The 144,179-nt window shown below is 47.7% G+C and overlaps 3 protein-coding genes across 6 annotated transcripts; all 3 read right to left on the reverse strand.

The window, feature by feature from the left end:
• Positions 1-5,627: 5,627 nt before the first annotated feature.
• Positions 5,628-82,976, reverse strand: LOC119396434 (major facilitator superfamily domain-containing protein 6-A). Of its 4 annotated transcripts, none has more exons than XR_007416593.1 (6): positions 82,738-82,976; positions 74,670-74,770; positions 70,236-71,522; positions 66,732-66,884; positions 60,803-61,379; positions 5,628-5,806 (listed from the first exon to the last, which is right to left on the reverse strand). XR_007416593.1 is itself a non-coding variant. In XM_037663651.2 (5 exons), the coding sequence occupies exons 1-5, from the start codon at positions 82,818-82,820 to the stop codon at positions 61,252-61,254; spliced, it is 1,752 nt and encodes a 583-aa protein (XP_037519579.1). In that variant the 5' UTR covers positions 82,821-82,976; the 3' UTR covers positions 59,369-61,251. The 4 variants fall into 4 exon arrangements, 2 of the variants coding, with proteins under 2 accessions (XP_037519579.1, XP_037519580.1); XR_007416594.1 differs by having other exon boundaries at positions 5,629-6,054; positions 61,080-61,379; XM_037663651.2 differs by lacking the exon at positions 5,628-5,806 and having other exon boundaries at positions 59,369-61,379.
• On the reverse strand, positions 6,227-92,866 carry LOC119396435 (major facilitator superfamily domain-containing protein 6-A). The gene is made up of 5 exons (XM_049416599.1): positions 92,504-92,866; positions 20,091-20,191; positions 14,370-15,656; positions 9,189-9,268; positions 6,227-6,367 (listed from the first exon to the last, which is right to left on the reverse strand). The coding sequence occupies exons 1-5, from the start codon at positions 92,506-92,508 to the stop codon at positions 6,227-6,229; spliced, it is 1,614 nt and encodes a 537-aa protein (XP_049272556.1). The 5' UTR covers positions 92,509-92,866.
• On the reverse strand, positions 37,189-49,739 carry LOC119396436 (major facilitator superfamily domain-containing protein 6). The gene is made up of 5 exons (XM_037663656.2): positions 49,637-49,739; positions 45,675-45,784; positions 43,911-45,197; positions 37,825-37,977; positions 37,189-37,751 (listed from the first exon to the last, which is right to left on the reverse strand). Exons 1-5 carry the CDS (start codon positions 49,711-49,713, stop codon positions 37,636-37,638), a joined length of 1,743 nt encoding a protein of 580 aa, XP_037519584.2. The 5' UTR covers positions 49,714-49,739; the 3' UTR covers positions 37,189-37,635.
• Positions 92,867-144,179: the final 51,313 nt, after the last annotated feature.

Consider the following 144,179-nt stretch of genomic DNA (forward strand, 5'->3'; position numbering starts at 1 on the left):
TATTTTGTCTCATGCGAACAACATTTTTTTTTTCGCGAAACTAACTTCTATACTGTTGTTCTGAGTTTAATGCTTAGACCTACAGTATATTTCATCAAAAACGGCAATGGTGACCACGACCTCGTGTTCGATATTATCTGGACACACCCTATTGCATCGAAGTAGAGTGCATGAACACAATACAGCTCTTCTAAACGCGAATAGTCAACATGTAGCACCATTTAGACAGCACTAACAAGTGCTGACCAGTGTCAGTATGGTACGCAAACTAGCTAATGAAACCCACAGACAACTAAGCCAAGGAAAGCAAAAGAGACATTATTTGTGGTTTCTGAACTGCAGTGTAATGATTCTCACTTAAATTGAAAGAAATTAAAGTAGACGAAAAATCACGCTTTTCGTCGGTGGGATCCGAACGCACAACCTTCGAATAGCGAAGGTCAGAGTGACTGATCGTACCCGGTCACAGAACGTGGGTGGAAGAGGACCAAGCGCCCGACGTTATATTTAAGCACAGAAGCAGCAATGAAAATTAAAGATTTATGACGTTCAGTCATTGCACTGCATCTAAGAGACGCTGCATCTTAGGACGTAAAACCCCAGGTATTATTATTATATTACATCTAAGAATGCATATAACTACTCATGATACAGCGGATAGCAGAGCCACACTTTTCCGGCTATACTCTATCACTCGCAGTAATATACCGAAGAAACAGAGTATTCAGCAGTAGCACCGTTAAGCCACGGCCGCTACATAAAAAAAAACAGGTGCGGCCTGCTGCGTGGCGCCGAAACGGCGTCCGGGGCCTAGTTCTCCTTGCGCCCGCTCTGGCGCCACCACACCGGTCCAGCTGTTCACGGAGAAGCGCTTCGACAGCCGCGTTTGTACGCGCGACACTTACTCCAATCAGGCCGTAGATTACGCGTTTTATAGCTGCACATTACAGGTTGACTATTGAAGTCGTTATTAGAAATGCCGATTACCCCACATATGTGAACAGTTTGCCCTAGGACTACCAATATTTGTAGAGTGGGCCTCAGTACTCTTCATGAAGGTTGCCCGCTTTACTCACCTGAAATTAAAAGACGTTCTCGTTATTACGAATTATGCTGAGTATATTTACGTGTTTCTTCAAGACGAAGTAGTGAGTGATGCAGGCACTCAGGAGGGTGGCCGCCTTTTCTCCCGGAATTTGACTTTTCCTCTGTCTCTCTATAACAAGCGCGGCAGGTTAGTAAAGGTGCGTGACATGAAATCAGCTGCACATAAAGAAACGGCGGCAAAATAAGATACACAGAATTTACAAGCGTTTGTTCTGTGTACGTTTCTTCCTTTTGTCTCCCGTTTGTTTTTATTGTCCAATATCTAATGTGGTTTGGCAGGCCTGATCTACAGGAAAGCTACGTTCTGTGCTCGGTTCTGAGGCCGACTGTGGAACGCACGCTTCGATATCGTCTTTCACAGGGTGCGAGGAACTTTTGATCTTAGGGCTTTCTCCTGAGCTTTCACAATCACCTGCCCCAACTATTGCGTCATCAGCTGCATTCATTCGCCAGCGTTTTCTGGGCTGCGCGTTCTTTTTTTGCATGTAGTGCGGATAACCGGGAAACACAGTCGGGACCACAGTCGGAAGCAAAATCCTAATCTTCGTGTTCTTTTTATAGTTATCCTCAGTGAAATTTAATGAACATACCAGCGACCTGTCGCTTGGCTCCCACTTACTTGCTTTTTCTGATGGCCCTTGGCGAGAAATATTCTTCGGCCACGCTTCGCGACGCTGCAGATCGCTAGGGAATTCGTGGTACTTCATAGTAGCGTCTCTTCTCGCGTTTGAATTGCACAGCGGCACAGAACAGCTTCGCGGCATCTCACCGCTGGAAAAAACCATCCGCCACAGACGCGCACACCAAATAAACGCACTCAGGCGCAAGAAACATGAGGAAAGCTACACACACACACGATCACACAAAAAACACAAGAACAACGCATAAATTCCGAGCCGACCACATTGTAGCACCACGGCCGCTGCATAATGGTAGCACGAACTGGCCTCTGCTTTGCGGACCGCGCTAGTGGCGTCCTCACCAAAAACTGCGGCCGCAACTGTCAACTCGACAGGGACGCGCTTGCCCATTGACGGCGACGCGACGCAGCAGGCCGCACCTGCTTTTTTTTTATGTAGCGGCCATGGTTAAGCACTCTTTATGGATGTATACTCTATGTCTTCTTATTGGAATAAATAAAGAAACGTTTCAGTGCCATGTACTAGACATTATGGCCCCATCTGCCGCGACTATTTGATCTAGAAAGACTGTTTCTTTTCGCCCTACCGTCGCCGCGGACAGCACGCATTTATGATTTCATTGCGGTGCAGGGCTGCGAGCGGAACGATCGAACCCCAATGTTCTTGGTCGCTGGTGTCATCAAGCACCAGTGGCACCACATTTCTGCTAAGACAGACTCTCCCCAAACGAGAGTCTGTGTAGGGTGAGGCGTCTTGTTGCAGACTAAATGCGACGTGACCAGACGTTGGCGTGAAACTCGATGGTTAGAATAATCGCCCAATCATGAGTTCTTTCGATATATAGAGGGACATAACGGTATAGAAAGCACTCGCGAAGACCTTCCAATGTCGAACCCAGGATGCACATCATCCAGGTTGTCATCACAGGTGTGGCAGCCCGCTTGGCGAACACAGTCATGGTGGAGTAGGCTAGAACAAAGATGGCGCCGCCTGGGATATTCACGATGAGCCCGTACCAGGGGTGACGAGGTACCAGTAGCCGATGAACTTGATCGAGAACGTCAGGAAAGCCGTTGAGTACGAAAAGAAGTACCCGATCCGCTCGAGTATTGTGTTGGAGACGAAGAAGAGCGGAACCGCGACGCGCAAGCTCATAACCGTGTTGCTAAGGCCAATCATCAGCTTAGAAGCGTGAATATCTTCCAGGTACCACGTGCTGAAAGACCAGAGGACGCCGATCAGAGCACCCAGTATGAATGTCCACGCTGTGAAGAGCACTATCTGGGCGTTGCAGAACAGGGTGGCAACGTCCTTGAATAAGTTGAGGGACAGGTCCGCCGTACGCAAACGGGGCATGGGCAGTAGAAGGAGTATGTCCAAGACCATGACGAAGACTTACAAACCCGGCTTGTAGTCCGTGTAGGGGGAGCTACTGGCTTCGTTGATCATTATACCGATCAGCGTGCTCACAATGCCCCAAAATATGGGGCCCCAGAGACATTGGCGACCGAAGGCGTTCACGTTGTCGGCCAGCAGCTCGCGCACGGCAGCGTCCGTCACGGTGTACAGGGTTGCCGAGGACGCCCACGAGACAACGACCGATACGGTCGTTGTCTCGTGGGCATTACATTACTTGCAGCAGCAAGTTCTGCATATGCTTAAAAGAAAACTTTGCTTTACATTAGCTGACACATAGAGAGCGTCCATGATGCAAGTAGTGCTGTAGTGTTGATTGTGTGCAAGAGTATTTGTTGCTTGCAGGAAATGAAATGTCATGTATGCCGGCTACCAAAAAAAGGCAAATAAACCTACTATATACGCATGTGTGTCTGGGCTTCTTAATGAGATGGCAGGAGTGCTCGTGATATTAACTGTAATAAGTTTCACGCCCACCTTCGTACGTGGGCCGGCCGGTCCTAAACTCAACCACCGTACAACATAAAACAAAAAAATCAATATATCTTTCAACATGTACTTTTTATTGAAAATAATTTAATGACAATTTCGTTGTCTAGTCATTGAGAAGATTCAACGACATTTGACATTTAGTTAAAAATCATTGATTCAACTATTCGTCAATCATTTGTCAACAGTTACTCAATAGTAAATTTTATAAGGGATATGGCGGGCAATTTTAAACATTTTAAGTGAAATATCGTTGCGTCACTGTTTTAAGAACAAAAAAAGGCGACATCCGTTTCTTGAACGAAATGCGAACTTCTCTTCAACAAAACACACTGGAGGGCAAGTTGGTGCTATACATCTTAAAGTTTATGCGCAAAGAAAAGTCACGGGATGACGGAAGGCGCTGGGTCCTCATATATTCCTTCGCCCTGCGTCTTTTTTTTTTTGCGCTAAAGCTCAATTAGATGCGCATTTCTCGAGCTTATATCAATTGTATCGACTGTAGCGAAGCCTTGGAGATGAGTAATGGGTTGCGCTCTCTATCGCCTTCTAGTGGGTCGTCCTCTTTGGCTCTTTCCGCTCACGCTGTGAGTCTGTGTTTTGCCTTGACTGTCGCCATTGCGCATCGTCGCTGACTGCCGTCAAATAAACACCCCAACAAATTGGTGGAGAGTGCTGTGCTCCCATTCGATGCACCCTGGAGCTTAGATCCCGTACCCTACCAACTACCATGCCTCAAGACGCTGCTCAGCAAACGCCTTCTCCCACACGGACCACATGCCCCGGTGTCCCCCGCATCCGCGACCCTCCTATCTTCGCCGGCGCGGATGGGACCGACGTTGAGGACTGGCTTGCGATGTACGAGCGTGTGCGCGTATCCAACAAATGGGACGAGGCAGGCAAACTCAGCAACCTGGTTTTCTACCTCGCGGGTGTGTCGGGCCTGTGGTACAAACACCACGCCACCGATTTCCCCACGTGGTCTGATTTCAAGACCGCCATCATCGACGCGATACGCCGAAACCGCCGCCTTCCCAGCGGCTACAGCGCGCGATGTTGCCTCCATCCTGCTACACCGATTCATGCTACGTCACGGTCCACCCCAGGAGCTTCTCAGCGATCGAGGCCGTGTCTTCTTGTCGGAAGTGGTCGAAGCCATTCTCAAAGAGTGCCATGCTGTTCACCGCAAAACTACTGCTTACCACCCGCAGACGAATGGCCTAACCGAACGCTTTAACCGCACGCTCGGCGACATGCTCTCAATGTACGTCGCCGCCGATCACACAAATTGGGATGCCATTCTGCCCTTCGTCACCTACGCCTATAATACCGCCCCTCAAAGCACAACTGGTTTTTAACCCTTCTTCTTATTGTACGGAAGGCACCCGTCGCACACCATCGACACGATACTTCCATACAAGCCGGATTCATCTTAGCGTGCGCCTATTTCTGACACAGCCAGGCTTGCGGAAGAGTGTCGCGAGCTTGCCAAAACCCTCACAACGCATGAACAAGAGCGGCAGAAGAGCATTCGCGGTAGAACCAGCACTCCTGAGCCCATGTTCCTCCCTGGAGCGCTCGTATGGCTCTCGGTCCCTGCCCCTGCAACTGGCCTCTCTTCAACACTACTGCCGAAATACGAAGACCCCTACCGTGTCGTCGAGCGCACATCCCCGGTCAACTACCTGATCGAACCCATCGAACCAGCTTCGGACATGCGCCGTCGAGGGCGCGACATTGTCAACGTGGAGCGCCTCAAGACCTACTATGACCCGCTCATAATGACAAGCTGTTAGGTCGCCGGGCGGCTCCCTTTTCGTACCCGGGGGAATTGTAGCGAAGCCTTGGAGATGAGTAATGGGGTGCACTCTCTATAGCCTTCTAGTGGGTCGTCCTCTTTGGCTCTTTCCGCTCGCACTGTGAGTCTGTGTTTTGCCTTGACTGTCGCCATTGCGCATCGTCGCCGACTACCGTCAAATAAACACCTCAACACGGCGAACAGTTTCATCCATCTTTTGTGAAGGAGCATCATTTATCAGAAGATACGATCACAACAGCATAGACTAAATCTCAAGATCCAGCCAAGAAAATACAGCGCTTATTTTATGCCGTTAAACTAAAACAATGTTATATATGCTTAGAGCTAGTGCTACCTTATCTACGCGCGCAAATTTCAGGCTAAAAAAGCACACTTGCATTCATTCAAATAAACATACTTAATTCAAGCCGCAGCTACCAATATTTCGAACACTTCGCACAAAATGTTCTTTCGGCAGTGTTGATGGACGGGGATGTTCGCATGGTACCTTACGCCAAAAAGTTATGGCAAGGCATGTTGTGAAAACCACAGGCATGGTGACACGTACACACCCGTACAGTATTCGTAGGTTCACAGGTATACCTCAACGGCTAACAAGCCGTGCGTAGCATGTCACTTAGTAGTGGTAGATTCCTGTAGCGTCCTCGAAGATCCGAGGTCCTTTTGAGGGCGACGGTTCACCGGTTGGAGATCTCTTTGCAGCTGTTCTCCAGAACAGCAGCAAGCAACACAGTCCACAACGAGCGGGAAATTGTCAGAAGTAAGTGAGTTCGACACATTCGTTGTTGGCGGCACTGTCGCACATGCGGGCACTACCGTTCTTCATCGGCTCGTGACCCTTGGCCCTGGCCAGGTGGAACTTCTCGGATTGGGGTGTAGCCCCTGCACGAGGAGTCTGACGTAAAGACAAGGCGGCACACAAGACTTGACAGCAACTAAATTAAGGTAATTAAATTACTTTTTGCTCTAATAAGTGATGTAACGGATTAATTTTGTGGGCTTAAAGCGACACTAAATAGAAAAGCGATTTTTCTCGTATTAGTAGAATATTAGTAACATTTCTCCGTATGAGAACATAATCTTTCACAATACCAACATAACAACGCTTGCCGCGAGAAAATGCACAAAAACAAAGTGCTAGTGGCGACGCCACCTTGAAGTTCCCGCACCAATCGCCGTGACGCCATAGATATTGACGGCGTCTACTAGGGCCTACCTAGTCACTCCCTAATAGGTAAAAATTACGTACATTGTCCTCTGAGGGGGCCAGAGGCTTAACATACCAAGTTTCAATTAATTTCGTATAGCCAATGTCGCCAGAATACTAAAAATTCATTTTGAAATCTGTGACGTCACGCGCGGAGAGTTCGGTGCGATATTTAAAACTGAAGTATTAACCTTGATTTTCTGCTTGATTAATACGCCTACGATGGTGAAATTAACGACATTACTGTTTTTAGAGTACAATTTATCAATCTAAACCGATTCATCGTTTCACTTTAGTGAAATGACAATAAAAAAGGTACAGAGGACATTATTTGTAGCTCTTCAACTGTAGTATAGTAGTTATGACATAAGTGGAAAGGAATTCAAATGGATGAAAAATCAACTTGCCACCGGTAGGAACCGAACCTACAACCTCCGGATAACGCGTCCGATGCTCTACCAATTCAGCTACAGCGGCGGTCGCTTTCTCATCCACTTTATTGGTCATTTATGTTTATGTAATACTGGGAGTGTTAGCCAGCGCCGCTCGCAGCCATGACGGCGAGTATGGAACACTCTTTTTCTTGCCAGCTGGCGTAACGCAGCACGTGATCCTATAACGAGCGGGAAGCTGACCGATAAACCCACGCACACTACTTTTAAAGGCCAACTCCGGCGATTTTTTGGCCATGTCAAAGTAATTGTGCTTTTATGTTCCTGAGACGCTCCTGTTACGGGCCCGATAGCAGAAATACTCGGCAAATTGGAGAATAATTTTAAATAAGCAAAAAAGCGCAACACCGAAACCGTAACCCAACCGAGTGTACTGTCTACGTATGACGTAGACGTTGTTACGAACGAACCGGAAGTCCTGCAAGGCATGCCGATCACGCCGGCGCGGAGTATGAAAACTGTGACAGCCGGGACAAGCAGGCGCACAGGGGAGAGGTGAGCACGCCGCGCATCAGCTGTAATGTCTGCGACTGACAGTGCCGCGTCTGATAATGAAAGTGCCTCGGCCAGCACAGCAGACGCTCGCTGTAGCGGCCGAAGTTAGCGGTGCCCTCGGCTGCGTCACTTCCGCCGCCTTCCCAATACTGACGTCACAGACGAAATGTTGCCAATAATTGTGGGAAGCCAGGAGGGCGTTTGCAGACAATCTTTAAAATTCATTTGCAAACAATCTGCGCATGTCTCAAGCCTGTAATTTGGCATAAATGACGGAAACGTGCAAAGGAACGTACCCAGCGAATTTCATTGAGATCCATCAACCTCGAAAAATCTCCGGAGTTGGCAGGCATCAAATCTGCCGGAACGAGACACCCGTTATGAATGAACGAAAGGAGGGGCATTGATCGAGGGCTAGTTTCGTTGTTAGACACAATTAATCAAACCATTGTTAATTCAGAGAAAAGTGCGCCTCCTCTCTCGGGGGAGGTCATCTCCACACTAGTGCACAGGGGAAAGGGTGCCACTGTGCACTACCACCCTTTATGTATGTTTGTGCGCGCGTTTGTATGTGTGCGTGCATATTGTCACGGTGTCCTGACGTCGACGAAGGCAGCAGTCGGTGTATCGAAGATGAAACTCTTTATTTGGCCGAACTTGTGGCCGGGAAACCGAAAGTCAAGTTACAGCAATACACACAGTACGCGGATAGCGGTGAACAGAGCGTTGGTCGTCGATAAAACTGATGATCGCTGGGACGCGCCGTTTTTATACATCATGCATCTGACATTCCAGCCTTATCACTGGTGGTCGCGCAAGCTCTGGAACAATCTTGACTATTCGCGTCATGTGCGCAATTTTATAGCATCTTCGACTGGCCGTTTGAGGGCGCTCTGACTGTGTTTGAAACTGTTGAATTCAACAGCTTTAAACCTTTTCAACGAGAACAACTAGGTATGCAAGTCAAGGCTCTCCTTCCTGATCATGTTTTGACCCGAGAGTGTTAGTAGCAATGGTTAGTTGCTATTTTACATACTTTTTTCAGCGCCTGCGGAGCACTCGAAAATGACCAGTCGAAGATGCCATTAACAAAATGATCTACTACAATCGCGAAGCTTCTCGAACACTGCTGCGCGGTCAGCATCGAGGATTGCTAACCGTCCTTGCGGGTCAAACCCGAATACATCAAAATGAAACCAGAAGCGGGCGTGGCAATACATAGGCGTAGGCTTTCCTTTCAGCTGGGGGGGGGGGGGGGGCGAAGGTGTGTTCCGGAGCCCCCCTCCCCTATTAAGTCAATGTATGGGGCAGACTTTGCGCCTCCCTCTTCTTAGGTGACTAGGAAGGCGGCCGCTCTCCTATGCGTGCATATATACACATGCAAAATTGAAAAATTTGGGTAGTTTGTGTTCCCCCTTCCCCCTCCCCTCCCCCCCCCCCCTGCCTACGCCAAAGTGTCAGTGCGACCAAATCTTAAAAGGATGTTCACCTAAACGTCCGTAGCCTAGGAGTCGAAGGCATAGGTAGGTCAGAATGCACAAAACCGCGCACCCGGCAGATACGTAGCCAAGGTAGCGGAATGTCAGCCGAGCGCCAATCTTGTCGATGCTCATTCCACCCAGCATGTTGCCGGCTGCAATGCCTGAAATAAAACAGAAAAAAAGAAAAAACTCTATAGGCAACTTAACTATACGATCGAGATAGCGTTTGCATGATGATAGTCTTTCTCAAAAGAGCGGAGGGTAAACATTAACCACCATTTAGACAACACTAACCAGTGCTGACCACTGTTAGTATAATACGCGAGAAATAGTGTAAAACAGGATAACTAAATTCGATCAGGATTATATTCGATAAATTCGAGTTATTCATCGTGCCCGGTCACAGAATGTGGATGGAAGAGGGCAAAGGCAGGCGTTGTCTTAACAGAAAGAAAGCAGCAACAAAAGAAATATTTATAAAGTTTAGTCATTGTGCTGCATCTAAGAGTGCATCTCAGAGTGCATCTTATCTTGTGTTGTTTTCCTTGTTTCTTGGTCAGTGTCCTCCGGAAGCGCACTACAAGTATGAAGTATGAGCATCTCAGAGCTCATGTAACAGCGCATAGTAAAGCCAAACTTTTCCGGCTACACGCTATCACTCGTAAAAGTAGAATATTCACTGTTCAACGTACAGTATTCAATATTCAACGTATAGTATTCACTGTAGCACTGTTCAGCATACTGTTTATAGGTACACGCTCCATGTCATCTCGTCATATTAAATGTAAAATTTCGGCAGATCCCACGCCTTGTGGGAATCCGTTTCATGCGACGCAATCCGTGAGTAGTTGTTTATGCCACATTTCTTGTCTTTGAGCGAAACGTTACGAGGTGAATCGACGTGTTTTTTTAAGCGTAGTAGTTGTGTGCCCATCGTGGCATTACCAGGTACGTCGACTACACTGGCGTTTAAAGGGTAACTTATGGTGTTATCGAAACAAAGCGCACATTACAGTGCGATGATGTGAATATCATACGTAACTTTCGTTAGCGTATTACTGCGGGATCGAGCATCGCCTAAATATAGCTTGCGGAATCATAGCAGTACAAATGTTATGTTTATTAGACTTCTATAAAAGCGGAGCCAACACTGCAACCACAATTGACGTTAACCTGACATGACGCCTGTATCATGTATACATGATAAATATGTAATGTTTATTGCTTTGTTATAAAATTATAATATCAGCACAGCAACCACAATTGACGTTGCACCAACATTAGACCTGCATAGGGTCTTTTTCGAAAACAGTTTCAAGACACGGTGTGGCTCTGTGGTAGAATACCTGACTGCAACGCAGAATGCTTGGGTTCGATTCCTGCTGGAATCCTGATTTTTATTCTTTGTATTTCTCGGGTCAACCCTGCTGATATGGTATGGTATGATGAACTTTATGCCCGTTTTTATTAACGCTCTCGCATTTAAACTTCCGATGTCTGTACTCGCGGTGGTGGTGTACTGGTTGCGCGGTGGTGGAGACTGATTTCGCTCGCTTAGAGCGCGCGGTGGAGGCTACGGCATCCTAAGAGAACCCCTCCGACCTCCTCTGTTCTCGCGGTTCCTAGGAAGATATAAACTGTCAATCACCTGTGGCACATACCCGCTTACCGTGGCCTGTGGTATACGGGTATGTGCCACACCTGTCTGGAGGAAAAAGTTTGACGACGTACGAAACTGGATTTTCGCGTTATTCATGTCATGACCAGACGTCATATTTGTCAAGCCCTCTTACCCTCCCATGACAATTATGGTCAACACCAAGCTAAGGATGTGATCACGAGAGCATCCAGATGTAGACTAGATAGATAGATAGATAGATAGATAGATAGATAGATAGATAGATAGATAGATAGATAGATAGATAGATAGATAGATAGATAGATAGATAGATAGATAGATAGATAGATAGATAGATAGATAGATAGATAGATAGATAGATAGATAGATAGATAGAAACGCTCAAAGTGCCTGAGGTTCGCTAAGAAATGCTTCGCATTTAAAACGTGTCACTGCAATATACTTTATACGATAATGGCACCATCTACTGCGACCAAACGATCTGCATAAACCCAATTTATTTCGCAACGCCGTTGCCACACAAAGGACGCATTATTAATAATAATAATATGTGGGGTTTAACGTCCCACAACCACGATATGATTATGAGAGACGCCGTAGTGGAGGGCTCCGGAAATTTCGACCACCTGGGGTTCTTTAACGTGCACCTAAATCTAAGTGCACGAGCCTCAAACATTTTCCCCTCCATCGAAAATGCACAAAGGAGACATTCATGATTTCGTTATGATGCAGGGCTACATGCGGGAGGGTAGAACGCCGATGTTCTGGGGCCCCCGGTGTCATCAGTAGAGACCGGATTTCTGACAAATGCCTATTTCGTTCCTTGCGCTCCTATCGCTCCGCTTTCATATATGAGCATAAATTAAAAGTGTTTAGAAGGTCTTTTATAGCGCTTATAAATGCCTATATTGGTGTTTGTGCCTAAATGTCTACAAATGTATATAAATGCCCATTTTCAAACTCGGTGCCTATATGAACACTATTTAGCCCCAAGTTTCCCTTTCGGGTGCAGTTTGAGATCGTTATTCGTGTTCACTGGCGTAAATCATGGGGGGTCAGGGGGGTCCTGACCCCCGTTGTGTTCAGGCTGGGGAGGACGCCCCTTGCAAGTGCCCCCTCTTCCGATTTATTTTTCAAACATCACATTTCAATTGCTTGACAGTGATGTATAGCGCTCTTACCTTTTTTAACACCGGTTTATTTCGTAGTACGTGTGTACTTGTGTTGAATACTATTCAGCTGCGTAAAGCTGTATTGAAATTGCAGCTACCATTCGATCGGTTTTCAAGAGCACTCAATAGCACAATGCAATTACGTGAGGTGTGAAGCAATGCTCATGTTTTCTTTTAAGTTTTATTTCGAAGCACGATTCTCACTTCTATATAATTAAACATAAAACCTATATTTATAAAAAAAGCAAAATGGCCGCCATGGCCAGGAGTGCGTCCCCCCTGGTGTTTTTTTTTTATTTGCGCCATTGTTCATGTTACCGGGCAACATACAGTCCGGACCCCTATGGGATTCAACCTAACCCTCTATATCCATGGCCTCCGAGCGCCGGCTAATCTCGGAGGCCATGCTATATCAACCAAATGCTAGGAAACAATCGCTAGCAGCAGTAAAGTGGGACGCGCCGGCCAGCGTACGCCGCCGTGCTGACATAGCGCGAGCGGTTGGCGAATGCGAAACTGCGGACGGCGTCAGGGGCACTGGCGTAGCCAGGGGGATGGAGGGGGAGGGGAGGGATGTTCAGTTCCTTCCCGAAATGTTTCAGTTTTGCATGTGTATAAATACCCGCGCACATACAAACGCACTCACGAACGTAGATGATAGCATGATTGAGCACACACACCACGTTTCATGCACCACGTTTCTTCTGCCAAGGCAGACGCCGCTGCTCCGCGCAAGAGAGGCTCGGTTAAGTGAGGAGTAAGGTTTGCGGCTAAACAGTAAATGTACGTGGCTATACGTACGTTGCGTGACTCGACGCTTTCAAACGACCAATCTTGCGTTATATCAATACGCTAGGTCATAGGCGTGCGCAGGGTTCTCCATTAGGGGAGGGGGGGGAGGGCGAAGTTTCGCCACAGCGTCTCCCACCCCAATGGCCGAGTCCGAAAGAAAACCGACTTCGCAATGGATGCAAAAGTGAAAATGAAGTGATCACGTGCTTCTCAGAACGACCTGCCTGAAGTCCCCGGCTGTCCGGCGATAAACGGGGGAAGTAAGCAGTTCATCGAATGTAACATCAGGATCCCTCGGCCGTCACTATCGCCAAAAACGTGCGTGGCCGTAAGCCTGTACTTTAAACAATGACGTAAAGAATTGAGTAAAGGTATGGAATGGACCGAGTAATGGTATGGGACAGACTTCGCGCCCTCCTTAGACGATCAGGGGGGAGGGGGGCCAACGGGGGCGCCCCCCCCCCTTGTGCGCACGCCTATAGACGATTTTCCGCAGCGGCGCACGGGCGCTGCCATGTTTGATCACGTGATCGTAACTGGCCTTCCCCCAGCCATTTGCCCCAGCCAACGCATTGGGCCAGCGAAGCGGCCGTGGCCGTACTACACAAGCTGGTTGCTGCAGGGTGTAAGGAAGCCACATGCTTGCGCAGCAAAGCATAGTTTTAGATGTAATCGCCTCAGAGTTGAAAACGTTGAGACATTTGCGTTTGTTTGGTACGTAGCACGCCACAACGATAAGGGATATGTTTAATCTGCGTCGTATTTATGGTGTATGTCTTTAATTGTTGTATTAGCAACCGCCAGTAGCTGGGGTTACAAGCCAACATGGCAGCACCCACGCAGACGCGACACCCCGCTTCGATCCCAACTCGCGCTTGCTACTCGCCCACTGTCCTCACAGCAATAAATAAATGGCAAAATCGGCCATCGCTTTGTGTCAGCTCAAGCTGGAGAAGAAACGTCAGGTATGCTTTGTCTTTATTATTGCGATCAGCTGTGTTTGTTTAGCCATGCCTAGCTAAGCCTTGTCTCGGACTATATGAGAATGAATCTTGGAAATACTGCAAAATACCGACGAGTACATCGCTCTCGAAGCTTCAGGACGCGAATATAAAGCAAATAAATGCGTAGGTTTTGAACTTACGGGCCACATAGCGCAGGACGACGACGTGATAAATTCGAGGCGGAAGGAAACTACATCCACAGGTGCCGCCATGTTTACTTTTCCGGCGCTACCGTCTGCGCCGTCTGCTCGCTTTTACTCGTGTGCGCGCAGACGCTATGGGAACGCCGAGCAGACGACGCGACGCGGATGGAGACATATTAGAGAGTTTTAGCACTGGGGACCCCAAGCCACCTGCGTACGCACGCTCTTGCGTTCCTTTGTACTCCCAGCCGCATCCACGGAGAATACAAAAGAGCGCGAGGGCCCGCGCGCCCCCAAGCCCGCGGGAACCCAGCACTAAAACTCTCTATTGAGCAGCGCTGCCAAAGGCCACGGCAGGGGGATGGCCATGGAGACGGCAACGGTAGGGGGACGGCCACGGTGCGGTGGCGCCAGCTGGCGCCATCTAGTTTGATTTAACAAACTAGCTGCGGAAAATCGTCTATACGTTAGAGAAAGAGAGAGACAGCGAGGACTGTATAAAAAGCACTCACCGAGACCTTCCAATATCGAGCTCAAGATGCACATCATCGTGGCTGTCGTCCCAGGAGTGGCAGCCCGCTTGGCGAACATAGTCATGGCGTAGTAGGTTAGAGGATAGATGGCGCCACCTGGGATATCCACGATGAGCCCGTACCAGGGGTTGACGAGGTACGAGTAGCCGATGAACTTGATCGTGAACGTTAGGAAAGCCGCCGAGTACGAAAAGAAGTACCCTATCCACTCGAGTATTGTGGTCGAGACGAAGAAGAACGGAACCTCGACGCACAAGGTCATGACCGCGTTGCTAAGGCCGATCATCAGCTTAGAAGCGTGAAGATCTTCCAGGTACCACGTGCTGAAAGACCAGAGGACACCGCTCAGCGCACCCGCTATGAATGTCCACGCGGTGAAGAGCAATATCTCGGCGTTGCAGAACAGGGTGGCAACGTCCTTGAACAAGTTGAGGGAGAGGTCTGCCGTACGCAAGCGGGGCATGCGCAGTAGAATGAGTATGTCCAAGACCATGAGGACCGCGAAGACGTAAATGCCCGGCTTGTAGTCCGTGTAGGAGGTGTTACTGGCTTCGTATATCATTATTCCAATCAATGGGCTCACAATGCCCCAACTTATGGTGCCCCAGACACGCTGGCGACCGAAGGCCTTCACGTTGTCGCCCAGCAGCTCACACACGGCAGCGTCCGTAACGGTGTACAGGGTTGCCGAGGACACCCACGAGACAACGACTGATACGGTGTAGATCCAGAAATTGCCGTTGTACAGAGTGGTATCGCACGGGCAACGCAGGTCGGCGTAGGTTTCATTGGCAACGTTCCCGTTAACGGAAGCGTTGTCGCATACGTTAGACACGCCTTTTAAATTAACCAGGGTGTCCGAAGCGCCGGTGACGTTGACGCGCACTGAGCGGCTGTCTTCGAACACTGTCAGGTTGCAGGGAAGCGGAGAGCTTTCGCGAGCACCGGAGACGACGCAATAGGCAGAGCTTGAGTTCGATATCACGAGCTGACTAGAGCTGCAGTTTAGGTAACCCGTGAACGAAGTATCGGTCTGGGCCTTGATACTGGAGCTGAAGAATACAATCCCGTGGAAGATGACCAAGACGACTTGAAGGAAGGCTATGACAGCGGTGGCGTTTTGCGTCCGATCGATGACGAATCCGCAGACGGGTTTTACGATGACAGCGGTCAGTGGCGTCAGTGAGAAGATGATAGCGATCGTGGCGGCGTTGATGCCATTCTGTCGACCGATCACGGCCAGGTAGGGGGACACGCAAACTTGTCCTGAAAGATAAATGATACGAAATGAATACTTTGCGATATCAGAATATTTGAACGAATAAAAAATACTTTGTTGTGGCAAGGAAATTCGATTTGCAACATACACTGAACTGTTAGCCCTCGTGAAAATTTCGTACCGGTTTAAATGGATAGTTGAAAACTAGTTTCGCAGGTCGGATACACGTTAGGCGATAGCGCATACGGATATACCACTTGAAAAAAAAAAAAAAAACACGAATAACTGCTGCCAGATGTCAGCTATAATACCTAAATGTCTTTAAAGCACTTCCAGAGTGCCAGCGGACCTCTCAGCATCCGAGCTGGCATGAACAGTTATAACATCCAACTTATGGTCCAGAGCTGCGCTTAATTATGACGACATTCAAGGTTAGCGGGCAATCATAAGGTTTAGAACGAGTTGTATGCATGGGCATAGAGCTCTGAAATTTGCCCCGCCACGGTGGTCTAGTGGTTATGGCGCTCGACTGCTGACCCGAAGGTCGCGGGATCGAATCCCGGCCGCGGCGGCTGCATTTTCGATGGAGGCGAAAATGTTTGAGGCCCGTGTACTTAGATTTAGGTGCACGTTAAAGAACCCCAGGTGGTCGAAATTTCCGGAGCCCTCCACTACGGCGTCTCTCATAACCATATCGTGGTTTTGGGACGTTAAACCCCAGAGATTATTATATTATAGCTCTGAAATTTACCGCCAATCGTGACGTCACATGTAGGACATTTCAAATTATTTTGATGTTTTCTGAACAATATCACTATCAGAGGCGTGACATGGGCGTTAACGAACATAGAAACCTTGGCAGGGTTAAAAAAATGAAGAACAAAACAGTAACCCGCTGAAGGTGCCGATTAAGGCAGTCCGTATGGGACGCGCTTGTCTATCATTTTACACTCACATACATCCCTGCGTTCATTCATCGTCTGTAGAGAATTCGCTCAACATTCATAATGATAATAATAATAATAATAATTGGGGTTTAAAGTCCCCAAACCACGATATGATTATGAGGGGCGCCGTAGTGGAGGACTGCGGAAATTTCGACCACCTGGGATTCTTTAACGTGCACGCAAATCTAAGTACACGGACTTCAAGCATTTTCGCCTCCAATCGCTCAACATTCGTGATATAGGAGTCGTTTACACCACGTCCACTTCGTCCACACAACTCAACAGCTGTCGTAGTCACAAATATGCAACAACGTTTAATACTGTTATCTTTGTCGACGAATGCACGCGCGAGGGCACAAACGAAGTCGGAGTGCGAAAGGTGGGAATGCGGGGAAGGTTAACCAGAATAGAATCCATTCTGCAGCTGCTCAGCGCTTGAGGGCAAAAGAAATGAAGACACAGAATTAAAGCAGGGCACAAAAAAGAGAGCGAAAGAACGATTAGGTGGCATGAGGAGGGCTCCCGGTTCCATCAAAGACATCGTAGGCCAGAAATTTGGGGCAGGAGCTTGTCTCGCTTGTCCCAGAGCACGTATGCACAGAAAGACTACGCTGTAGCCAAATTTTCTACTCGGATAACATCACAAGGTATCTCTTCAGCGCGCTTAAATAGCTGCGAAATTTCTCTCCCATTATGTCAACTTCACATTGATATCCAACAGAATATTAGTGGCTTGTCGGTTATCGACAAAAAGAAAAAAAAAGCTAGGATATTAGGCGTCAAAACCACGACATGATTATGACGCACGCCGTAGCGGGGAGACTACGAATAATTCTAACTGCCTACTGTTTCTCTGCGCGTACATAAGTCGAAGTACGCAGTTCTTGCATCCCCCCCCCCTTCGATCCTGCTAACTTCCCTTTACTTGACAGATTAAAAAAAAAAACTTCCCTTCAGCAAGCCAGGGGTCCTCTCTAGGACTTCACTGGATGGCTTCTCAGGACCTTAATAAGGTTCCTTGCCTGTCTGTCCGCCTGTCTCTTTACTTAACAGATTAGAGAAAATGATGTAGCAAATTCGTTAAGAAACTGATTTCGATAGTAAGATTGTTCTGTTGTAATTTAGGAAGGCCTTGATGAGCCCTATTTAGGCAAAAGGATATGCTACATAACTCATTCCCCAATTATCAGGAAAGTGCCGGTGTTAAGATAGTGATATATTTCTAGCGCCCGGCAGTGAATATCTGTTAAGTGGAAAGTCAGCTGTTTCTGATTTGCGAGGTCGGCCGATAAGCACTCGCTCCAGAGCTGCCTGAACAACGCAGCGCGAGGACTGATTCCCTATATATATATATATATATATATATATATATATATATATATATATATATATATATATATATATATATATATATATATATATATATATATATATATATATATATATATATATATATATATATAGTTCATAAAGGTACCCATCACATCAAATCTGTTAAATTACGTGCTACGTGAGGCCAACAGGCAGAGAAAGAGTGTTCCGCACTCGCCGTCATGGCTGCGAACGGCGCTGACTAACACTTCTAGGTTTAACCGCACATATATATCCCATAAAGTGGATGATGGGATGACCGCCGCCTATACTATAGCTCAGTGGTAGAGCATCGGGCGCGTTATTCGAAGGTCGCATATTCGGTCCCTGCCGGTGGCAAGCTATCTTTTCGCCCACTTTACTTTCTTCACATTTATATTCTAATTACTACTAATAACACCCCTATACCTTCCTTGGCATTATTGTCTGTTAGTTCTCATGAATACTGTGTCTAACAAAGAAAAACGAGCCCTTAAAATTAACACTTCTTTCCTTCATTCATAGCGAGGGTCTCGTTCTGGCAGACTTGATGCCTTCAGGTAGTATGCGAGGGATTATTGGTCAGCTGCCAGATCGTAAAAAAGATCACGTGCTACATGACGCCAACAGGCAGAGAAAGAGTGTTCCACACTCGCCGTCACGGCTGCGAACGGCGCTAACACTCATAGGTTTAACTGCACATATGTACCCCGTAAAGTGGACGAGGGGATGACGCCGCCGTAGCTCAGTGGTAGAGCATCGGACGCGTTATTCGAAAGTCGCAGGTTCGGTCCCTGCCAGGGGCAAGTTATCTTTTCGCCCACTTTACTTTCTTCACATTTATATTCTAATTACTACCAATAACACCCCTATACATTCCTTGGCATTATTGTCTGTTAGTTCTCAGGAATACTGTGTCTAACAAAGAAAAACGAGCCCTTAAAAATCACCTTCTTCCCTTCATATATAAGAAAGTGTCGCAGGGATGTCAAAAAAACCGACAGGCCTGCGCGAGCAGCACAGCACAGTCACAGCGAAAGCTGGAAGAGCGGCATTTCTAGAGCCTGTTATACACTCTCTTGTGGCTACTAATACAAGTACATTAGCAGCGTACCCACTACGCCACAAATCATAATTTTTTGGAAGTTGGGAAGCACCCACCACGACATTATTCGTTCTTCTGCGGAGAAGCGAGGTACCATCTGTGAGGCATTATGTGCACTTTGTTATTGCGGGGGTTGATGACGATGAAGAATTATGGCTGAGCCCTTTGTAGTGGGTTGGAAGCTTTAAACGACCCACTAGTTACGTAATTCATATTGTGTGACGCCCGGTCGTTATTTAACTGTCCCACCACGCTTTATAACATACGTCAACCGGAGAAACGGAGAGCGAGAGAGAGAGAAGGAAATAACTTTATTGAGAGCCTGAGGAAATGGATCATGGGAGCCTTATGGGCTTCCTTGGCAACCAGTAGAAGTGCACTTGCCAGGAACCCACTGCGCTATAAATCATACTTTTTGTGAAGTAGGGAAACAGCCACTATGCAATTTTTCGTCATTCTCCGGAGAACCATGGTACTCCCTAAACACCTGTAAGGCATTATGCGCACTTTGTTGATGCTGTGGCTGATGACGATAAAGAATTATTGTAGAGGCCTTTGTAATGGGTTGGAAGCACTCAACAACCCACTCGTTGCGCAATTTGCATTGTGTGACGCCCGGTTACAAAATTCGCGTTCGTGTGACGCCTGGTTGTTATTTGACTCTTCTACCACGCTACATTACATATGTTAATGTGGTTCGTTCCCGACATGAAGCCTGTATAGGGTCTTTTTGCAACGCAGTTTCAAGCTCCGGCATAGCCCTGAAGTAGAGCACTGGGCTCCCACGCAGAGGGCCCAGATTCGAACCTCGTTCCATCCTGGAAATCTTTTTCTTATTTCCTTTTTTTTTCTTATTTCGTGCGATAGTGGTTACGGACACCGGCGGCGGCGGCAACGGACAACTACGGCGCCAAAAACGGCCGTTGAAATGATCTCATAACAGCTTTCGCTGTAAAACGAGCATCTCCAACATGAGCTGGCACAAGCCAGTTCACGTGAACTACACATGACTCCGCGTATAAGCGCGTAAAAGGTGTGCAATACACGCGCGTGTATACGGAAGTGCGCGCACTGCGTACCTGCGATGTAGAGAAAGAAGTGCGCCTTCAGCAGTAGCAGCTGTCTGTTCACGGACGCCGGCAGGCATCGGGTCCAGATGGATTCCATCTTCGCGGTATCCCTGTAGGAATCGAATACTCAGTGCGTACTGTTATCACGTGCGTTCAATTCAATTAAAAAAGAATTGAATCGAACACGAAACACGACCGGAAGAACGCAAAAGCTCAGCATCTGAGGCGGTGAGTGCAGTGCCAGCGGGGCCCGACCTACCCACCCGCGCATGGACCGGCTAGGCCAGCCACGCTCATGTGTGCTTCAAGAATCTTTAGGCTTCGCTATCTACGCTTTCCTTTGTTCGCACGTCAGGCCTGGGAGCACTGACAAATGCGCTCGGGCATTCAGCAGAATATCACGTGTGTGTGACGCACATAAGGAATGCCCGTTATCACTAATACCTTGCCGCCTTTACGGTTACGACCGCTCGCTCGCATCTAAGGGAACAGAGTACAGTGTAATCAGCAAGCAATCGAAAAGACCGATAGTGAGAAAAAGGTCGGCAGATACTTTTAGCCCGCTGCCTTGTAGAACGCGAGAGTGTCCTACACGAAATCCGTGCCAGCTTTTAAAAACGATGCCCTTTCGCGTCCGCCTGCCGATGAGAGCCCTTGAGTGGCAGGTACGAAGAAGGTGGCCTAATGAAGATCGCCTTTTACTCACGGAGCACTACGCCACCTCTTCCGAACGAACGCTAAACGTGTTGCAATTTGCCTTCCATAAAACTGTTTGTCTTTGTAATAATCGTTTGTCCTATCATCGACACTCTATCATCGACTTCGCCTCAACGCAGCATTCGCCAATAGCTACATGTGCCGCCTTGGTTTGACCACTGACCCATACTGTGATAACTGTGGTGCTCTAGAAACAATAGAGCATATTGTTACGCGAGTGACGAGTCGCTTGCACGGTAGGCTATTTACAAGATATATTTTCAAGAGCGGTTGCAGCGCTGACCAGTTCGACTCCGAGCTCGAGCAGCGAGCGACCTTCGTTCTCTTCGTCGGGCGCCTACGCGCCTCGACAATATGCATGCCGGGGGCCTACATGTAGCATAACCCCCGGCGGCAAAGACGCAGTCTCGGCGCATCTAGACGTCAACATCATTCGGCGAGTGGTACTGCTTCAGGCGTGCGACGTGTACGTTGTCGCTGGCCTGCGGGGTGGATGAAGACGACGAGGCAGCAGGAGAAATTTCATAAGTGACAGGAGTCACCGCACGAAGCACTCGGTATGGCCCTGTGTACTGAGAGAGCAGTTTGTCGGACAGGCCAACGTGCCGGGTCGGAGACCAAGCAGAACCAAAGAACCGGGCGAATAGTGCACGTCGCGGTGTCGTTGATCATAGCGACGGCGTTGGTTCTCTTGGGAGGCCAGAAGGCGAGTACGAGCGGCTTCGCGTGCATGGGCGGCCCGGCTGATAGCGTCCAGGGCATATTCAGTGGTCGGAGCTGCTGGCAACGGAATGACTGTATCGGGGGGCAATGTGGGTTCGCGGCCGAACAACAGGAAAAATGGGGAGTAACCAGCCGTGTCATGGCGCGAAGAATTGTAGACAAATGTCACGTACGGTAGAGCAAGGTCCCCGTCGGAATGGTCTGAGGAAACATACTTTGAAAGCATGTCAGTTAGGGTTCAGTTCACCCGCTCCGTGAGACCATTTGTTTGCGGATGGTACGACGTAGTGAGCTTGTGCCGCGTTTCACATGAACGCGGGATGTCCGCTATGACTCACGATAGAAATGTGCGGCCACGGTCCGTGAGCAGCTGGCGTGGAGCACCATGTTGCAAGATCACGTCGCGCAGAAGAAAATCTGCGACATCTGCGGCGCACCTTGTTGGAAGAGCTTGTGTGATGGCGTAGCGTGTGGCGTAGTCTGTGGCCACAGCTATCCAGCTGTTGCCAGCAGACGACAGGGGAAAAGGGCAGAGTAGGTCCAAGCCGACGCGAAAGAAGGATTCGGACGAAATGTCGAGTGGTTGAAGGCGCCCAGCCGGAAGCGTCGACGGTGTTTTGCGGCGCTGAAATTTCTCACGCGCCGCGACGTATCTTCTGACGGAACGTGCTAGACCTGGCCAATAGAAGCGACAGCGGACCTAGTCGTATGTGCGGGACACGCCAAGGTGACCGGCAGTTCAAACGTCGTGAAGTTCATGGAGTACAGCCGAGCGGATGAATTGCGCCACTGTCGAACTCTACAAGGCCTTGTTTTCTACCTACCAACGAAATAGCTGTGTATGTTGATGGTGTTGCCGTGCAAGCATTAGTCGATACTGCAGCTGCTGTATCTGTATTAACGCGATAGTGTTAGAGAGCTCGTGTCGCAGAAATTTCGGTGTCGGCGACGGTGTCGCTACCGACGCTTGTGAGCGAAAAATCGTCCATGACCAAAAAATCGAGAAAGATGCAAATAAAATAAACACTAAAAATCTTCGGACCCATTGAGGATCGAACCCGGGCCGTTTGCGTGGTAAGCAGATGTCCTACCACAAAGCCACGATGTTACTTGCAACTGCTGCGAAAAAAAAAAAACACTACATAAATGCCATGTAGTGGAAGGAGTCTCCTTAACGCATTTTGTTCGGCAGGTGCCACGACGAAAATAAGCCCATTCGGCGATTTGTAGGCGCATTGGCGAGGCCATAAAACTGCATTTTTTGCGCGACGCAATGCTTCGAAAAAAGCCTGGACAGTGCACCCATCGCCGCTAAAAACACACACAAACTTGTAAACAGCTCCAAAAAAGGACAACTACGTCCATCTAGCCGAAAACATATCAAGCATACATAATATAATGTGCTGCCATCTGTGAGGCCCATTGTGAGAAACACGTCTCGACTCTAGGACACGGAAGTGCGTTAGATCGAAACCTGTACCTTTACTTGGAGTGGCGCCCTCTCGTGTGTGACATCAGAGCGGGGATTCCGCTCTGAACCGCGCCGCAGCAGCCGCTGCTCCCGTATGCGGATCGTCTGCTACAGGCGGGAACTTTGTCGAACGAACAGCCCCGCAACGGTCAACTAACGCCTACAACGAATGTTTTCGAGTGTAATCTTGAACTTGTTTTAGTTGCGGTCCAATCGACAGGGCCAAGAGATCCCCCGGATGGCCGACGAGTGCGCCGATGCCACCAACCGCATTGCTGGTAAGAAAGTGAAACCATGTGTGAGTGTTCTCGGTCGTTATCGTGTTTCCGCCGTGCGATACTAATTAGTTCGGGTGTTTCTTTCGATATTTCAGTAAGCGTGCCGTTCTCCAGCATCTACAAGTATGTAGATAAAGCTTGTGAAAGGTCGCGGTGCCTCATCGAGGGCGAGGCGGTGTACGACGCAGGCCACGTTGTTGAATGCGCGGTCGAGGCCGTCAACGGAGATCGCATCACCGTCCCAGCTCTCGTCCTGCAAACAAGTGCGCAAGTGCCGCCTTCAGGGGCGTAGCCACGTTAGGGCACACCTGGGCCCGTGCCCCCCCCCCCCCCCGAATTTTTTTTTTTTTTTTGCCATAGCATACAGAGCAGAAAATGACACTCGACCACATCTGCCTGCTCGTCCCCACTACAGATCAAGGAGGTGCCCCCCCCCCCCCCCCAAAAAAAATTTCTGCCTACGCCCCTGGCCGCCTTGTTGCACACCCCCCTGCCGATGCCCATGATCACAGTTTATCCCGTAATGTTGGTTCAGTGAGTACGATATTACGTCGTAGTTCATATTATCACCGCACAGGGCCGTCGCATGGGTATTAGAATATAACAAATAGTTAATCGCTGATTATACCACTCAAAGGGCCACAGATATTAACGTGGCAAAGGCAAGCTGGATCGAGTTTCACGCCACGCAGCCTAACGAAAAGCTTAAAGAGCTCCGCTTTTCAAAAAGTGTCTGTGCTGCATCAGGTGAAAACTTTTAGAGAATGTACACCAAACAGCGGCAACACGTTTCGCTTATGAATTTATGATAAGCAGTCCGCTAGGTGCGCGCTTGCCTTCATAAGTAAAATACGTATGTACACCATCGAAATGCAGCCGTAGTCTTAGATATTCTGCGCCGCTCAGCTGAGCTTACGACGCGCGCTTTCCTGCGAGGCGATTCGGAGGCCGCGTCGTCGGCTCCCTTCGCGGCAGGTTGTGGGACGGCACCGCACCTGGTGTACCTCAGCTCTGCTTATAGCCTGCGTGCAATAAACGGCTTAAGTATTGGCGAGGCGCTTAAACGCGGTCACAAGCTTAGCTAAGAGTGGCGGTAGCAGAAGTCACTGTCCGCGAAGTGCTTGCTGCACACTGTCGATGAAGGCGTGGGGCGCTTTCCCATACCGAACTTGACTATGCACTTCAGCTTTGGGTCCTTAGGATAGTTGTGAAAGCTAACGCCTTTTTCACGAGCGGACGGAGTACACTGAGAGCAGCACTTCATCATTGCGCAGCACTCGCCGCGGAGACAAGCGGCCACAGTTCTACGAAACAAAGAGCTGCAGTTCTAAATGAACGTTAAAAGCAGACCAACGGTTGTTCGAACAGCGTCAGCAGCCACCATACGCAAGATAACCAACTGAACTGCTTTTTTGTTGAGATTTACCACAACGGTGGTTTCAACACGGCGCTGGGCCTACGTAGCAGACGAAAGCGCGCGAATCCCCGCTCTGACGTCATACAGGCGCCGTTCGCAGCGCCGCCATCGGTCGCACACCAGGCCAATAGGGGCGCCACTGAAAGCCGCGTAGCGGCGGCCGTTGGAGCCGCTGGTGGGTCGCGTAGCAGACGCCTCTAACAGACGCCCTTGCGCGCGTGCGATTTGCCGCTTGTGCGCGTCCCAGATAATTGCTTTTGCGGCGATAGTGTGCGCAAAGGAGCCGCAATTTATAACAGTGGACATCTGTCCCATGTCACAGCTGTGTGGGACGACAATGTCACCATACGCGCCAAGTGTTTGCCACAGACAAGCGTCAACAAACTTCCCTACGGAGTGGAGCTCATCGTAAGTACACCGCTTTCTTTATTACATCCCGCTCACTAATGCCGGTATGCGTTGACGCGTGAACCAACGTTTTTTCTCGACACAGTAGCTTCGTTTACGTGCCATGTGTTTATATAGTAGATTTTGAGGGAGCGCGAAGGGTCAGCGTTGGTAAAACTTTGAAACCAGTACGATAAACTTGTGAAAAAATAAAGGATAAACTTGTCATCATCGGTGCAGAAGCGCACAGCGAACATTCTGTACCGATGATCGCATTCCAGTGCCATCAATAGGTAGAATGCAGCCGATTTCGTGCAGCACACGTGTGATTCCACGGCGCTTTTGTAAAGGAGCCGTCACGTGCCCCACATTCTCTGGCATTGCGCTTCGCGCCATTCGTTTTTCAAGAGAGCCTAGGCATCGCGTCTTATCAGTAATAACAACCTCATGTGCACTGTAGCTTCTACAACGCAGGCGAGCCGACCAAGTGTAAATGTGGTAGCGTTCGCTGAAGACGTAGCGACAAAAATGGAGAAATAAAAACACGGTAATCGTTCTAACACTGCCGTAAACAAAGCGCGATTGCTTACCTTCTGCTTCGTACAGCCGCAATCCACCGCCGCCGTCGCTCTCGCTCATGAAATAGCGACGTGAACAGCGCGTGTAACACACAAGGACGAAGAACCGACGAGGACTTGCACACACCTTGCTTCAGTTCATGAAATAGCACCGGAAACCTGTAGAAGTGCGTTCCTGGCAATTTTCTGTGTGTGTTTGAGCAGCCGACAACGCAGCAGTTATTTTTCGACATCGCTGAATCCCGACAGAGTTGTTAAATCATGATGAAAACACATCCATCCGTGCATTCGCGTACACGTTCGCGGGAACAGTGCTCGCCCGAACCCACAAACGCTTCCGAGCCGTGGCGGCAGATGTCGTCGTCGGCGCTTTGCGCATCGCCTAAAGATATATACATCGCGCGCGCGCGGGCGTGTGTGTCTGTAACAACACACATTAATAAGTATGCACTTAGTGGTTGAAGTGCGCACTAGGGGCCGGATTTCGCTATCGCGTTCAACTCTTAAAGGCGAAGCTTAAGGGTCCCCCAATTTTTACAGCGAAAGCTGTTATGAGATCATTTCACCGGCCGTTTTTGGTGCCGTAGTTGTCCGCCGCCGCCGCCGCCGCCGGTGTCCGTAACCAGTATCACTCGAAATAAGAAAAAAACTAAAGAAAAAAATTCCAGGATGGAACGAGGTTCGAACCTGGGCCATCTGCGTGGGAGCCCAGTATTCAACCTCTGAGCCATGCCGGTGCTTGAAACTGCTTTGCAAAAAGGTCCTATACAGGCTTCATGTCGGGAAGGAACCACATTAGCATATGCAATATAGCGTGGTAAAAGAGTAGAATAAGCACCAAGCGTCGCACAACGCGAATTCTGTAACCAGGCGTCACACAATGCGAATTGCGCAACGAGTAGGTTGTTGAATGCTTCCAGCCCATTACAAAGAGCTCTTCTATAATTCTTCATCGTCATCACGCACAGCATCAACAAAGTGCGCATAATGCCTTACACGCGTTTAGCAGGTACCACGGCTGTCTGTAGAATGACGAAAATGGCACAGTGCCTACTGCCCTACTTCTCAAAAATTACAATGATTTATAGCGTAGTGGGTTCCTCGCAAGTGCACTTCTGTTGGTTGCCAAGGAAGCCCATAAGGCTCCCATGATCCATTTCCTCAGGGTCTCAATGAAGTCAATTCTCTCCCTCTCTCGCTCTACGTTTCTCTGGTTAAAGTGTGTTATAAAGCGTGGTGGGACAGTTAAATAACGACCGGGCGTCACACAATATGCATTACGTAACTAGTGGGTCGTTTAAAGCTTCCAACCCATTACAAAGGGCGCAACCATATTTATTCATCGTCATCAACCGCCGCATCAACAAACTGCACATAATCGCTTACATATGGTACCTCGCTTCTCCGCAGAACAACGAATAATGTGCTGGGTGCTTCCCAACTTCCCAAAAATTACGCTTTGTGGCGTAGTGGGTACGTTGCTAATGTACCTGCATTAGTAGCCACAGGAGAGTTTATAACGCGCTATAGAAAAGCCGCTCTTCCAGCTTTCGCTGTGACTGTGCTGCGCTTTCCGCGCAGGCCTGGCGTTTTTTAACACGAAAGTGTTTTATGCCGGGGTCCACCAAGTACTTCCGTTACCGGATATTACGTTTATAAAATCGACGCCAACGAGTGAGAAAGAAAAAAATCCAAGGAAAAGATCCGCCGATGGGAATCGAACCCACGACGCTGCGGCCGCGTCGGTAAGCGCCCGACGCTAAACCAACTAAGCTAGCTTGGCAGATGCCGGACACTTCACGAACGCGCCTTATATCTTTCACACATTCTCCCTCATGGTGCTCGCTGTTGGCGGTGTAGGTAGGCGGTGCGGCGCGGGGGCGGTGCCGCCGTCTGTCAGAGGTGAAAAGAAGTAATGCGTCACGATCGACACTTACTAGCGCTTACTCCGAGACTGCGTGCGATATCGGAGGTCATGGTTAAAGCGTCTCGATACCAGCGAGGGACACTGGCCACGCTGGCGTCGCCGAAGCACCCTAAACGCAGTTACGTTCTTCGACTTTCGCTTCGTGTGAGCTTGCGCCGGCTCATCGGAGTAGTGCAGCTTCCACATGCACCAACGAGATTTCTCCGCCGCCGAATAGTTCGATTGCGAGAGCACCGACTAACAAAACTGCTGCAATACGTGTTGCAGAAAGGACGCGATTTTGAGTGACGAATGTCGTGCCTTGGTGGAGCGAGACAGAGGCCAGCGGGACGCACGCGCTTGCGGCTCAAGCTAAGAACCTCTACGAACTAGCCGTCAACATGGGTGCATTCACGCCAGTCGGTGCTGTAGCTGGCAAGCGCGAATAGACATTGTACAAGCTCTCATATATCACTACAGAATAAGCACTACTTCTGTGTAGACACGTTTCATTTTCGTGTTTTACCGATTCCTATGACGGAGGGATCAGCCATGTTTTTTCCCTTTCCTTGCTCTTCTTATCATTTCTTGCCTTTCCGCAGTGAACTATAGACCTTTGCATCGGGCGCGGAGGACCGGACTGGCAAGCAGTTCTTTCCAATCTAGTAACGTTGGTTCTTTCCTCCTTTGTGGCTCGTGCGCGACGGTGCGGAGTGTGCGGGCTGATGCTTGGATGAGTGGCGTTTTTGCGTGTTTTAGGTCCAGCTGCGGATTTTCTTCTCTTTTACTGCGATGTGAGTCAGCGAAAGGTCAACTGGAAACCACTGTGCCGTTTTTGGTTGTTCTAACAACTACAGAAAAAAAAAAAGGAAAACTGAATAAGTATGCCACGTGCGTCACCAAGCGCGGAGTGTCTGCGGTTGCGGGCGCTTCAAGGTACATCTTTTGTGTTACGTTACAGGTTCTAAATTGGCAAGTGCCGGAATGTATCTGGAATTAGCAGTGTCCCACACAGTCAAATGACAATTGGATATGGCCAGATTGGTAAAATAAACATAAGCGATGAAGTGCGGCTCTGTTCGGTAAAGTGCAAAACCTCTAACCTGCCCTCGAGTGTTGTTTTCGCCTGTGCTGTTTTCGCTTCGTTTTATTATTATATTGTAATATAATCTGTTTGGTCTAACAATTAGCCTCGTAGCTCGGCTCAACACGGTGATTGCTGCAGTTGATGTAGCTGTATTAGTACGGACGAGAAGTCCCTCACTTCGCAGCGGAGTAACCGGCATCATACATTTAATTTATGCTCTGCACCAGCCTTGTTATAACCCGAACACTCATTAAACACTACATGAAAAAGGCATCGCGATATCCTTGTCGTGAGGTTACAGTTTCCGTAAGAGAGTGGCATGTTCGTATACGATGTGCGATATGAAAGCCGAATAGTAAAAAAAGAGAAAAAAAAGAAAGAGTTGTGTCGCTTCGTGTGTAGAACAACTACGATTTTTTACTACAAATAACACCCCCTATACTTTCCTTGGCATTGCTGTCTGTTAGTTCCCATTAATATTGTGTCTAACAAAGAAAAACGAGCCCTTAAAAGTAATCTTCTTTCCTTTATTCATAGCGAGGGCCTCGTTCTGGCAGACATGATGCCTTCAGGTAGTATGCGAGGGATTATTGGTCAGCTGCCTGCTCGTAAATAGATCACGTGCTACGTGACGCCAAAAAGGCAGAAAAAAGAGTGTTCCACACTCGCCGCCATGGCTGCGACTGGCGCTGACTGACACTCCTAAGTTTCAATTCACATACATATACCCTATAAAGTGGACGGGGAGATGACCGCCGCCGTAGCTCAGTGGTAGATCATCTGACGCGTTATTCGAAGGTCGCAGATTCTGTCCCTGCCGGCGGCAAGTTATCTTTTCGTCCACTTTCCTTTCTTCACATTTATACTCTAATTACTACAAATAACACCCCCTATACTTTCCTTGGCATTGCTGTCTGTTAGTTCCCATTAATATTGTGTCCAACAAAGAAAAACGAGCCCTTAAAAGTAACCTCAGGAAGACAATTTTTTATGTGGTCAAGAACCGTGTCCGAGAAGCGTGAAACAAAAAGCACGTTGTTACGCTTGTCTATAGTGTTTCTATAACTGCCAATTTGGCTGCTTAGCGTTGCAAAATTCAACAGCAAGAATTTCGTAAAAAGAGTACATCTGGTAGACGAGTTTATTTAAAAAAAGATAAACACGAATAACCTCCAATGCCGATCATAGGGTCGAGCCCGGGCGCGCTTGGTGCCTCACCGGCAGAAGAAACTCTATAACCATCTTCACCTCATCACCACCTAAATCCAATCAAATATCACGTTTCTCAAAAGAAAAAAGAAAAAGAAGCGCTCCGGCATGTGAACATAGCATCGTTTTTATGTACCAGCTCTCGTTACGTACAGCTCTCGTTTCGTCCAGACCGGTGGGCAATAAATGAGCGAGTAATAGTTTAAAGGGGTCGTGACAAGAAAATGAAGCTGCCCGGTTATAATTTTCTCTGCTTCCACAAAGATTGGACATGTTGATTCCGAAATATTTCGACGCAATATTCAGTCTATAATTAATGACGCCCTTTCGAAATCGCAGTTTTCTCGGGCTCCTAAACTACTATGTGGCACTACCGGCCGCCATAGACACTAGCGTGTGACGTCATGATCAGGGAAGTTATAAACACAGCGTTAGCTTTCTTTTGCTCTAAAATAATAGATTTATAGGAACCTAGAAAAGAAACTTTTTCTTTCACAGCAGCTTTTGCGCTCTGAGTTGTATACTGTGCAAGCACAGCACTTGACCTGCTTGCTTCCTCTTTCAAGTACATCCGGGCTCGGTCACGTGTGCATTTATGCCTTCGCTCGCACGGTGCAGCGTCCCCGTTTTTCTTTCTTTCTGGTTGCGTTAGGTTGTGTTCTACGGCGTGTTTTGGGTGGCTTAGTCCTCGCTATGCCAGCCGTGTGCGTCGTCAGGCAGTGCCGTACATAATAAAAGTGGAAACAACGTTGGCTTTCACAAGCCGCCGGTGTCACAATCGAAACACTATGATGCTACGAACCTCGGCCAACTATGGCTCAGCAAACATCGCTGCGTCGCCATGTTTTGTCGAAGACAGAGACTTTTCATTGGCTGACTCAAACTGACGTCAGCTGTACAGTTGAGAGGAACGTGAGCTGGGAAATCGTAATTGTGCTTTTATAGTTAATAAATGGACCCGGACGATGAAACGAGTTGAGGTATAGTATTGAATGGACGGCCAGGATTCCGAATACACACGCAGTTGAAAATTTTCGGAAAACGTTTCACGACCCCTTTAAAGGAGAGAAACAAGATAGACAGCAGTTTGTGAGTAACAAACAGATGCCGTCTGCGCAACGAAATCGAGACCGTGCTCATGTACGAGCGGTAGTCGGTTCGGTGCAGCATAAACAAACCGTGAAAGAAAATAACTAACTAAATATTACAGTCCAAGAAAAAAAATCACTGTATTGTTGAAGTGCTAGCACTTGCTTGCCCAGCTGGAACGAGTCGAAATACTTTTGCGGTTTTCCGTCAGACAGTGCCAAAAATATATGACATTGACCACTTGCGACCAGGGTGTCGGAACGAAATGTTTTTCGTTTCGGTTTTAGTTTCGTTCCACCGCAAAAAAGTTCCGTTCCGTTTCTGTTCCGGAACGAAAAAAAAAAATGTTCCGTAACGGTTCGTAACGGTTTTTTTATGGAAAATTTTGAAGCTAAAGTAATCATAAAAAACATTTAATTTGTGATGTAGTTACTTGTCTTCCTCCTAAGAAAGCGGGACAAGGGTAAAACACGTTCTTCAGAGGAGCGGAAGTAACTGTACGATGAATTCCTACCAACTAGCACAAACCAGTATACCCTTCAAAGTAATGGTACTTATTTTTTCCAAATTCAATTACGATTTTTAGTGGGCTCAATGCTTCGTGTCAAGGGAGGGAGCACAATATCAGAAGCAGCACGTCATTGAGTGTACTCTATGATGTGCGAGACCGCTGTTCTGATAAAAAGATCGCCAGACCTGCGCGGAATGCGCAGCACTGTCACAGCGAAAGTTGGAAGAGTGGACTTTGTAGAGGCCGTTGTAGAGTCTCTTGAGGCAACTGATACAAGTACACATGCACGGTACCCACTACGCCATAAATCATCGTAATTTTTCTGAAGCAGCGAAGTTCCCACTATGTCATTTTTCGTCATTCTTCGGAGAATCGTGGTAGCCATAGAGTTTCTTACAAACTCTATGGTGGTAGCCGCTACACATCTGTAAGGCATTATGTGCGCTTTGTGCTGTAGCTGATGACGATGAAGAATTATGGCTGAACACTTTGTAGTGGGTGGGAAGCATTAAACCACACACTCTTTGCGAAATTAGCATTGTGTGGTGGCTGGTTGTCGTTTTACTCTTCTGCCACGCTGTATTACATATGTTAACACGATTCCTTGCCCGACATGACGCCTGTATAGCGTATTTTTGCGAAGGAGTTATAAGCACCAGCGTGGCACTGTGGTTGAAGACTCGACTGCCACGCAGGGGGCGTGGGTTAAAATCCCATCCGATCCTATAAATCTGTTTCTCATTTCATTTTTTCTTATTTCACGCGATAGTGGTCACGGACACGGGCGGCGGCGGACAACTATGGTGCCAAAATCAGCTGTTGTGATCTCATAAGAGCCTTCGCTGTAACAAACTTCAGCGCCGACAATGCCCTCTACACTTTGGCCTGCGTGACAGGCCCGCAAAAGTCCACTTGCGTTAATATAAACACCTCTGGTTGCCACTGTTTTCGTCTTTCGCACAATTTCAACATATCTTTGCTTTGGAATTCCTGCTTGAGGTACGCGCTTATACTGTACCCTGAGATCTGCTCACATTGCATGAGCTCAGTTGTTCTGGACTGCGAAGTTTTCTCGTGAACCGAAAAACGATTGAAAAAATTTCGGTTTCACTCCGGAACGAAATAATATATAAAGTTTCGGTTACGTTTTCGTTCCGGTCAAAAATATCGTTTTTTTCGTTTTTCGTTTTCGGTTTTCGTTCCGTTCCGACACCCTGCTTGCGACACGTTCGCGCCGCCATATATTATCATTGCCGCTCAATGGATGAAACCTGTTAAATATGTCTCACAGACTAATTTCCTACCTAAACTGCATCACTTGATACAAAAATCAGCGCGCCAGAGCGAAAACAACCGACTGCAACTGCAACCGCACGCACACCTTCCATACAAACGCGGAGCTTCACACATGCCAGTGGGTTGCCAGACCAGAGACAGCGCCGCCCGCTAGGCAATATGGCGGCGCCCACGAAAAAAAAAAAAAGGTCAATACAAACTATGCTGGAAAAGCTCCCATGCGGCAGGATACTTCACCTTTTCGGTTCGCAATGTTCAGCGATATTGGAAACTATATACTACATATAAGGCCCATAGCCAGGCATTTTTTTCGGGAGGGAGGGGGGGGGGGCGCTTGCTGAAGGCCTTGAAGAACACCTATTTTCACTATTTATTTTCGGTAAAACACCCCCCTCGATCAGAAATTCAAGGCGAGGGGGGGGGGGGTTAGGGTAACCCCCTGGCTACGGGCCTGCTGCATACCTTTCTCTTTGCTCGGCAGTTTACATCTCGTTGTGCTGAACAGATTGTGCATGCATTTCGAGTTATAAGCGTGTCACGCACGAGAGCTCAATCGAAGATTTATTAAAATAACTGTTTACTAGTATACCTTGAAAGCAATTGTGGCATGATCATTTGCCATTGCGCAAAACTGAAACGTGGAACTCCGTTGATAAACTTCGTATAAGGCAATGTTATTAAGCGTGTTTTTTTTTATTTTTTGAAAAAAGAATATGGGTAATGCTGCATTGCGACAAGCGAACCCTTACAATACTGTTTAGTGGGTGATAAATGGTCAAAGCAAAAAAAAAAAAAGAACTCCGCAGATTTTACGCATTGAGGGAATCGATTTCATGCGTGGCCTATAGTCTATATAAATACTGTGTTGCAGTAGCATGCGCTTTAAAAATTTCCTGGATGTGTTATTTCTGATCAAAAGAACACAAAGTACTGTGCCAAGGAAGTTTTAATAAGAGTGCATTATGAAAAAATTAGTTGAAATTAAAAGCAGTGCAGAAACCGAACCCCCCAGCTGTTTACGCGCCGACAACGTCAACAACAAACAAAAAAACTGTTTGTCGGAACACAGCAAAATATTTGCAAATGCACTGCAACGTTGGGAATATTAAAGAGACAAAAAGTAGGAAATGAAACAATTAAGTAGTGATATCAATAACTTTTGATGGCCTATTTTCTACGTATCTGTTGGGAAATGGCAACGTATTCGCACGCCGATTCGGTGGTGCGGTGGCTGCTGGCGTTCCGAACCGAGACATAAATACGTCACGCACAACTTCCAATTACCGAACACACCACTTCTATTGCACATAACACCCAGCTGAACAGCAAACATGGGGCGCAAGCAAGGTATGCGTCAGCGATCAGTCGAAGGACGCAATGTTGAATGTTCTCGCTTTTTTCGATAATGTTCTCGAGTGCGCTAAGAAGTGAACCTGAGCACCGACTGCAAAACTAGCGCAAGCAGTCAATATTCACCAAGTGTCGAAGTGAATGGCATCTCGCACGAAGTTATTACGCTAATGCAACTATGTATGCAGCTCCGGACCTAGCGAACACACCCGGCCGTGACACGAAAAAAGACCGATGAAGGCATGAAGAGAGTTCGCGAGCATATGGCAACATTCACCGCACGTTTCATTAGTTACACCGCTTACCGCGCAGTTGATTCATAACTGTCGGTGACTCGAAATCACTTCTGATATCCTCTTGAAGAAACACACACACACACATATTGCAGTTACGCCGAGCGTAACACGGCATCGAGGCGAAAAGATCACTCACTTCTCAACACACGCTAGCAACGCGTCGGACGGTCTGGAAGGGAAATGGCCGCCGCTGCCGCCAAATGTTGCCCGCGTGCAGCCTACCTGTGCGGTACTGTGAAATTTTCCAGTGATATTAAGGAGTGTTGCTTTAAAGGGGAAGGGGGGGGAGGGGGGACGCGCCCTTCTTGCAACCTCGCGGGTGATATTGCACACGCTGAAGCACCTCCGAGCTCTGTGTGCCGCTAGCATTAAATGGTGTATATAAATAGCTCGCCGTTAGTAACTTGAGCAACCCGGTGACGCGTGACCGAGTTGTTTGAACCGGCGCGGTGCGGAACGAAGGGTCGCAGGTTCGGATCCCGCTGCCGCGCTTCAGAAATTTTTTTCAGATTTATTTTGTTCGCGGCTTTTATTCATATATACATACATATACATATCCGGGACATGACGGCGACGGCGAAAACGAGCCGAGATTGACCATATAACTGCTATCGCAATAAAACTGCTTCGGGCGACGCCTGTGATCGGTCAACAAAACTGTCCAGCATAGGGCCACCGCAACTCCCCGCGTCACCTTAGAACATTCGAAGCGGACCTGCAACCTAACTGAAACGCTGTTATTAAAGAAGCGTTCCAGCCTCTATATTGCGACTGTGTCCTCTCCGAACAGGGCCATAAAACGGCGGACGTGCCCACCAGTGTCAGAGGCAGGGGTGTTTGCGTGTTTGTGTGTTTCTGGTGAAAGGAGGAGAGCCCGGTGACGAAAGGAAACAGCAGTGGCCAGCGAACATTAGAGCTCAGGGAACGTTCTCTTTTCTTTGGTGTGTCATATAAATAAGTTTTTGTTGTTTTAATCACCGGTTTTTTAATATCTAATATTAAAATTGGTAAATTACGAATTCTGCAATAGAGCGAGTAAAGTGTTGGTTAGGATAGTAAGCTTTGAATTTCCTTGGGTGATGAACGTGCCTTCTCTACTGTACGACGTCAAATTTAATACTGTGGAATTCAAGGTAAATGGGCAGACTGTGGTTCTACCACAGTCCACGCGCCTAAGGAGGCAAGATTTCTTTACAGCTTTCTGCAGTTCAGACCTGTTTGGCCTAAGGCTTGTGCAAGGTTTCTTTTTCAAGGTAAAAAAAAAAGAAATACCGGCGCAACCAGTACTTTTTTCCATCATTTAGTAGGAAAGTAGCGAATCCACCTACCGGTTCGACGTGTGGGCAGCGTGGAAATTGAGATGACCCTCAAATGCCACCATCCATTGAAATTCAGTTTTGCGTATATCAGTGTCTTGATCAGTTTCAAGATAACGAACAAAGCATTGCGGAACAACGTTAATAACTTCTAGCGCTCATTAGAGGGGCCATGACACGCAATTTTCATTCGTAATCTCTGTTATGTGGGTTAATCCTTGTGCGTTCACAAACAAGCTGGCGAAATTTTAATGCTTTCGGTCGAGCACTGACTAACTTGTAATTCAATATTTTTTACAAACACGCGAGCGGCCTGAGAGTCTGGCAACAATGGCGCAATAGCAAGCCGTGACGTAACAAGCTGCTTGCTGTGCGAGCGCCTGCACTCCGGCGAACGCCTTCGTTCCGAGATCAGCTGCGCGTGCAATCGAAATGTTTGATCGTTGTTCAGCTTCGCATCAAAAGTGAACGATTTGCAGCGGCTGAAACCTTGGTAGAAGACAACGGCTGTGCTCCATGCAGCACATGACGTCACACACGCCATGACAAAATGGCGGTCGCTGGCGGCGGGCGAGGTTTATAGCTGGCGACTTCTAGGGCTTGTTTTGCACTGAAATATTCTTCTAAAATACATTTCTCATATATGTACAGGCACAATATACCCGCTACTTCTATTTTTCGTTGAAAACCGCAAATTGTTGGGTGAACGTGTCATGGACAATTTAAGTTGTTGTAGCGGCATGAACACACACGCTGTAAGAAATGTCCTACTGACCTTTTTATTTACAAGTTGATGGGCATGACAGAAGAGGAGGACGAATGAAATCCACGGAGGTCAACCGCACGTACAGGCGTCCGGTTTGCTACCCTACGAACACGTAAAATCCGCGGCGAATGTAAACAGCTTCGCCGCGGTCCTCTCGCGTTGAAGAAACAAATGGGTTGTAGCCCGACAACTAGATATGAGTTTGTGTGTTGGGCTCGCAAATAACAATTACGGAAACATGATTTGTGAATATATATCGAGGGAAGGATGAGACGCATTCATACCTTCTGCTGGAGCTACTTAGTCCACGCGCACCGTGGCTCGTCGAGGAACAGAAGATGGATCATTCTCGGCTAGGCTGGAAAACCCATCAATTTGTTGTGAAAAGTTGCGAGCCGCGTATGGCACAGCCTTCTTGACGTATATACAGAGAAATGAGGGACCTTGTAAGAAAATTCAGCTTATTTACGCGGGCAACAAATAGTCTATTTTCTTTTCTTCTTTTCTCTCATCCTGAAGTGGACGGGCGTGGTATCCTGATTAGGAGAATATTGCTGGCCTGCTTCTTTCTATGTACTTATGGTCTCTTTTATTTGTTTACTTGAGTAATAACAATAATACCAATACAGAGGACGCCAACAATAATAAAATAAAGAGAACAGAGAACAGGGGCCGGAATTCACAAAACTTTTCGTTCGTAAATGCGTTTTTCCATTGGTCAGCGGGCTTCGCTTATGATATATCCCGCATCGTGATTGGTTCAAATATTCTCTTACGAAAATTTTTAGCTTAAGTCGTTTTTGTGAATATGGGCCCAGGACTTCGCATCACGCTATAATGAAACCGCTTAAAATCCTTGATTTCCTTTTACATCGTGCCGGTGTTCTGCAAGAGCGTGCAAAAACTGGGCTAGTTCTTTGAACTTCATCGTCAAAGCAGCGCAAAAAGACGGCGACGCGCTGGCTGTGTCGTTCTTCTTCTCGTGTCGCCGTCTGTTTGCGCTGCTTTTACCATGTAGATGTTCTAGTCAAGTATTTCGCATTGCGGGTCACGTGAAGGTTGTCTATACGATTCGTGAAGGTTGACATATACGATTCTTTGAACTTAGCCTGCTACGTGGATCTAATGTAACCGCACATCGAAAGCGACTTCGATTGCTAAAGTTTGGACGAACTTTCCACGAGCGTCTCGTGTTCAAGCTTCGGCGAATAGCGTGGAGGACCACATGTGCTGCCCGAAATAGTAGATGGCTCAGGCTTCTCCGGTGTAATATCTGCGAAGTAGAAAGGCCGTGTCAACCAGGTAAAACGTATACGTGGATTGATACAAAGAAGGCGCGTGATTACCGTATTCGTGATCGGCAGTACAGCGTAGGAGCAAGTAACAGAGCGCACTGAGGAGCGCGGCTGCCACCGATGAGAACCCAATGTAGCGGAAGGTCAGGCTCGCTCCGATCTTGTCGACGCTGAGGCCTCCTACCAAGCTGCCTGCTGCCGAACCTGTTCGTGATGGAAGGGTAGTATAGTTATTGCCGTTGTTATCAAGCATGTGGTGGCTCTCCGTCTTGGGCCCATCGAAACTATAGAGTAATTTTAATACGGGACAATTGCAATACCCAGCAGTTATTGCTAAAAGCAAAAATATAATAGCAAGCAATATTTGTGAGCAATGCCAACGACTCCACCTTGAGCCCATCAAAGCCAGTGGTATTTCAATGCGGGGTACTTAATACCGAACCAGTGTTGCCGTCGGGTGGACTTGAAAAGGAGCCGGAACTCCAGCCAGAAGTAGCCAAAGTAACCATGCCATTTAATTATATCGCCAAATTTGCAGCCAACTAGAAAAGAAGTATTGAGAGTAGTGATTTTATTTTTGATCATTTAGTAATACCGTTTTCAATACACAAGACCACAGAAATAAGAGCACAATATTTTCCCTCTTACCTGCTCTTCAAGCCACAGATAAGCTGCAAATAAATGAGTAAGCTATAATAAATTCAGTGCGCCTGCATATAGCTCATGTAGGATAGAGAGTTCTCGCCAGATAGAGAGTAATCGTGGAACATCAAACAAGTCGGTAGGAGCATTAAACGTTGAAGCAGTTTTTAAGTGCGGAGCACTTTAGGGGTCCGGCCTGTCATATGTTGCCGTCACTTGGCGTAACGCAGGCAAAACCACGTATAAAAACAGAAAGAAAAGAGGAAGCAAGCGAGAAATAGAAAAAAGAAAACGTAGGATGCAAATAGAAAGAGCAAGAAAGAGAAAGAAATAAATAAAGAGAGAGGGAAAAATAAAGAGAAATAAAGAGAGAAAAAAGACAGAAAGAACTGGAAAAGGAAAAAAAAATTCGGCAGATCCCACGTACCGTGCGAATCGATGTTATGCGAAGCATGCGCAGGAAGGTGATGTGTCGCAATTTTTCACATTGAGCGGAACGTTGCGGAATGAGGCTAGAGAAATGTGTAAATGGTATACGCACACACATATTTTGAAGAGTCGCACATGTATTATATAATTAGTTGCTTACAGTTGCTTAACGATGCCAACAGCAACATAGGAGTTACCAACACTAAACTCAGTAAGCTGATATGTAGTGCTTATATTCGTCAATAGTGGATAGCGCGAATTCGAATAGGACAATGAAGGAATACAGATGCACAGGACCGGCGCTACTCGCTACTAAGCTTTATTCAGAAAAGTTTCCCTAGATATATACGCAGCCGAGTGGCACGCGCACGCGCACTGCACGTACGTTACAGTCACAGTTTCAGTTAGAGTTGCGTTACAGTTGTTATGCTTATACTTATCCGTTATGACGGAGAACGCACGCACGTTTCACGAAACCGTGCGCCTTTGTGGAAGGGGTTCTTGGCAGTTCTTGAGTAAGGTCATCATCACCGTGATCAGTGAACACCAGTAGCTGGACAGGACTTGTATCGTATCCGTTCGTCATTGCGGCTACGAACGGTCTAAGTGTAGGGAAGTGCCAGGTATACTAGAGCTGGTAGAAACCGCGGATTTCTTTTACGAAGAAACGATCTATGATGCCTTCTGTCCTGGACATGGCACCGAGGTCTTGTGATGGCATGTCCACATCCAAGCTGTCTTTCATGCCGTCGAAGAACCAGGCGTTGTTGGGTATTGATGATGCTGAAGTCATCGGTAATCATGAGGGACATCCTCCTCTCGGCAGTGTTATTGTAGGAAGCATTGACCCCAGTTTTTGCGTAATCCACGTGGTCGACGTTGTGGACGAGTGGATGGCAGCCCAGCGTCTTCCAGGGGCAGGGGCGTAGGCAGAAATTTTTTTCGGGGGGGGGGGGGGCACCTCCTTGATCTGTAGTGGGGACGAGCAGGCAGATGTGGTCGAGTGTCATTTTCTGCTCTGTATGCTATGGCAAAAAAAAAATTTCGGGGGGGGGCACGGGCCCGGTGTGCCCTAACGTGGCTACGCCCCTGTCCAGGGGTGCTCTGTCGTCAGCTTCCTAACTTTCCTTGCGTCGACCGCTGTGGTGTAGTGGTTACGGTGCTCGGCTGCTGACATGAAGGTCGCGGGTTCGATCCCGGCCGCGACAGTCGCATTTCGATGGAGGCGAAACGCTATAGGCCCGTGTGCTGTGCGATGTCAGTGCACGTTTAAGAACACCAGATGGTCGAATTTTCCAGAGCCCTTCACTATGGCGTCTCTCATAATGATATCGTGGTTTTGGGACGTAAAACCCCAATGATTATTATTGTTATCACTTTCCTTTCGTGTCAATTTGTATGCTCGCGGTTACTGCGTTGATTGAGACTCTGTTAACACCTGTGGCACATACCCGCATAACATGAACTCTGGTATGCGGGTATGTGCCGCACGTGACTGAGGGAAAGGGTTTCATGACGTACGCGACAGGTGTTTTGCGATATTCATGTAATCACCAGTGAATCGTGTTCGTCCTACACTCATCCTATGTTATGCAAATTTTGGCATATTACGACCTATGGAGACGACCGGGAGAGCGTCCAAACGTAGGCGGCTAGATAGATAGATAGATAGATAGATAGATAAATAGATACGTAGATAGAAACGCCCGAAGTGCCTGAGGTTCGCTAAGAAATGCTTCGCATTTAAAAAGTCACAGTTTGGCCTCAAGGGCGAAACAATGAATGCGATAGCAAGAAATTGGAATGTCACAGGAAAAGCGGCAAACCGCTAGAAACTTGCTGCGCGCTCCTCAAGCGCAAAGACGCAGGAAAAGAAAACAGACTTGCAGCGCACTGCTCAAACACAGAGAAGGACGCACGAAAAGAACGCACAGATATATACACAGGACGAGCGCGAACTGTCACAGTTGTTACTTCAACTAGCCACTACTTTGGCTCTTCTAGCTAGCAGCTCACCCCTTTTGCAAACGCGGCCGCTACAGCGGGCAAAGTGACCTTCGTGCGGTCTATAGCTTCAACGCAAACTTAGAGGTGAACGCACAAAATGTACAAAACTCGCCCTCAAGGAATAATCGCGCAAGCACGGTCGACCACGCCTTCAATAGAGTACAGGTTGGAGGCGCACATCTGAATTCCGGCGAAACACTAGAGAGTTTTAGAATTGGGGACCCAAGAAATTTGCGAGCCGCCAGGACGCTTGCATAGAACGCAAGCAACTCTCGGACTCTTGCGTTCGCGTTGTCCCGTTGTCCCAAGAACCTGTGGCGCCTTGCTTTGGGCGGCGAACGAAACCGGAGAGCGCGCGACCTCAAGAGAAGAAAATAGATACGGCGCTTGGCATTGGCACGTGAAGCCACGGCTCGTGTTCCCTGTGGGCGTCGATTCTGGTCACTAAAATAAAACTTCATTTGGTTCTAGTTCGTACATATTCTTGAGGCTAAAATTACAGCGCAAACGCACTTCTTTGTCCTTCTTACATATTCTTTACTTCTTTGTCCCTGCACCCATCTGAATATGATTGCGTGTATTGGCGTATCTAATACGCTATCATCCTTGTTACACGTTTTGGTTTATAGTTATTGCTGTGTGCGCACGTGCGGTAAGGTTGCCTAGGGCTTATTATGCATTGGCATATGAAAGAATAAAGTAGTTGTTAGTCAGTGGTGGTGCCGTAGTTTCTTTTCTTCGTGGGTGTCTTGGGCGCTTGCGCTGTAATTTTAGCCCCAGGATTCTAGTCACGGCGTAAGATATATACTGTGATTCTATTCCACTCGTCTCGTTTCTTCCCTCCTGTGGCATAAGCCTACAAGAGCCAAAGCGTTCCCACTAGCTCGCGCCACCACGAGACACGGGACGGTCTTCTTTTTCCCTGGCCGACTAGCCCCGAGTGGCGCGGCGCTAGAACCCCAAAATGGAAATCTAGCGTGGGTCGCCAGCTATAAAACGCAAACGCAGCGCGGGCAACGATGCAGCATCACCTGAGTCTCGCATAATTTTAATTTCGCCACTTGTTGCATACCGTGTGTTTCACCCAACGCCGCGTGCGTTTGTATTCTGCCGTTAGTATTCTGGAGAACGACTGACGCATGACGTAATTGTCTAAGGCAGCGCGCTGCGAAGCGAGGGTCGCAGGTTCGAATTTGGTCCAGCATTTGGGAATTTTTTCTTCTAAATTATTTTTATTTGTGGTTTTTATTTATATATACATACATATACATAAACCGGACATGACGGCGACGGCAAAAATCTGCCGAGATTGTCCATATAATTGCTATCGCAATAAAAAGAAAGAAAGATAGGACGAAAGAAAGAGGAAACCGAAGAGAAACAAAGAAGGCTGCCCAGCACCGCACTTCCTTCAGGCTTGGCCCCCCTAGTGCGAAGGTGCCTTAATTTTTCTTGGATCCGCAGGCCAAATTTCATTAGTAGCTTAAGTAAAGTAACCGCAAAAACACACGGGACACAGAAAGGGACAACACGAAGTGGTACTGGCAACTGTGCATTTAATGAGACAACCCCAAGCTTATATAGATCAGACACACGTGTGAACCGGAAAACAACGTGATATAAAACGATAACAACACAGAGCGACCACGGAGTGCGAAACAGGTGCTGGACAAGCGTCTTAAGACAACAGAGGCGCCGTGCACGTAAGCATCACGTGAAAAGAAACATAAATTCGTTCTGAGTGAGAGACTGGCGGCGACGTGCACGACGCAGTTTCCTTCCTCGAAGCATCGCATAGTCACAGACTCCACAATCTCTCATTCTAGCTGATCAGTTTTGCTTTCGATAATCTCGGTCTGAGATAACCTAGGCGAGTAGTCACAGCAGCTACGGCAGTGATTAGTAGAGTTTATATAATACAAGCACAGCTTCAGATATTGAAATCTGGTTAAATCTGAGCAGCCCAACTTCTCTTGTGGATCTCTGTTCACATGAGTACACGCACCGCAAAGCGGAATCAGAAACTTGCGCGTAGCATCAGCGTAGATGGCGGGCAGCGTAAGCAGCGTGCTAGCCACACGTTTGTCAACATGCATGCAACAGCTGGTATTTGCAGGCACACCGCGCGTTGCGTTGGCGGCCTCGATGCGCCAGCCTTCTGGTTGGGGGAGGACGCGCGCGTGCATTGACTAGCACGACATAAAAGCTTACAAAGAATGTATTTTATCTTAAAATAACGAGAAAAATGGCTACCTAATGAACCAGAACAAAAGTCCAAAAGTAGCCAGAAAGTAGCCATGGAGCCATGAAATTTCCGTCGCCAGACGGGGTCGAGAAGTAGCCAATTCGGCGCAAAGTAGTTGCCAACGGCAACCCTTTACCGAACATTTATCGCTGGAAGCAATTGGCCAATAGCAAACAATATTTGTGAACAAAGCCTTTTGTGTCTCTCACTAAGATTCACAAATCACCTCTTGATCGCTCCAAATTTTCGGCGCGATAGTTGTAGCCGCTTATGACACTGAACTGATAATAACATGAAGCATGACGGTTACTGTCACGGAGAACGACAAGCTGCTTTCTCTTCATAGCAATTTTGCAAAATCTTTTAATTTTGTGCACAGTGCTTTCTCCTTAAGAACGTTTTCTAATTGGGTGGCGTTCAAGAGACTGCCACTTCAGACAGAAACCACGAGCACGGATAGTAGGGCTCATGTCCATGACTGGATATCTGCTCCTCCGTTTGCGTTAAGCCAGCTCGAACGCTATGAACTGTACCACAGTTTCCGCTGCGGAAATTGTTTCCCTTTGTTGCGGCAGCAATCGTTTTTACAGGGAGCTGCAATGGGCGCGCAGCGAGCAAGTTAACAGCAGGCAGCTGTGTCGGCTTGTACGTGAGGATGCGCCGCGTGGAATTATTGTGCAAGAAAACTTTACATTAATGTTTTAACAGTATGCAAGATCGTCCCGTACAAAAATCCCGAGAGAATGGATTAAGCGCCATTGTTTTAAACAACGGATTACAGCAGTTGATTAAAATACTGAGCGCTTATTCTTACCGACACCATCGTAGTTGGCTCCGAGGATGCAGACCATTGAGGCGGCTGTTCCGGGTCTGGCCTTCTTCTTAGCGAACACAGCCATAGTTGCGTACACCATCGGAAAAATGGCTCCCCCAACGATGTTCACGGCAAGCGATCCCCAGACATCCTGCAGGAACGAATAGCCGATGGCCTTGCAGGCGAACAGCACGAATGCCACTGAGTAGGAGTAGAAGTACCCGATCTTCCTCAGTATGTACGTCGACAGGAAGAACAGCACGGGCTCAGCTCCGAAGCACTGAATTGTCTTGGTTAGGCCTATGAGGTACGTAGGTGTTCCCAAGTCTTCCAAGAACCACGTCTCGAACGCGTTGAGAAAGCCCATCAAGGATCCCGCCAGAAATGTGAAAAACGTAAAGAGCAGGATCTCGGGACTTGACAAGAGCTGCGCGATATCCTTGAAGAAGTTGACGGAGACTTCGGCGACGCGCATCCTTGGCACGGAGAGGATAAGGATCATGTCTAGAAGCATGGCACTGGCGAATACGTAGAAGCAGGGCCTGTAGTCGGTGAAGTTTTCGCTGCTTGCTACGTCCACAAGGTATCCAATCAGCGGCGACGTCATGCCGTAGCTTAGGGTGCCGAAGAGACGTTGTCTGCCGAAGACTTCGATGTCCGAGCCGAGCGCATTGCTCACGGCGGCGTCGCCGACGTTGTTCAGCGCTGCGGCCAACGCGAAGCCCAGGATAGCTGATACGGCGTAGATCCAGAAGTTTGGGTTATGGTACAGTGCAGCATCGCAAGAGCACTTCATATCGCCAGGAACGACGAGGAAGTCGTTTGCTAGTGACTCGTTATTCCGAAGGTCCTTACATGGTTCAGACCCATTGGCCAACACTATGTTGCCGTCCATGGTAATGCTAACGCTGACCCCTTCCCACAGACGTTTTTCCGTAGACAACACACAAAATAAGGAACCGCTTCCGCTAGAATGACACCGTTCCGATCCTGAAGTCCCTGTGACGTCGAACGCCCCCGGTGGGCAACTCAGATGACCATGGTATGTCGCGCCATCAGATATGGCGCTGGGGCAGAAGAAAGCGATGCCGTAAAATATGGTGCATAGAACTTGCAGCACTAGGATGACGGCAGTGACGTTTCGAGTTCGGTCGATAATAAAACCGCACACTGGCTTGAAGACGACCGCTGTGAGCGGCATGATGGCGAAGATGACCGCCATCGTAGCAGGGCCAATACCGTTTCGTCTTCCCACAACGGCGATGTACGGTCCGACGCCAGCTTCTCCTATGGGGAAGCAAACAAGAAAACGGACGAATTTAAATTGTATTCTGCTCATCAAGTCGGGGCCGCGACATGAAGAATGTCGTAATCAAACGCAAATCAGAGGGACACATTGTGTAAATTTAACGCAGCGTTGCATTCAAATGAAAGTATAGGAACATGTTCCAAACCCACTGTCTTGGACCTTTCCATCGGAGACCTTTCCATTCCCTTGCGCCAGCGTCTTGTAGAGCTAGCCCGATCGAATCTGAAAGGGGTTAGCTGCTAGCGTTACTTTGTATAACATTCTAATTTGTTGCTATTGCATTCATTGCTTCGCTCCTGTGGCGAAACTTGTGACTTTTTCTATAGGTAGCCAAGCATACTCAGCCGTCGTTATGAATTACCAACTTGCCCCAAAAATGCTGCTCTCATACTCAGCCGTGTAGGTGAGCCGCCTTGCCTATAACTTGTCCGTTCTTTATCTAGTACTTTACTAACCTGCAATGAATAGAAAGTAGTGCAGCTTGAAGGGCAGTAGTTTGCGGTTGATGCAGGCCGGAAGCCAAGAGTAGGTCGTCGCCGGCGTCGACGAAATCGTGTTTCGATTCCTGCATCATGAAGAGAAAATCAGGTCTGCGTGCATATGCTTTAAGATCGTCACTACATCGCCACTGGTAAGGCAAACTGCAACTCATGAAAGCTAGCTTTAAAATTATGAAAACAGCTGACTGTTCTTGAAGCGTAAAGGGATGCGAACCCATATTCGTTGGGCTCCTTTGGACGGACGTTGAGTATTCCTCTGAATGAATCCAAGCGTCTGAGGTATAAATAACTCTCTTTCAAAATCGTATGCTCACTTCGTCTTTCACTCACAGTCACACACATAAAAAAGAAAACTCTTCAGCCATTGGATCTATGAAGTTGGCTGTTTAGAAGCACGATACAGAATAAAACAGGAAAGAAAACTGCTAGGTTTAGGAGTATGACATGTTACGTTGGACCAAATTGTGTAAAGGAAACCGAAACATGCACGCTCACAATGTACGGAAAAGCTACACAATGTGGTGACCGTGAAACAAAGGGAACGAAAACAACCAGCTAATGCCTAGCATGCAGGCCGCAGAGTGACTCCCAACATAAGCGACATAACAATACAGGGACGGTTTCCTTCCGCGTGTATGCTAAAGCACCCGAAACCGCAGAAGCAAACATCAGTTTTTTTTTTCCTTTTAGTGACGTCGCCTGTATGTGACCCATTAAGTGAACAAAGAAAAAAAAAGGAGACTTTATCCGTGTTTGTTAGGTTTCTGATGTCTACAAGCATTCGTCATTGACTGTAACTGCACCACCTGCTTCCTCTGTTCAGTAAACGCGCTCACTTCGTTGTGACCTCTATAACAACCACTATCTCCCTCTTTCTTTTCTTCTATCCTTCTCTACTTATCCTCGAACCACCTCTCCTGTGCAGGGTAGTCAACCGGAACCATCTCTGGTTAGCCTCGCTTCTTTTCTATGCATTATTAAATGCGAAGCATTTCTTTCTATCTACGTATCTATCTAGCCGCCTACGTCTGAGTGCTCTCGTGATCGCCTCCCTAACTTGGTCTAGACCAAAATTCGCATGGGAGGATTTGACGAATATGACTCTCTGGTCATGACATGAATAACGTGAAAATCCTGTCGCGTACGTCGTCAAACCCTTTTTCCTCCAGACACGTGTGGCACATGCCCGTGTGGGATGCCGTGTCGATGTAAGGACGCATCCCAACATGAAACATAACGACTGTTTATTAGCGTAGTAGCAGCAGAGGGGGGAGCATACCGACGCTGCGCTCAGTCGGGTAGTGAAGGAAGGAAGGATCACTTCCGAGCTTGGCAGCTTGGTTTTATAGCCACCGTCGGTGACGTAAGCCTCCGGTGACGCCGCGCTGGCGCTGTCCCTTATCGGAGGCGTGGTGTAGCATGCAGCCGTGATACGCCGGGCTAGCTAGTGACAATGCGGTGGCTGCGCCGTCTTGTGTGCAGTGTGTCGCCACACCCGTTTACCACGGGCCGCAATGTACGGGTATGCGCCACAGGTGAATGACAGTTTATATCTACCAAGGAACGGCGAGAAGAGACATTGGTAATTTAAATGCGAGAGCGTTAAGAAAAAAAGAAACGCCAGGCCTACGCTGAAATCGCAGCACAGTCACAGCGAAAGCTGGAAGAGCGGCGTTTCTAGAGCCCCTTGTAAGCTCTCTTGGGGCTACAATACAAGTACACTAGAAAGGTACCCTATACGCCATAAATCACAATTTTTGTGAAGTTGGGAAGCACCTACTAAGCCATTATTCGTCATTCTGCGGAGAAGCGAGGCACCAGCTACACGTCTGTAAGGCATTATGTTCACTTTGTTGACGCGACGACTGATGACGATGAAGAATTATGGCTCAGCCCTTTGTAAAGGGGTTGGAAGCTTTAAACGGCCCACCAGTTATGTAATTTGCATTCGGTGACGCCCGGTCGCTATTTCCCTCTCCCGTCATGCTGTATAACATACGTTGACGTGGGAGAGAGACGGGGGGGGGGGGCGAAGAACTTTACTGAGACCCCGAGGAAATGGATCATGCGCTTATGGGCTTCCTTGGCAACCAATACAAGTGCACTTGCGAGGAACCAACTACGCTATAAATAATTGTAATTTTACTGAGACCCCGAGGAAATGGATCATGCGCTTATGGGCTTCCTTGGCAACCAATTCAAATGCACTTGCAAGGAACCCACTACGCTCTAAATCATTGTAATTTTACTGAGACCCCGAGGAAATGGATCATGCGCTTATGGGCTTCCTTGGCAACCAATACAAGTGCACTGCGAGGAACCCACTACGCTATAAATCATTGTAATTTTTTAGAAGTAGGGCAGCATGCACTGTGCCATTTTTCGTCATTCTACGGAGAGCCGTGGTACCTGCTAAACGCATGGAAGGCATTATGCGCACCTTGTTGATGCTGTGCCTTATGACGACGAAGAATTATGGCAGAGCCCTTTGTAATGGGTTGGAAGCATTCAACAACCTACTCGTTGCACAATTCGCATTGTGTGACGCCTGGTTACAGAATTCGCGTTGTGCGACGCTTGGTGCTTATTTTACTCCTCTGCCACGCTATATTTCCTATGCTAATGTGGTTCCTTGCCGACATGAAACCTGTATAGGACCTTTTTGCAAAGCAGTTTCAAGCACCGGCATGGCTCAGAGGTTGAATACTGGGCTCCCACGCAGAGGGCCCAGGTTCGAACCTCGTTCCATCCTGGAATTTTTTTCTATTTCGTTTTTTTTTCTTATTTCGAGCGATACTGGTTACGGACACCGGCGGCGGCGGCGGCGGCGGACAACTACGGCGCCAAAAACGGCCGGTGAAATGATCTCATAACAGCTTTCGCTGTAAAACCGACCCCGTCAGCGTTGACCCCACATATGCAAAGAATAAAAACCAGAATCCCAGCAGGAATCGAACCCCGGCGTTCTACGTGGCAGTCAGGTATTCTACCACATAGCCACGCCAAGTCTAGAAACTGCTTTGGAAAAACATCCTATGCAGGCTCAATGTCTGTGCAGCGTCGACTGTGGTTCTGGTGCTGGCTAGGTACTTTTCTAAGAAAGCAATGAACACTGCATATGCACTCATATTATATAAGCGTCATGTAAGGTTAATGTCTGTTGTTCCAGTGCTGGCTCTGCTTTTATAGCAATGTGATAAACATTACATTTGTATTCCTATATGATTCAGCAAGCTATATTCAAGCGTTGCTCGACCCCGGAAGAATACACTAACGAAAGTTGCGCATGATGTTCGCATCATCGCACCGTAAGGTGCACAAGCTTCGTTTCGATAATACTGACGTATGTGCTGTAACGCGAGTACTGACGTTATGTCGGACCATAAGTTACCCATTTAAACGCCAGCGTTGTCGACGTGCCTGGCAAGACCACCATCTGTACACAATTACTCCACTTACAAAAACACGTCGAACCACCCCGTAACGCTTGGCTCAAAGCTAAAAAATGCATTATAGAACTAACTACTCGCTGACTGCTTCGCATGAAACAGATTCCCAGAAGGCGTGGGATCTGCCGAATTGTTATATCCCTCGCATTGGTAATAGGAAAATGGTACAGCCCGGAAACACCAACTATAAAAAGCACAATGTACTAAAACTATAAATTCCACCAACTGCCCACTTAAATTGGAATTGCGTACAGATTTCGTAGACAGTCTTACGGACAACGTATATCTTGACTGATATTCTACGGCATTTTCTCTCATTCACTCTCTGCTGAATAAATACTTTGTGCAAAGGATTACTACCCATCAACACCGCCGGTTAAAACGTTACTTTTATCCGCAACACTTCGTAACTAAAACAAAGGAGCGTGACGAAGCAAGTAAGAACGATACCAAGCTGCACAAACTTACCAATCGGCGCATGCTTTATCCGCCTTCGCGGTCACGACAGAAGAAGCAGGCGCTTCCACAGCAGTGTCTGGGGCCATTATGAATGCGCTGTTGGCACTTCGCACGCTTGTCGTTATAAAGCGAAAGCCCACGTGAAGGTATACGTTTTAAGAGCGGCCTCCACAACGTATGTCTGTTGCCGCAAGCTGAAAAACACCACGTTGCACTTGCCGCGGCTTTGGCTCTGTCTGTTTGAGTTACTTTTTTTATACATTCAATCCTCACAGGCATCGCCCTTTCCTGCTCACTTTCCCTCGAAATTTTTAATTCCCCCTCGACCCCCGACTCGCTTCTTGTTCTCAGCTTCTCGGTATACGTAGTAGATCAAGTGAGGATGCTAGGAACGATTGCTTCTAGTTATTCAACACCCGCTACCACTCGAGGAAAAAAGTTAGCCTAAGCTCGTAAGAAAACACGCGTTGCTTCACTTGTCACCACCGCTCGCTTCTAAGGTCTCAAATGCGCTGTAATAATCGCTTCGATGCCATGGTCGCAGCTGCATCGTTTCCTTGCTCGAGGTCGAAGGACGCGCTTCCGGTTGACATGTCTGCCTCATTCTGGCCTACTTTATCTGCAGGCGTCTGATGAACGGCTAAATTTGCAGAAGCAATGTTTTCTGGAACGTCAGCACAGCGCGCATAGTCGAGCTAAGCTACTAAGATGACTTTCAACGGTAGGCTCAGCTACGGCCTTCAGCTGCCGGTCCGTCCGTTACGTTATCGCATAAAGACGTTCCTGTTGTCTTAATAAAAATTGTTGAGGTTTTACGCCACAAAACCACGATATGATTGTGAGAGACGCCGTAGGGGAGGGCTCCGGAAATTTCGACCACCTGGGATCATTTAACGTGCACCTAAATCTAAGCACACTGGCCTCTAGCATTTCGCCTTCATCTAAATGCGGCCGCCGCGGCCGGGATTCGATCCCTCGACCTGCGGTTCAGCAGTCAAGCATCGTAAACCATATAGACCACCACGGCGGGTGCCCCTGTAGTCCTACGGACCGTAAGATTATGGCCACTTTGTCCAAAACAATAAAATACAATATGACGCGGGTGGGAGAAGGTTAGAGCTAACCCTATACCCCCGCCCCCCTTCTGCCCCGCCTGATTTTGTAGTTCTTTGCGCTACGTAGCCACAGTTTTGCAGCCTCTGAGACAGTACGAACCGACTAGCCCAAAAACAAGCACTATACATTTCGATATGCTGAGTTCTTGTGTTGGTACCATCGCGAAAGCGAAATACAGAGTAGCGCACGCACCGACGAAGCAACTCGAAAAAGAAAGAAAAAAAATGCCGAAGGCCAATTTAATGCAGTTGTTGGAACGGTAAGCGGAGCGTGCGTGCCTGTTCGCGGCGTTCTGCTCCACCTGCACTGTGTTTCGAAGCGTATACAGGCAACACTTGCAGTATGCGCCCTTGCTTGGCAAGAAGCCTCCTGCAGTTCGGCTCCATGAAACAGCTGCAAATGCCGCACGCTCTTACAATGCGGCTTCGTATACGCTCATCCATGCTTTAACGAGCCACCGCGGGAACGTTGTTGCTCGACAGAACCATGTGACCAAAAATGTTCTATATATTTAAAAATAACCTGCACATAATGTATGCTCGCATAGGCGCCTCTTAAGGCACGCATACTTCTAATAAACTGGCACATAGTGTTCGACTGCTGCCGAGCTTTTCCTATATAGTTCTTACATTTATGCCACCCCGTCCATCTGAAACGGTGCATCAGCCCATTCTTTTTGTCAATCCTCCAGAATACGTGCGCGCCACTGTGCGACTATACTATCGACATGCGCGGGATGGTACTTCACTGTGCACATACTGTTCCCTCGACGAGCATCGTACGGTCCTCGCGGGATGCCTGCAACGAAGCCTCGGACTACGTATATCCACCTACCAGAACATCGGCTTAAACACTTGCCAACAGAGCTTGCGTGCTTGAGGATCACGGTCAACAATGAGATAGCGGAAATCAGTAGCGAATAACTCCCATGTTCACAGATGCGTCCGGTTCGGTTCTTATTGGTGCTGACAATTCGCAATTAAAAGAAGAATGTCTGCCGTTCAGGCAGCAAATATAATGTGGCCGACAACAGAGCAGCTGCATCACCGCTATAGCCTACTCGTTCGCTACAGTCGTATACTACCGCACCGGCCTCATCCACGGTCATTGAACGGTCACAGCCGTCCCAGCTGTTCGTATTCTCCACAGCTTGCATCCGATGTCAACTTATCTATTTACATCGGCGTTATGGACCATGTTCCTTCCCTAATGTAATATGATAATTCTTGGGGTTTGACGTCCGAACACCACGATATGATTATGAGGGACGCCGTAGTGGAGGGCTCCGAAAATTTCTATCGCCAGGAGTTCTTTAAAGCGCAGCTAAATATAAGTACCCCCCCCCCCCTTCCGCGTAGCTTTCAGTGCAATCGCTGGTACGAAAGGAGAGATAAAGCGCCTGAAACGTGCGACAAATCCCTGTGACTCCGCTCTTACTTGACGGATTCTAAAAAGAAGTTTTGCGGCAGTCGATTCTTGAGGAAATATGCTCTTTTAATAAAGCCATTCGATGATTAATTGGAAAAGTGCTGCAGGGTCCCTTTAAAGGCGTAGCACAAATATTGAAGTGCAATACAAGCGTATTCCGAAGTGAGTGAGTGAGTGAGTGAGTGAGTGAGTGAGTGAGTGAGTGAGTGAGTGAGTGAGTGAGTGAGTGAGTGAGTGAGTGAGTGAGTGAGTGAGTGAGTGAGTGAGTGAGTGAGTGAGTGAGTGAGTGAGTGAGTGAGTGAGTGAGTGAGTGAGTGAGTGAGTGAGTGAGTGAGTGAGTGAGTGAGTGAGTGAGTGAGTGAGTGAGTGAGTGAGTGAGTGAGTGAGTGATTTCATTTTGTTTGATTTGATTTGAAGGCCCCAAAGGAATACCTGGCTGATGCGAAACATCGCAGTTTATTACTCCCAAACGCATTTGTGTGTGTGGACTTGCTTAGAGCGCACATAAATCCACGTGAACGGCTGTCGTAGCTATCAACCACCGTAGGAATGCGGTACCCACTACCAGAAACCACCTCGTATTCAGCAGGTAGAGCACCATAGCCAGTTACCACCACGACGGCTGCCATATGAAGAACACGTATAAGCCGCCCATGTGCCTTCATTATGCTGCAGGTCGGAAGACAACGACGGGCCTTGGCTTTGCATCGGCACACGCTTAGTCGTACACGCCACCAAGGCCACGTCGAGCATCACTAGGCAAGGTGAAGGCGACAAGTAATGAGCCGGCGGATCGCTTCCTTATAGCAGTTTCGAAAGGAAAGCCGTCATTGCAGCGCACCTATGCAAGAGCGCCACCGACTCGCATCAAAGACGAGAGATGCCGAGGAAGAGGAAAAGTCACGCATTGCGCGCTTACTGTAATACTTGCCTCGGGTTGCTCTTAAACAAGAAAAGCAACTGCTTGACTGACCTGTCAATGGGTCATCGCAACAGCTACCTGGTACGTCACTTGAAAGAAGGCTATACTCGGAGTTGTTGATCGTCTTAGCATCGCTGTATTTTCGCTGCGGAAACTGTTTCTTAAATGGGGGACGATGGCATTCAAGGAAAGTGTTGTCGAAGCCGGTGAACGAGACAAGGGGATGAGAGGATACCGCGAAAATATTATAATGTTTCTATGACGCTCGCGGAATAGCCCGGCCTGCTTTTGGTGGCCTATAATTTGGCAGACTTACAAGTTATTTGATAATAATTCCACAAGTCCTTCAAAAAGCGCTTATCTTTGTGTGTGAACTCGTCAAACTAAAAAAAAAAAAGGACTCTCTCACACCTCTCAGACACTCGCGCGCGCTCATGCGCAAATGAATTAAGAAAATGCTGTAATGACTCCCCTATACTATCTCTCTCTCTCTCTCTCTCTCTTTTTTAGCTTTTTGACTCTGGCTGGGTTTTGCCAGTTAAAACTCTTTCGCGTGTTACCGCTCGGCGCGAGCCGCGCCGCAACGTATCGAAACATTTTCGAATGTTTTCTTTAGTTCTAATTAGGTTGCATGCACGACGCGATTAGTAGAGTACTTTATAAAGCGTATACGGGAGCATCAGAGATTGTGCTGGGACTGGCCTTACCATTACTCATGTACAAATATCCTACGCGTTAGATCAGCATATCAGATTCTCCATGACTGACGATAGTCCCCGCCGCTATCGTTACACTACATGCGAGTGTTCCTTGTCCTGCTGGTCACAGGTTTTCCCAATACATCACCAACATAATCATTATCATCTTGACTACACCTACTGAAGGGCAAAGGACTCCCCCATGTTTCTCCTATTAAACAGGCTTTGTGCTTGCTGCGGCAACGTCATCCCCATAGGCGTGCGCAGGGTTCCCCTTCAGGGGGGGGGGGGCGGGACGAAGGTTAGTCGCAGCGCCCCCCCTCCCAATTATGTAAATGTATGACCCTGAGTCGCAGCGCCCCCTCCCTATTATGCCAATGTGTGGGGCTCACTTTGCGCCCCCCCCCCCCTCTTAGGTGAATAGGTGGGGCGGCCGCCCCCCCTGCCCCCCCCCCCCTACCCCCTGTGCACACGCCTATGGTCATCCCCGTAAGCTTCTTAATCTGATCTGACCACCTAACTCTCTGCCTCCCGCTCGCGCGCGCTTGCCTCCTCTTGAAATCCAGTCGGTTACTCTTGATTACCAGCAGTTTTCTTGCTTTCTCGCTACATGCCCTGCACAAGCCCATTTCTTTTTCTTGATTTCGACTGAGATGTCCTTAACACGCGTTACTCACCAACTCGGGTTAGTTTTTTTGTTTTTCGTTTACCGCATACACTCCGGGCTGCCGTATTCTTCACCGTCAAAACAAAGAGGCAATAAAAATCAGAAAATCGAAGTGCCCTACGCATAATAGTTAAACAGCCGAAATTTCAGGTATACCATACAATGCACATACGCCCGGATCATTTGGAAGATTCAAGATTCTAAAAATTGAAATTTTCTACGAATACTGTCACTTAACGTAATTTACATCAGAACTAATCCGTAACAGCTGCCACATGCGTAGATTAGCAAACTCAACTCATCCATATACACGTTCAACAAGACACACTGTTCACTGGTACACTCCACGACCGCATACAAACAATGGGCCACAGCTGCTATAGTATTGACCTACCCAATACACTACAGAAATTCAAACAGATTACAGTTTACGTGTAATGCCTGAAAATTCCATCTTAAGTATGATGGCATTGAATGTTTTGTTTGCTGATGTAAATACGACATCTTGAGTGTTTTTTATGTGTCTGGATTTTGCGTTGTGAGTTCAAATTTCGCCTAGGACTAAAACTGTTCCTGTACCACATGTTGCTGCCATTGTGACGGGGTGGAGCGGCTAGCGAAGCTGCAGGTATTGTAGCTTTTAACCCTCTATCCTCACCACAAATGGTATAGTATTTCTTCTTTGTTACAAATATACCGATGTGGTGATATGAACCAAATCCCAAAAGCGTCGCTGGAAAACCGTGCTGCGACAGGGCATCGGCTGCTCTGGAGCGGTAAGCTTCCGGCATTGAGAGGGAAAATGCCGTTATTTTGTCAACACTAGCATTCTCAGGCGGCAAGGACGTATACGCACACTACCTTGTAACCATGTATGGCGTGGGGGATGCTACGTTTTGCCGTTTATGATCAGCCTCTTTATCCACGCGTCACACGAGGCCACAAGGAACGCAGCAGCTGTCTCTTTTTTTATGACGTCATCGCTTCGATCTTGCGTTCTCAGCAGCGGCAAGCGCCACCATCGAAACGTACAAATAAATAAATAAATAAATAAATAAATAAATAAATAAATAAATAAATAAATAAATAAATAAATAAATAAATAAAATGACATGAATATCATTATACGCGGGCGCGATGGGCGTAGCTTATTTATGAAGCACTCGTACGGAGCCGTAGACCCTTAGCATTGTATTCTACAGCTGGAATATACATCGCGCACAGGAAAACGTAATTTAATTTCTTTTTGACCGGTGCGAAAATGTGCGCGTCGCACCCGAACGTGAACCGAAGCCGTTTTTTTTTTCTCGGTTCTACACCCTGGTTTCGGCATGCAAAAGCTTCCGGAATTTAAAATTGCTTTATTAGGGCATCCCCGCCACTTGCACGGCTTTATCGCATTTATTAGCGATTCGCTATAAGTGCGATGTGATCGATGGGCCATTGTGTAGCATTCGTATGCTTATCGGCTTAAGTTAGACGAAACATTTCTTTAGACTTGAGCGGCGAGAAGGCTGTATATAGGTTCTCGCAGCTCAAACGTTCATTTCTAAAAAAAAAAAAATTAAGCCACTCGCTCATTGACAAATTGCACAGCACTTCGCATGCTTGTGCACAATCTTACTGTTTAGTGGCAAGAGCAACGAGTGACACTCTTGTTTCTCTGCCAAGCACTTCCGGTCGTACACTTACTTCCGGTTTCCGTAATATTCAGAAAATTTGTTTTTACAAATAATAATGGTACGAAATCGATGGATCTGGTTCAGGTTATATTTCGTTATATTGGATTCATATGATATTGGAGCATAAGTTTACTTAAGACAAGGGCTTACCTGTCTGGATAATTAATGAAAGTTAATTGAATTATGTTCATTGAAAGAACAGGCGCTTTTCTTGCGAGCAGTTTAGATCGTTGCGGCGCCTGGCGGAGCAGGTCTCAACCACGCGCATCTTGCTACGTGGCCTCCGAGATCAGCTCCGGCAGCGCGACGAAACACAGTTAACCCAAGGAATTACACGCAGCCACACCAACGCCTACGTGCGAGTGCGACTACGAGGCACCTAAGTCAAAGACCAGGGTCGTCTCTAGACATTCATTTTCCTCCTGAGACATGTTTTAGCGAAAAAGAAATTTGCGAAAACATGATAACTAATGTGGGACATTTTCTTTTTTCAGTTACTGTATTTTCTTGTTTTAGTTAACCAAGCATTTGTTCTACGTTATTACGTTGCGTAAAATAGCAGCTGTCATATATATGACAGCTGCTATTGACAGCTGCTTCTATAGAAGTGTATGACAGCTGCTTCCATAGAAGTGTATTCTTCCTGATGGCCTTGAGAAATTTGTTGGGTCCCAAATTTTTGTTTCTTTTAAAGACGATAGTCTTGCTTGAGCAACTTAAACGCAGAAATTTTGGTCTGTCTGTCTGTCTGTCGCACGATTCAGCCACCCGGCCAAAGTTTAAGCACTTGCTAAACGCCCAGCTATCTTGAACTGGTAGCTGCGTTCATACGTGTGAACAATGTCGATCAAAAAGCAAATAGTAGGCATATCTGAGGCGCAACATCAATACGTAAGCATTAGGTGGTGTGTTCCTTTACTAGAAAATACATAGATACGTAATTCTAAAGAACCTAGTGCTTCTTAGGCTGCGCCGCAAATGCTAGTGTTTCTTAGGCTGCGCTGAAACGGCGCAGAAACGGCCGGCAGAAGACTATAGTCTTTGGACGACATTTGCAGCGAAGCACGCAGATACGCGGCCAATTTTTTTGTTATTGTATACATGTCTTGCATTAAATAAAACTTTCAAACTACTTCCTCTCAAAGCGCGCCGGACCAAAACAGCAGATGGTCAACGGTCATCGACACCAGGCACGTACGAAAGAACATTGCATTCTGCACCTACTGAGTCACTCTCACTACGCAGCGTTTGCAACCAGCATCCATGTTGTGAACGCGAGAGTCGAAACAACACACACGCAGTGTTGGCAAGGCCGACAGCTGGAGAAAACACACTGATACAGGATTTCTGTTACGTTGCTAGTAACGTCAGCCACTATCTCAACCGTGACAGGAGCAGGAATGACTTCATTCTTTTAAAATTATCGCCGGAAAAGAGTAATAATTTAGGCTGGATAGAATGCACAAAAACGAATTACAGCTTTGATGACGTTGCACTTCTGTTTTCAGCACTGGCTCCCAGTCGCGTCATTCATTTTTGCAATACATGCTCAGGAACAGTTCCGCGCCGCGTAGCTTTTGAGCCATAAAACTACGTTTATCCAACAATCAGGGTCCGCCGCGGTGTTCTTGGGGTAATGGTGTTTGACTGCTGACTCTAAGGTCGCGGAATCGAATCCCAGCCGCGGCGGTCGCATTTCGATGGAGGCAAGTGCTGGAAGCCCATGTGCTTAGATTTAGGTGCACGTTAAAGAACCCCAAGCGATTTTTGCAGAAAGTGTATGCATGTCCCGCCACGGTGGTCTAGTGGTTATGGCGCTCGACTGCTGACCCGAAGGTCGCGGGATCAAATCCCGGCCGCGGCGGCTGCATTTTCGATGGAGGCGAAAATGTTTGAGGCCCGTGTACTTAGATTTAGGTGCACGTTAAAGAACCCCAGGTGGTCGAAATTTCCGGAGCCCTCCACTACGGCGTCTCTCATAATCATATCGTGGTTTTGGGACGTTAAACCCCAGATATTTTTTTTAAAGTGTATGCATGCCTGAGAGAGAAAGAGAGAGAGAGAGTATACGAAATAATATAATAGAAATATTATGGAAATAATAATATAAATAATATTAACAATAATACAAATAATAATACAAACTATCAACTGGGTTTATTCATTTTGTCGCTGCATATATATATGCACTTTCTTTTTTTTTTTTTTTGACGTGAGGTATCCTTGTCATGTGTTTCCTCCTCTTTTTCTTCCCCCCTTCTTTCGATTTATTTGGGACGTGTGAAAAAAAAAAAGTGCATATATATATATGCAGCGACCAAATGAATAAAGCCAGTTGATAGTTTGCGCTCTTTCCGTTTACTCTGTCCTTTCCTTCCTGTGTTCGTCCGATTGAATGCGCAACGATTCCCACCACAGAGAGAGTATTGGAAAGACGGGAAGGGTTAACCAGAGAAAATTTTTCGGTTGGGTACCCTGTACTTGGAAAGGGGGGAAGGGGGTGTAAAAGAATGCAAGAGAAGATGAAGAGAGAGTGACGATACTACAAAGTCATGACAATAGCACTGCCCAAGAGCTACACACCTACATATTCAGAGGGAAAGGGAATGGAGTAAGCGCAGGGAGGTTAATTAGAGTTTGTCCAGCTTGCTACCCTTAACGTGGAGAGGGTAATGAGGGAGGAAAGAGAGAGAGCAAGGCATAGCACGAGTGCAGTTAGAAATGAAAATGAACAAAGCACTCTTGCAAAAAAATAAGCCCAGCTTGCACTAAGTAGCACAAGGCTGGGTCGCACAGCAGGGCTGGTGGGCACCTAGCTGGTCCTGGCTTGGCTTGGCTTTCACCCTCTCACCTCTCTCTTTCCCATCCCTTGCTATGCTATACTACACATCGGTATGCTTGCTCTCGCCAAGAATTTTTTTTCTCCAGGAATTTATCTCTTTCTCTATCTTTATTTTTCTTTTTCTCTCTCTAGCTGTACTCGTTCTCTCGCTCGAGAAATGGGCGCACGTGTTGTGGGAGCCAAGCAGAAGACGACAATGAAGAAGAGAGCTCGTGCCGGTTCATGATGATGATAATTTTCTATCTACGACACGCGGCCAACCTCGAGCATGACATGCTCTGCTGTATAAAAAGAAAAGTAAAGAGAAAGAAAGAAGGAAAGAAACAAGACAGAAGTTTGAGGCAGGTGCAGGCATAGAAAAAAGTGACGCTTAAACTTCCTAAAACAAAAAAAGAATCTTTATTGAGGACGAAACCTCCTCGCACTTATATTAAAGCAGGTGCACTCGGAAAGAGGACATAACATTTTCATGACACAAAAACTAAAATGTAATTACACAGACCGGTCACCAAGTTAACTGTGTTAACAATACTGTAAAAGCCGTAGGTCTTATAGAAACAGCAATTCTTCGAGACAACTTGCATTCGTTTCGATAAGAGATAGACACGTGCGAACAATATCACCTATAAACGTTAGACACAATGCACATCACAAGTACGAAGCTTCGAAACAAAAGAATGCTAAAACGAGTTAACTAAACATCCAAACAAGAGTCTGTCGTAAATTAAACAAAAGCTGCATTTCGCAGCCGAGAGCAAAACAAAAACGAAACCATGTACAGCTGCAAAATATAATAAAGGACCCGCCTTGCAAACAGTTCTTTTTTTTTATATATATTACGCAAAAATGAGTAAAGATGCTGACACCAAACTGCTACCATGATTCAACGTCACACATTTGTTTGTTTGGAAAGGCTGCTGTGCATTAGAGTGTTCTTATAAATGAAGAACAAAAAGGTGCACGCACCGAACCGTTTTCTTTTCAATGCAAATCTGCAGGTATTGCAGAAAAAGCAAGATCGTAAGGGTAAATGAGATTCTAAATGTCAGACCCTGTTAAATTCCCATGACAAAGACAAGATTTTTTTTTCAATCTCTAAGACTGCCCTGCCTAGGCCGATAGCTGCAACGCACCAGCAGACAAAAAGAAAAGAAAAAAGCAAGAGTTCCAGCGACTAAACAGCTCACGAAAATTTGAAAGCGTATACACATATTATACCCGAATTTCTGTAAGCTTTTTCTTAACGAGCAGCAACGCCGGATACTCAACCGCGTGAAATCCAGCGCGGAAAACGATGCCTTATCGGATGCTTGGAAAACACGCGCGACCTCATCAACCGCAATTGATACACGCTTTCCACTTTGAAAATGCCATACATGTAACACATATATGGCGACAATTTTAAACACTTTAAGTGAGATATCGTTGCGTGAACATTTTAACAACAAAAAGAGGCGACATCTTAAACGAAATGCGAACTTCTCTTCAACAAAACACACTCGCGGGCAAGTTGATGCTGCATATCTTGAAGTTTATGCGCAAAGAAAAGTCACGGGACGACGGAAGGCACTGGGTCCTTACATATTCCACCCCCCTGCGTCTTTTTCTTGCGCTAAACCTCAATTAGATGCGCATTTCTCGTGCTTATATCAGTTGCATCGACGAACAGTTTTATACATCTTTTGCTAAGGAACATCATTCATCAGAAGATACAATCACAACAGCACAGACTCAATCTCAAGATCCAGCCAAGAAAATACAGCGCCCATTTCACGCCGTTAAACTAAAACAAAGTTATAGATGCTCAGAACTAGTGCTACCTTATCTACGCGCGCGAAACTCAGACTCAAAAAAAAAAAAGGCACACTTATATTACGTGAACAGAAACATACCTAACTCAAGACGCAACTACCAATATGTCGGACACTTCGCAAAATAATGATCTTTCGGCAGTGAAAATGGACGGGGATGTTCGCATGGTACCTTACGCCAAACATTTATAGCAGGCATGTTGTGAAAACCACAGGCATGTTGTGAAAACCACAGGCATGATGACACGTACACATCCGTACAGTATTCGTAGGTCCACAGGTATACCTCAACGGCTAACGAGCCGTGGATAGCATGTCACTGAGTAGTGGTAGATTCCTGTAGTGTCCTCGCAGATCCGAGGTCCCTTTGTGGTCGACGGTTGACCGGTTGGAGATCTCTTTGCAGCTGTTCTCCAGAACAGCAGCAAGCAACACAGTCCGTGACGATCGGGATATTGTCAGAAGTACGTGTGTTCGACACATTCGTTGTTGGCCGTACTGTCGCACTTGCGGGCACTACCGTTCTTCATCGGCTCGTGACCCTTGGCCCCGGCCAGGTGGAACTTCTCCGATTGGGGTGTAGCCCCTGCACGAGGAGTCTGACGTAAAGACAAGGCGGGACGAACACTTGACAGCAATTAAATTAAAGTAATTAAATTATTTTTGCTCTAATAACTGATGTAACGGATTACTTTTGTGGGCTTAAAGCGACACTGAATAGAAAAACGATTTTTCTCGCATTAGTAAATGAATCTTTCATAATACCAACATCACAACGCTTCCCGCGAGAAAACGCGCAAAAGCACAAAGTGCTAGTGACGACGCCACCTTCGAGTTCCCGCACCAATCGCCGTGACGTCATAGATTTTGACGGCGTCTACTAGTGTCTACGTAGTTCCTAATGGGTAAAATTACGTACATTGTCTCTGAGCTGGCCAGAAACCTAACATACCAAGTTTCAATGAATTTTGTCGAGACAATGTCGCCAAAAATACGAAACCTCACTTTGAAATTCGTGACGTCCCGCGAGAAACTTCAGCACGAAATTTCAAATTGAAACTTTGACCTTGATTTCCTCTATTAATACGCCTACGATGGTGAAATTAACGACATTACTGTTTTTAGAGTACAATTTATCAATCTACACCGATTCATTGCGTCACTTTAGTGTCCCTGTAATGAAACCAACAGACAATGAAGCTTAGAAAGGTACAGAGGACATTATTTGTAGCGTTGAGCTAGTAGCACAGTAATTATGACATAAATGGAAAAGAATTCAAGTGATGAAAAATCAACTTGCCGAAGGTAGGGCATCGCAACGCGCGGGGCGACGACCTTTAAAGCGCGCCCTTCGAGCCCTTGGCGCCACCTCGCTAGTGATAACGAAAACACCCATGAAGAGTGGTAAGCGCGACTAGACAGGGACGAAGAAAGAAAACAGACAAGGACACAGCGCTACTTTCAACTGATTTTATTTTCGCTCGAACCGATAAATATATACCGAGCGAGCGGAAACAACAAAAAGACAATGAGTGGTTATATCGCTGAACCGAACACGGGTACAGAGCAATATCACGACACAGCAAAAGCATTAACGCGACAAAGCAAGATATTGCAACTTTTTGTGAAAGCGAGAGGGAAGGCTGACTAACGCACATTTCTTCTAATCTATTAATCTCATAGGCCTCAACAATTTCTCTAGTCATTTTACTATGCGCCTTATACAGGATACAGGTGTTTTCAAACAAGGGCATGCAGCCACAATCTCGGCAATGAATGCCCAAATGACCTGAGATTGCTTTTGTGACGTTATAGTGATGCTCTTTCAGTCTCTGGTTAATACATCTGCCGGTCTGACCAACGTACGTCCTTTTACACGAAAGCGGAATGGCGTAGACAACGTTGCGAGTACAGGTTACAAAAAGTGTTCGGTGATTTATAGGACATGCATTTACCTTGTTACTCTCTGAATTTACCTGGTGACATAATCTCTGTAGACGGTCAGGAGCGGAAAAGACTACGTCCACCCCCGACTTTCCCGCAATTCTTCTGAGATTGTGCGAAATGCAATGCATGTATGGCACAACGGCAACTTAGACTTAGGATCCAGACTTAGGATGAAATATCCAGACTTCATCCAGACTTAGGATGACTTCATCCAGACTTAGGATGAAATAGACCAATTTCATCAGATTTTTAGACTTAGGACTGTACTTTACGCCACAGAAGGTTTGCTGGAGTTATGAGCCGAGAGGCAACAAGCCTGTCCTGCCTTTTTCATCCGCACATTCAAAACTTGTAAAACGTGCAATAGTGCAATCTTGTTTCAATAATTCCCTTATGAAGTCATGTGATCACAAGGTGGAGGCCAGTTTCCTGAATTAGGCCAAGCGTTTAGAAGAGTCTGGGTACCCATTAGGTATGCTCAGCTCTGTCGCAGAGGGCTTGAGCAACAAGCTTAAAAGCTCATCAAAGAGCATCAGCCGTGGTGTCAGAGCTAAGAAAGTTGCCGTTGTGCCATACATGCATTGCATTTCGCACAATCTCAGAAGAATTGCGGGAAAGTCGGGGGTGGACGTAGTCTTTTCCGCTCCTGACCGTCTACAGAGATTATGTCACCAGGTAAATTCAGAGAGTAACAAGGTAAATGCATGTCCTATAAATCACCGAACACTTTTTGTAACCTGTACTCGCAACGTTGTCTACGCCATTCCGCTTTCGTGTAAAAGGACGTACGTTGGTCAGACCGGCAGATGTATTAACCAGAGACTGAAAGAGCATCACTATAACGTCACAAAAGCAATCTCAGGTCATTTGGGCATTCATTGCCGAGATTGTGGCTGCATGCCCTTGTTTGAAAACACCTGTATCCTGTATAAGGCGCATAGTAAAATGACTAGAGAAATTGTTGAGGGCCTATGAGATTAATAGATTAGAAGAAATGTGCGTTAGTCAGCCTTCCCTCTCGCTTTCACAAAAAGAGTTGCAATATCTTGCTTTGTCGCGTTAATGCTTTTGCTGTGTCGTGATATTGCTCTGTACCCGTGTTCGGTTCAGCGATATAACCACTCATTGTCGTTTTGTTGTTTCCGCTCGCTCGGTATATATTTATCGGTTCGAGCGAAAATAAAATCAGTTGAAAGTAGCGCTGTGTCCTTGTCTGTTTTCTTTCTTCGTCCCTGTCTAGTCGCGCTTACCACTCTTCATGGATGCAAACCAACTAGCCCGCCAACGTGTTTTAACGAAAACACGCCGAAGTGCCACCAATCTGAGTACCGCCCACGGTAAGTGGTGTAGATAAATAGGCCTCCCAAGCTCGGCCAGGGGGCGCTGCGTCGCACGCGTTTCGCCGCCTTTCTTGCAAAAACCGGTCGCTCCTTTCCCCGCGGCTGCCTTTTGACAGCGCTCTCTCAGCACGTTCACGCACGCTGCACGCGCTGTTTCCTGCTCGCCGTGCACGTGCAACTTCACGTGTCGCTTGCTCTGAAGGTTTAGAAACATCCCAGAGATGGAAAAGACGTTTTCACGGTGGGAATCTCGCCAGAGGAGGGCGGCTGATCGACCACCTTTTCGGGACAGAGCAGGTTTGTGTGCCGATGCTGGACGGGCACATTTCTTTGACATGAATAGGGAGGTGACTGCGCGATATCTGTAATTATGTTACCGGTAAAACGCACATTCGTTGCGGCAGTCGTGTCTACTCGGAGCTGTCAGCAAACATCCACCACGCTTTCGCGTGCGTTTTCTATTGATAACTTTTCGATTGCTTGGATGCCAAGTTTGTCGTGCGGCTTTAAATTTATTATGAGCTCAGTGTGAAGAGCATAAATTTACATCTGCCCTGTTGAGTCACTGGCTGCATCGCAATCCACAGTGTTCAGTTTCGTGGGATTTTCGCTTTTGCCGAGGTTTGCATGGGATGATAACGTCGGATCGCAAGTTTAATGTCACTTGGATTTTTTTGGAGCTCCCTTTGACAGCATAATGATACGCGCAAAAAAAAAAAAACATTTCATGCCCACTTCGACCATGCATGTTTCTTGCAGAGGTGTGTTTCATTTCGAATAATATCGACGCCTGATCACGCACCGTGTTATAAAAAAGCTGATTCGAATGTCGCTTTGGTTGTTTCGACAGCTCGCTTGGTCAGCATCATACTATACAATACCCACTGCGATCGCGCATGTTTATGATTATGCCGAGATTTGTGCCCGATGATAAGCGCGTCGGATTTCGCGAAGCCATCGAAAATTTAATTGCCGCCTGGGATATTTTTTTCAGCTCGTTTGCAAAGCGGCACCTGTATATTGCCCGCAGCTCACGCGCATGAAAGGCTATATATTACGTGCCGAAAGCACGACAATATTATGAGGCACGCCGTGGTGGGGGACTTCGGATTAATTTCGGCCATCTGGGGTTCTTCAACGTGTACGTAAATCCAAGTACGCCGGTGTTACTGCTTTTCGCTCCCATCGAAATGCAGCTGCCGTATGCCTGAATCGAACCCATGACCACGATCTTAGCAGCGCAACACTTCAGCCTGCTAAGCAATCACGGCATATGTCGCATGCAAGGCCAATATAAATACTCAGTGCAAACATGCAGCTTAATTCTGTTTACAGTGAGCCGCGACGGGAAATGTACTGCAATCAGCTGAATTAAACACTTAGTACTCACGGTACGGTATTTAAACTGTGGTGTATTAAGCCCACATGCTCCGCTGCTGTCACATTACAAATGTTAGACTCGGAAAGCCAGCGCGCAATCTCGAAACGTACAGCGGCTGTCTATTTCTTATAACTTCGGTTCACAAACGAATTTCCTTTCAAATGAGCACGATCATCGCGTTTCTCCCCGTTAATAGTTCGTAATACTGTGTACGATTTAAATTGCTTCAAGGTGAGAAGACCGCGAAAGCATCGCGGCGAACTGCCATAATCCACTCTTGACGCCTCTGCCCGTCGCACTGCTTGCGTTGGAAACGGTAGAACATGACGGGCAGTTTTCGGCTGTTCGTCATTTTTAAACTTTTGTGACAGTTCACAATGCAGCAGGACTGCATGCCTGCTTTTCGAGTACGACGAAGGAACGGCACCCACAGCGTGAAAAATGCGAGATAAAAGCCCCGGGGAGCACGTTCTCCGCGCGCGCAATGGGAAAACCAAGCAAGAGCGACCCGTCCGAGCTACCGGAGGTTTCCGCTCTCTCCGCTGGGGCGGTGGACGGCGCTGTGCAAACTTGAGCGTTGGAGGCCTATAGCTCCCCGTTAGTATACTGAAGAACGTGCCGGCTGTGGCCGAGTCAGTTCGCGTCGCGCGCTGCGAAGCGAGAGGTCGTAGGTTCGACTCCCGGCGACGGAACTTTCTTTCTTTGCCATCTGTTAGTGTATATTTTACAACGTCATATCCGTGACGGAAGTACGTCAGTGGAGCCGTGGTGGACCCCGGCATAAAACACTCTCGTGTTAAAAGAAAGCCACGGTGCCGTAAAATAGCCATCATTGTATTCCTTCTGTACTTTTCCGCTACTAAGTCGTTCAGCAGCTTTGAGACTCAAGACGAGGAGCTGAGGAATCGGTTAGTGAGCGACGTCATGAAATAGGTCGCTTTTATTTATTTTTTTTGCGACCTTGAACGTAATCTGATGTTGCACTCTAAAGCGCGCTCAAATATTTCGCCCTTGCTCGCGGAGTTATACATTGCCGGCTTTCTCCGATAAAACAGTATTTCACTATGGCAGCTTACTACTGCCAGTGCAGGGGCGTAGCCAGAAATTTTTTTCGGGGGCAGAGGGGGGGGGGGGGGGTGATTCAAGCACCCTCTATGTATGTTCGTGCATGCGTTTGTATGCATACAAAGTTGAAAATTTTGACACCCCCCCCCTCCCCCCGCGCATACGCCAAAGTGTCAGTGCGACCAAATCTTAACAGGATGCTCACCTAAACGGCCGTAGCCCAGGAGTCGAAGGCATAGGTAGGTGAGAGTGCACAAAACCGAGCAACCGGCAGACACGTAGCCAAGGTAGCGGAATGTCAACCGGGCGCCAATCTTGTCGATGCTCATTCCACCCAGCATGTTGCCGGCTGCGATGCCTGAAATTGGGAAGAAAAAACATGGGTTCGAGCTAGAATCGCACTTAGGCCTTCTGCGTGGCAAGCAGGTGCTCTACCACAGAGCCACGCCAGTGCTTGACATATCCACGGAGTGAATGATGATGAGTGGGCGAAGCTGCGGAGGTTCATCGGTAAACCGTGAATCTTCCGTGAATTCTGCCCAGTACATCATCACCGACGTGAGATCGGGCGCGTTTATACTAAAGGTTCGATGAGTTATGACAACTTGCAGCTCACTTTAATTTTACATGTACGCTGTGAATTTTCATTGTTTAGAAAACCATTGCTTTAGAAAACATCTGGCGTCTTTCGTTAAGCAGCTGGCGTCTTTTCGTTTTGCTTTAGAAACATCTGGCGTTCTTTCGTTTTGCTTTTAGAAAACACCTGGCGTCTTTCGTTGGTTCATTTCATCAATCAACGGCGTTTTGAACAAAATTTTTATTGTTTAATCACGCACAGGAGAAATCTCACCAGGCACTACCTTGGAGGTAAACAATGGCTGCTAATGGGAATGAGAGACAGAAGAAGTCGGCTTTTAGCTAACACTTACACTTCTACTTCTACTAACGTTTCCTACTGGAACATGCCAATGGCTGCTAATGGGGAATGAGAGACAGAAGAATTCGGCTTTTAGTTAACGCGCACGCTGCGAATTTTTTATTGTTCAACAACGCACAGGAAAAATCTCCCACCGGCACCACCTTGGAGGTCAAGATCTGGTACTAGCGTTACGACTGGTTACGCACTACTACGACTACGAGGGACGAACGGGTGCCGCCTTAAGGAGCTTCGCCCCTAAAAAGAAAGAGAACACTATAGAAAACTTAACTATTGGATTGAGAGAGCGATTGCATGAAGATAGCCTTTCTTAAAAGAGAGGAGGTTAAACATTTACCACCATTTACACAACACTAACCAGTGCTGATCAATGTTAGTATAGTACGCGAGAAGTACAGTGTAAGACTGGATAATTAAATTCGATCACAGCTATTCATCGTGCCCGGTCACAGAATACGGGTGGAAGAGGCCAATGGTAGGCGTTGTCTTAACAGAAAGAAAGCAGCGACGAAAGAAAGATTTATAAAGTTCAGTCATTGTGTTGCATCTAAGAGTACATCTAAGAGCTGATGTAACAGCGGATGGTAAAGCCACACTTTTCCGGATACACATTTATCACTCGTAAACGTATAATACAGTAGAAGCACTGTTCAGTACACTGTTTATATGTGCATACTCCATGTCTTTTCGTCGTATTAAATGTAAAAACGTTTCACTGCAATATACGTTTATATGATAATGGCACCATCTACTGCGACCAAACAATCTACAAAAACGCATTTTTTTTTCGTAACGCCGTTGCTACAAAACGGACGCATTCATGATTTCATTATGATGCAGGCTTACACGCGGGAGGGTAGAACGCCGATGTTGGGCCTATTCGATTTTCCTAACTCATCCCCTGAGGAAGGGAGGTCCCCTCCCATCTGGCTACATCTGGCTACCCGCGGGCTGCCAGAGACAGCCAGAACGCATTCGTTTTTTCTCGGGTTGCTCCGGCCACCGCGCGCGCACTTCCGGTGGGCATTCGTTTTTCGCTCTCTGGCTGCATCTGGCGACCCGCGGGTCGCCAGAACTCGCCAGGACGATTTTGGTCTGGCGGCTTTCTGGCCGTTTTCTGGCTAGCAGACGCCAAAAGGGACGATGAGCGCTCGCGACCATCTTTACGTGGACTCCACGGAATGCAAAGGCCTCGGGACCCTCGGCGGCTCTCGGCCAGTGCGACAAGCTCCTCAACCAGGGCTGCACAAGTAATTCTAGACAGTCGGAATAACTTTTTAAATTCAAAGTCCATATACGCCGGCACGATCGTTCTCAACATATAGCGCGGAACTCTATGCCGTTCTTCTCGTTGCCGTCTGCTTCTCAGCAGACACACAACGAGATCTTGGACATTTTGATCCTCGCACACAACGGTTTGGTGACGCCTGCGGTGCCTGCGAGCGCGCAGCAAGGCCAACAGCCCAGCGATCGTCGCTAACAAAGATTGTACTAGCATGTTGGAGCAGACGACGCAGTTGTGAGCCGCCCAGCCGCGAGCCCAAAATTCGATTTTACTTCTCCCGACCACTTTCTGGTTGCCAGAAGTTTTTAGGTCACGTGATATAACGTCATTTCCTGTCAGAACCGGAACCCGCCGGCTGGTTTCTGGCAGCCAGCGGGCTGCCAGAAAATGGAAAATCGAAGAGTTATCGGGTCCCCGCGGTCATCGCTAGAGACGGGATTTTAGGCAAATGCCTATTTCGTTCCTTGCGCGCCTATCACTCCACTTTCCTATATGAGCATAAATTTTGGCGTTTGTGCCTAAATGCCTACAAAGGCCTCTAAATGCCTGTTTTCGAAATGGGCGCCTATATGAACACTATTTATCCTCAAGTTTCGCCTTCGGGTGCAGTTTGAGATCGGTATTCATGTCGCCTGGCAACAGTGACAGTTCAGAACCTATGGAATTCAACCTAGTCGTCTATATCAACCAATCAACTCCTGGGAAACAACAGCTAGCAACAGTGAAGTGCATGGGACGCGCCGGCCAGCATGAGCCGCCACGCTGACAATGCGCGAGCGGTTGGCGAATGCGAAGCTGCGGAGAGCGTCAGGGGCACTGGCGTAGCCAGGGGGAGGGGGGAGGGATCAAATCCTTCCCGAAATTTTTTGTTTTGCATGTGTCTAAATACACGCGCTCATACAAACGCACTCACGAACACGCACTCACGAACACGCGTAATGCCTAAAAGTCAGGCCTCATGTCATCAAACACCACCTTTTTGCCAAGGCTGGCTCTCCACAAGAAAGGCTCGGTTAGGTCAGGAGTTGGGTTTCTGGCTAAATGGTAAATTCTGCGTGGCTAGACGTACGTTGTGTGACTCGACGCTTTCAAACGACCAATCCTGCGTTGCAAAAGTGATGGATGCAAAAGTGAAAATTAGGCGATCACGACGAGCTTCTCACAACGGCCTGCCTTAAATACCCGGATTTCCGGGGATAAATGGAAATACGGGAAGCAAGCACTTCATCGAATGCAACATCAGGATTCCTCATCCGCCATTACATTAAAAACGTGCGAAGCCGTAAGCCTGTACTTCAAACCATGACGTAAAGGATTGAGTAAAGGATGACGTAAAGGATGAACAGGCAGAGTAAGGGTATGGGAAAGACTTCGCGCCCCCCTTAGGCGATTAGGGAGGGAAGCACCCCTGCCCTCCCCCCGCCATGGTGCGCACGCCTACACGTTAGAGAGAGAGAGACAGCAAGGACAATACAGAAAGCACTCACCGAGACCTTCCAATGTCGACCCCAAGATGCACATCATCGAGGCTGTCGTCCCAGGCGTGGCAGCCCGCTTGGCGAACACAGTCATGGCGGAGTAGGCGAGGGGAAAGATGGCGCCGCCTGGGATATCCACGATGAGCCCGTACCAGGGGTTGATGAGGTACGAGTAGCCGATGAACTTGATCGAGAACGTCAGGAAAGCCGCCGAGTACGAAAAGAAGTAACCGATCCGCTCGAGTATTGTGTTGGAGACGAAGAAGAGCGGAACCTCCACGCACAAGCTCATCACAGTGTTGCTAAGGCCAATCATCAGCTTAGAGGCGTGAAGGTCTTCCAGGTACCACGTGCTGAAAGACCAGAGGACACCGATTAGAGCACCCACTATGAATGTCCACGCGGTGAACAGCACGATCTCGGCGTTGCAGAACAGTGTGGCAACGTCCTTGAATAAGTTGAGGGACAGGTCCGCGGTACGCAAGCGGGGCATGCGTAGTAGAAGGAATATGTCCAGAACCATGACGACCGCGAAGACGTAGAATCCCGGCTTGTAGTCCGTGTAGGAGGAGTTACTGGCTTCATCTATCATTATTCCAATCAACGGGCTCACAATGCCCCAACTTATGGTGCCCCAGAGACGCTGGCGACCGAAGGCGTTCACGTTGTCGCCCAGCAGCTCACACACGGCAGCGTCCGTAACGGTGTACAGGGTTGCCGAGGACGCCCACGAGACGACGACCGATACGGTGTAGATCCAGAAGTTGCCGTTGTACAAAGTGGTATCGCACGGGCAACGCAGGACGGCGTAGGTTTCATTGGCGACGTTCCCGTTAACGGAATCTTTGCCGCATATGTTAGACACGCCGTTTAAATTAACCAGGGTGTCCGAAGCGCCGGTGACGTTGACGCCCACTGAGCGGCGGTCTTCGAACACTGTCAGGTTGCAGGAAAGCGGAGAGCTTTCGCGAGCGCCGGAGACGACGCAAGAGGCAGAGCTTGAGTTCGATATCACGAGCTGACTAGAGTTGCAGTTTAGGTAACCCGTGAACGAACTATCTGTGTGGGCCTTGATACTGGAGCTGAAGAATACAATCCCGTGGAACATGACCAAGACGACTTGAAGGAAGACTATGACAGCGGTGGCGTTTTGCGTCCGGTCGATGACGAATCCACAGACGGGCTTTATGATGACAGCGGTCAGTGGCGTTAGAGAGAAGATGATAGCGATCGTGGCGGCGTTGATGCCATTCTGTCGCCCGATCACGGCCAGGTAGGGGAACACGCAAGCTTGCCCTGAAAGATAAATGACACGAAGTGAATAATTTGCGACATCAGAATATTTGAATGAATGAAAGACACTTTATTCTGGCAAGGAAATTCGATTTGCAACATACATTGAACTGTTAGCCCTCTTGAAAATTTCTTACCGGTTTATTTTGGATAGTTGAAAACTAGTTTCGCACGTCGGATACACGTTAGATGATAGCGGATATGGATATACCACTTGAAAAAAATAAAGCACGAATAACTGCTACCAGTTCTCGGCGATAATACCTAAATGTCTTTAAGGCACTTCCAGAGTTCCAGCGAATTTCTCAGCATCCGAGCTGGCATGAGCAGTTAGAACATCCAACTTATGGACCAGAGCTGCGCTTTAATTTTGACGACATTCATTGTTAGCAGGTGGGCATAGGGTTTAGAATGAGTTGCATGCCTGGGCATAGAGATCAGAAATTTACCGTCAATCGTGACGTCACATGTAGGACGTAACATCTGGAACGGAAAGCCCGCATCGAAGGTTTTTCGTGAACAAAGTTCATTTCTGTACGGAAGTCTAGTAGCTGCAAACCTGCACGAAAACGGCCGAATTCGAAAGTGAGAAAGCAATTTTTCAAATTATTTCGGTGTTTTCTGAACTATATCACTATCAGAGGCGTGACAGGGGCGTTAACGAACATAGAAACCTTGTCACGGTTACAAAAATGAAAAAAAAAGTAAGTAGCGGGAGGTGCCGATTAAGGCAGTCCGTATGGGACGCGCTTGCCAATCATCTTGCACTCATACACATCCTTGCGTTCATTCATTTCTTCGTACAGAGTTCGTTCAACATGCATAATCATAATAATAATAATAATTCGGGTTTAACGTCCCAAAACCACGATATGATTACGAGGGACGCCGTAGTGGAGGGCTCCAATTTCGACCACCTGGGGTTCTTTAACGTGCGCCTAAATCTAAGTACACGGGCCTCAAGAATTTTCGCCGCCATTCGCTTAACATTCGTGATATAGCAGTCGTTTACACCACGCCCACTTCGTCCACCAGACAAAACAGCTGTAGTATAGTCACAAATATGCAGCAACGTTTAATACTGTTCTCTTTGCCGACGAATGCACCCGCGAGAGCAGAAACGAAGTCGAAGTGCGAAAGGCGAGAATGCGGGGAAGGTTAACCAGAATAGAAACCATTCTGCAGCTGCTCAGCGCTTGAGGGCAAAAGAAATGAAAACACAGAATTAAAGCAGGGCAGAAAAAGAGAGCGAAAGAACGATTAGGTGACATGAGGAGGGCTCCCGGTTCCAGCAAAGACATCGTAGGCCTAAAATTTGGGGCAGGAGCCAGTCTCGCCGGTTGCAGAGCATGCATGCACAGAAAGGCTACGCTGTAGCCAAATTTTGTACTCGGATGACATCATGCGCTTTCTCTTTAGCACGCTTAGAGAGCTGCGAAATTTCCCTCACATTATGTCAACTTCACATTGATCCCCAACAAAATATTAGTGGTTTGTCGGTTATCGATAAAAAAATAAATAAAGACCTAAGATATTAGGCGTCAAAACCACGACATGATTATGACGCACGCCGTAGCGGGGAGACTTCAAATAAATCTGACTGCCTACTGTGTTTCTTTGCGCGCACACAAGTCTAAATACGCAGTTCTTGCATCCCCCCCCCCCTTCGATCCTGCTAACTTCCCTTTACTTGACAGATTAAAAAATAAGTTCCCTTCAGCAAGCCAGGGGTCCTCTCTAGGACTGCACTGGCTGGCTCCTCAGGACCTTAATAAAGTTCCTTGTCTGTCTGTCCCTTTACTTAGCAGATTTTTAAAAAATAAGGTAGGAAAATCGTTAAGAAACTGATTTCAATAGTAAGATTGTTCTACTGTAATTTATAAAAGCCTCGATGGGCCCTATTTAGCCAAAAGGGCAAGCTACGTAACTCAGTCCCCCATTATCAGGAAGGTCCCGGTGCTAAGATAGTGATATATTTCTAGCGCACGGCAGTGAATATCTGTTAAGTGAAAAGTCCGTTGTTCCTGATTTGCGAGGTCGGGCGATAAGCAGTCGCTACAGAGCCGCGTTGACATCGCATCGCGAGGACTGATTACCTATGTGCGCTGCACGTACTATCGTTAACGCAAAAAGAAAAAAAAAAGAAAAAAAAAGAAAAAGCAGCTGCATATCTCTGAACGTCGTCCAAAATCAACAGCTATGGATTTATCACTGAGGTTTAGCAACCTTCGACCAGATGGTGCAGGCTTCGGGTAAAAGAAAGAACAAACGACCGAGTAAAGGAAAATCACTTGAAATGATCATCCACATGAAAAATTATTTGGTAGAAAAACCAATGAGCGTACGTTGAACCGGAAATAAGAAAGTAACAATGGTCTATTATTGCTAATACGTTGTCCTCCCTGTTTGTGGCGGAGCGCGACGGGCGCCTGGCCACTATGAAAGGCCGTGTGTGTGTGCTACTGAAGCGAATAGTGTTAGGTTTGTTAAGCGAATAGGCTTGTTAAAAAATCATTGCGAATAGTGTTAGGTTTGTTAAGCGAATAGGCTTGTTGAAAAATCATTGCGAAAGTGTTATACGATATTCCAACCCTGCGAGCTACATGTTCGGCCCGAGCACACTTTGGTTGTCTCGGCAGATACACATGTCGTATGCGCCTACCCACACCAGTTAAAGTATCTCATCGGTGAGATTTATTTTGCGTAGTTTCAACGGGAATGGAGGCTACATTTGAGCTAGCCGTCTATGCCAACACATAGTTAAAAGGTTCCGATTGCCTATTAACCAATGAACGCAAGCGCACACTGGACGCTAACAAGAAACCAACAAGCACACAACAACAAGACGAAACCAGGAGAATAAATGGATATGCACATTTGTTAATGCTCATACATAAGTTTAAGAGAACGCCACGACGCGTGAAACACGCGATGGCCATTTTCAAATGGTCCTCTCAACAAACACGAAATTCACATATATATAGTTCATAAAGGCACTCATCAAATCAAATCAGTCAAATTGCCGCATATAAGAAAGTGTCGCAGGGATGTCAAAAACCAGCTCACGTGAACTACACGTGACTTCGCGTATAAACGCCTAAAAGGTGCGCATTACACTCGCGTGTATACGGAAGTGAGAGCACTACGTACCTGCGAGGTAGAAAAAGAAGTGCGCCTTCAGCGGTAGCAGCTGCCTGTTCACGGACGCCGGCAGGCATCGGGTCCAGATGGATTCCATCTTCGCGGTATCCCTGTAGGAATCGGACGAACACTCAGTGCGTACTCTTAGCACGTGCGTTCAATTCAATTAAAAAGCAGTGAATCGAACACCGAAACACAACCGGAAGAACGCAAAAGCTCAGCATCTGAGGCGGTGAGTGCAGTGCCAGCGGGGAATGAACTACCCACCCGCGCATACACCGGCTAGGCCAGTCACGCTCATGCATGTATACGGCGTGCTTCAAGAATCTTTAGGCTTCGCTATCTACGCTTTCCTTTGTTCGCACGTCAGGCCTGGGAGCATTGACAAATGCGCTCGGGCATTCAGTAGAATACCACGTGTTTGTGACGCACATGCGGAATACCCGTTATCGCTAATACCGTGCCGCCTTCACGGTTACCACCGCTCGCTCGCATCTAAGGGAACGGCGTATACAATGTAATCAGCAAGCAATCCAAAAGACAGATAAGGAGAAAAAAGTCGGCACATACTTTTGGCCCGGTACCCTGTAGAAGGCGAGAGTGTCCTACATGAAATTCGTGCTTGCCTTTAAAGATGATGCCCTTCCGCGTCCGCCTGCCGATGAGAGCCCTTGAGTGGAAGTTACGAAGAAGGTGGCGTAATTAAGAACGCCTTTTACGCACGGAGCACTACGCCACCTCTTCCGAACGAACGTTCACCGTGTTGCAAGTTGCCGTCCATAAAACTGTATGGCTTTGTAATAATCATTTGTCCTATGAGTTAAGTTAAAACGGTCGGAAAAGCGAGCAATGATTCCATCTCGCGAGCGAAGGTAACATAACGTCACGTGTGTATGTGAACCACACACTGAAAAAAAAAAAAAACGCAGCTTCAGGCATATGCTGCATGAGTCAACGGCACGTCACGTAATATTTAGCGGCGCGACCAGACAAGCACAATATCAAAATGAGCGCGTCGTGAAATTTCTTAGGCCGGTGGCGGCAGAAAAAAACGACTTGGCTATTTTCTTGTCCCCTGGATTTCAACCAAGTAATCAAAAGCAGCTTAGACGTCTTTTTCTGCCAACACTGGTTTGAGAAACTGGCCTAATTGGTGCGAAACCTGGCATCCATAGACACATAGATATTACGAATCGTGTTTCTATGTCGACCCTATATAGGTCGCTGCCTGTCGGCGACAAAATATTTTCCAAGTTAGTGAAATATAAAATCGTACTCCGGGGGTATTGCATGTCAAAATCGATATGAGGCACGCTGAAGAGAGGGGACCCCGGATTAATTTTGACCGCCTGGTTTTTCTTTAACGTGCACCTAAATTACACGGGTGTTTTTGCATTTGCCCCATTCGAAATGGTTATGGTTATGGTGTAATGGTTATGATGCTCGACAGCTGCGTAGATCGCGGGATCCAGTCCCGGCCGTGGCGGCCTCACTTCGATGAAGGCGAAATGCTAGAGGCCCGTGTGTACTTGGATTTAGGCGCATGTTAAAGAACCCCGGGTGGTCGAAATTTGCGGAGACCTCCAGTACGGCGTCTCTCATAATCATACGGTGGTTTTGGGACGTTAAACCCCAACAGTTAATAATTGGCTTTCGGAAATTGCTTAACAGCGCCAGCTTGGGCGCGGAAGGTGCACTCGCTGCTCGTAATTTATAAAATCCGGGCCAGAAATCGACATTTTAATTGGTCTGAACGCAGTTCAGTACCGAGGCACATCATGAGATGGCGCAAATTGTAAGTGAGAAACCGGATTCACGCAGCTATCACGCACTCCGGTTCTGTCACGGCACCGGCGTCAGCAATGACACAGCATTTTCTCTCAGCTCTCTCTTTATTCAGAAGAGGGACGCGGTTAGTGATAGGAGTACCAACTAACATCACCCACGTGCAATATTAGAGAAATATGAGGAGTTAAATTTCTGTGTCTGACGGTGCCGTAACAGGGATGGTGTTCGACGGCGGTATACTTCACCTGCCATTTTCACCGCAAATGTCTGCAGGTTACTCGTTGCCAGAAAGTGACAGGGAAAATTTCTTGCTCGAGAATGCGCATTGCTTACTGAGCGTAGTATGTTAAAAAGCCAGTAATTGGTACACATCTCGCTTTATGAATGCCTATCTGAACCTATACTGCATCTCACAAGTTGGTTGTCGCACTGTGGAGGCTATGGAGCTGTTTAGCCAATAGTGAGGGCGAAAATCCCTTACGATGTATTCATCCGCGCTGCATCGTATGCTCGGCGTCCCCATGGCACCTGTGCGAGGAGCAGACGGCAGCGCCGCGGAAACAAAAACACGGCAGCACTCGAAGCAGTTGCCGTCCGCCTCCAATTTATCAAGTCGTCGTCGTGCACTGTGTGACCCGTAAGTTCTAAACCGACGCTCGTGTTTGCTTCACCTTGCATCCTGACGCTTCTACAGCAATGTATTCGTGACTATTTTGCACTATGTCCTAGATCCACTAGCATATTCTCGGAGACAGGCTTAGCAGACGTGGCTAAACAAACAGCTGTTCTCAATAATAAGTACAGAACGTACTCGACACTTTGTGCTCAGCGTCAGATGACACACAGCGATAGCCGATTTCACAGTTTATTTCTTGCTGTCAAGGAGAGTGGGCAAGAAGCAAGCGCGAGTAGGGATCGAAGCAGGCGGTCGCATCTGTATGGCCGCCGCCACGTTGCTTCGTTACCACAATTATCGACGGTTACCGATAGAATAATTAAAGGCATACGACATACATGAGAAGCGGGATAAGCGGAATCACGTATCGCTGTGACGTAGCACGTGCCAAACAAACGCAAGTTTCTCAACCTCGCGAATTATAAGGTAGCTAAATATAGAACTACGTTTTGCTGCGCAATCATGGGACTTGCTTACACCTCGTAGCTTCCTGCCTTCTGCAACCAGCTTGTGAGATAGAGTACCGCCGTGTCTTCGTTTACGGCATGGAGGAAGGAAAAGTTAGGAGATGCTCCAGATAACCCCGCTGCATCGGAAAGGGTGGAACAGAAGCGACTTTACCTTTTTCTTTTTGTTTTGTTTAAGAGGATTACTGGGACTTGTGAGCCAAAGGTATACGTTTCTGTAGCAACCGGGCCTGAGACACTGTGACTACAACAGTGCACTCTACTGTGACTGCTCGGGCTTCCGGAAAATGATAGTTTTTGTCCCGGAATTTTTCAACAGAACTTTCCGTTCTCTATACAAGCTGTGTTTGCAGTGTTGTGTGTGAGCTTAAAAACTGTGGATTGGGGCTATGAGCTGCGAGTACCAGCGAGCGATATGTTCGAGTTCTCATTCAACCACGGTGCGCGCCTTTGTCGTCTTCTTTACCGGGTCATGGAAAAACGCAGGGGCGCATCTCCTCCATCAAAACGTTTGCGCAAGTTTCATATGGTGTTGATCAGACACCATGTCAGTAGACATCAGCATTACTCACTATCAGCGCATCGTCGCAGCGAGTGTTCGAATCTCGCGCCCGTTTGTTGCGCGCGAGCTGACTGGGAGAACGAAAAAAAAAAAAGAGAAGAAAAAAAAAGGCCCTCCAAGATGGCTGCACGTCTGGTTTCAAAAACTGCGCCATCAGGGCCTCTTCGGCTTTTGTTTCTGTCATCCATGGTTTAGGGTGAATTCGAACGATGTAGAAAGCTGTCGATACAGTCTGCACGCCGAGCTTCACATGTGACTCAGCGGGATGGAACAGTTTCTGCTGATAAAACGAGCGAGGACTGCGCGACCCGGGCCACCACGTGAGCGACGTCGCTGAAACTTCGAGAAAACAGTGGGGTGTGTTCGTCACAGCGTGAGCGAGCCTTTAAGCGGTGCATTTGTTGAGCCGCGTGTTAGGTGTGCGTACGGAAGCTGTAACAGTGTTCGTGCAGTTGGACCGTGGGTTGCGCGAAATGTGGTCATCGCCGTGCCTGCGGCGTGTGTCATTGTGAAACGGAATGGACCACGAAGCAAGCAGCAGCAGCAATTCGGAGGCAAGTAATGTTCTATATGTGGTAATTTAGCGTTTTACAAGACACTAAACGCGTTTCCGCTGTCGCCAAAGCGTTGCATATAATGCTTTGTCTAGGTGGTATGTTCCGCTGAACACTGAGCGCCGATTTAGATGCGACGGAATGTGCTTGCCTTTATTGCGCTGTTCATATAGCATTCTACACATAGAGAAGGGGTATGACATCTGCTGTATGCATACGCGTTCGTGGCTTGGTGGTTCAAGTGTCGATCGTGAAGACAAATCCGCTGATCCTGTCCATCACTTCGACAGTTTCAGACATAAAGAGCTAACGAAAGACCACTGGTGAGTGGAATAACAATGTACGGTGTTGTGTCTTTATGATGTGACACTTTGTGTTGTGTTGGAGATGGTTTAAAAGAAATGGGGTGGGTGGGTCTTCAGCACGAAGGAGGGAAAAATACTAGGAGGGAGCATCACGCAGTTCCGCGGCCTCGACAAGGTAACCTCTTCTGATGCCACTCCTCCCGCTCTCCGAACTTTATGAGCATTAAATCTTGGGTAGGATTGGACCCTCGCAGTGACCTCATCAAAGGCAGCCAAACCAAGCCGACGAATAGTAGTGCTTGCCTATCACGTGACTAGGGCCTCTTGCCTTCTTAATTTTATAGAGGCACTTAAATTATTGCGTAACGCTCCCTCCTATGGTTTTTTTTTCTTTTTACATGGTGTTCTGTCCAGGGGTGGTAATATGGACACTGTCAAGTCCCGCCATATTGTCAAATTTCGTAATGCCACAATTTTAAGCCAATCAGAGAGGCCGCAGCAGCCCACTGGGTCAATAAGATTTGACTCATGGCGGAATTCGACAGAGCCCAGAATACCACGGCAGGAAGCCAATGGCTGCAGCCACGCGCCGAGCTTGGTTCAGTATACCAAGCTGGTCCCCAGGGCCGCTCAAACGAGGACGGCTTCCCACGGCTCCTAAAGTGAACTTCGTCTCAAGATACCACAATTCACGTCACTTGGTTTTTTTTAAGCACTCCCACGTCACGTGGTGCGGAGATGGCATTTCTTGGCATCAGGGACATTGGTTAGTAAATCTTAGTGAGTGTAAGACGTGCGTGAAGGCTTCACTGTGCGCTACAAGCGTGGTGCTTCCCCGGCAGAGTTGTACGAAGCCCAGTACATGCAATGGTATACTCGGAATTAATATTTTCGGTGGATTTGTAATTTAACGGTTGTTTCCTGTACGAAGTAACGCTAACAGTGACTCATTTACCTTTTTTCGGTTGGTCACTTGTAAAATCGCTTGCATTATCGACGAAACAGGTTGTAACAAACGACGCGGATTTAAGCACTCGGTAGATAAAGAGAGCCATAAGTTCTCCAATGAAGTCGAAGTCCGGTGCAATAAGTTATGGGAACTTTACTTCACAGTAAGATTCCCTTAGTCCTACATTAATTCATGTCATCCAAAGGAATGAAGAACTGTACCTGCATAAATCTCTTCCTTCCCAAATCAATCGTTCTTCCACTGCACGCATCGATCTCCCTAACGTGCCGGGGCTTTCACATTCGTACTTCTCTTTCGCAAGTGCATTGCAGGCGCATTCAAAGGCAGTAACAGCTGCTGCTCAATTCATCACTTAGTGCAGTCTACGACTTCCCTCATATAGACAGGTGCTTATGGGTCGTGAAACGAACACGCTTCTTTCAGTCGTACGTGTGCCTCGTATGCGCCTTTATTATGCATTTGTAACCCGTGAACGGCATCCTTTGGTGTTGGGGATGTGTTGCTTTGTTTCTAAATTCCGTTACGTTACAGATTTGCATACATGCCAATCTAGGAACTTTTGAAATCGCGAGATTCGGCGCGGAGTGGGGGGAGGGGGGCAGAAAAAATTGTTCCGGGCGACGCCTGTGATCGGTCAACAAAACTGTCCAGCATAGGGCCACCGCAACTGCTCGCGTCACCTTGGAATATTCGAAGCGGACCTGAGGCCTAAGTGAAACACTGTTATTATAGAAGCGCTCCAGCCTCTCCACTGTTACTGTGCCCTCTCTCAACTGGGCCATAAAACGGGGGACGTGCCCACCAGTGTCAGCGGTTGGGGTGTGTGAGTGTTTGTGTGTTTCTGGTGAAAGGAGGAAAACCCAACGGGCGACAGGAAACAGCGGTGGCCAGCGAACCTTTCGAGCCGCATGGACGTTCCCTTTTCTTTGGTGTGTCATATAAGTTCGTGCTGTTTTAATCACCGGTTTTTGTTTTACTGTAGCTTTTTTTTCGAAACTGGGTTGAGGCAGCTTATCGGGAAATTTATGGCCGCGATCAATGGGAAGACATGTCAGAAATCGAGAGAGCCAACTCTACCGAGCCAAATCCCAAGCCACAACGTAGCCAAACCGTTTGGCTACATTTTTCAAGGAATGAAAGCACTTGCTGGCGTCTGTCACAACTCTCGTCCTTATAGTTGTCGCAGGTAGTTACGCTGCACCATGCTTGCGAAGGATCTAATAATAATAATAATAATCATAACATCTGGGGCGTTACGAGCCAGAACCGCGGTATGATTATGAGGCACGCCGTAGTGCAGGACTCCGGAAAGTTTGACTACATGGGGTTCTTAACGTGACCTAAATCTAAGTACGCGGGCCTCTAGCATTACGCCTCCATCGATATGCGACCGCTGTGGTCGGGATCGAACCGGTGACCTTCGGGTCAGCAGCCGAGCACCATAACCACTGCGTATACCGCCGCGGCGGGGTGTGAAGGAACTTGACTCACGCTTTCTCTCTCTCTTACCTCGTCATTCCGCTCGTCACGTGTAGGGTAGCAAACCGGACACAGTCTGCATGGTTAACCTCCCTACCGTTCTTCACTCAATCTCACTCTTCTCACGCGACAGCGAGGCTTACGCGATAGCGTAACCTCACTGTCCTGTTGTATGTGGTTCGTCCTCGTCGCTTGCGCTTTTCAGGTGTCCTCCAACAAATTTTAGTTGCGTCAGCCTGCCCCACTGGTCTTCTACGTCTCTTTTTTATCGCGCATTTATGCCTGTCGTGCTTCAGACAAAAGCCGTTAAGACAACGAGGTGTGCGACAGTACACAGACGTTCCCGCAAGCTTATGTACACTGAACAATTAAACTTTTCTTGTACAGGGCCGCACGCTTACGCATTGAATGTCACCGCAATAGAAATGCACTAATATCATTTGTGCTGCGAGGTACATGGGCTATACGGGAAAATCTTTCGGATGTGGGCGCTTTTGGTTTCCGCGCCCGTCGATGCGACCACTGTCGCCATTCAAGGAGAGAAACTTAAAGCCCGTAGAAACGAGTGTCGCAGTAAAATTTTTCGCACATGTTCCGACGCTCGGGCATTCTTGTAGGGCTTACGGTATGGGTTCTTGCTTTTTCTTTCAAATCAGGGATAAAAAAAAAGAATATGAGTAGCAAGATGTGTCGTGTCAGCACAGCCTTCAAACCAATGCTGACTCAGCAAAAGCGAAATGACACAGCGGCTGGCGCGGCAGAAGTTATTAAAGGGCTCATAAACCGCTCCGCGTTCAAAGACGAGAGCGTGGTTTCTTTCTCGCCTCTCACTACCCTTCCTACAGGCGCTGTCTCCTCCTCGCCACATCTTTCTTCACGAAACACGTGGAAAATGTCAGCACTAAGCGTTGAGCCTATCCGGATTTCGCGCTTTTCGCTGCGCCCTAGCTGTTAACTCTGCTTGCGCAGTCGAAAACGTAGAAAACGAAGTGAAATCTGTCGATCGCGCACGATGGTCATGCGAGACAAGGCAGAGCGAGCGTGCGACCGCACGGCAAAGCAGGGTATAGGAGTCAATTCACAGCTGACGTCCCTCGTACATGGACCAATCGAAAGCTTAATTTCTCATGACGTCACGTGAGCAGACTGCTGGCGTCACGAATTCTGCCGAAAACACGGGCAACGCCAGAAGAGATTAACACGCTCGTTCTTCGTATTTTCGGAGGTTATTCAGGGGCCCTTTAAAGACAAAAGAATGTTCAACGAGCGTTCCCACCTTTTCTTCGCGCCGATCTCCTCCTTCGCAACAGTGCCATAGCTGTCATCGACGCCGCGACGACCACTCGCTGGGGTAACCATCGCCGCGTCTCCGCAACGAAGCGCAAACAACCGAGCAACTTTCAACGGACAGGTGTTACCCGACCGGCGCGCGCAAACATATGCAACGCAGGCCTTGAAACTTCGTGAGACACCGACACGCGGTGCGCCTGCCGAGTGCGCGCGCGAGTCGGTGTAACGCGAAACGGACGACGACACACCGAGGTTGGCCGACGGTAAGCACCACTGAATGAGCGTTGCCGCCGCAGGAGCCCGCACCAGCGAGTGCGCGTCGCCAAATGCGACGTCACCGATAGACAGGCCGCCACTTCGAGCTTCTTTCCGTCTACGGGCCGACGCACTGTGCAGACGAGATCGCTCAGTCGCGAGAACGCACGAAGTGTGCGACACGATCCTGCATACGACGGTCGGTCATTACCAAGCTAGACTCCAGGAACGTCTGATACGAAAAACCTGCTTGGCGTCGGGATGTGCTACATGCATCCTGAGCGCGTGGAGAGGAAGCACGTCCGTCGTCACCACCGGGTCGAGACTGCACGGCGTGCGTGCTCTTAAAGAAACACGAGGTCAATTTCAACAGATTAAACATTGTGATAGTATTGTGTGTTCAGCCATTTCGCGGTAATATTCCCATTATTAAAAAAATCTAGAGAACGGCTTTATTTTAGCAAAGCTTATATGAAGGGGCGTGATGATGGTCACAATTCTATCTTCCGAATTTCGCGCCGAAACCTGAGCGCCTGCACGCCAGTGTGAATTCACTAATTTCAAGACATCGTTTCGTATTTGCGCCGTTGTGACTGGAAGAAAATGCAATGCAGACTTGATAAGTTCTGTCTTTGGCTCTTTCAGAAAACGACGTATAGCTGCAGGAACGATAGGCCTCACAAGACATCGTCAATATCCATGTCGTCACGTGTGGCAATTTCAAAACGGTAGCCTTATTTTTGTTCTCGCACCATCTTCTCTCTTTTTTTTTTTTTCTTTCTTTGATAGAGCATTTTCCCATAGTGTAGGAGTTGTTGTTTTTTCCAGTGTTATGTAGAAGGGAAGGCAGCTAATTTTTTTTTTTCAGTGTCACGTGCCTTGGAACCTCGGCTTATATAAAATTAACCATAGCATCTGGGGTTTTAGGTGCCAGAACCGTGGTATGATTATGGCGCACTACGTAATGGAGGTATTCGCCAAATTTCGACCATCTGGTGTTCTTTAACGCGCACTGACATTGCACAGTACACGGACCTCTAGCATTTCGCCTCCATCAATATGAGACCGCCGCGGCCGGGATCGAACCCGCGACTTTCGGGTCAGCAGCCGAGCACCGAGTCACCGTACCACGAAGCGGAATATATAGAATTCAAAGGAAGTACTTCGTTCAAGCGATAGTTACGTTATATCAACAACCATTTCAGGAAATGCACCGTGCACGTGCCGATTTCTCGATCGATTACTTTAGAAAACACCGCTCAGAGTGCCCGGTGATTGGTTATGTCAGAAGTAAGTCAATAACGAAACGACAGAGCTCCGGCACACTGGCGAGATCCCTAATTAATACACCGAAATGCCGCACAATAAATTTTGTCATAAGAAAGCAACTACAGCCCTCAAAAATACCTTTGCATCTATCTAGTTGGCTCAAAGCAGCAGACGTCCTCGAAAGATTCCAGTCGAAAATTTGGTTGTACACGCAGGGCATCTCGCTTTTTCCACGGCTTGGGCAAAATTGTCATTATTAGACGAAACAGAAAACTGGTAAGAACGGGCACTGCTAAATTCTCAAATATCCCAGCTTGACTAAACACACACATACACGAGTGCGTGCGTGCGTGCGCGCGCGCGCGCGTGTGTGTGTGTGTGTGTGCGTGTGCGTGTGCGTGTGCGCGTGCGCGTGTGTGTGTGTGTGTGTGTGTGTGTGTGTGTGTGTGTGTGTGTGTGTGTGTGTGTGTGTGTGTGTGTGTGTGTGTGTGTGTGTGTGTGTGTGTGTGTGTGTGTGTGTGTGTGTGTGCGCGTGCGTGCGTGTGATTACAAGCATACGCCGCGCATTTTCAGCGTGACGTAGTAAAGCGGTTCTTAGGGAAAGGTATTGACATCGCGTGTGTGGTGTGGCGTGACTCCTCGACGACGTCGGGGATTACATCTACGTCGGCACGTGCACGCAGGCATGCAGGACACCGGCACTCCGGTGTAACGCCGTGTGCGCTATAAATAGACGTGCGTACAGCCTCTAGCACGGGTGACGAAGAGCGGTCGACGTAAGTATTGAAGGATGGTAGGTCAGTGAATGAATACGGGGGTTATGAACGATTCCTATGAAACGGGAATGAGCAGTAATAGCCGAATCTTCTGTTTTTGCTCTATCTCCTACTTTTTCGCCATCAATGCTACAACTCTTTTTACTTATTTCTATCCCGGACTTGTTTACCTTTTCATTGTTGTCTCTAAATACCCAATTCTTCATGTCGGCTAGTACCCAAAGATACATCCGGATGCTACAAACGGGTGGTTGTCAATTTCTCTTTCTGAACCTAATTTTGCTTTGAGTTTCTCTCACCTCAAAGCCTGCGCAGACACAAACACCCGAGTGCTCTCTGGTGATTACTGCAGGAAACTCTATGTAGCAGGCTAAATCAACTCGCATCAGGACGCCCCCCCACCCACCTCCTTGATCCTGCTCAAGTAAACTGCCCTGTACTACACTGTCATATTTTTTTCCTTACCGCATCCTCTTATGTTTTGCTATCCCATCAACAGTTTCATTCGTCCTACCGTAACATACATTATATACCGCAACCACTTCCACAGCTTCACTTACTGTACAGTTTCCTATATTATTTGCTATCCTATCCGTATTATGATTTATCTTATTACACAGTATCCTCCCTGCTATCTTAAATAGATAAGATAAGATAAGATAAGATGTATAGGATAAGATAACATTTTGTGTCATCTTATCCTATACTGTGTCCTATCTTATCCTCTGAAAGACTACCCTCGTCCACAGGACAGCCACAAAATCGTGAAACAATGTTTATCAGCACGAATGTTTGTTTCAGTTAACTCGCATTCCCGCCTGAGCAGAGGCGTGCGCCAGGGGGGGAGGTGCAATCACCGAAGGGGAGGGGCGCCAGGCCCGCCTCATATATTTACTCATTGCCGTAAGGTAGAAATGTGGGCGAGTTGGAATCGATGCATACTTGAAAAAAAAAAAAAAAACAGCACGAAGACCACGGAGAACACACAGAAAAAGAAGGACACGGGACAGCGCTTGTCCTGCGTCCTTCTCCTGTGTGTTTTCTGTCCTCTTCGTGCTGTTTTTTTAAAATATACTTCAACTCAGTCGGACCAGTCCCGTCAATGTTTAAAGAGCACGGTTATGACCACGCAGGTTTTTTGACGATAATGGCGGCTGAAAACCCCTGATATTGTTTTGCAAGAACTGATTACTTCCCATTTTCGCCCTGTAGAGCGGGGACCAAAGGCAGGTCGTTGTGACAAGCACGGCGATCTCTTCATTTTCATTTTTTCAACCATTGTGAAACATGTGTCTTGGATTCGACAGAAGGGTATGGGGGGGGGGTCGCTGCAATAAAACTTCGGCCCCCGTAATGGGTAACCCTGCGCACGCCTGTGCGTCGGAGCCTCACGCACGAAGTGCTTGAGCTTATGTTTAGTTTGTGGTGACAAGAATACGGCCGCGTCTGTCCGCCTCCTTCGATTCGGTCGCCAATCGATCCGCGAAGCCGCGAGGAAATAGCGCTCCGTCGCGGCGAGGTCGCCGACGCATAGCAGCACGCACAGAAGAATGTTTGCGACACGCATAGCGACGCGACACAGAAACGTGTGCATGTATGGTGCACTACAGGGTGCGGCTTCCGACGCGGCTGTCGGTGTTGCAACTGAAACGACGCCGAACGTACACTTTTCAGTTGAATGAGGATGTCCCTACGTTGGATACGTCCACCCCCGTAACAACGTACTGTTGGTAAAGTAATGAGACTAGGTCTGGTAGAAAGAATTTATTGATCCGATCGGTATATATTATTACCATTCTTTAAAATAGTTTTCTTGGCCGTCGATACACCGATTCCAGTGCGAATCACACGCTGAAAAGGCTCCCTGAAAATCGGCTAGCATATCTCTCTCTCTCTCTCTCTCTCTCTCTCTCTCTCTCTCTCTCTATATATATATATATATATATATATATATATATATATATATATATATATATATATGTGTGTGTGTGTGTGTGTGTGTGTGTGTGTGTGTGTGTGGTATACAGGGTGTCCCAGCTATCTTCAGACAAGGGTTAAAAAATACAATATTAGAGGCAGGCGAGTGAAATCAGTTGCAAATTGCTGACAGTCACCTTGCATACTACAGACAATTTTTTGTTTGGTAATTAATTATTTTTTTAATTAGGATTATTTAATTAAATTGTCAAATACTGACTTTAGGCGAGAAATGCGGCTTGCAAAGTTCGAGAGCGCCTTCAGGAACCCCAAATGCAATATTTGCGATAAAGAAAGTCTCACGTATACCATTTTTTCCAAGCTGCAAAGAAAGCCCGCGAAATACAAAAAGAACCACGTGACTAGCGCATTCGCGCGCCGCAAGAATGCTGCCCTCAGCCGTGGTTTGAGCAAACGAAATCAGCTGCGGCCGCGACTCGCCGGCTCCGTTGCAGCGATAGGCCGATAAATTAACGGTGATTTCTTGGCCCGCGCTCGCTCCAACTTGCACAGTCACGCGCGCCAGCTGGCTGACACGGGCCAAGAAACCACCGGCCACTTATCGGCCTACCGCTGCAGCGTAGCCGATGAGTGCGATCGCTAGCGCGGACGAAGGAACGTGGCGCCCACCCGCACTGGCCGCGGTAACTATTCAGCTAACCATGCTCAAGTCAGCCAATGGCCGTTATATTGGGTATATGGCGCGGTCATTTGGGTATATGGCATCATTTGTCGAGAGACGAGGGAACGATTTCTAGCTGACTTTGAGAATTAATTGTAAATTCAAGGCCGCGTGTTTGGCTCACGTGTTCTCAGGAGTCTCAACTACCAGATCGGCAGTTTTCTGCCCATGTTGAAAAAGTGTTGCAGGACCCCTTTAAAAGGAGAACGGGCGGCAGCATAGCGACATAAAAGTTGTAGTGTTTCAAATAGGCCGATCGACGCCGCAAAAAGGGAAGACGATCGTCAGACTATAGTTCTGAAGGAAAAAATTGTAGCGCAAAGCAACACACGGACAGACAGAGAGGACGGGACTGGCGCTATACATGTCTTGACATGTCTTGACATGTCTTGACATGTCTGTCTGCTTGACATGTCTGTCTGTCCGTGTGTTGCTTTGCGCTACAATCTTTTCCTTCAGAAGTCATGAACCAACTAGCCCAACAAAACGTATTGCTAAGTCAGACTATAGGTCTGCGGTAATAAACATCTAGGCGGCAATTTGCCTAAAGGGGGAGGGAGGAGGGGGGGGCACCCCCGCCCCCCTTCGCCTAAGCAGGGCACCAACTGTGTACCATACCTTTACTCAGAGGGACCAGTTACGTCATTGTTTAACGTGCAGGGACATTTCCAAGCAAGTTCTGACGATAGTGGCGACCGAGGGCCGCTGACCTTGGATTCGAACTGTTTCACCTCCCACCTTAACCCCCAGAAAGCAAGGGCAGGCCGTTGTGAGTGCACGTTATCCATTCACCTTCATTTTTTTCTTTTTTTTTTTTTTTTGCGACCATTGCGAAGCCTGATCTCTTTCGGACTCGACCAACGAGGGTGGGGGTGCAGCGAAACTTCGCTCCCACTAATGCAGAACCCTGCGGAAGCCTTTGCTTGCGCGAAACTGCTGATTTCATCTTCGTTTGAAAGATTGCCTGAGACGCCAAGAGCGCCCCAGGCCAGTTTACAAACACGGATAAGTGTTCCACCAAAAAAGGGTTTGTCGAACTGTAGTCTCCGATCAGTTTAAGTAAAAGGAGTTCACTGAAGCACGCACTGATGCAACTGCGATGTATTTTGAGGTGTCAACAACGCTCGGAAGCTTTTTACAAGATCAGGCGAACGGTTAAATTGTGTCCTGTTAGGGAGAGTTTTCGAAGTAAAGAGTACAACATTACTTAAAAGCCAGCAACGCTTTCAGCACTAGTTCTGGAGAGCTATTCACGGTGTACCTACCTACTCGAAAAAGCGGCGAGCCGTGACGTCACGGCGCTCTTGGCCATGTCGACGCATCGAACTTGCCAGCACATTCCCAGCGTAAAGAGAAAGAAAGCGGACGAATTGCGCAGTAACAGGACACTTGAACAAACTTGACATGTCTGAACTTGCGTATGAACGTGTTCAAATGTTTGAGAACGATGCAGGGAAACCGTACCGACCTGCCAGGTACGTCAGGCGGGCGGTCGCGTTAAAACTAATGCAAGGGCTAACGTGATTAGAGTTCATGCACGGCCTCCAAGATGTGCGTCCAAAAGCGTATCTCTGGGGCACGGTGTTCTTACACCGTGCTCTGGGGGCAGCATTTGTTGAGGTGAAACGCATTCCGTCCCTCTCATTTGTGTCGAGAGTTGTGAAAGCTTCGTGACGTTAAAATGACGTTGCGGAAGAAGGACTGGAAACAGGGGGCGCGTTGTTCGCCAAGCTCCAGCCAATCAGTGGAAGACGAAGTGGATAATCCACAATACATCGAGCATCGCGCCCCTGAGCTCGGCAGCCATCCTATTGCAGGGTGGGACCAAATATATGATATTACGAACCTGAGCTATTGTGTTGAGCTACTGTAAGCCCATTGTGGCATCAAGCGTTCCGTACGTCTTCCTGCCTAAGCGACCGGAAAGACGTATAGGCTAGCGTATATTTCCTGCTTTCTCATTGTCTCTCGGCTGGATGCCATCTATTGTTTTCTCGTGTTTACCTGACCGCCCCTTTAGACGCGCTGTAGTGGTATACCTTTCCATGTCATCTTCACTTGCCTGATCCAAATCTGTGGCATCCTACGTTCCATACTTGGTATGGAACTGCATTGCAGTAGCTGGATTGCAGTAATTAAGCGACTTGTTGCTGTAATGAGTAATTTAATGAGTTACCTAAAGCGAGTAATTTCGAGAGTATTACTGATTTTCCCAAATATTTTGACAGAAATATAACGTGTCCGCTTCCTGGTATAAAAAATTTTCGTAAAAAGGAAAGAAAATGACAAAGACAAGTTCATCTGAGTGCCAAACCTCAAACGCGAGAAGTTGAACAAAGATGTCCGAGATTTCAATGACTATATATGCGCTGTAAATACAGTTTACACGAGTTGCTCACGAATTATGAACTTTTGTTGAAGTAATTTCAAGATGATTTCAACACATTTCAAAAGTGTAACAGTAATGTAATGTCGTATGCTTTCGGCAATTTATAATTTGTAATGTAATTTAATTACTTTTTACGAGTAATGTTGCCATATCTGCTAGACTCCTAACACGGGAAGACGATGCATGTCTTTCGGTGATTGTTAAGTGATTGATTGGTTGTCTTTCTCTCGACAATTAATTTCAGGTGCACCGCCACGGTTTATATCTAACTAGAAAGGCGTGCACGTCAAATTACATCCGGTTCTCACGTATCAAAAGTAAAAGGCTTGCAGCGTTGTAGGTGGCCAACGAATAGGCGTATAGCTTCGATGCAATGGAACAGCTAATCGAAAGCCTAATTCGTGAGAAATGTCAACGAAAGCCCCTCGCGCGGCAAGTACGATACTGTGGCGCTCGTGTTGACTGAAATGTGAAAATAAGCCAGAATTGATTCATAATAGCATTTTTTGCATTTATATTTGCATGACTTTCTCAAGCCTTGATATATTGCTTCCAGGAATGAAGCATTTAATTATTACTTAGCGTTCTGTCTGGTGAATATGTGATCATTTGCTATGTGATGTTTCTGTGTCATGTTTCAGTTTGTAAAAAAAAAAGAGAAGATAAAAAGAACGTGTTTACTACAGTATCGGCACGAGCACTGCAGATTGCAGGAAACTTCACTGCACGTCACAGTTGTTTTAATCGATCCAATTTCATTGACTTAATTAGTTCAACTTTAGTTTGCTTGATTCAACTTTTGTTTCATGTCAGCGTTTATCTGCGTGGACACCCACTCCATATGCGTTCGGTCCCCACACGTGACGACAGCGACTACAGAAGCTATACCGCGACGCAGTCGTCAAACGAAACTGAGCAGTCCACGGCGGCTGCTGTAGTGAAATCTGACAAGGATGTCGTCTCCATCCGCGTCGTCTGTCTGTAATGTCTACAGCTTCCTCTCCCCATGTCTCTCGTGATCTGCCAGCATAGTCTATGCTGCCCATCTGTTCACTCTCATGCGCATGCGTGCACACACACACACACACACACACACACACACACACACACACACACACACACACACACACACACACACACACACACACACACACACACACACACACGCACACACGCACACACACACACACACACACACACACACACGCACACACACACACACACACACACGCGCGGGCCTTGTACATCTGAAGTATATCGCGTTATACTGCCGAATACGAGATAGCGGGCTCATTCCCTACTGCGGTAGCACTGGCGTAGCCGGCGGAGGGGGGTTCAAGCCAAACCTCCCAAGATTTTCAATTTTACATGTGTATATATACACGCACACTTAAAAACGCACGCACGAATGTACTGTCGACCGCAAAAGTTTGCGGGATGTGCAGCGCGTGGCGGAGCGACGGAAAACTGCATTGCTGCGTCACCTACCGTGATGCGGCGGGTGTTGAGGCTATCGGCCTCGGCGATTAGCGACGGCGCGTTTAGACAACGTGCAGTTGCCGGATATAATCGCGGAGGCTGCGGCCGATAGCCTCAACACCCGCCGCATCACGGTAGGTGACGCAGCAATGCAGTTTTCTGTCGCTCCGCCACGCGCTGCACATCCCGCAAACTTTTGCGGCCGACAGTACATATGGTATGGTTGAACTCCCAGCCCCCTCCCCGAAAAACATTTCTGGCTACGCCACATTGCGTTAGCCGTTAACTGTGGTTTATCCAGAATTTAGATGCTAAAGGGGGGAGGGGGGGGGGCTTCGTAAAAATACATTGCATCATTCCGCTACAACTCCGTCAAATGACTCGCCACAAAATTTTCAAATTTCGCGGGTTATTTTCGAGTCGCGACAAACATATTTGCGTAGATAAGTGCTGATTGCACAGATACATTAAATAACGCAGTTTACATAACCTATACCGCGCTATTTCAATTTTATCTCCACTTCAGCAACATAAGCGCCGCGACCGCAAATAGCGGATCAGAAATGAGGGAAACGCGGGTACTCCGAGACCAGAAACTGCCCCGTAATTGAGCCTCGTTAGTGTAGATGGCGCCACCGATCCGCTTCTGATGCGAAATACGACAGGCGAACGAAGTGCCAGCTGGCACGTAAAAGCACGTTTTTCATAGCGAGTTTTCTTCGACACGTCGCACACGTTTGCCGCGGCTTGGGCCATGCCGTCTGTAAACAGAACTTACGGCTTCGTAATTTTCACTTGTATCGTAGCGGTAAGGTTATTATCATCGGTGAAGAATCGGAAGCTGAGAAAGGCATGCTACCGGCATTCATTCAAACGTGGCAAAAGGCTTAGTCAGGATATCGCACATGGGCACCGGCATACTTACCTCATTAAGAGAGCCAGGAAGCGTTTCCTTACAGAGGTCGCCGGGCAGGCACCAGTCAAAGACAGTTTTGGACGCAGAACGAACAGTTCATCGCGGCAGCTGGCACAGAATTTCCGCGGACGTGAAGCAGTCGTTGAAATGCGGCCATCCACGGCGCTACCATGCTGGACGTATCGATCCCGCTCGAACCTCAGTGCCGATGCGCCGGTTTATGTAATAACTGCGCAAAATGAGCTCACCCTTTCAACGAATGCGCTGAACGTGCGTGTAACGATGCTTTGTGAAGGTTCGTTTCGTACTTAATGACTTTCTTTTCCCTATCGCAAGCCGGTAATTCATCGCGTCGCGCGGGCGCCTGCATCAAAATAAGTCACAAGTGACACGCGTTTCTTCTAGATGGCAGCACGTTTTCCCTTTAAATGTAGCCAGTGCGCCGGTGTCATTTCGCGGCGGGCGCTGTGTAGGCTACAAGAGTTCAAGCCCTGCCCTCGGTGTTCATGTCATTATTCTTCGTCGCGACTGCAATATCGAACTTTATCAATTTCGAGAAATTTTGGGAACTCCGTGGCTAGCATGTCAGATAATTAAAGGGACGCTAAAGTCAAACAATTAGTTAGTACAGACTGATAGATTATACTGTGCAAAGTCTAGTGTTGTTAATTTCACCCAACATAGGTTCATGAATAGAACAAAAAATCAAGGTCAAAAGTGTCACTTTTAAGTTTCCCGCTGAATTCTCCGATAGCGACGTCACGGATATCAGTTTTTTTTTTTTTCGTTTTTTGGCTACATTGGCTCAACGAAATTTCCTGAAACTTGGTATGTCAAGCTTCTATCTATCTATCTATCTATCTATCTATCTATCTATCTATCTATCTATCTATCTATCTATCTATCTATCTATCTATCTATCTATCTATCTATCTATCTATCTATCTATCTATCTATCTAGCCGCCTACGTCTGGGTGCTCTCATGATCGCCTCCTTTACCTGCTGTAGACCGAAATTACCATGGGAGGGTAAGAGGATTTGACGAATATGACTGTCGGATCATGATACGAACAACGTGAAAATCCTGCGCGTACGTCGTCAAACCCTTTTCTCCAGACGCATGTGGCACATACCCGTTTTCAGCGGGCCGCGGTGTACGGGTATGCGCCACAGGTGATTGGCAGTTTATATCTACCCAGGAACGGCGAGAACAGACACTGGCAATTTAAATGCAAGAGCGTTAAGAAAAGCCGACGTCTGCAGCGTTGACCCGATGAATTGAAAGTATAAAAATTTGGATCCCAGCAGGAATCGAACTTGATTGCCACGCAGAATGCGTGGCAATCAAGTATTCCATTACAGAGCCACTCCGGGTCCATAAACTGGTTTGAAGAAACAGCCTATGCAGGCGTAATGTCTGTGCAACGCCAATTGTGGTTATGGTGCTGGCTATCTAATTTTATAAGGAAGCAATAAACACTTCATATGTACTCCTACGATACAGGCGTCATATCAGATTAACCTCTGTGGTTCCAGTGTTGGCTCCGCTTTCATAGCAGTCTAATAAACATTACATTTGTATTCCAATGATTCAGCAAGCTATATTGCAGCAATGCTCGACGCCGGAGGAATACATTAACGAAAGTTACGTATGATACTCACATGATTGTACCATAAAGTGAACTTAGTTTCGATAATACTGACGTATGCATTCTAACGTGAGGGCTGACGTTACGTCGCACAATAAGTTACCCTTAAAATGCCAGTGTCGTCGATGTGCCTGGTAAGCCCACGATGTGCACACAGCTACTACAAAAAATGCCAGGCCTGCGCGGAAAGCGCAGCACAGTCACAGCGAAAGCTGGAAGAGCGGCATTTCTAGAGCCCGTTGTAAACTCTCTTGGGGCTACTAATACAAGTACACTAGCAAGGTCCCCACTACGCCATATATCACAATATTTGTGAAATTGGGAAGCACCTACAACGCCATTATTCGTCATTGTGCGCAGAAGCGAGGTTCCAGCTACACATATGTAGGCATTATGTGCACTTTGTTTACGTGACGACTGATGACGATGAAGAATTGTGCCTCAGCCCTTTGTAATGGGTTGGAAGCTTTAAACGGCTCACCAGTTACGTAATTCGCATTGTGTGACGCCCGGTCGCTATTTAACTCTCCCACCATGCAATATAACATACATTGGCGTGAGAAAGAGAGACAGTGAGAAGGGGGAAGAACTTTGTTGAGACCCTGAGGAAATGGATGATGGGCTCATGGGCTTCCTTGGCAACCAATGCAAACAATGCATTGCGAGGAACCCACTACGCTATAAATCATAATTTCTGTGAAGTAGGGCAGCAGCCACTATGCCATTTTTCGTCATTCAACGGAGAGCCGTGGTGCCCGCTAAAAACATGTAAGGCATCATGCGCACTTTGTTGGTGTTGTGCCTGATGACGATGAAGAATTATTGCAGAGCCCCTTGTAGTGGGTTGGAAGCATCCAACAGCCCACTCGTCGCGCAATTCGCATTGTGTGACGCCCGGTTACAGAATTCGCGTTGTGCGGTGCGTGGTTGTTATTTCACTCTTCTACCACACTAAATTACATATGTTAATGTGGTTCCTTCTGGACATGAGGCCTGTATAGCGTCGTTTTGCAATGCAGTTCCAAGCACCGGCATGGCACTGAGGTACAACACTGGGCTCCCACGCTGAGGGCCCAGGTTCGAACCCCGTTCCATCCTGGAAATTCTTTCTTATTTCGTTTTTTTTTTTCTTATTTCGAGCGATAGTGGTTACAGACACCGGCGGCGGCGGCGGCGGCGGCGGCGGCGGCGGCGGACAACTACGCCACCGAAAACGGCCGTTGAAATGATCTCATAACAGCTTTCGCTGTAAAACACGGCGATCCACCTCGTAACGCTTGTCTCAAAGCTATAACATACAGCATAGAAGCACTCGCTGACTGCTTCTCATCAAACCGATTCCCACAACGCGTGGGATCTGTCGAATTTTTTTCGTCCACTTTAATTCAGTTCAATTGATGTGGCAATTACTACACTACAGCTAAAACAAGAGATGTCTCCTGCGCTTTCCTTGGCTTAACTGTCTCCTGGATTCGTTTGGTTGCGTCTAACAAAGAAACGAACCCCTCGAACGATTCCTTTTCTTTCGTTAGAATTAGAGGAAGTCATTTAGTTTTTAAACCTGTGTTAACTCAATATACCACTTGTGCCTGGCGGAAGAGTATGGAACAATTAATGCGGTTCACTTCGTGCGCACGCTTGCAAACAAACTTCTGAACATGTGTACCCACATGTGCACGTGATGTAACCCACTGCGTGTGTTCTGCCGGTTGCATCCGTAGAACAGTGTTTGTTGCGAGCGGGATATTTATTACAGCAAACACTCTGTAAAAAGGTGCTCATATGCTGTCATGTATTATCACGGCAATTGGAGCGCACCACCTGCATGGGCCAATGGCTTATATCTACACCCTCCAACATCCTGCTACTGTACGACCGATATGTGTAGCCCCTGCCCCATACTTCTGAAATTTAATTCGTCACGCATGCTTAGGACCCACATCGCGGGCAAACACGCTTAACAACAGCTCATGGCTGGCCGAAGAACATTTGATGAATGTTTATGCAACGCTTGTTAGGACGGAATGATTGTGAGTTTGTCGTCGATAAAGGGAATAAATTAGTGCAACTCTGCCGCACTTTGACATGGCGGTTTAGGTTGTGAACTCATGCATTCGTGCTCATCTTCCTTTCTTTCTTTCTTTCTTTCTTTCTTTCTTTCTTTCTTTCTTTCTTTCTTTCTTTCTTCTTCTTTCATTTCTTCTTTCTTTCCTTTCTTTGCTTTTTTTTTTTGTACGAGCAAACCTAATAGGCAGTTGAGAAGAAAGAACTTTGCACCGAAGTTCTGTTTACCGCATTGGGTCAATCAATGAACACAGTACATTCATTTCTAAGATATCATCAAAACCGTATTGTCTCTACGGCCCAAGTTTATGTCTCGTTGCAACCTTCGGTTAACGCGTCCGATGGTCTACCAACTGAGCTACGACGCATTATGCGAAGGTTGTAGGTTCGCTTCCCACCGGCGGTAAGTTGTTCCTCTCGTCCACTTTAAGTCATTTCCATTTATGTCGTAATTACTACCCTGCAGCTAAAGACTATGAATGATGTCCCCCATACCTCCCCTGGCTTCGTTTTCCGTTGGTTTGATCAGGTTATACCCCGTTGTTGTAACTTTCATTAGCTCGCCTATTGAGGGCGGAATGTCAAGGCACTGTTTCGTCGCGGCTGTCCTCTCGAGTGGAAAAATAAATATGTAAGAAAACGTAAAGTTGCGACGGGGGAACAGCACGAAAAGTCTCTGGCGCGTGGCCCACGTTATCGATCACTGCCGCGCTCGCAGTGCCGCTGCAGTGGAAACGCATCGGCCTCGGAAACGCTGTCACGTACCGGCGCAGAGGTCGGATTTGTTTTTCCGCCCGACCACGTATTTTTCCATAACGCATACGTCTTGTCGTGCGCTAACTAAAATGCACAAGGCATTCTGCAGCTGTATGAGCGGTTCTTTATAACCTGTTTTTAAACTATGATTGGTCCGTTCACGCCTGTATGAAGTGATAGTGAAGCTTAAAGAGGAGGGGTACTGACCCGAAAATTTTCAGTTGTCGTTCTTTTTTTTTCTGTTTTTTTTTTGCGTCAGATGAAAAGGCCAAGCCCTCGAGAGCCTGGAAAGTGTACTGGTAATCGTGAGTGCGCCCTGAAAAATTAATTGCAACGTTCTTTAAAGGAACCTGGTTTCGGTTCCTACTGTACCGTGACGTCACGACACGGTATGAGCTTCTCGTCACGTGCTCGCGCAAGATAGCGTGACGTTTCCACGGCCGCTCCGCTCCGTGCCTCCGTTGGTGACGCGCAAGCGGTCATTTTGTATGTTTTGGTACCTGACGTCATCACAACTAGACATACTGGTGCGTGAAAATGACCAGAATGATACTGCAGCTTAACGTCACGCTAGTATCAATGTCAGTAGGTGCGCCAAGCGAAAATTGAATTTAAATAGCAAAATAAAATATCTCCTAAGCATTTCCTGGGCTCCGCAGTTGCCCAGAGCCGTCTCCGTATGCAGGAGATTTCTAAGGCAGGAGTAACGTGCAGCTTTGAAAATTGGTGTCAGTGCCCTTTTAAAACGAGTCTTCGTCGCGGAGTAGTCGGTTATGCGCAGACGCAGCTCAGGTTGGGAAGTACCGTTGTCGCAGTAATACTAACGTGGTGCCTCAGTCATTGCTCAGGATGTTGGACTGCTGTGCGCGAGGGCACGGGTTCGATACACGGCTGAGGCGGCCCCGCTTAGTTAGAAGAGGAACGAGATAAAAGTGCTCGTGTTGGTCTCTTACAGCCTCTCGTAGTCACCGCGTTGTTTTGGGTTGTTCTACCAATTTCTTCGAAACAAACAATAGATTTATTATGAGACATTGTTGTGGTTAAGAAGTTTTGCGGGGATGGCAAGCACAGTAGCGGATTAGCTTGCGAAACATCGGACAGGCCTTTGCCCTGCAGTGGTCGTAGTCAGGCTGATGACGATGACGATGAGAGATTATCTGAGAGGCGCCCCTGAACTGCCACTTCTGGCCTGTTACTCAGCCTGACTGATACTACGCGTCTTCGTGTGCATGGGAGCGCATGGCGACTTGTTGGATTATTAAAGGCACGTGAGGGACCGTAGTGAGCACGTAGCAAGCGACACGCTTCAACGCACTTTGATTTTACGAGCTCACGCTCCCTCTTTCTCTATTCTTTTCTTTTTTTTTTCTTTTACGAATTTATGAGTTCTCTTCACCTTTTGACTCAAACTCTTCCCCAAACTCCTCGCCACCCTTACCCCATCCGCCTCACCGCTTGTGCCCGCTCTGTGTAGCTGTTGCAGGAGGTACGAGTTCGGGCGGCATCGTAAAAAGCAGCAGAACGAAAATGCTTTTATCGTCGGTGCTTATCGCTTGGCGGATGCTGTCGCCTATGCCAGGGAGTTTCTATGGGCGCTGAAGCCGAACGCATTTCATTAACGCCTTACCACAGCACCCCTTGCGGACGTGTGTGCTTGCACTGAATGCGTAAGAGGCCCTCCATGCACGGGAAGCGTAGAAACGTTTGGTACCGACGAAGATATGAAAAAGAAGAAAAATGATGCCCTGTCACTTCGCAGGCTGTACAGCGTCCTCTCGTTTAAGAGTCGTGTCGCGCTCTGTCGTTTCTGTTTTCACGCCAACTGAGGCGTGTTATAGTAAATTTTATTATGCAGTGTTACTGAGGTGCTGTACTTTAGGTGGGGAAAACTAATGCCGCTGGTGAAATCATGCAGATCTTCGCGATACGGTGCGGGTAGATTATACATAATGGTCAACATTTTACTTCGCCATCGGCAACTAAGTTGTATGTCACAGTATATTGCCCAACTCCTGCTAGCAACAGGAACACGTATACCTCACGCTTATCCACTATTCTTCCCCCTACATGACGAGGTTAAGCTGCGCTTTGCATGAACCTCGGAATGCCTATAGAGCACGTTATTCGAAGATCGTGCCACCGAACAGCTCATTGCGAAGACAAGCTTATCAAGGTTCAACTTGCTTGAAGTATGGCTGCATGGCCTCAATTACAGGTTTCCCAGCTCATGACAAAATCGGCCGTTCAGTGATCGTTCAGTGATCCGCTCAGTGACTGACACCATGTCAGCCCCGAAATTTCAAGTGCCCAGATCTACGCCTCAGCGTTGGCTGCCACCGATGCAGAAAAAAACCAACCTCGAAGGCTATACTTCTGTTGACTGGTCGCATTGCAAGCAGTCGAGGAGCCTGTAACACATTAGACGTCGTTTTGATGCACCCCACATTTTACGGCCACTGCCTTCAGCATTCATGTAGAAAGTAAGCTCACCTGTGGTATCGCAGGGCGAACTGATTGTGAACTGCTGGCAATACAACTGCGGAAGCCAGTATTCTTGTAAGGTTTTTGCTTATACGTTCTCGTTCGCTTAATTTTCTCAACTGTCAAGTGTACCTGTCAGTTAATGTGCGAGAAACAGACCCCATCCACACGCGAAAACCTTGATGATGTCGCTGTTGTTGCAACATTGCCGTATAGACTGCGACTGTTGACTGTTGAAGCGCGGGGATTCGATTCCACGACCTTGGTCGCAGCATTAGAATGACCTCTGCGCAACAGCGAAGGCTTAATGTACGCGACAATTAAAACAACACTGCCGCTTTGTTTGTTTAAAAGAACGAGACGCCCATTTATTTACTTACAGGACGTTCATACCATTAGCCGTTTCTGACGCCGGGCTTGCGGAACGCAGCAGACAGTATATGAATTCTGAAAGCACCGCGCCTTTTGTATACATACAGACTTTTGTATACCTATAAACACACACACGTCTCTTGTATACATATGGAACGTTGGTTACACACATTTCTAAAGAGTGCAAGCCGTCCTTCGCTCCCAGCGCGAGCGTTAAGCGGGAGCGGAGGGAAGGCTTTTCGAGATGCGTTCCATGCTCGGCAGGCGCTAACAAAGCGCAGCACTCTGGCTTTTTGTTTTCTCTCAGCCGGTTCTTTAATTGGGACAAATGGATTCGGCTTTGTCTGTACAAGCCGTGAAGTTGACACCAACATTTATCACCGGCCGAGAAACAAAAGGGGGACCCCCGCTGGCGGGCGACCGCGTACTGGCGCAACCGGACGTGCGTGAGCACAATTCACGCTAAGTGATGACAAGACTTTTCCAGAGTTGCACGGATGCATCCGTTCGTTGGCCCACATACCAACCTCGCAACTCAACCCAACTCTGTTTGTTTCAACATCAAAGGAGACATTACAATTGTCACGATAACGATGCTGTGGGGTGAAAGCAAAATGCCACTAACGGCTTGACGAAGGCTTCCGCCCCATTCATCACGTAGCAACGGCAGCATGAAATCATTATTAGATGCGAAGCATCTTATGGCAGAGTTTATTCCGGTGGCGGTGGTGGTGGTGTGCGGCGTGACCACCTTTACTGCGCATGCGCAAACCCTTTCCACATACCTCCTCTCTGTTTCTCTTTCTATTTTTTTTTCTATCACTTCCTTCCTCGGTCTCTCTATTCTTTCTTTCTTTCTTTCTTTCTTTCTTTCTTTCTTTCTTTCTTTCTTTCTTCTTCTTTCTTTCGGTTTCTCTTTCAGTCTCTCTCTCGCTTTCTTTCTCTTTCTCTCTATCCTCTTCTCCTCCTCTCAAGGCGCGTTGTTGGGCTAGTTGGTTATGATCCATGAGACTTTGGCGTAGCTCGCAACCACACGGACAAAGGAGGACACACACACAGCGCTAAAACCATTAGTTGAAAGTTGGCGCTGTGTGTGTGTGTGTGTGTGTGTGTGTGTGTGTGTGTGTGTGTGTGTGTGTGTGTGTGTGTGTGTGTGTGTGTGTGTGTGTGTGTGTGTGTGTGTGTGTGTGTGTGTCCTCATTTGTCCTTGTGGTTGCGCGCTACACCAAACAGTCTCATTCTCTCGTCTATAGCTATGCAATCATATGGTTCCCATAAACGCTTCTTCGACTGACGTACCTGGTTAGACGAGTGGTTACGACGCTCGCGTTCGGACCGTGGGTACCCTGATTCGAATCCCACCTTGCCAAGAAATAATTATTTTGTTTTATTCATTGCTTCTCCTCCTCCTCCTATTCACTTCTCTTCTCCTCTCCTTCCTCCAACGCGTTGCTAGGCGACGCATGGTGACGTCATCGCTCGACGGAGTTTCACGAACACCACTGGACCAAGCTTGAGCTTAAACACCTCCGCTCTTAGAAGCTGAATATTCCCGTTACTTCGGCGGGCATCCTGGAATTTATATTTCCGGCCTGTTCTAAAACGCTCAAAGAACATGTACTGTGCAGTTTGACCGAATACAGTAAAAAGTTGCTGGGGAATTCAATTATTTCTTCGACCTAGTGGTCTCTAAAGTTTTGACGCCGACTGCAAGTGTCGTGTACAGACGGGTCCACTGTTAAATGGAACCCTTTCGTGAAGGGCACGTTTGGATATCGCTCTTCCAAAAACATAGTGGCTTAGATTTGCATAAAACTACTGGTAGTTGACAGTTCAGCCTCTTTTTGACAGACTCGTGCAGTGTATGAACAATGTTTCCCTCTCCATTTCCTGTTAGAGGGCTAGCAAAATGAAAGGTGCTCCTTGGAGTGTTCCCTTTAACAGTGGACCGTACTGTACATGGCATAATTGCCGGCAACGACAGCGATCACGACAGTTTGTCATAAGACCCTCGAGATGCCCGCACGGCACAAAAAAATTACACCATCTCCCACTAAAGGGAACCATGAGGGGATGCGAAGCAGCGCTGGGTGTTCACTTGTGTTTCCATTGTTGTTCTATTTGTATCTTTCCGTGTATATTTCATTTGTGTGTGGAGTTGTGTATATGTTGTGTACCGCTTATGTTACCCCCCCCCCCCCCCCCCAGCTCGATGTTACAGTTGCGCTTCGGCTTCGCGTTGTCTCGCAGTGTGTTTTGCTTGCTGCGAGATTTGCAGCTGGGAGATTTGCAGCTTTGCGAGATTTGCTTGCTGGCGTTGCCGTTTACGTTCAGCTTCGCGAGCGTCCATGGCGCCGTTGCGAAGGAGAGTGCAATGGGAGCGAGCGAGCGCCGCATTATATACGAGCGCACAGCTGGGGCGGAGAGAGAGAAACGGGAGAGGAGAAACTTAGCGGAGGCAGCGCTCACGCGCATGCGCAGTTGGCGCATGCGCAGTGGGGAGCGGACGCGTGAGGGAAGGACGGACACAGCCCCGAGCAAAAGCTGCTTCGCTTCTAATAAACGTCACTTCGTGCTGGGAGGACTGGGAGGTCCTGCTCTCGTCTGGGGACCCGGCATTGCAACTTGCTGCGGTGACTCGGGCTGCCGATGTCATCGCGGTGAGAGGTATGACCGTGTAGACGTGGCGTAGGACCACGCAGTGGTCCAGGGACCCGGGGGTTCCAAACACACTTGCTAATAAAGTTGTTCGTCTGTCTGTCTGTCTGTCTGTCTGTCTGTCTGTCTGTCTGTCTGTCTGTCTGTCTGTCTGTCTGTCTGTCTGTCTGTCTGTCTGTCCGTCCGTCCGTCCGTCTGTCTGTCTGTCTGTCTGTTGGTCATGCCTCCGAGTGAAGTTGCACCCATGCCCATTTCACTCACGCACTTATCTTCATTTTGGCTCTAGTCCAAAATGAAATACACATTTTATCTCTCTATTTTACATAGCAACCTCGCATCACGAGCATTAGCATAAAAAGTCGACCACGAAGGTGAAGTATTCTGTCACAGTTTTACCACCGATTCGAAGGTTACCAATATTCGCCATGTAATTGACTGCAGAGTCGTTTGCGTAAGTAGAACAATCTTGTCGGTTGTTTATTGAGACATGCAGCTAGCGCCACAGGTAACATTTGGCTCCATCGGCAGTGCTGTGTGAGTAAGACTCGTCTAGCTTTGGTGTAAGTTACACGATGGTTACACTGACGCTATTTATAAGTATTCAGTTTATAAGGCGTCTCTAGCGCTTGCGTGTACCGGTTCAATACACTTACCTTTGTGGAGGGACTGCTTCTCACGTAGTTGAGCGCATAGGGCTCTTAATCACCAACTTGTTAAATACTCAAGCACTTCTATTGCTTCTATGCCGACTCCGCGAGAGACCTGTCCGTCAGTTCAGTCATAGTCATAAAGAAACAAATGTATAACAAAAAATAGCGCAGCTTGTACGGGAGATGCATTGAGTGCTCTTGGAGAGACAGCGGAATTGATGTGCCCCTATGTAGTCCTGGCTGTTGCTGTTTTGCTAAGTCTTGCTAATTTTTAGAGCGCAGCTCTTAGCGCCAGTTCCTGCGTTGAGCGGCGTCGCTGTTGCCGTCGCCGTCGGTGGCGTAACAGATAGACATGAAAAAATAAATGAGAAAAAAAATACCAAGGATCGACTAGGACTTGAACCCGGACCCCCTGCGTGGCAGTCGAGAGCCACGCTGGTTTTTCTTTTTTTTTATTTATTGCTTGTTATTAGACGTACGTCAAACAATAAGCACATGAACGGAACGACAAGTTGTCTCAGTCCTACTGGACAGACACAAGTTTAAAATTCCTTGAGCGCTGTCAAGGGTTCTACCCTCGACAACCACTCAGGTACAAACTCTTGAGCTTTCTGGAGTTCCACAAACTTGGTCATACACTCTTGAAAATACATTCGTGCGGGCCGTGCATCTGGATCGCAATAGGATCCTGCCATACGAGCCCGCCCTAAACAGTGAAGGCCATCCAGCATAATCAAGTCAAAAGGCAGTCCCTCTTCATCATTTACTGGCATAAATCTTATACCATGTGGATCTAACGGTAAATCCTTCTTTATCGTCCTTCGAAGTACATCCCAAAAATAAACTCCTTCCCAGCAATCTATGAAGCACCAGCGTGGCTCTGTAAGAAAACTATAGACCACGTTTTCTTACAGAGCCACGCTGGTGGTTCAAACTCATTTGCAAAAAGGCCCTCTACAAGCGTCATGTCGGGCGAGGAATCGCGTTAACCTATGTAATATAGCGTTGCAGAAGAGTCAAATAACAACCAGTCATCACACAATGGTATTTGCGCAACGAGTGTGTGCTTTAACGCTTCGCACCCACTGCAAAATGCTCAACCATAATTCGTCGTCATCAGCCACATGCAGCATCAGCAAAGTGCACACACCTTACAGATGTGTAGCGGTATACCTCGCTTATCCGCAGACAGACGAATAACGGCGTAGTGGGTGCTGTCCTACTTCACAAAAATGATGAATTATGGCGTAGTCGATACCTTGCGGAAAGCCAAAACTTCAGACACAGTTGGCCTTGCCCCAACACAGCTGCGCTCAGAATTCGCGTTAGGGAGTATCGTAACCGTCGGTGAACTTTTTTTTTTTTCTGTCTGCCTCTATTTCTTTCTTTTTCTCGTTTCTCTCTGTTTTTTTTTTGCGTATGTCTTTTTTGTGTCTGTTTAATTCTATTATTTCTTTTTCTTTCTCTCTCTCTCTCTCTCAGCATCTCTCGCTTCCTCTTTCTATCTATTTCTCAGTCTCTATTTTTTTCTCCCTCTTTCTTTGATAATCTCTCTTTCTCTCCTTCTTTTTCTTTGTGCCTTTCGTTCTCTCTTACTTTCTGCGCTACGCTTTAATCTCTCCCCTCCTCCTTTCCCTCCTCCACACCCTCACTTCCCTTTCCCACCCCCTTGCTATGTTATACAATACAAGGCTATGCTACGATCTGCTAACGTGCCTGGATAGCCGCGTGTTTAATACGCTCGCCTTTGCATCGTGGGTACGCGTGTTCGAATCTCACATCGCGAAGAAATTTTTACCCATGGAATTCCTCTCTTTCTCTATCTTTATTTCTCTTTTTTTTCTCTTTCTTTCTCTCTCTCTCTCTACCCTTCAGAGTTAATCCATCGCACGCCGGACAAATCGGCGTACGTGTTCCGGTAGCGAAGCAGAAGAGGACGAAGAGAACGCGTGTCGGTTCATGATGAGGATCATTTTCTGTTCGTGGCTCACGGCCGCCGTAAACAGCTCCGCCTTTAAGACGAAAGTCATTCGACTATGTTTTGTAAGTCCTGACGTGCCACGTATGTGACTGTCTTTTAAAGAGACACCTGGACTCTCTTTGGAGATCATTATATACTCCCGTCGGATAGTCGTGGGACCCGAAAGAGAGTTAGCGTGCACCTTTAAAAGAGAGTCATATACGTGGCAAGTCAACACTCGCTGAAAAAGAGTAGGACATACTCTCTTTTTTTTTTTCCACTTAGCGTGTATGTAAGGCCAGTGCCGGCCCAACGTTGGTCGTAAGCACGAGAGCTTGTGTTGGATTACGGGCCATGGCGGCCGCATTTCGATCGGTTCAAAATGCAGAAACGCCCGTTTACAGAGATTTAGTTGCGCGTTAAAGAAACCACTGTACAGCGTGCCTCACAACTACGCGGCTTTGGCACGCAAAATCTCAGATAATTTTTAAGCGCGTAGCTCTTTAGGGGAACGGTTTGTCGTCCGTAGATCTCATGTGGCATAATCACGATCACAATCAAGTGCTCAATACAGGCCTAGAACAAGATTAGCAATGCTCAAGCCGGGTTAAAATGAACGAAGAAGGTCTAAAACAATATAATTAAGAGAAATAACCAAAGAGTAATCGCAGTAATTAACTTAAAAACTTGGAGGACGCTTGAGGACGCTTCAGGGGTAGAACGCGACAGCATAATCGGGCCCTGTTTGCACCGCCTTCTCAATCGCTAGAATAGATTCGCTTCTCGGTGGACCGTGCCACAAGGAAAGCGAAAGTGCGGACGCCCTCCGGCTCATACATATCCATCCATGCATGCGGCGCGACAAAACACGTGGCGATACCGTGTAAAGCGCCCCAGTCAGAATGCCTCGATGCACACCACCCTAGTCCCAGTGGGTAAGTTGCGCCATGTCGCGAGTGATAGTCAAGCCTCTGCCCCGCTGAAGCACCTCCGAGAGGTGCCTACCACCAACGGTAAATGGCGTATATAAATAGCTCGCCGTAAGTATGCTCGAGGATGTATGCGTGGTGGCCGAGCGGCTAAACGCTTCGCGCCACGGAGCGAGGGGTAGCAGGTTCGAATCCCTGGTCCCACTCGAACCGAAGACTTTTTATCCATTCCTTATTCGCATCCACCTCTAATTTTCTCTCATGATAACGTTAATAACGCTCACAAACAACGACACCTACACCTACACTGGAATTTCTGCGAAACGAGATTTTTAACGCTGTCGCGTTAAAAAGTGTCAGTCGCAGCGTGAGCCAATGATCACATTTATATTGCTGAGCACTTTACACCCAGTTGGGAGCTCCTCGAACTATGTCTTCCCGATACCTTCTTATATGTTGTATTGGCTATAAAATATTCGTAACGCATAATCATACGTGTGAGGAAGCGTACGGAAGTTTTTTAGTCACGCTTGTGTCGTTACTCTTCGTAGTAATCGAGTTCAATTTAATAAGTGCGACTCTCATCACACACGTATGAGAAACATCCGTGAATCTTGGTACAAATACTACGAGATGCTATGCAAATTTATCGCGTAAACGCGATAAGCTTCTGCGCGATGTTTTGTCTTGATGTGTTGAGATACGAATAGAATGTTGTTTTGTCCGTACAGTGCTCAGCGATTAGAGCGTGATTACCTGGCGCCGAAGCATCAGCGCACTTACGCCAGGGTGACGTCACAAATTTCCAAGTATTTGTTTCTGAAAAAAAAAAAGAAAAACCTCAGTAAGCTCAGGAAACGTCGTTAAGCTCAGTTAGTTCAGTCTCCAGCTCTTTCAGGGTAAAATATCGTCCAACTTTCTCGATAACTGGTCAACTAGTCCCAAGAAGACGCCGTCGAAATTTGTGACGCCATTAAAAAGAGATGCGGGTACTTGAAGAAGGCGTCGCCACCAACCTTTTGTTTTTGCATCTGTTCTGGCATGTATGGTAATATACTTTTTTTTTCTGGCGTTGTAAACGGGTAGTTTAATAATGCACATGAAGTTATTGTCTCCTTGGTATCTCATTGAGGATTGCCGTAGACAGGAAAACCTCGAAAGGAATGAACACGGATCAGCAAGTCTATATAAAACCGGGGAAAGAGAGAAGATTTTGAAAATGGGCCTTGGGGAACGGCTCCTCGCCGCTGCTTTTTCAACTAATATACGACGGGTCTTCTTCCATTGTTCAATTTACATACCGCGCAGAATTACAAACACTGCACGAAGACGGGCCGCCTACGCAGCGCGTATACCATATATTCAAGCCGCGAATGCGAGGCACTCGTTCGTGGCCTGTTATCAATTCTTTTATTTATTATTCAATGCTGACGGCAGGCTCAGAGAGCTCCGCTTCGCCGAACGGAACACGGAGCAGGATTTCGGTGTTCCCGCTTTTCTTTCTTTTTTTTTTCCATTTCTGCAGAGTCGCTCGGGCGAGTTTGTGAAGGTGCCTTCGTGCGCATTTTCAAAACGAAGAAAAATGCGTTTCGGCGCCTCGGCTCTAAGTCTCTTGCGCTGGTTCCTATGTACTTATGCATGAGATGCACGAAGCCCGACCCCTCGCTGCTCTGTAAGTCGGCCCGAATAAGTGCGGCGCGCCCGAAATTTAGCCGCTGTTGCACCGCCCCTGTCTAAGCGTATACCGTATTTTCCAGGCCCCAGTTGGCACCCTCTTCGCATAGCGCACAGGAACGTGTTGTGGCTACGAACCATGGCCCGTATTCGCAAGAACATCTTACGCTGAACATTTTCGTGAGAGAATACGTCAGCCAGTGACGATGCGCGTCATATATTTAGCAAAACTGGCTGACCAATGGAAGACCGTGCTTATACGAAAGAGAAGTTTTGTGAATTCGGCCCCGTTTCTTTAACGGTTTCCTGCGATCAGAAGAGATTCAGATATCGAAATAAAGTAATAATAAGACTATTGTGTAATAAACAAACAGCGCTGAACGTAGAACTACGCAAAAAGAACACGGTAAGCATTCGGTGATGTTTGTTTCCCAGTCATATACCAACTATTTCACCATCTATTTCACCAGCAGCGCATCGTCATGTGTTCTTTTAGACGCGAAGCATTTCTTAGCGAACCAAAGGCACTTTGAGCGTTTCTGTCTAGGATCTATCTAGCCGCCTACGTCTGGGTGCTCTCGTGATCGCCTCCTGAACTTGGCGTAGACCAAAAATGGAATGGGAAGGTAAGTGGGTTTGACGAATATGGCTGACCAGTCATGACATGAAAAACGTGAAAATCCTGAAGCATACGTCGTCAAATCCTTTCCTCCAGACACGTGTGGCACATACCCATTTACCACGGGCCGCAGTATTCGGGTATGCGCCACAGGTGGTTGACAGTGCATATGTACCCACGAACGGCGAGAACAGAGATTGATCATTTAGATGCGAAAGCGTTAAGAAAAATCGATATCGTCAGCGTTGACCCAATGAATACAAAGAATAAAAATCAGGATCCCAGCAGGAACCGAACCCAAGCATTCTGCGTGGCAGTCAGGTATTCCAACACAGAGCCACGCCAGGTCTTAAAACTCCTTTGGAAAAAGACCCTATGCAGGCGTAATGTCGGTGCAACGCCAACTGTGGTTGCAGTGCTGGATATCTAATTATATAACAAAGCAATATACATTGCATATGTACTCCTGTGATACAGACGTCATGTCGGGTTAACGTAAATTCTGGTTCCACTCACCGCTCCGCTTTTATAGCAGTGTAATATACATTACATTTGTATTCCTATAGATGATTCAGCAAGCTATATTCAAGCGTTGCTCGACCACGGAGGAATGCGCTACCGAAAGTTACGTATGATTTTCACATCATCGCACCGTAAAGTGCACTACGTTTCGATAATACTTCCATGGTCATGTACCAACTTGCTGGACAGGAGACCGTCGCTAACTTTTCAATCATGCACAGCTCGCGCACTACACTTCAAAAAATGTGGTATTTGCTTTGATTCGCACGTTACGTGAACCTGGCCTGTTGTACGCCTTGTGCGCGTATACCTGTCCGGAGACAGAAGTACCTGATTTTATATTTAAAAGAAACGTAACGTAACACTTGCTCAGGAAGAAGGCAACATTTTTACAACACAAGAGGAGTCGAAGAAATGTGTTCATTAAAGGTTACTGTATATGCTACCTTTAAGTAACAGAGTTGTGCGTAGGTCCGGCTGTGCGGCGAAGCCGCGCTCCATTTTTGCAGACGACATTCCTAGCTTGTCGCCGATCGACATGTCTGGCGTAGCGCCGACCGGCGATCATCTTTAATGGCAATAATTAGTGTTAATCCAGTTCGCTGCAGCGGCGGCGTCAGGAAATACAAAAATTGGTCCGAGCATCGGCTTCTCCGCAATGCACGGTTGCTATAGCGGCGTTTGGAAAACAGACAAGCAACTCTGCTACCTAAAGGTGACTCCAGTGTGCACTTGTATTGACAGTTCATATGTACCCACGAACGGCGAGAACTGAGATTGATCATTTAGATGCGAAAGCGTTAAGAAAAATCGATATCGTCAGCGTTGACCCAATGAATACAAAGAATAAAAATCAGGATCCCAGCAGGAACCGAACCCAAGCATTCTGCGTGACAGTCAGGTATTCTAACACAGAGCCACGCCAGGTCTTAAAACTCCTTTGGACCCTCTGCCGGCATGACCCTACACACAGGAAAGACCTCGAGCATCGAAGACTTCAGATGTATTCTTCACACTCTAAACGCCTTAAGGCCTAACCACGTGTACACGTTTCAGCGCGTGAGCGGGTGGCGTGTCGTCTCCCTATGCGCGCCCTCTCCTTCCATATGAACGCGACGCGACGTCGGGTCTACACGTCACGCGCTGACGCGTTGTAACGCGTACGTGTGGTTAGGGCTTTTATCTCTGAGCTCACTTTCTCAATGCGTCCGCGGCGCTGCTTCACTCGCTGCTTATAGCAGTTATTTCAGTCTTCACAATTATCCACCGACTTTCCACAAACAAGCTGCATTGCACACGTATACATTTTCGTGTTTGACGACTGTGGCCTGCTCTACTTACAACTAGCAAGGGTACTTCACAGAAGTACGAACGTGCATGGCATGCGTAATGGCCGTTTAAAGCGTCGATGTCGGGGCGAAGGTCATGCCCGTACGCGTCGTATATAGAGCACGCTGCAATGAGCCTTGAAGGGCGGTAAATAATAAATGTTCGGCAAGTGAAACCTCAGCGACAAGTTGCCGGTTAATTCTTGATTCTAAACCACGGGGACAACTCTTAGAAGCTGCTTCTTAGATGCTTCGAACTCTTATAATATGTTCTGCAGCTGCGGTGACTTCATTCGCGTAAACTTCTGTATTTTTATTGTGAGCGGCACATCTTTCAACCCCCCCCCCTCCCCAATGCCCGGAAGTTTTTCAATATAATGTACGCACGATCATACATAAAGGGTGATTGAACCTCCCGAAAAACATTTTCTGCTACGCCCCTGTGCCTCATCGCAATATCGTGGTTTGGGCACGTAAAACCCCATATATTATTAATATTATTATGAAACCATGCCTTGCACACCCGAACGCGTGCGCGGAACGACACGTACACAGGTGTATACATACGCACTCGCACGTCACCCGTGCCTTTGTTTTTACCTTGCAACCCAGCACGCCAAGGTTGCGATTACGCGTCCGAATAACCCCTCGGGGTCTGTCCCTATACAAGCATCGATACCGCGATTAGCGGTCGTCGTCATGGATACCAGCGCTGCAAGCATTCTTCCCGCGGGCTGCGGTAAAAGCACGTAATGTCCAGAGAACGCTGCGCGCGCGCACATCACCGCGCGTTGCAACACAAGAGTGATTACGGCGAATCTGCGTGGGCTATCTCTACTGCCCACGGAGGCGGCCAAGGCCGTCCTTGGTCAGTGTCCCTTCGCCTCGCGCTGCTGCCAAAGGCGAAACAAGAGCGACACTTGTCGCGCTGACCACCGCAGCTTAACGCGGCGAGCGACCTCCGCCAGCGCGCGGTCGCGACGTCCAACAAAAGCTGCTGCCCGGCAGAAGGATCATTAGCTTTCAATGACGCTACGGACGCCGGGATGTCTTGCGTGGCCGTGTACGAAAGTACGAGCCTCGCAAACTTGGACCTGCGAGATCCCGAGGTCTATGGCGCTTCTTGGCAGCGCGGGCAGATACGTGCGCACGGTTCGGAAATGAAGTTCTTGGAATGCATCCTCAGGGACCTTCGGCCACTATTATCGTCAAAAGCCTGCGTGGTTACAACCCTGCTCTTTAAACAATGACTGGACATGTCCGATTGAGTAAAAGTATTGTGGGGATTTTTTATAAACATCTTCTTCATCTGTACATTATCATCATCATCATTGTGTGTTCACCGTGCCTGTTCGCTGCCGGGTCTTCGGGCCGAATAAACGTCTGCCCAACCAAGACCTCATAGTATGGACAGACTTCGATCGATTCGTGTCTTGAAGAAGTAAGGATGAACGTATAGTTTACTTTTGCCCCCACATCAACAGTTCCTGTAGAACACTGCGTTGTGTCGTACTCTGCTTGTATTGCTGTGAAAGCTGCATACTTACAAATTTCGAAAGGTAATAGAATCGAACCCGCACCTTTGTGTTTAGAAGCGCGACGCCTAGCAGCTAAGCGCTCGTGTTCGGCTGCTAAGCCGCCACGGCGCGGTGCTTAACTTTGCTCGTGAGCACACATCTGCGTCGTTTGCCTGAACACGCAGCGTTTACGCCCACCCGCCGCGGTGGTCTGCATGGTGGTTACGGTACTCGACTGCAGACCCGAAAGTCATGGGATCGAATCCCGGCCGCGGTGGCCGCATTTCGATGGAGTCGAAATGCCAGGGGCTCGTGTAGCCTATACTGCGCGATGTCAGTGCACTTTAAAGAATCCCAGATGGCAGAAATTTTCGCGGCCCTCCACTACGGCGTCTCTCATAATCATATCGTGGTTGAGGGATGTAGAACCCAAGCAATTATTATATACTTGGACTTGCGGGATGGTGCTGTCTACGGCGCTTCTTGGCAGCACTGGCAGTCTCTCAAGAGCAATGTGATATGGGCGACAGGAAACGCTGCGTGTGTGTACGTTTGTACGGACATTTCCGTACAGGACAGCGGAAACATAGCAATACGGAAATTGCCTTCAATGAGATAAACCGCAGTCGATGAACGTGCTACGATTACTGCCTGGTTGCAAGAGCGGTGTTTATGCTTCAGGGATTAGGTATGTCATGTCACGCTGGGCGAGAATTTGGCCGACACTGCTAATAAACAACGTGGCCTCGGTGACAAAACGTCTCGCTTTATAGCAAGCCATAAGCGATGTAATGACATTACCGACTCCCTGTGAAGTACTTATTATCGGGCAATGTCGTACGACTTGTCGCAGCGCATGGCGGCGCCTTTAATTAGCTAGTTACTGTTTCGCGCTCGGCGACGCTGGAGCGATAATCGTCGTGTATGAATAGAGGTGTACGTAAGGGAGGGTAACCATCTAGATTCATTGCTTCTATAGTTAAGAGGGTGCATTCTTTTAGCGCAACGATTACAGGTGCTGACAAGGGCGGAAATGAGCGAAAGGACAGTTCTTTTCGTCAGCTTGTTCTCAGTTATATCCCTGCTTGCATCTTTGATATCAGTAGAAGTATACGTAGCGAGGTTACTCGATGTGGGCAGCCGGTTATCATCCGTGAGCTGATACGAACGCTTTACAAGTGGCCGTACCTATACTGCTAACCAGGTAGCACTCGCGGACGTTTCGCAGAGAGAGCAAAATAGTTCGACCAACGAGCGCGACTTTAATTTAATGCAAGCGTTTCCATTCTTTTTTTCTTCTTGTCGTTCACCTGTGTGACCTGTTAACAAGATTCGGCACCCGCAATACATTCCATTGTCATGCGTGTTAAAAGTTTTCTGTCAATCCAAGGCGGCTAGAGTGAACGAACAGGACACAGTTAATCCTTTAGGAAAACCACAAAACATCACTTTCGAGACTCAGCCCTGGGCACATTGCATGGAATTGAATTCAAGCTTGCAGACGAATCGAATCGTCGCGTGTCGGTCTATGATGGCTAGCTTGTTGTTCAGTTACCGTGCAAGGTTCGCACCTACGCTTTCAAGAACCTAAATGACAGCTGTTAGCATTCCTTGCCTTAATAGCCTCATGTGGCTGTGGGTAATGCGTGTCACTGTGTTTTTGATTCCTTGCATTTCTTCTGCAGCAAAAGCAGTATTAAGGCACGCATTCTATGTTGATTGCGACTTCCGCGATGTGATCAATGTGGTAGGTCTAATTTTTTACGCGCCTGTCGTCCCGCACTAACTATAAGTGGCGGTTACCAAATAGTTACCGCAGGAACGCGCGCGTCCGGGTTGCTAAATATAGACCACAGTGGTGGCTGCCAAATGACTTCAGGACTACGGGCGTGGTTTCCGGATTACATTCACGCCGCGTAGGCGGCACGTGCCCTGCACTCATTAAGCTATTACCAGACCATTTGCAGGTAACAGCAGTACCTGTGTCAACCTATCGTCGGATTAACAGCAGAATGAGAACACGCAGGTCCGAGCAGAGCGAATTGTAATTAGGATAGAGAACTAGGAAAGAGTTGATGCATGCCTGTGTATGGTGCCAATCACGAGAAGGAAAAAAAGAAACAAATAATTTGGAACCCAAACACAGAACGGATTCTCCGCTGTGCGTCCGTTTTCTTCTTTATGTTTTTTTATTAATCTGCGCCAGATCTGTTTTTGTGTTCATTTCTTACATCGTTCACAGGTTCTGCAAAATAAAATGTCAGGACGAGCTCAACAGCCATACCAGACCATGCTCCATGTGAGATTTTCTTATGTACCAGGCAACGCTCAAAATCTCCCTTTATTCAGAAGGGGGAGTGGGTCAGCTATGCTCAGCAAGGAGGGCAGCCCACATGGGCTTCTTTTTGTGTGCGTATGTATGTATGTATGTATGTATGTATGTATGTATGTATGTATGTATGTATGTATGTATGTATGTATGTATGTATGTATGTATGTATGTATGTATGTATGTATGTATGTATGTGTGTTGTGTGTATGTGTGTGTATGTATGTATGTATGTATGTATGTATGTATGTATGTATGTATGTATGTATGTATGTATGTATGTATGTATGTATGTATGTATGTATGTGTGTGTGTATGTATGTATGTATGTATGTATGTATGTATGTATGTATGTATGTGTGTGTGCGTGTGTGTGTGTGTGTGTGTGTGTGTGTGTGTGTGTGTGTGTGTGTGTGTGTGTGTGTGTAAAAGAGGGAGTATGCATATGTGCGTGCATCGCTTCTCTTCAGCGAAGGAGTGCAAGACCCATCCTTAAATTTTGGTCAAAATTTCCAGCTACTAAATGCGTTCGGCTGAAGAAGCACAGAACCAGCGGATTAAAACGCGAAAATTTAGGGCTAAGTAATGCGCATACTTTCGTTTCCAGCGTCTATACAAGTCGTGCCATATCGGCCTGATTCTCACTCGAACACGTGCATCAGAGTCAACCTTACCTTCAGCGGACAGATTTGCAGCAGCATGACTCGGTTATCACGGGAAGTTGCTCATAACAGTCATTGTAGTAAAAAAAGAAAAAAACGATGTCGCGTTATAGTCTGTGAATACTGCACACAGGGTTGGTCGCCGTTCTTCAGCAGGCAGGAGGCCTTCGCTGTAGCGGACTCCACTCGGCTGACAATGACTGCGCGGAAAAAGGTCGATTTAACTTTAACGACAGCATCTGCAAAGAGGAAGGCTCAAGGAGACAGCTGCGATAATGATAATGAAATGCCGAAGGACTTTTGAAAGCGAGAAGGGCGGAGAAAGTGACCGTGGGGACGTGGCTGACGTAGCCGGGGCACCGGTTGGTTCGCTTCTGGGTCGCCGCGTCACAGGCGGCCCGGGTTGGGAAAGGTTGCGCGTATAGTATAAAAATAGCTCGCACCGAAGGCCAGCAGGCAACGCGGGTGATAAGGGGCCATAGACAATGAAGCTAAACGTCGGAGGTCCGCTCTGCGGGCAACGCGGGACGGCGTTGCCCAGCGGGTCGTAAAAAAAAACGTGCATGTGTATCGCACGGAACCATTTGCGCCCGTCGCAACTATCGCTGGTTCCGCGGGCCACGCCTGCCGCGAAAAATACCGAGTGCCCCCCCCCCCTCCACCCTCTACCCCACCGTCTTCAATAAAGTAAAAGGTTGGTGGAATGACGTCGTGCGTGGCAGCAGCCATTGGCGTAAACAGGGGGCAGCTGAATGGATGTGAAACCCCCCGAAATGTTTCAATTTTGCATATATACACGCACATACAAACGCACGCACGAACATACAAGTATGCTTGAGCCCCCCTCCCCACCACCCACAAGAAATCATTTCTGGCTACGCCTCTCGCTACAATTAACGTAACTTATAGCACTCTGCAACACTATTAGCGGAAAGGGGGAGTCCGGAATCGAGAAGGCGCTTTCTGCATTAGGGGTTTTTAGCATGTCCGCAGGGACGTAGCCAGAATTATATAGCTTTCACGGCAGGCCGCGCATGATGACTTCATCGTGGCAAACGCGTCCGGTCGTTCATATATACATTATCAACGAGAATGGTACAACGGAGGGACAAATACGTGAATGATGCGTACGCGAACTGGCAGCATACTGTGCTTAGGTGATGAACCCTAACAATACAAGTTCACGTACAGCGGGATCGGAGGAGCTCCCTTTGAGACTGCTTCGCCCACGTTTTAGATGCGAAGCAGCTTTTGCGCTGGGCTTTGTCCGTAGTTCCATTGGCGACCGTCCGCTTTCTAAAACCTACCATAGCCATCTGTAACATATTGAGTGCGCGCTCGCGCCAAGGAGAAGTCTCCTTCGTCTTCTTCTTCGACCGCCTTGATGATGATACGTGCAGAGCGCGCGCTCGCGCCTGGGAGAAGCTTTCTTCCTCTTGTTCTTCGACCGCCTTGATGATGATACGCGCAGAGCACTTCAGGGGCCCGGGCTGCCGTATGCTGTCCTAGCTTGGCGTAACGCAGACAAAACCACGTGTGCTGGCACGCGCTAGCGCGTTCGGGCCTGTGTACGGGGCTGGGTAAGACGCTGTGGCTTCTCCCCCTTACACTCAGTATCATGTGATGGCGTCGGCGAACGAGATTCTGCAGAACGCGCGATGAACCAACGCGTTGTATCCTAGTCAACGCGCTGGCACGCGTTTGGGCCTCTGTGAGGGGCAGGGTAAGACGCTGTGGCCTCTACCCCTTACACTTTCTCAGCAGTCACGTGATGGTGTCGGGGACCGAGATTCTGCAGACGCGCGATGAACCCGCGTGGCGTGCTCCAACCCGCGTGGCGTGCTCCAAGTAACAGCAACAGCAACAGCAACTACAGTGAATTCATGGTGTGCTCCACTTGCAAGGACGCGTTAACATCGGGCAAGGTGCCCATGATGAACGGAACTTTAAGTCGACCCATGCGCTGCTTCGCATCCCCACATGGTTCCCTTTAGTGGGAGATGGCGAAATTTTTCTTTTTTCTTATTCCGCTTTTGAGCACTTCTTTCTTTGCTGCTTTCGCTACGGTTTGTCGTCTAGCGGTTTGCATTTTTTTTCCCAGCCGTTTCATCGGTAAACTTGCGTCGTATATTAAAGGAACTATGGGCTGAAGACACAAGTTTCGATAAACTTTATATAGCTTATGACGCAACAGCCCGAAGACGCGAAAAAATGCTTTGAAATTCATAAAATCACTCATGTTCTCTCTCTTAGACACTTCATTTCAAAATTCTAAGAATATCAAGTGTCTTTGGTAGCATTTAAAGCTTCTAGGTATGTATGCTGCCCATTTTAACTCCGGAGCAGTTTAAGGACCACTCTGTCGTTGTCTCACGTCTCGCGTTGGCGTCACGCAGGCCCCAAGTTTGATGCGCATAAGCCGAAGAGGCTGCACGCTTGGAACGCCAGCGGTGCCGAAGTGCTAATTCGTACGTGCGAGCCAGCGAAGCGATGGCGTTTGGAGGTTAGACACAGTCCTACGGAAGAGAAAAACGGAGGCGAAACGCCTGTGCCGGGTGTTAGACGCACAGCACTCGGAGCAGAAAAAAAATAATAAAAACAGTAGGAAGGAGACCATAGAACAGAAAATAGATAACGGCAAAAAAAAATCAGATAATAACAAGAAAATCACAGCATATCCACGGAGTGAATGATGATGAGTGGGCCAAGCTGCGGAGGTTCATCGGTAAACCGTGAATCTTCCGTGAATTCTGCCCAGTACATCATCACCGACGTGAGATCGGTGATTTTACTTGATTGCTTCCGTGAGGGATAGCACGCAGAAAAAACAAATCGGCAGATCCCACGCAGTGTGGGAATCGATGTAATGCGAAGCAGCCAGCAAAGAGCTGCATACATCGTCTTGTTTGTCATCGAGGCTAATGAAGTCATTCATGTTGTGTCATCTAGTTCGCCATATATCGCGAGATTGTCATACATGCATGCGTGTACAATCTGGTATATGCCATGCTAATGAAACATATTTTCTGCTACATATATAGGATCTGTGACCTGCTATTTATGTTCGGCACTCCTGTCATGCCATGACAGGAGTGCCGTATATATCCATTTACGTATATATCCAGTTAACAAAATGGCCGCCAGCGCACCATGAGCGTGGCACGTAAGTCATGCTGTACATGACATGCGTGTCATGATTTTCATGTTACCACCTGTTATTTGTGTTCGTCACACATTCACGTCGCGCGATACCAATTTTGGTATATATCAAGATAGCGAAACGGCCGCGAGCGCACCATGAGCGTGGCATGTAAATCATGCTGTACATGACATGCGTGTCATGATTTTCATGTTAACTCCTGTTATTTGTGTTCGTCACACAGTCACGTCGCGAGATACCAATTTTGGTGCAAATCAAGCTAGCGAAACGGCCGCCAGCGCACCATGAGCGTGGCACCTAAGTCATGCTGTGCATGACATGCGTGTCAGGACTTTCATTTTACGCCTGTTATTTGTGTTCGTCACACAGTCACGTCGCGAGATACCAATTTTGGTGTATATCAAGCTAGCGAAATTGCCGAAAGCGCACCATGAGCGTGGCACATAAGTCACGCTGTGCATGACATGCGTGTCATGATTTTCATGTTAATTCCTGTTATTTGTGTTCGTCACACAGTCACGTCGCGCTATACAAATTTTGGTATATATCAAGCCAGCGAAACGGCCGCCAGCGCACCATGAGCGTGGCACGTAAGTCATGATGTACATGACATGCGTGTCATTATTTTCATGTTAACTCCTGTTATTTGTGTTCGTCACACAGTCACGTCGCGAGATACCGATTTTGGTGCATATCAAGCTATAGCGAAACGGGCGCCAGCGCACCATGAGCGTGGCACGTAAGTCACATGACGTGCTTGTCACAGGCACATGACATGCTTGTCATGATTTGCACGTTAGGACCTGCCACTTATGTTCGTCATACACTCTTGTCACGCCATACCAATTTTGGTATATAGCAAACTAACGAAACGGCCGCGAGAGCACCAAAACTGTGGCGAGTAAATCATGTCGTTCATGACATGGATATCATGATTTTCATGTTATGACCTGTCATTTATGTTCGTCATAAAGTCATGTTTCGCCATACCAATTTTGGTGTAAATCAAATTAACGAAACGGCCAGGAGAGCACAAAGTCGTAGGCGGCTAGATAGATAGATAGATAGATAGATAGATAGATAGATAGATAGATAGATAGATAGATAGATAGATAGATAGATAGATAGATAGATAGATAGATAGATAGATAGATAGATAGATGTAAGCAGCAAACAAACGCCCTAGGCCTTTCTTAGTATATATACTCGACTGTTATGCACCGCGAAACGCCCCCGCAACTGTTACGTGCCCACTGATGTCAGTCGTTATCGTCGGCCATCCTTCCACAATATGCAAAATATGCGGTCAAAAGAAAATGAGTACACAGCGCGGCTTCGCTTGTACTCGCTGACTGTTGCCGTCGCCTGGCGCGTGCGGTGGGGGGGGGGGGGGGGGATAACGCAGTCTCCGTTATCTGTTCGCTTCGAGAGAAGGGCTGACTCTAGCAACTGGATCAGAGCGGAGAGCCGAGCTGTTCGTTACAAATTTTTTTCTGTCCTCCACTGGCATGCATGCGGAGATAAACTCCGACCCATTAACGTCAGTGAGTCTGCTCCTAGGGAAAGGGGCACGTGACAGAGCGGTTTGAAGGAATCCATGCTGTTTGCGATACGGCATGCACTGTCCTGTGAAGCTGCTGTGCCGGCGTAGATAGATAGATAGATAGATAGATAGATAGATAGATAGATAGATAGATAGATAGATAGATAGATAGATAGATAGATAGATAGATAGATAGATAGATAGATAGATAGATAGATAGATAGATAGATAGATAGATAGATAGATAGATAGATAGATAGATAGATAGATAGATAGATAGATAGATAGATAGATAGATAGATAGATAGATAGATAGATAGATAGATAGATAGATAGATAGATAGATAGATAGATAGATACGCTCAAAGTCGCAGAAGTTTGCAAAGAAATGCTTCGCATTTAATAACAAACAAGGCTTTCTTAATACCATTTCGAGGCAAGGGCAACTGTAAGCGACGTAGTCAGCGCCGGCGATCAGTTCATGTCCAAATTGACAAAAAAAAAAGAGTTTGTTGTATCCATATATTCAACCTGCGTTGCAGCGGTATATGTATCGTTGATTTAACCCTCCCGGGGCGCTTTCTCTTAGCCAAAGGCTACTTTTGTGTCACACTGACATCCTCAATAGTCTCTCGGCCCCCATTTAAAATTAAAATCGGATTCTTTCTGTGAAAATTTCGTAGCAGAAGATTTAACCTTTAAAGGGGTACTGACACGAAAATTATCAGTTGTCGTTTTTTTCATCAAATGAAAGGTCAAACCCTCAAGAGCCTAGAAAGGGTAGTGCTAAGCGCGAGTGCACCCTGAAAAAGTAATTACAGATGTTTTTAAAAGCTAGTTTCGGTTCCTACTGTACCCTGACGTCACAACATGGTATGGGCTTCTCGTCACGTGCTCGCACAATATACAGTGACGTTTCTGCTGCCGCTCCGCACCATGGCTCCGTTGGTGACGCACAAGGGGCCATTTCGAATGTTTTAGTGACGCACAAGCGGCCATCTTGGAAGTTGTGGTACCTGACGTCATCACAACTAGCCAGACTGTTGCGTGAAGTCACCAGAATGCCAGAATTAGTACTGTAGCCTCACGTCAAGTTAGTGTCGATGTCGGTAGGTGTGCCTTGGGAAAATTGACTTTAATATCAAAATAAAATATCTTATCAACATTTGCCGATCTTCACACTTGCTCAGAGTCGTCTCTGCATACAGGAGATTGTATGGCACAGCAAACTCGCCTTCGAGAAAAGGTGTCAGTACCCCTTTATAAAAAATGGAGTCATGTCGTTTGGTCCTTTCAACTATACACGTGAGCGCGGCCCATATGATGCATCGTGTCCATCTTGTGACGGCCCCAATCCGCGATGTGACTGCGACGCACTTGCTGCGGACTTGTACAGGCGTGCATTTATACCCTCTTCTCCGCTTCCGTGTAGCAGGCCCCAGGCTTTCCCGACCTCCCGACCCTGACCTCTTCACCCACGAGCCACTGTTAGACTTCCTACATGAAGCAAATTCGTATGCGCATTTATGGCACAGCCTAGTACCATGCTTAAGGGCAGGCGTTCGAAAAGAAAAAAAAAAAGAAAGCATAAGATGAACTCGTAAAGAGTACAGTAGGCTTGAGAGCTGGGCTAGTTGGTGAGATATCATTTTAACATATGGTGTAGTAGCGCAAATTCGACGGGGACAAAGAGGACAAGAAGAAACACGACCCTCGCTACACGACACTCGCTAATGGAGTAGCGAGTGTCGTGTTTCTTCTTGTCCTCTTTGTCCCCGTCGGATTTGCACTACTACACCATATGTTAAAATCGTAAAGAGTCTTTCGATGTTTCTCACATCAGCAGTAAGCATAGTACAAATTGACTGTTGGTTTTAAACTTCCCTGAACACCTCAAGTGCAACACCTTTTCGATACTAACCGTCGCCTTCACCTGTATTCTCACCCTCTTCAGCCTTGGTCAATATCGTGTCCACTACAGCAATGCGGTCATTGCCGACGACGCAGCTTATAGACCCGTTTCTGCTCCGCTATTCTACTGAAATGAATCACTGGCACTGTCGGCCGTCTTCCGGGAATCCGGAAATCGTGCTCACCTCTCCCACCCAAGGGTACCGCTGGTGAGTGGCTGCCAACAGCCGGCTGGCGACAAGAAGTCTGTGCCGACCGCTTTGGAATCGGCGCGGAGGGCGCCCGCACTCCGGCAGTGACCTCCGCGAGGTAATAGGCCGTGCCGCTTGTTTTGTTTGTCCTTGTTCGGACAGTGCTGGTACGGACGCGGTGAAGGATACGAGATCGTGGGCGAGAACGCTGTAACATTGGAGGCAACCGCATAGCGCGTGCGGCTTTGCATCAGTAATCGCAAACACCTCTTGCGTGGTTTTCACGTTTGTTTGCATGCCGCGTTCCCCTTCCGCGACGACGGCCAAAACGAGAGCGCGATTTCTCTCACTCAATCTCATTAGTTCGATCCAGCACTGCCAAAGCTTAGAAAACGCACTGGGGCGGTATCTTCTGCGTCGCTGCTGTTATTGCAGCTGTTTTAGTGAGACTGCTCATCGAGTGACGGATTTGGTTGATTCAGCGCTGAAAGACGAAGAAATAGAAAACACGGGGATGCTATTATAGTGTACTAGAATATTCTAGTACACTGTAGTGCTATTCTGGACATTGCCAGATTCCGCCATGTTGTCAAATTCCGCCATTGGTCAACTCTGATTGGCCGGAGGACGGCTACGCCCTCCCTGATTGCCTGCAAATGCTGTCATTACGAAATTTGAAAATGCGGGGGAATTTGACAGTGTCCAGCATAGCAGTCCAGGACAGGGCTGGTCATGTGCGTTCTGTTTCTTTCTCTTCGTCTTTCAGCGCTGCATCGACCTTGTCAATATTCCAACTAGCACAACTTTTCATTCTGTTGCAATTGACGGAAGTCTGAGAATAGGCTGTAGAAGAATTTCGATTGGGGAGGGTAAGAGGGGGTCACGCGACTACAACACGTGACCACAGAGGAAGGACAGTCCGCAAATGCAGATGCACGGCCGTCAAGCCTTTTCTAATATTCCTTTGTCCGTGTACTATTTCCATAACCGTGACAGTCCCCGTGATGTGCCAACAAGCAGAGACGACAACCTTTGCTGGCTGTTGAAGATCGAGATATCTTAATAACATCGGTATTGAATCCTCGCTCGGTGATGTTGCTTAAGTACAGGCCTTTTTTTTATGTTTGCAAAATCCTGCTTGCCCATGCTCCTCCCATGCGCCACACTGTCATATTGTTTAAGGCTAGCTCCATTTCGAAGTTGATTTCACTTTATTTTTTCAAGCCACACGGAACCACCATGTGCTTGGGTCTGTCCACTGGTGTACCGTCAGCTACTAGGCATTTATTGCGTAAATTTCAGTGGGCATAACAGTATTAGGTGGTGAGCAAAACGATGCAAGCAGCAAGCAAATTAAGCCCTGTGCGGGAATATATTGGGACATCCACTAACGTATACGTCATTCAATGCGACTGGTCGTAGCTTTCACAGCACTGAATAAATCTACTGAGGCGAATTTTATGCTTCTGTCGAGAGAGGGGAAGAGAGCGCGTTGTGGTATTCTTACAAGCGGGTGCGTGCGCCAGCATTCGCTCTGGCGGGAGAATTCGTCGTCGTGCTGAAAGATAACTGGTGCCCCGGATGTATTGCTTGGCTCCGCGCGCTTCTAGGAATCATTTATTTCGTGCTGCGTTCGAGGACATCGACTTACGAGTAACGTTACAATGCCACACATTCCTCTCCGTCTCTTTATTACTTACCTCATTCCAGGAAAGCAATGCACGTTGCCAGCTCAGAGGGCACTGATGCTAACACAGAAAAACTTAAAGGGCACGTGACTGGAAGCTAGAATTCTCATCGACAGTCTTTATCTATCTTCGAACAAACCGCATGAGGCAGCAGGAGGCGACGACGACTTCTCGACGCAAAACGAAACAGAAGCCGTAGCGTTCTAGTTGATTTTGCGTGTTCTGTCATTTGGTGCGGGGGGCGCAGCACTCTGAAATCTTCTTCTTGCGTACTGCAGCACCAGTTAAGAGCTGGAAATGCTGGAACTGTATTTCCTGTGTTCCTGAGAGATGAAGGGCAGAGAGGTTAATTAGCTAAACATTGCGGTTGTTTAGTCTTCACTGGGCGGTGGAGTAAGGCCAAAAAGAAAAAAGAAAAGAGAGGACGAAGCAAAGCAAGGAAAATATGTTCGCACACTATAGTTCTTAATTTTTTCATGACGCTTTAAAACATGCACACACACTTCGCCCCTTTTCCATACAATAATCTGAGGGGGCGCTCAGTGCAGGGTTATGGCCATGCAGGTTTTTGACGACAATAACGGTAGAGAACCATTAATGTTGCATGCCAAGTGTGTGCTGCCTACCTTAATCCCCGAAAGCCGGGCACCAAGAGAAGATCGTTGTGGGAAGCAAGTCATCACTTCGTTTTCATTTTTTGCATCCATTGCGGAGCTTTTCTTTCGGACTCAACCAAAACGCGGCTGGCGGCTGGGGTAAGGCTCCCCCCATCTCTAACGGAGAATCCTTCGCGCGATGCACACAGAAACTAGCGCTTCCAGAGTCGCAGGGCTGACGATGGCCAGGACCAAAATGAGCCGCTCACCACGAACCACAACGGACAAACAAATACTTGTGTTTGTGCTAGCTCGCGTGCTTCTCTCGATATTCGTAGAGCGGCCAAGCGCGCCGGAACGAGCAAACGCTTTCATTCGCCACTCGCCGTCGCACCGAGGTCTTCACGGCAGCGTGACCGCTACGCCTGCTCGTTCGCACACACACAACTCAGCGAACCAGAGCGTTTCGCGAGATGTTTGTCCTGCCACGCTCACGCATATGCGGAGAGAGGTTCCCGTGAAAAGGAATTCCGCCATCCCTGGATCTTTAAAAGCGCGTTAAGCGTAAAAAAAAAAGAAGAAGAAGATAGTGTTACGCTTGGGAACGACGAAGCAGGCACAACACGTGTGAACAGCGAGCAACACTGAGTTTCTACACGCCCTCGTGGCGAATGACTGTGTTGGCCTGTCGTGGCTGACGAACTTCTCGTCTCCGCCGCGTGCCTGCCTATCCGGGTCCGTTAAAACGTTTTGACCGGGTGCGTATGCGCCACAGCTGCCTGCCTTAATGGCCTCGGCGGCGTGCGTCGCGAGCTCCGTGATGAAATGACTTCGCGCTCTTCGGAGAGGCTTTCTTTTCGTACTTTTTGTCTTTTCTTTAGCCCAGGACATCTTTGTGAATGAGTGTGACATCCTGATGACAACGGCTGTAGCCAGAGTTGTCTCCGTTAAACTCCACGAAACAGCCACGACGCACGCATGATGGCATCCGCAGCCCGTTCGATGGCGGGAACATTGTCAAAACGGTGACTTTTCTGGCTTCTTTTAATTTTTGGGAACAGGAAGAAGTCTTCCGGGCTCACACCAGGGCTGATGCAGCCCTGACGTCATCCCGGCATGACCTTATGCGTCGACGAGACACACGGTCGTGGTATACCATGAACCTTGGCTTCCTAAAATGGTCTGGTGTCCAATCGGTTTAACGCTGTGCGGCTAGGGTTTCACCCCACTGGCATTTATTTGGCGTTTATTTAAGCGAACATTTGGCACGTCCGCAGCGCCCTGTTGTTGCTCGCGCCTATTGTTGCTCTCCGCTGAAACCCTGTCGGCGACTTGTAAAGCGTGCTTCTTTGCAGCATTTTACTGCTCTGTGGCGTAACCCAATTTCTGGTGGAGGGCGACAGCCACTTCCGCAATTCGGTCTCCGCAACCAAACGCACCGCCTCCCTCGGTTGTTTTGGCAGCCAGCGCGAGTTAGTTGCCCCGTTGCCGCACGCCCTAGGCTCAACCCTGCGGCCTCTTTATCTTTTTTTTTTATCTTCATTACGGCGTTTTAGCGCTGGCGCAGCTAAGTGCGCTCGAGCGAAAGAAAACGACAGCAAAGCTGGAAGGACCGGAATAAAAGCTCACGTCCGGTATTTGAAATGATGCCAAGAGCGTGAGTGTGCGTGTGTACTATTTCGACCGTGAAACGAAGGATGCGCTTGTTTTTGGCACAGCTCGCTTTATCTCTGCTTTCTGTTTCGTTCATTCCTGACGACCGCCTGCTTCGCGCGGAGAGAATTGCTGCTCACAGATGGCAGCGTTGTCTCGTCGAAGAGGCGTGCGGCGCATGAAGTTGAAACCAATGAGTGCGAGAAAAAGGCGTTTTCTGGTGCCCCCTTTTATACGATGAGAGGAATAATCCCTTACAAAAATAGATTTAGACAGCCTACACACTGCCTAAAAATGGGTTTAGACAGTCTATAGACTGCCTAAGTCGATTTTTGTAAGGGATATCGCTCCCCCTTCGCGCCCTCTTCTAAGCCGATTAGAAAGGGAGTAATCGCTTTCGAGATTAGACTGATATAAACTTGTTCTTAGGAAACGTCACCTGGATAATCTATAGATGCATGTGCTTGCAACTTCATCGTTTCAGCATACGAATGAATGAAATGAAGCTTTATTTCATGGAAGAGGGCGGCTCTCGACCGCAGTGTGGGAATAGGTGGGGAAGGAATTGTTGTGCGAACAGCGTAAGTATATTAAACTGGTATCAGTTTTTGTGAATTCATCGAATGCGCAGGGTTGCATCCGTCTTCGGTGGTTGTTCAATAGAGTAGCGCTCACAGAAGAGGTCGACCACTTCTACACCACTCGAAACAGGCCACTTATACTATATAGCATAATTCGCAAGTGCTTTTTGTGCTTCATAATTAGATTGTGGTACATTTTTCAGCATGTGAATATATATTTTTTTTATTGAGATTACTTAGACATACGCTGTCTTGGTTGAAAGGACTAAAGGGAGATTAGCTCTCGTAGAGGTTAACTATACTAGAGATTAACTCATATGCTAGGGTTTAGTAGGAAAAACAACATGTACAAAGCATATCCCAAAGTTACGCCCGAAAGGAACGATGAGGTTGTTAAACATTGTGGTTTTGGGACGTAAAACCCCGAGAATTGTATTATTGTGAGGTTGTTCAGCGGGGCTGCTCTAGATTGCGGCGCAACCAAATAAGGACTCGGTGCAGGTACTTCGTGTTGCCCGCACACTGACGTTGGAAAAAGCCCCAGGAATCCACAAACTGCAGTGAACATTGCGGACTTGACGTGCAACCGGACAGCTCTTTTCTGGTTGTTTAGTCATATCCTGCTGCAGGTACTTTTGGAACGCCGCCCGCACTTTTTTTCTTGGCTTGGTCAGCATGTCCCCCCTTGCGGTCCACTGCTTTCCTCCTGCGCAAGAAGAGCAGTATGGTGACGTATTCGCTATGGGCGTGCTGTTGTCTCCATCGTCAATGACATCTTCCGTTCTTTCCATTCCACGCGAGTCACAATTCCATTCCGCGCGAGTCAGGTCGCGGGTTCGATCCCGATCACGGCGGTCGCATTTCGGTGGAGGCGAAATTGTAGAGGCCCGTGTACTGTGCGATGTCAGTGCACGTTAAAGATCACGCGAAAGTAGGAATATCCGAAGCCCTCCACTACGGCGTGCCTCATAATCATATCGAGGTTTTGATTCGCAAAATCCCACAAAATTATTAAATTCAGTGAGGGCCAACGGTGTTTCCTATGTTTATTGTGCTATGAGAGGTTTTTCGAAGTTGAGCGGCCTCAGTATATCCCGTGAGGCACACCGGAGTAGAGGACTCGGGAAATTTCGACCGTCTGGCGTCCTTTAACATGCACTGACATCCCACAGTGCACGGGTCTGTATAGCATTTCGTCTCCATCGATATGCGACCGCCGCGGCCGGGATCGAACCCGCGACCTACGGGTCAGAGTTCGAGCGCTATAACCGCTAGATGAACGCGCGTGCTGTATGAAAAACAAACACATCAAGAAGCAAAAAGCGGACACCAAGACTAGCGATATCTAACCACAGGACAGCGCTGCTACATTTGGGAACGTCGCTCACCAGAGCTATCTGTAACGCGCAACAAAGTCACGCCACTGAGATAAAAGCGTCCGGCGAATACTTGTGCTCGTTGCCCGCATTTGTGTGCAAAGTCGACGGCGGGAACCGGCTCATTCCGGTTCGCCGTCCCCTCGTGTCCTTTGTTCGCTTTTCCCTAGGACCTCCTTCACACTGTGGATCGACGGTGCCTCAACTGCAGTGACTTCGTTCGTTATCGGCGCTTGACCCGGTCGCTGCCAAGCGTGATGACGCGGATAACGGTAGTTCAGAGCCGCTAGAAGGAGCTCGTGAAAGTTTGCATGCCCTAAAGTGCGCCAGTATGACGTTGTATACGGCGATTCGCCAGTGTAGCTACATGGTATGAGATGGTTACAGCCATCTTCCTGGATTGGACGACACTTGATGCCATCTCCCTTGGTACCGTACTGATGAAAGTCCTAGACTTTGCGTAAATATGAAACAATAACGCTAGATTCTTTTGATATGTGTGGTGCTGGCGTAGACTTTTGTGAAGCCTATAGCGACCGAACATTCTTTGGAAGCAAAGGTAATCAAATTAGCAATTAGCTATTTTTTTATTTTAGTCATGTCATGCGAGACACCAGTTCAATAGAGAGAAAATTAATGGTAATCAAAATGAAAGATAAGAGAAAAGCTAGGCCAGCCACGCACAAGATCGTTAGATAGTATTACGGAGGCTATAAGGAAACGCCCAGAAGAGCTTATAGAACTTGTAATTAGTATGTCTCACTTGCGGTCATGTCCTCATGGTTCCATCAAGAGTCAAAAGCAGCAAAGCTAATACGTTAATATGGCGACGCCATGGCGTGTTTGTGATAGAAACTGTGTTTTTCTGTTGTGGTCTTTCTGTTTTCCTTTTTGGCTCCTTTTGGAACACGTAGCTGGGGCGACGACATTTGCGCGCCGAAATCCACCTCTCGTATTCTGGAGGTGGCAAGGGGGGCAGCGCACAAATACAGAAAACAAAAGAAGGAGCACAACACTAACATAACTCATTCGTCTCTGTCTTTCTATCCCCCCTTACCCCTTCTCCAGAGTAGGGTAGCAAACCGAAAAACTTCTGGTTAATCTCCCTGCCTTTCACTTAAACCTTCTCTCTCTCTGTCTGCTGTATTCATGCGCTGTTTCCCTTTGTGTACGAAGAAATACCAATTATCCCATTTATCGACGTTACTGAATATTATCGCAATCACATCTTGAAAGGCGCGATTCCGTTTCTTCCGAGGTGGTGGTGGTGCTCAGGGCTTCTCCCTGGAGCCGAGGCAGCGAGCCGCTATGTTTAGCCGCTTGACGAAACGGCCACGAAAAAGCGCGAACGAAGTGTTCCAGTCACAGGCCCACCGATTGCGGCACGTTGCTCTTAGCGGGACGCCAGCCGGACGGGAGCCCGGGTGAACAACAACAACATTCCCGGCATAGTTGTCGCTCAGTCGCATCCGGCGTTCAGCCCGGGCCGAGCAGGAACATGTGATGCAGAGGGTGTCGCACCGGAGAGGGAAACGTATAAAAATAACAAAAGAACTCAAAGGGCCCCGTGTGCATTCGCATCAGACGACTGGAAGGTTTTCTTCTCAGGCAATGAATTGATCCTCCACCGTCTCCCTCCGAAAGCTTTCCGCATCTCACCTGGTTTCGCACTGCCTCCGCGATCGGCCCAACTTTGACCAAGCAACCATGTCATGTGATGACGTCATCATGTGACGTCATTACGACGTCAGAGATTCTGGTGATCTGTGACTTCATGATGACGTCATATTGTGACGTCATCACCTGATGATTACTTGTTGCATCACTCGTGTTGACGCCGACGCCGACAGTCTATTTTCGCGGTTGATGAGGCATCTAAGGGTTTCGCCTTAATAAGCAACTGACGACTTTCAACTAACATGTTTATGGTAGTCTTGGTTTTACGTCCCAAAACCATGATATGATTATGTGAGACGCTGTATTGGAGGGCTCCGGAAATTTCGACTACCTGAGGTTCTTTAAAGGGCCCCTCACCAACCCGTGCTCTAAGACGAGGGAGTGGTTTCGTTCTCGTCTTCACTACCCTTCCTACAGGCGATATCTCCTCCTCGCCACTTATTCCTTAAAAGCACGTGTACAATGCCAGCACTAAGGGTGGAGCCTATCAGAATTTCGCGCTTGTCGGCTACACGCTGTTATATCCGCTTGCGCAGTCGAAAACACACAAAATGAATTGAAATCAGTTGATCGCGCACATTAGTCATGTGGGACAAGGAAGAACGGGTGGGTGGCTGCATGGCAAAGCAGTGTAGGAGACAATACACAACTGATATTTCGCATATATGGACCAATCGAGAGTGTATGTACCGTAATGACGTCACGTGGATCACTGTTCTTGCGTCACGTGGTATCAATCTTTTCTTTGCCTGGTAAGCAGAAAACTCAGGGGCTGCCACTTTGGCGCTTCTCGCAGACACGCGAAATAGTTATTCGCGCCTCTTTATAGTTTAAGAAAGAAACACATAAGCACCACCCATCGCACACAAGCATTAAGCTGTCTACTTGTGTATTTCAGAGTGCTTGCCGATTTTCCTGACCAGATTCTGCTTCTGCGCGCCTTCATTCGAATTTCGGTCACTTCCCTGTCACGTGTCGTCCCGGTTGTTCCGCCGCACGTTGTGCGCGCCGGGCGCGATCAGTTTCGATTTCGCCCTTGAAATTCGATGATGAATATCTCGAGCTATACGTGCAACTTTCGTGATTTCTAAAAAATGGGTGCGCCATAAATGGGCACGCACTACAACTTTCTAATATAAACGCTTGCCCTCAAATCAATAATTAAAATGTTAATGAACGAGTTCTTGGTAATTAGTTAACTGCTTAATTAGTGGCAACACTGTCATTTTGACTGCGGCAAAGTTTCTCCGCCTCGACATAGAGTTCACGTGCGAAAACGGCAAGAGGCTTACTATCATAGGATTTTCATAAAAAATATGTATTGTCTAAAAAAAACACCCTGTATGTATATTGTGTTATAATAAAAAATTGCTCGAAAAATTTATAATAAAACACTGGTCGAAAAGGGGTGCACAAGCATAACCCGACTGGTATATGCTGTAAGGCGGCCATGACAGGTGGTTGCTGCTTCAGGATTTCTAGCCATGACAGGTGGTTGCTGCTTCAAGGTTTCTAGATTAATAATTGTTAACTACCAGCGAGCTCAAACGCTCGTTATATTTTCTCTTTTTAATAATTTAATTGCACTGCTTCTGCTACACTGCGACACACGACAAGAAATGGGTAGGCCAAACTTGAAATACGTAAGGAAATCAAAGTAGTCATTGAATCTCGTGTGGCCCGATAGTGACAAAGCTGTATGCTTTCGAGGTGCCCGCGAGGAGAGCAAGGACTAACGACGTCATGATTTATTGCTTTGTTCTATAGCGCTTAGAAATGCTTAAATACAGTTACGCATAAAACTTTCAAGCGCGTTTCAATGCGTTGGGCTTGCCTCTGGTCACCACAAACTTCGGGCACCCTGCAGTCCAGAGCCCACTGCGTTCGTGCGGCTACTTCTACGCTTAATAGCAGGTTTGTAGTGAACACGGTCGTTAAATGAGGTTCTATGTTCACTTTCTCAGCAGCTTGGTGGCTGCATTCTAGTGAACTCGAAATGTAGAAGTTTCCATAGTGAACTCGAAGTGTAATTTACAATTTTATACAGGTGAATCGTCGTTCGCGTTAAAGAAAGCCAGATCGCCAAAATTAGTAGAAAAAGTCACATGGTACACTATGCATTTGCCTAGGACGACTCGAAGGCGCGAAAACCATCGTCTTGTTCCTTTTCTTCTCTATCGATTGTATTGAATCCCCCCTTGAAAGCTTTCTGTACATAATGTGGTTCCCGGACCAGGACGAATTTTTCGGCAACTAAGAGGCTTTATTTCTGCGAAATCCGTATGGCTTTCCTTGTGGCTTCGTGCTGCAAACGGGTGGTTGTCTATATTCCCTTTTTCAACCCTTGCGGGATTCCGCAGAACTGCTTTGCAATATAATGTGGTTTTGCACAGCCTCCGGGATCGGAGGCATTGCAAGCTTTCTTCACCTCAGGCGGTTTTTTCAGTGCCTCGGCCCATAGAGATTCCTAAAATTAACTAGAGGGGACTCTGGCGCTGCGATCGTTCAGCCACCATGGGAATGATGGGTAGTACACGGATTTGCCTAGTCTTCGTACTTGCGGGCTTCGAACGCACTTTTGGCTTTGTTTATTGCTGTGTTTTGGTTTTCTTTCGGATAAAAGAATGGATCGTTGTGGACTTCGTGACCAGATTTGAATTGGCGAGCCTAAAAAGGATAAAGTGGTGAAGTGGAAGTGCTGACTTTTGCTGAACTTCGTCTTGCTACAAAGCGTATGCAGGCGACGCGTAGCCAAACGGAGCCGAAAGAACGAAGTTTAGACAAATCCGTGTACTACCCATCATTCCCATGCTGACTGAAGCGATATGCGTTGCAGCTCCTATAGCCACTAGCGCCAGAGTTCCCTCTAGTAAGTATTTTAAGAAACTCTATGCCTCGGCCCGCCTTTGACCAAGCGACAATGACGGGATCATGTGACGTCATGATGACGTCACAAAATATGGCGGTCTGTGACGTCATGATGACGTCAAATGGTGATGATTTTTTTTCATCACTCGTGTGCACGCAGCCGACGGTTAATTTTCGCGTTTGATGAAGGATCTAAGGCTTTCGCCTTAATAATCTACAGTGCAGGCTGGAATGCAGTACTTCTATTCTAATAATGCTGCCGAGCCTCAAACGCGCTCACTTTGCTTTTGCAGTTCACTGCTCTTTCGAGCTGCCTTTGACGGCCACATTCGGGCTCAAGCACTCCTCTCACGCTCTCCCTTCACCAGTGCACACAAACAAACCTCACCCCACGAGCTACCCTGAATGGTCGGGTTCAGCCTTGTGGGAGCCACGCAGTCGTGCAGCTGAAAAAGAACAGTGCGCTCGCGTGCGTGCGGATAAATATATCTCTCTCCTATCTGTGCTCTTTTTCGTTTTCTCGTTCTGGGGCTGCCTCTAACTGGTCCCCATGTGGAAGCCGTGCACGCCGCTTGGAGTTGCGAGCTCCTGAAGGGACTGGAGCTCCCCTCTGTCTCCGCCTCTCGTTGCAATGACCCCCGGGGAAGCCGAAAGCCTCCCGGTGCGAAGACGTAAACAAGTTGCCTTCTCCCTTTCTCCCTTTCTTTTCTTACGAGCGTCCTTTTTGTTGCAGTGCAGTGTTCTGCGACGCAGTGTAGCGCATCCCGTTCACCGTGCGCCTGCTGTGGTTCTTAGATTGGTGGGCTCGAACTCGGGTTGTGCGTTTTCGTTAGATGGCGTGGCAGCGCTGTCTGGCACGCCGCCACGCCATTGCAGTGTAGGGGTATGCTGCAAAGTGCGGCGTAGCGAAACATATGCCGTTGGCGGCGCAGTGTTTCTCTCCTTGCGACGTGGCGCAAAATTGTTGCCGACAGGGTTCTTCTCGACGACGTTGCGGTCCAGCAGATCCCGTCCCTTTCACTCCCGCTGGCTCCATTCACCCTCTGCTATATGCCGAGGCACACTTAAATATTATGCAAAAACTGATTCTTTTGATTTGCGTAACTTAATGTTGGCGGAACGTGATACAACGTGAACAGTAAAACGTTGCACCGTTGTACTGGTAAATAGCGGGTAGTGTACTTGTCGTCTTCTGATCGGCCGAGGAACTTCAGTGTGTATGGTGTACTGCTGCTGAGTACGAGGTCGAGGGTTCGATTCCCGCCCCTTGCGTGGCCGCATTTTGATGCGTAGGGAATGCGAAAATGCTTTAGTAGTTATATTTAGCTGCACGTTATTAAACAAGTTGCAGGTGGTCAAAATTCAACCGGAGCCCGTACCCTACCGAGTCTTTCGCAAACCACTGTACGTAATTTCGAGACGTTAATGCCCATGATTTAATATATTCATCTCCTTCTAAGGGGTACGTAACACCGCGAATTCAGCGCAGATATTATCTGCATTCTGGTAGGATTTCTAGCTTGCAGGGAATTCGTTGACAACGTTTACGTGCACAACGTTTCGTCCTCCAAGATGATGCTTGCTTTCTGACGCACTGTGACGTAAAAATAGGTTGTGGTCTTATCCATTGTTGCTAGTCGTTCGTTTATCGCGCGCCTGGCGTGTTGTAATACTCAAGCCACGTAACGTAGAGCTGCCTGCAATGCCTTCTGCAAATGATCGACATTTGTCGGCGCAACCGCGCAGGTGTCGTCTGACTGCGTATCAGTGTAATGTCGCGTCGAAGCACCTCGCGCGTGCAAAAGCTAGAATGAAAGCAGAAAGAGAACCGGCATGCACGTCACGTGAATGTAATGACTTTCTGGAATATTGTATACTTGCTCTGTAACAAACACGCATTCAGCATGCGATGTTGAATGCTCTCGATCTGCGATTGAAAATGGAACAAAAGCTACGCCTCTTCATACTGGCAGGTGTTGAGAGCTTCCGGAATTCCGGAGGACTATACGCCGGTTCTTACAACATAAGCGTGAATGGCTTTCAAGTTAAACGGAAGAAGCGCTGGTTTTGAAAGCAAAGCAAGTTCTTTTAATTTAAAGACGATAGTCTTTCTTGGGGAACTTAAACGCAGAAATTTTGGTCTGTCTGTCTGTCTTTCTGTTTGTCTGTCTGTCACCCAATTCAGCGACCTGGCCAAAGTTGAACCACTTGCTTACCGCCCACCCATCTTGAACTGGTACGGCTATTCATACTTGGGAACGTTGTCGATCAAAAGTAAATATTACGCATATCTCAGGCGCAACATCACTAGGTAAGTATTAGGTGGTGTGTTCCTTTAATAGAAAATACATGGATACATAATTCTAAAGAGCCTAGTTTCTTAAGGTGTGCTGAAAATGCGGCTGCGCTGAAAATGCCCATGCGCGCCGACTAACGCCCTCTGCCACGGAGAAACGAAGCCCTCCGCACAAGCTCATGTTTCCCGACGTATTGCCAGGTGGCGTCCATATCTCACGCAGCGCCTCCTCTATCGTCTTTACATGGCATTTGCAGCGGAGCACGCAGATACGCGGCCAATTTTTTCATAACGCTTATAAATAGAGCTGATTGTCTGTATGATTTTTTTTTCTTTTTTTTTTTGCGCCCCGCCACTGTGGTCTAGTGGTTATGGCACTCGACTGCTGACCCGAAGGTCGCGGGAGCACATCGCGGCCGCGGCGGCTACATTTTCGATGGAGGCGAAAATGTTTGAGGCCCGAGTACTTAGATTTAGGTGCACGTTAAGGAACCCCAGGTGGCCTAAATTTCCGGAGGCCTCCACTACGGCGTCTCTCATAATCATATCGTGGTTTCGGGACGTTAAACCCCAGATATTATTATTTCTTTTGCCTTGGTGCTAAATCTGAAACCAGGAATATTTGCTAGTTTACAGCGTTTTTCGAAGGCTGTATCAGCATAACATGAACGGCACTGAGTGGATTTCCGAATCGCTGAATGGTATACGAGGCCTCTGTTAATAATAATATTAATAATAATAATAATAATAATAATAATAATAATAATAATAATAATAATAATAATAATAATAATAATAATAATAATAATAATAATAATAATAATAATAAATTGTGAGATTTTACGTGCTAAACCCACGATATAATTAGTAATTTGGCCACCTGGGTTTCTATGTGTACACTTACGTTCTCGCATTTAGTCGCATAGAGGTGGCCGGGAATCGAACCCGCGTCTTCGATCTCAGTAGCACGACGCGTTACCTGCTACAATACCACGGCGGGTAAAAGGCCTCAGTGCTTCAGATATTCCTTTACAGTCGTGAGCAATACGAAAGAGAACATTGAAATCACATTCAGGATGCCACAGTGGCCAAACGCAGTTGCCAAGCACAAACGTGTTCGTAACACCGAATGTTCAAGTGGAAAGGTACATCTTGCAAATGAGTGCTTAAGATTCGTATCTGAACATCACGAGTACACGCCCCTTCAGCAAGGACTCGTTGTTCGCTTTCATATTGCTCACGACTCTACATGCTGTTGCGTGTAGCTACAGTGCCAACACCAACTCGCACCAACTCGCCCAGTATTATATCCTACTTAGCGACAGTGCGCTGCATGTGCTGTTCTCCGCGTGTTTTCTGGAGGTTCACTTAATCACATTCAATCTGAAAATTCGCGTTAGCATGACAGCACATTGATGATCGTGTTTCAGCTGCAGTGCAGAGCTATGGCACAACCCGCAAAACATAGTGTCTCAGACCATTGTTGTCTATGTGAGCTTATAAATTCCCGAACTTGTCTTACAGATCGCATACAGGACCTTGGTGAGCATGGTCATTCACGGCAGCGTGAAGGAAAGCAGTGTAGTATATGTTGGTGGCCATGAACCCTTTTGCATTCGCGTCGCCCTCGATACGGCGTTTCATCTGACCCCGTTTCGTGCAGCTTTACTTCTGATATCATTTATTGTTTCTTTTGTTTTCACTTATCCTTTCTGTTTGTCGACTATATTTCTTGACGCGCTTATAAGATATACTCACGTCTCGCCTTTCGCGCCAGGTTTTCCTAACCAACCAGTTCATCTTCGCGTTTGACCTTCTTTGGTCAAGCGAGCGAACCATCTGTTTTCCTGGCGGATCGCGCTCAACGAACAAGCTACGGCCAAGCAAGCTATCAGCTTTAATATTTTTTTCTTTCCTAACCCCGTTTTCTTTCTAATATAAATGGCTTTTTCCTGTTTTTGTTTATCGGCTGGCCAACGCTTACTCTTAACTTAGACCGCTACATCTCTCTTATACAGGTTCCGAGGCCTCATTCGTATAATTCGAGTCCTTTTATTCGGCGTCACTGCTATCAAAGCCTGCATTGTTAAGTCGTACGGCGGACGTGACAGCCTCCCCTTTAGCTCGGCGTGGGCGCTAGTGTCGCTTGCGTCAGCGTCAGCGTCGCGCTAAGGGCTTCCGCCCTTATTGCCTTTCCGCTGGCCGGTCATCTGTGGAGCGTATCAATGCGTGCGCCCGCAATACCTGCCACCCCCACTCTTATTTGGGATTGTGTGACGGCTCAATTTGAGACCTCGATAAGTACTGGTTATATATAGGTCCACTGCCACAAATAGGGTCGTCACACCTTTTTCCTGTGCCCACTTCACAGCACAGCATGCATCCGATTCCCTTTACCGATTTCGTATGCTGGCCTCAGTCCGGTTACCGCAGTATTCGGCCGGTGCGTCCCTGTTTGACCGCTTCGCTAACGCTGCGGGTTTCCGAATGGCTTTTGTGGTTTGCTCTCAGAGCCGTGTTGCTGCGTAGTCGAGCGGTTGAGCTTTTGATAGGAAAGGAGAGATCACTGTGAGATTCATTGCATTTTTTTTTTCGCCTTCTTTCTTCGGGGTAGGGGTATCTATTTTGAATACATTCGGTCTTCGGCTGTTCTCTACTGCTGACTCGACACACATCCCGAAGGAGCGCTGTAGAGCTCAGGCCGATGCAGGCTGAACCACTTGCATACGATGCAGATGAGGGCAGCCATTTCTTTGTGCACCTCGAACGCCTGGATGGATTGGGTTTCAGTATCCCGTTTGGTAGCCGTAAGTGTTGACAGCTGTGCACTTACCTTAATATCGGCGTGAATAAAGAGATATATGTTGGCATCGGATAAAAGATCCGCGGTGTCTTTTGTTACGGAAGTTGTGAGTCAGAATTTCAGTCGATTCTGGTGCCTTACGTGTCACTGAAGGCATCCGGTGTATTCTAACGGACAGTTTCGAGTGAAAGACGTCTTTTGTTGTTGTTGTTGTTTTTGAGACCCAGTTTTGTGAGAATTTCGGGGATGACTCGCAAAGGCGAAACATCTGTTGACAATTTTGTTTTTTCGTCGTAACTGCTTAATTTCTTGTGGAGCTAAACGTATCACATTTAATACATATTGTGCTTACAGACCACAGCTTGTCATGTGTTGCTTTCTCGTGTTTTGTCTGTTGGCACGCTGCCCAAGAAGGAATCAACAAAGGACTGTTCCACCAACGCCTCCTTACTCTATAGAACGCACCCCTTGTTAGGCTGCATAACCTAGCAGTGTTCTACAGAGTAGAGATACCCTAAGAGTTTAGCGCAGGTACCTGTGAAGACGGGCCAAGATGACTGCGCCTGTGCGTGTCCCCCTTCGTCTTATCCCGTCTTCATAAGTATCCGCCCTAAACTTTTATAATATGTCGCGCCAACAAGGCCAGAAGTCTGCCCCTATAGAGAAGAGCAGTGCATCACTGCAGTGCATCACGTTACAGTAATTGCTGAGGTGCATCACTTTGCATGGCGCCTTGTTAGGTTCCATGCAAAGTGATGCGCCGGCGCTACCGCAATGTTGACTGCTTTAGCATGCGTGCCTGGCTTCTAGGTTAGTTGTTGTTTTTTTATTGTTGCAGTTTGGCAAGGCAACTGTGACTGCGAGTGGTGGATATACCACCACAGTACCACGCGTTGTTTCTATCTCTTTTCGAAAGCCGCTGGAACTACTTTATGCATTCGCACTTAGCAAGAAACACTTTCGCATGGCGAGCCGAAAGCAAAAACGAAAGTAGGATAGCTCCGAGAGGTTTACCTGGTTTTGTTGCATTATTATTAGGATATAAGAAGACGTCGGCGCGCAGATAAGGCGCCGGCTGCTCAGTAGCGCTTGAGTAGGTCGAACATGCAGCTTACAGGGCTCAAGATTACTCAAAACAACGTTCTCACAGTAACACCTGAATGTTTTAACTGCGTTTCGCATACAACATACAAGTTGAATAACTCAAGGACACTGCAGAAGAATGTCTCAAATTACAGGTATAAATGTCATAGAACATGATTATTGATATCTACTGCCGCAAAAAACTGCCGCCAACAACTGCCGCAAACTACTACCGCCAATGTGTTTTATTCATATAACAAGAAGGTATCTTTTGAGCGGGTGGCACATACACGAGTTCATCTGCCGGTGTCCTGAGATCCTCTCGCCTCCCCATGCTTCTGCATCTTTGCGAACAGGGCTTTCTTCAAACAATTTCATTCATTCATTCATTCATTCATTCATTCATTCATTCATTCATTCATTCATTCATTCATTCATTCATTCATTCATTAGTGGTGATGGGGCAGTGTACGCCGTGGCTTAACGTTATACTGTGAGCTTATCATTGATTTACCAATTCAACTAAAGCTTTGCACGTACATATAACCAATCGTAATAACCTTATTTCACTTGGAAGCAGCCGGTGCAGTTTGCTTCCGTGCCTTCGTTCTTTTGACTCATTTCTCGACTGCCTCGGTTTAATTATCGGTGGCGTCGGAACAACTCAATTTACAGCGTTTAACCTGCTACTACCTCCTTTTTTTTATTCTACCACGTTTACACCAATCGTAACAGCAAACCGCAACTCCATGATTAACGGGCTACTCGGAAGCCACGAGCAGTAGCGAAGTCGTAAAAACGGACAAGCGGAAAACACCCTGCCCTTGATATAAGCCGCGTAATTGACGCAGGCAGGGAGCCATTACTTCCGCGCTCGCGTTTATTTATTTATTGCCACAGCGTGCGTTGGCCCCCCGTGGGTTTTTATTCGCCCCGTCAGTGAGCGGGCACACCGAAATTAGTTCCGGTTGCTTTGTCACAGGGCAGAAAAGTGGAGCATCACGACGGAGACGGGTGCAAGCGCTCGAGGCAGTAGGCGTAGCCGTGTCGAGAAACTGAGCGGGGCGCCTTGTGTATCTCTCGCGTAGGGTGAACGACTCCGATGCCGGCGAGCCCCCAAGAAGCAAACGGCGTCGCGTCGCCAGAGACACACTTAGTTCCCTCCACAGTGGGCGCGTCTCTGTGGTATCTTGGCGGCTGTCCACCTGGACGTCGTCATTTGAGTGCGAGTCGCTTCAGGAGAGCGCAGCTAGCGGCAGCCGCGATGGGACGCAAGATTACTCGTTGTTTGGCCGGATAGTTGGCTCGCGCTGGCTCAGATTGAAATCAGAAAGAGCTTCAATTTGAAAGACACCGAGATGGGAAAACGAGTAAACAGGATGAGCGCGCGTACGGGCTCAATAACACTTGTCCAGAGCGGCCGGTCGGCCGCTTTTAGCAGCCGTTTCTTTATTTTCTTTTTTGGCAAAAATATGCGGAGGCCGACGCCACAATGATAACAAACGCAGTCATATCGCAAATAAGTCCTTGCGCTATTCAGGCATCGACGGGAGCTTGTAGCTAACGCTAGGTATAGCAGCTGTGGACGACGCCAGTGTCCACGGCCACGCGCTCGACCGCTCTAGACGAGTGTGATTCTGAATGTTCTTGCCCGCTGCGTTATGTCGAAGCCTTCGCATCTGCTTTTGCGCGTCGCCTTATCTGAACGCCGTTTTCCTGTAGCCGTGTCATATCATCTGAGCGCGCAAGAGCTCTGTTCTTTTAAGGTTCACGTGTGCTTGACGCCAGAAATTTTCGCATCTAAAGTAGCACTCCTGTTCAGCAAAAGAGAGAGAGGGCAAGGCAGAGGAAAGACATGCGGGGTGATTAAATGCATGGCCACGTTCGTGTTCCTCAACCATTGTTATGCGTCCATCCACTACAGTCGGGAATCGAGCGCTTCGTGATTTCTAGCAGCGGTACGGCATACTGTATTGAGTGGTGTGTGTGTGTGTGTGTGTGTGTGTGTGTGTGTGTGTGTGTGTGTGTGTGTGTGTGTGTGTGTGTGTGTGTGTGTGTGTGTGTGTGTGTGTGTGTGTGTGTGTGTGTGTGTGTGTGTGTGTGTGTGTGTGTGTGTGTGTGCGTGCGTGCGTGCGTGCGTGCTCATACGCACTTCTAGGCACGTGCCTGAGTGCTTGCCTTGCACGTCACAGACAAAGTGGACCATGTCAAAACACTCGCGAAAAGTTCGTCTCCTCCTCCACACCACCAGGTGGGTGATGTGTGCAAAGCTTTTGCGAAACGGGAGCAACCATGAATAATGCTAAAGCGTAAAGTGTTGAAGAGCAGTGGACGCTTGCGGTGAGCGAGGAGCATCTCTCGTCGCTGGGGGCTGCAGCGAAGATAACACCAGTCCTGAAATAAGCCATTTATCAAACGCGGAAGCTAGCTAAGCCCGACGGATGGAGGGCTTGGGAGGATCCTGGGAAAGTAACAAAAAACAAACAAAAAAGCGTTTCAAGACGGCGTTGTCGTGCGCTGCCGTCGGTCGCCTCTATCGCCATCCATGCGCGCATAGGTGTCGCGACCGCAACGACCTGTCAACGCGTCGACCGCGCACCGCAGACCCGAGCGGTCGACGTGCTGCTTATCTTGACTCCGGGACGGCGCTGTTACATTGCGTACGTTCATGTATGTACAAGAACGTTTTCGAGAGGAAAACTCGCCCGTACACGGCCGGCACCTTGGAGCAGCCTTAATAGATTCATTGTTTCAAGCATATAGTTTTCTCCCTAAAAAGGCAGCCTGTCGAAGACGTTACGTCAACGCCATCGTATAACGCAAATCTTCAAGAAAGCGTTGATGAAACCTTCTGCTGACGCCAGTCGCGGTGGTCTTGTGGTTACGGTGCTCTACTGCTGACCCGAAGGCCGCGAGATCGAAGCCCGGCCGCGGCGGCCGCATTTCGATGGAGTCGAAATGCTCGATGCCGGTGTGCTTAGGTTTAATTGCACGAACCCCAGGCGGTCTAAATTTCCGGAGCCCTCCACTACGGCGCCTCTTATAACCATATGGTGGTTTTGGGGCGTAAAATCCAAACAGTTACTTTCGGAGAGGGAAGCTCGACCGTACACGGCCGCCATCTAGGAGCACGCTCGATAGATTCAATGTTTCAAACTTAGGTGTCTGCCCGAGGAAGCAACATATCAACCCCGTTTTGTCAACGCCGCCGTATAAAGAAAATCTTAAAGAAAGTGTCAATGAAACCTTGTGCTGGTGCAGCCTTCTGCTGACGCTTCGGGTGCAGCACTTCGCAGCGGTGGGCGGCGGTTTCAGAGATCTTTCAAGGAAGGCTTTTGGCTTTGGCTTTTATTTTGCCGACAGTAATGCGTGCAACATGCATCTTTTGCAGTAGCATGTCTTTAGTAGGCCCTCGTACTGCGTTCTTCAGTGACATAAAAAGTTGCTATATGGAGTATCGCCATGCCCATGCATGTGCTCTTTGAAGTGTACATTATTGTCAACGAAGGAAGATCTATTGCGCACTCAGATGGATGACAAGGAAGTGACGGAAGTGTTTCCTGCATGGTGAAATATGTAGTGAGGAGCTCATTATAAATCCCATCTATTGCTTTACCAGTGGGAGATGGTGGTGGTGGTGGGGGGGGGGGGGTATATTGTGTACCAACTCTGGAAACATCGATCATATGCGTAACAAAGAAGTTTGTTGTTATGGAGCACACCAAATTTAAGCCTTACCGTTCACCTATCAAAATGTTCTTAGCACTGGCAGAAAGAAAGCTGAGCATTCAGTATAGATTCAAACAGTTTCATCGATTGCCTAACCGCACTGGAACACGCTTCAGTAAACAAAGGCAAGAGTAATACGCGCGAGAAGCATGCAGACGCCAATCCAGGGCCCCTCTGGGCTCCTCACATGATGGTTTCGCTTCCCTTCGCATATGAGCAGGCAGAAAAAGCGACGGGCTGTCAGAGCTCCGTCCTGGCGAAGGGGATCCTTCTCTGCCAGCTCGACGTTTTTATGGATGGGATGCGCGCGGCCTGTCCCCGCCTTCAGCATTTTAACACGCTTCCTTGCTTTTCCTCCGGGTACGTCTCGCGCGCGTCCCGTTTCGCACATTTCATTTTTCTCTTACCCTGCCTCGACTTATCAAATCTCGAATGACACGGCTGGCGATCCGCACCATTCGTTTCATCTCGCCTTGCCCCATCCCAACGCGCAGCCCCCGTGGCGACACACATTCCCCCGGCGTCAGACCGGAGCTGTCACATTCCTCTTCATTCCCAGCGGCTCCGTTCGTGTACACAAACGGAGCCCATATTGCGAAATGCGCATATGGCGCTGCGGGCTTATATACTCCTCCTGTGTTTCGTTATCCGCTTCTTCTAGCTTCTCGTGCCGTAAACGTAGTGACCTCTCGGCTATCTCGTGTTTGTGAACTTTAGAGAGGTCGCTTGGTGATGGCGGCATCCTTCGCTGTAGCCGAATACGTGCTGTCAGTATATATTACCCGATAGTGCACAACAGTGTCGGAGGTTGATCCATGTTTGCTCGCATTTGACCTTGTTTACGACGCCGCGTTGTGTCACCGCAGATTAAAATGTACGATGCCTGCTCTGTCGCTAAAGCCTGTCTGGTGCAGCAGCTGTGACACGAGTTTTGTGAGAGCGCTCGTTGTCATCGATGTCTTTCGCTTGTGCGATCTACAAAGCTACAATAGCTGCAAGCATATACGAAGGCTTGTGACGGACAGAACACTGCTCATCTTCGCGTGCGTGTGTGCGTGTGTGTGTGTGTGTGTGTGTGTTTGTGTGTGCGCGTGTCCTCTCCCCTTCATCACCCTTCAGTCACATTTTCCTTTCCTAGTGCAGGGTAGCCAACCGGGTCCAGCCAAACAAACAAGAACAATTCTGTCTACAAGAAAGCTCACAAAAGTTACACAGGCCCAAATATATAGTGCGCCTGCGCCAACGTGCGTTAATACACACGCGTGCAAAAACCGGAAAATTGTTCCGAATTGACACGCGCCACGGTGTATGTTTTCTGTCTTCTAAAGATGCCTAAGCATACGCCGCAAATTATGAACCAGGAAGTGGTCCTCTGAAATCGCACCTGTACGTGTATCAAGTGCGTATAGACAGACAACATATTAGAAATCCAAACACGCGCCTTTATGTTCCCGGCCATATTGACTGCACACCACAACCGTTGACCCTAGCTGGACTCGTAACAAGACGACTTGGACTAGCGCTATCTTAAAATTGGCTGCTATCTGTCCACACAACAATAAATGTCAGTGTCCTCCAAGGCGAACAGCTGGCGCGTCGACCTGCTCCCCGATTCACCGTGGGCGCTTTATCCGCGCGTTTCTCAAAACAACGGCGTGGGACTGCACTCGTAACGATGTGTGCTTGTTCCTCGATTGTTATTGAAGTCGCATCTGTTGCACGAAGTTTCTGTTGATATGCAATAAGGATGTGTTTCAAAGAGGACAACATTCGCAGACGCCTGAAAAGCCAGCTCGCGTTCTTCCGTGTACGCAGTGGAATATCGCAACACCTGGCCGAAGATTGCGACGAATACCCCGCGATAACTGTCACGTATACCACCGTCCCGTTATACCAGAATGAGACACCTTTGGCTGCTTCACGAACAGCTGGAGCTCGTCTCGTTAGAAACAAGGAGCAAATCGTAAAGGCTATCGCGAATCGTCGAAGCGTTGGCGACGAGCGCTTGTGCGACACGTGTGGGTGACGCGGTCGTGCGTGTTCGGCCTGGTCCACCCACTGAAAACAAGCTGGAACAACGGAAAGAAATTGCTGTGGGAAAATCTCCATCTTACCTTTAGCAATAATAGCCTTAGATGCCTCATCAAACGCGAAAATTGACCGTTGTTGGCGTCGGCGTCCCGCGTCGGTGGCGTCAACACGAGTGATGCAAGAAATCGTCATCGCGTGATGACGCCACCGTATGGCAGGCCCGTAGCCTGGGGGGGTGGGGGTGCTGGGGCCCCGCCCTTTGAAATTTTGATGAAGGGCGTGTTTTACCGAAAATAACTAATGAAAATAGGTGTTTTTCTCAACTAGT

This window comes from Rhipicephalus sanguineus, chromosome 6 (genome assembly GCF_013339695.2).
Source record: "Rhipicephalus sanguineus isolate Rsan-2018 chromosome 6, BIME_Rsan_1.4, whole genome shotgun sequence".
NCBI lineage: Eukaryota > Metazoa > Arthropoda > Arachnida > Ixodida > Ixodidae > Rhipicephalus > Rhipicephalus sanguineus.

Bases quoted from the DNA above. Each gene is read 5' to 3' on its own strand.
- LOC119396436 (XM_037663656.2), bottom strand. From the start codon at position 49,713: ATGGCCCCAGACACTGCTGTGGAAGCGCCTGCTTCTTCTGTCGTGACC. The intron at 45,785-49,636 runs GTAAGTTTGTGC...TTCATGATGCAG, and splicing joins GATAAAGCATGCGCCGATTG to GAATCGAAACACGATTTCGT. The intron at 37,752-37,824 runs GTAATCACGCGC...TCTACTTCGCAG, and splicing joins TACTGCCGATCACGAATACG to ATATTACACCGGAGAAGCCT.
- LOC119396434 (XM_037663651.2), bottom strand. From the start codon at position 82,820: ATGGTTACCCCAGCGAGTGGTCGTCGCGGCGTCGATGACAGCTATGGC. The intron at 74,771-82,737 runs GTGGGAACGCTC...CGATTCCTACAG, and splicing joins GAGATCGGCGCGAAGAAAAG to GGATACCGCGAAGATGGAAT. The intron at 71,523-74,669 runs GTACGTAGTGCT...TTTATCTTTCAG, and splicing joins CTTCTTTTTCTACCTCGCAG to GGCAAGCTTGCGTGTTCCCC.
- LOC119396435 (XM_049416599.1), bottom strand. The intron at 15,657-20,090 runs GTACGCAGTGCG...TTTATCTTTCAG, and splicing joins CTTCTTTCTCTACATCGCAG to GACAAGTTTGCGTGTCCCCC. The intron at 9,269-14,369 runs GTGAGTGCTTTT...GTTTTATTTCAG, and splicing joins CTCGATATTGGAAGGTCTCG to GCATTGCAGCCGGCAACATG.